The sequence below is a fragment of the Colletes latitarsis genome, unplaced genomic scaffold (assembly GCF_051014445.1).
Source record: "Colletes latitarsis isolate SP2378_abdomen unplaced genomic scaffold, iyColLati1 scaffold0007, whole genome shotgun sequence".
Lineage (NCBI taxonomy): Eukaryota > Metazoa > Arthropoda > Insecta > Hymenoptera > Colletidae > Colletes > Colletes latitarsis.
The window spans coordinates 19,713,517-19,857,695 of NW_027488367.1; positions in this window are offsets into that span (position 1 = coordinate 19,713,517).

Below are 144,179 nucleotides of genomic sequence, written 5' to 3' on the forward strand. Positions count from 1 at the left end.
CAGGCTCATACTTTCGCATATTTCTCATACTTCATGGCTGGATCCCGGGGTATTTCTGGATTGGATCACGTAGTAATGTGGTACCACACTGAAACAGTCAATTAAACCTGGTTTCGATCAATATTTTAGAGAATAATTCATGTTAGGTCTAGGTTAGGTCTGGGATTTGCTCTCATCAGGCTCATTCTATCGCATATTTCTCATACTTGATGGCTAGATCCTGGGCTTTTTCTGGATTGCATCACGTAGTAATGAAGTACAACACTGAAACAGTCAATTAAACCTGGTTTCTATCAATATTTCAAAGGACAAAGCATGTCAGGTCTAGGTTAGGCCTGGGATTTGCCCTCATCAGGGTCATACTTTCGCAGTTTTAACATACATGTTGACCTGATCGAGGGTTTTTTCTGCTTTGAATCACGTAGCAAAGTGGTACCACACTGAAGCAGTCCATTAAACTTGGTTTGGATGAATATTTTAGAGGATAACGCATGTTAGGTTTGGGTTAGGCCTGGGATTTTCACTCATCAGACACATACCTTCGCATTCTTCACATACTTGTTGAACGGATCCTGGGTTTTTTCTGGTTTGGATCACGTAGTAATGTGGGAGCACACAGGAACATTCAATTAAACCTGGTCTTGATAAATATTTTAGAGGGTAACGCATGTTAGGTTTGGGTTAGGTCTAGGATTTGCCCTCATCAGGCTCATACATTCGCATATTTCTCATACTTCATGGCTAGATCCTGGGCTTTTTCTGGATTGCATCACGTAGTAATGAAGTACAACACTGAAACATTCAATTAAACCTGGTTTCGATCAATATTTTAGAGGATAACGCAAGTTAGGTCTGGGATAGGTCTGGGATTCGCCCTCATCAGGCTCATACTTTCGCGTTTTTCACATACTTGTTGTACTGGTCCTGGGTTTTTTCTGGTTTGGATCACGTAGCAATGTGGTACCACACTGAAACAGTCGATTAAACCTGGTTTCGATCAATGTTTTAGAGGATAACGCAAGTTAGGTCTGGGATAGGTCTGGGATTTGCCCTCATCAGGCTCATACTTTCGCACACTTCACATACTTGTTGTACAGATCCTGGGTTTGTTCTGGTTTGGGTCACGTAGTAATGTGGTACCACACTGAAACAGTCGATTAAACCAGGTTTCGATCAATATTTTTGAGGATAACGCATGTTAGGTCTAGGTTAGGCCTGGGATTTTCACTCATTAGACTCATACTTTCGCATTCTTCACATACTTGTTGAACGGATCCTGGGCTTTTTCTGGTTTGGATCACGTAGTAATGTGGTACCACACTGAAACAGTCAATTAAACCTGGTTTCGATCAATATTTTAGAGAATAATTCATGTTAGGTCTAGGTTAGGTCTGGGATTTGCTCGCATCAGGCTCATTCTTTCGCATATTTCTCATACTTGATGGCTAGATCCTGGGCTTTTTCTGGTTTGGATCACGTAGCAATGTGGTACCACACTGAAACAGTCAATTAAACCTGGTTTCGATCTTTATTTTAGAGGATAACGCAAGTTAGGTCTGGGATAGGTCTGGGATTTGCCCTCATCAGGCTCATACTTTCGCGTTTTTCACATACTTGTTGAACTGATCCTGGGTTTTTTTCTGGTTTGGATCACGTAGTAGTGTGGTACCACACTGAAACAGTCCATTAAACCTGGTTTGGATCAATATTTTAGAGGATAACGTATGTTAGGTTTGGGTTAGCCTTGGGATTTGCGCTCATCAGGCTCATACTTTCGCATATTTCTCATACTTCATGGCTAGATCCTGGGCTGTTTCAGGATTGTATCACGTAGTAATGCGGTACCACGCTGAAACAGTCAATTAAACCTGGTTTCCATCAATATTTTAGAGAATAATTCATGTTAGGTCTAGGTTAGGTCTGGGATTTGCTCTCATCAGGCTCATTCTTTCGCATATTTCTCATACTTGATGGCTAGATCCTGGGCTTTTTCTGGATTGCATCACGTAGTAATGAAGTACAACACTGAAATAGTCAATTAAACCTGGTTTCTATCAATATTTCAAAGGACAAAGCATGTCAGGTCTAGGTTAGGCCTGGGATTTGCCCTCATCAGGGTCATACTTTCGCAGTTTTAACATGCATGTTGACCTGATCGATGGTTTTTCCTGCTTTGGATCACGTAGTAAAGTGGTACCACAACGAAAACAGTCAATTAAACCTGGTTTCGATCATTATTTTAGAGGATAACGCACGTTAGGTCTGGGATAGGTTTGGGATTAGCCCTCATCAGACTCATACTTTCGCACACTTCACATACTCGTTGACAAGATCCTGGGTTTTTTCTGGTTTGGTTCACGTATTAATGTGGTACCACACTGAAACAGTCGATTAAACCTGGTTTCGATTAATATTTTTGAGGATAACGCATGTTAGGTCTGGGATAGGTCTGGGATTTGCCCTCATCAGGCTCATTCTTTCGCAGTTATGACATGCATGTTGACCTGATCGAGGGTTTTTTCTGCTTTGGATCACGTAGTAAAGTGGTACCACACTAAAACTGTCAATTAAACCTGGTTTCCATCAATATTTTAGAGGATAACGAAAGTTATGTCTAGTTTAGGTCTGGGATTTGCCCTCATCAGACTCATACTTTCGCATACTTCACATACTTGTTGAACAGATCCTGGGTTTTTTTCTGGTTTGGATCACGTAGTAATGTGGTACCACACTGAAACAGTCGATTGAACCAGGTTTCGATCAATAATTTTGCGGATAACGCATGTTAGGTCTAGGTTAGGCCGGGGATTTTCACTCATCAGACTCATACTTTCGCATTCTTCACATACTTGTTGGACGGATCCTGGGTTTTTTCTGGTTTGGATCACGTAGTAATGTGGGACCACACTGAAACAATCAATTAAACCTGGTCATGATAAATATTTTAGAGGATAACGCATGTTAGGTCAGGGTTAGGTCTAGGATTTGCCCTCGTCAGGCTCATACTTTCGCATATTTCTCATACTTCATGGCTAGATCCTGGGCTATTTCTGGATTGGATCACGTAGTAATGTGGTACCACACTAAAACAGTCAATTAAACCTGGTTTCGATCAATATTTTAGAGGATAACGAGAGTTATGTCTAGTTTAGGTCTGGGATTTGCCCTCATCAGACTCATACTTTCGCTTACTTCACATACTTGTTGAACAGATCCTGGGTTTTTTTCTGGTTTGGATCACGTAGTAATGTGGTACCACACTGAAACAGTCGATTAAACCTCGTTTCGATCAATATTTTTGAGGATAACGCATGTTAGGTCTAGGTTAGGCCGAGGATTTTCACTCATCAGACTCATACTTTCGCATTCTTCACATACTTGTTGAACGGATCCTGGGTTTTTACTGGTTTGGATCACGTAGTAATGTGGTACCACACTGAAACAGTCAAATAAACCTGGTTTCGATCAATATTTTAGAGGATAACGCAAGTTAGGTCTGGGATAGGTCTGGGATTTGCCCTCGTCAGGCTCATACTTTCGCGTTTTTCACATACTTGTTGAACAGATCCTCGGTTTTTTCTGGTTTGGGTCACGTAGTAATGTGGTACCACACTGAAACAGTCGATTAAACCAGGTTTCGATCAATATTTTTGAGGATAACGCATGTTAGGTCTAGGTTAGGCCAAGGATTTTCACTCATCAGACTCATACTTTCGCATTCTTCACATACTTGTTGAACAGATCCTGGGTTTTTTCTGGTTTGGGTCACGTAGTAATGTGGTACCACACTGAAACAGTCGATTAAGCCAGGTTTCGATCAATATTTTTGAGGATAACGCATGTTAGGACTAGGTTAGGCCTGGGATCTTCACTCATCAGACACATACTTTCGCATTCTTCACATACTTGTTGAACGGATCCTGGGTTTTTTCTGGTTTGGATCACGTAGTAATGTGGGACCACACTGAAACAGTCAATTAAACCTGGTTTCGATCAATATTTTAGAGAATAATTCATGTTTGGTCTAGGTTTGGTCTGGGATTTGCTCTCATCAGGCTCATTCTTTCGCATATTTCTCATACTTGATGGCTAGATCCTGGGCTTTTTCTGGATTGCATCACGTAGTAATGTGGGACGACACTGAAACAATCAATTAAACCTGGTTTTGATAAATATTTTAGAGGACAACGCATGTTAGGTCTGGGTTAGGTCTACTTCATGGCTAGATCCTGGGCTTTTTCTGGTTTGGATCACGTAGTAATGTGGTACCACACTGAAACAGTCAATTAAACCTGGTTTCGATCAATATTTTAGAGAATAATTCATGTTAGGTCTAGGTTAGGTCTGGGATTTGCTCTCATCAGGCTCATTCTTTCGCATATTTCTCATACTTGATGGCTAGATCCTGGGCTTTTTCTGGATTGCATCACGTAGTAATGAAGTACAACACTGAAGCAGTCAATTAAACCTGGTTTCGATCAATATTTTAGAGGATAACGCAAGTTAGGTCTGGGATAGGTCTGGGATTTGCCCTCATCAGGCTCATACTTTCGCGTTTTTCACATACTTGTTGAACTGATCCTGGGTTTTGTTCTGGTTTGGATCACGTAGTAGTGTGGTACCACACTGAAACAGTCCATTAAACCTGGTTTGGATCAATATTTTAGAGGATAACGTATGTTAGGTTTGGGTTAGGCTTGGGATTTGCGCTCATCAGGGTCATACTTTCGCAGTTTTAACATGCATGTTGACCTGATCGAGGGTTTTTCCTGCTTTGGATCACGTAGTAAAGTGGTACCACAACGAAAACAGTCAATTAAACCTGGTTTCGATCATTATTTTAGAGGATAACGCACGTTAGGTCTGGGATAGGTTTGGGATTAGCCCTCATCAGACTCATGCTTTCGCACACTTCACATACTCGTTGACAAGATCCTGGGTTTTTTCTGGTTTGGATCACGTATTAATGTGGTACCACACTGAAACAGTCGATTAAACCTGGTTTCGATTAATATTTTTGAGGATAACGCATGTTAGGTCTGGGATAGGTCTGGGATTTGCCCTCATCAGGCTCATTCTTTCGCAGTTATGACATGCATGTTGACCTGATCGAGGGTTTTTTCTGCTTTGGATCACGTAGTAAAGTGGTACCACACTAAAACAGTCAATTAAACCTGGTTTCCATCAATATTTTAGAGGATAACGAAAGTTATGTCTAGTTTAGGTCTGGGATTTGCCCTCATCAGACTCATACTTTCGCATACTTCACATACTTGTTGAACAGATCCTGGGTTTTTTTCTGGTTTGGATCACGTAGTAATGTGGTACCACACTGAAACAGTCGATTAAACCTGGTTTCGATCAATATTTTTGAGGATAACGCATGTTAGGTCTAGGTTAGGCCAAGGATTTTCACTCATCAGACTCATACTTTCGCATTCTTCACATACTTGTTGAACGGATCCTGGGTTTTTACTGGTTTGGATCACGTAGTAATGTGGTACCACACTGAAACAGTCAAATAAACCTGGTTTCGATCAATATTTTAGAGGATAACGCAAGTTAGGTCTGGGATAGGTCTGGGATTTGCCCTCGTCAGGCTCATACTTTCGCGTTTTTCACATACTTGTTGAACAGATCCTCGGTTTTTTCTGGTTTGGGTCACGTAGTAATGTGGTACCACACTGAAACAGTCGATTAAACCAGGTTTCGATCAATATTTTTGAGGATAACGCATGTTAGGTCTAGGTTAGGCCAAGGATTTTCACTCATCAGACTCATACTTTCGCATTCTTCACATACTTGTTGAACAGATCCTGGGTTTTTTCTGGTTTGGGTCACGTAGTAATGTGGTACCACACTGAAACAGTCGATTAAGCCAGGTTTCGATCAATATTTTTGAGGATAACGCATGTTAGGACTAGGTTAGGCCTGGGATCTTCACTCATCAGACACATACTTTCGCATTCTTCACATACTTGTTGAACGGATCCTGGGTTTTTTCTGGTTTGGATCACGTAGTAATGTGGGACCACACTGAAACAGTCAATTAAACCTGGTTTCGATCAATATTTTAGAGAATAATTCATGTTTGGTCTAGGTTTGGTCTGGGATTTGCTCTCATCAGGCTCATTCTTTCGCATATTTCTCATACTTGATGGCTAGATCCTGGGCTTTTTCTGGATTGCATCACGTAGTAATGTGGGACGACACTGAAACAATCAATTAAACCTGGTTTTGATAAATATTTTAGAGGACAACGCATGTTAGGTCTGGGTTAGGTCTACTTCATGGCTAGATCCTGGGCTTTTTCTGGTTTGGATCACGTAGTAATGTGGTACCACACTGAAACAGTCAATTAAACCTGGTTTCGATCAATATTTTAGAGAATAATTCATGTTAGGTCTAGGTTAGGTCTGGGATTTGCTCTCATCAGGCTCATTCTTTCGCATATTTCTCATACTTGATGGCTAGATCCTGGGCTTTTTCTGGATTGCATCACGTAGTAATGAAGTACAACACTGAAGCAGTCAATTAAACCTGGTTTCGATCAATATTTTAGAGGATAACGCAAGTTAGGTCTGGGATAGGTCTGGGATTTGCCCTCATCAGGCTCATACTTTCGCGTTTTTCACATACTTGTTGAACTGATCCTGGGTTTTGTTCTGGTTTGGATCACGTAGTAGTGTGGTACCACACTGAAACAGTCCATTAAACCTGGTTTGGATCAATATTTTAGAGGATAACGTATGTTAGGTTTGGGTTAGGCTTGGGATTTGCGCTCATCAGGGTCATACTTTCGCAGTTTTAACATGCATGTTGACCTGATCGAGGGTTTTTCCTGCTTTGGATCACGTAGTAAAGTGGTACCACAACGAAAACAGTCAATTAAACCTGGTTTCGATCATTATTTTAGAGGATAACGCACGTTAGGTCTGGGATAGGTTTGGGATTAGCCCTCATCAGACTCATGCTTTCGCACACTTCACATACTCGTTGACAAGATCCTGGGTTTTTTCTGGTTTGGATCACGTATTAATGTGGTACCACACTGAAACAGTCGATTAAACCTGGTTTCGATTAATATTTTTGAGGATAACGCATGTTAGGTCTGGGATAGGTCTGGGATTTGCCCTCATCAGGCTCATTCTTTCGCAGTTATGACATGCATGTTGACCTGATCGAGGGTTTTTTCTGCTTTGGATCACGTAGTAAAGTGGTACCACACTAAAACAGTCAATTAAACCTGGTTTCCATCAATATTTTAGAGGATAACGAAAGTTATGTCTAGTTTAGGTCTGGGATTTGCCCTCATCAGACTCATACTTTCGCATACTTCACATACTTGTTGAACAGATCCTGGGTTTTTTTCTGGTTTGGATCACGTAGTAATGTGGTACCACACTGAAACAGTCGATTAAACCTGGTTTCGATCAATATTTTTGAGGATAACGCATGTTAGGTCTAGGTTAGGCCAAGGATTTTCACTCATCAGACTCATACTTTCGCATTCTTCACATACTTGTTGAACGGATCCTGGGTTTTTACTGGTTTGGATCACGTAGTAATGTGGTACCACACTGAAACAGTCAATTAAACCTGGTTTCGATCAATATTTTAGAGAATAATTCATGTTAGGTCTAGGTTAGGTCTGGGATTTGCTCTCATCAGGCTCATTCTTTCGCATATTTCTCATACTTGATGGCTAGATCCTGGGCTTTTTCTGGATTGCATCACGTAGTAATGAAGTACAACACTGAAACAGTCAATTAAACCTGGTTTCTATCAATATTTCAAAGGACAAAGCATGTCAGGTCTAGGTTAGGCCTGGGATTTGCCCTCATCAGGGTCATACTTTCGTAGTTTTAACATACATGTTGACCTGATCGAGGGTTTTTTCTGCTTTGAATCACGTAGCAAAGTGGTACCACAGTGAAGCAGTCCATTAAACTTGGTTTGGATGAATATTTTAGAGGATAACGCATGTTAGGTTTGGGTTAGATCTAGGATATGCCCTCATCAGGCTCATACTTTCGCATATTTCTCATACTTCATGGCTAGATCCTGGGCTGTTTCTGGATTGTCTCGCGTAGTAATGTGGTACCACGCTGAAACAGTAAATTAAACCTGGTTTCGATCAATATTTTAGAGGATAACGCAAGTTAGGTCTGGGATAGGTCTGGGATTCGCCCTCATCAGGCTCATACTTTCGCGTTTTTCACATACTTGTTGAACTGATCCTGGGTTTTTTCTGGTTTGGATCACGTAGCAATGTGGTACCACACTGAAACAGTCGATTAAACCTGGTTTCGATCAATGTTTTAGAGGATAACGCAAGTTAGTTCTGGGATAGGTCTGGAATTTGCCCTCATCAGGCTCATACTTTCGCGTTTTTCACATACTTCTTGTACAGATCCTGGGTTTGTTCTGGTTTGGGTCACGTAGTAATGTGGTACCACACTGAAACAGTCGATTAAACCAGGTTTCGATCAATATTTTTGAGGATAACGCATGTTAGGTCTAGGTTAGGCCTGGGATTTTCACTCATCAGACTCATACTTTCGCATTCTTCACATACTTGTTGAACGGATCCTGGGCTTTTTCTGGTTTGGATCACGTAGTAATGTGGTACCACACTGAAACAGTCAATTAAACCTGGTTTCGATCAATATTTTAGAGAATAATTCATGTTAGGTCTAGGTTAGGTCTGGGATTTGCTCTCATCAGGCTCATTCTTTCGCATATTTCTCATACTTGATGGCTAGATCCTGGGCTTTTTCTGGATTGCATCACGTAGTAATGAAGTACAACACTGAAACAGTCAATTAAACCTGGTTTCGATCAATATTTTAGAGGATAACGCAAGTTAGGTCTGGGATAGGTCTGGGATTTGCCCTCATCAGGCTCATACTTTCGCGTTTTTCACATACTTGTTGAACTGATCCTGGGTTTTTTTCTGGTTTGGATCACGTAGTAGTGTGGTACCACACTGAAACAGTCCATTAAACCTGGTTTGGATCAATATTTTAGAGGATAACGTATGTTAGGTTTGGGTTAGGCTTGGGATTTGCGCTCATCAGGGTCATACTTTCGCAGTTTTAACATGCATGTTGACCTGATCGAGGGTTTTTCCTGCTTTGGATCACGTAGTAAAGTGGTACCACAACGAAAACAGTCAATTAAACCTGGTTTCGATCATTATTTTAGAGGATAACGCACGTTAGGTCTGGGATAGGTTTGGGATTAGCCCTCATCAGACTCATACTTTCGCACACTTCACATACTCGTTGACAAGATCCTGGGTTTTTTCTGGTTTGGATCACGTATTAATGTGGTACCACACTGAAACAGTCGATTAAACCTGGTTTCGATTAATATTTTTGAGGATAACGCATGTTAGGTCTGGGATAGGTCTGGGATTTGCCCTCATCAGGCTCATTCTTTCGCAGTTATGACATGCATGTTGACCTGATCGAGGGTTTTTTCTGCTTTGGATCACGTAGTAAAGTGGTACCACACTAAAACAGTCAATTAAACCTGGTTTCCATCAATATTTTAGAGGATAACGAAAGTTATGTCTAGTTTAGGTCTGGGATTTGCCCTCATCAGACTCATACTTTCGCATACTTCACATACTTGTTGAACAGATCCTGGGTTTTTTTCTGGTTTGGATCACGTAGTAATGTGGTACCACACTGAAACAGTCGATTAAACCTGGTTTCGGTCAATATTTTTGAGGATAACGCATGTTAGGTCTAGGTTAGGCCAAGGATTTTCACTCATCAGACTCATACTTTCGCATTCTTCACATACTTGTTGAACGGATCCTGGGTTTTTACTGGTTTGGATCACGTAGTAATGTGGTATCACACTGAAACAGTCAATTAAACCTGGTTTCGATCAATAGTTTAGAGAATAATTCATGTTAGGTCTAGGTTAGGTCTGGGATTTGCTCTCATCAGGCTCATTCTTTCGCATATTTCTCATACTTGATGGCTAGATCCTGGGCTTTTTCTGGATTGCATCACGTAGTAATGTGGTACAACACTGAAACAGTCAATTAAATCTGGTTTCCATCAGTATTTTAGAGGACAACGCATGTTAGGTCTAGGTTAGGCCTGGGATATGCCCTCATCAGGCTCATACTTTCGCACACTTCACATACTCGTTGAACAGATCCTGGGTTATTTTCTGGTTTGGATCACATAGTAATGTGGTACCACACTGAAACAGTCGATTAAACCAGGTTTCGATCAATATTTTAGAGGATAACGCATGTTAGGTTTGGGTTAGGTCTAGGATTTGCCCTCATCAGGCTCATACTTTCGCATATTTCTCATACTTCATGGCTAGATCCTGGGCTCTTTCTGGATTGTATCACGTAGTAATGCGGTACCACGCTGAAACACTCAATTAAACCTGGTTTCGATCAATATTTTAGAGGATAACGCAAGTTAGGTCTGGGATAGGTCTGGGATTTGCCCTCATCAGGCTCATACTTTCGCGTTTTTCACATACTTGTTGAACAGATCCTGGGTTTTTCCTGGTTTGGGTCACGTAGTAATGTGGTACCACACTGAAACAGTCGATTGAACCAGGTTTCGATCAATAATTTTGCGGATAACGCATGTTAGGTCTAGGTTAGGCAGGGGATTTTCACTCATCAGACTCATACTTTCGCATTCTTCACATACTTGTTGGACGGATCCTGGGTTTTTTCTGGTTTGGATCACGTAGTAATGTGGGACCACACTGAAACAATCAATTAAACCTGGTCATGATAAATATTTTAGAGGATAACGCATGTTAGGTCAGGGTTAGGTCTAGGATTTGCCCTCGTCAGGCTCATACTTTCGCATATTTCTCATACTTCATGGCTAGATCCTGGGCTATTTCTGGATTGGATCACGTAGTAATGTGGTACCACACTGAAACAGTCGATTAAACCTGGTTTCGATCAATATTTTAGAGAATAATTCACGTTAGGTCTAGGTTAGGTCTGGGATTTGCTCTCATCAGGCTCATCATTTTGCATATTTCTCATACTTGATGGCTAGATCCTGGGCTTTTTCTGGATTGCATCACGTAGTAATGAAGTACAACACTGAAACAGTCAATTAAACCTGGTTTCGATCAATATTTTAGAGAATAATTCACGTTAGGTCTAGGTTAGGTCTGGGATTTGCTCTCATCAGGCTCATCATTTTGCATATTTCTCATACTTGATGGCTAGATCCTGGGCTTTTTCTGGATTGCATCACGTAGTAATGAAGTACAACACTGAAACAGTCAATTAAACCTGGTTTCGATCAATATTTTAGAGGTTAACGCAAGTTAGGTTTGGGTTAGGCCTGGGATTTGCGCTCATCAGGGTCATACTTTCGCAGTTTTAACATGCATGTTGACCTGATCGAGGGTTTTTCCTGCTTTGGATCACGTAGTAAAATGGTACCACAACGAAAACAGTCAATTAAACCTGGTTTCGATCATTATTTTAGAGGATAACGCAAGTTAGGTCTGGGATAGGTTTGTGATTAGCCCTCATCAGACTCATACTTTCGCACACTTCACATACTCGTTGACAAGATCCTGGGTTTTTTCTGGTTTGGATCACGTATTATTGTGGTACCACACTGAAACAGTCGATTAAACCTGGTTTCGATTAATATTTTTGAGGATAACGCATGTTAGGTCTGGGATAGGTCTGGGATTTGCCCTCATCAGGCTCATTCTTTCGCAGTTATAACATGCATGTTGACCTGACCGAGGGTTTTTTCTGCTTTGGATCACGTAGTAAAGTGGTACCACACTAAAACAGTCAATCAAACCTGGTTTCGATCAATATTTTAGAGGATAACGAACGTTATGTCTAGTTTAGGTCTGGGATTTGCCCTCATCAGACTCATACTTTCGCATACTTCACATACTTGTTGAACAGATCTTGGGTTTTTTTCTGGTTTGGATCACGTAGTAATGTGGTACCACACTGAAACAGTCGATTAAACCTGGTTTCGATCAATATTTTTGAGGATAACGCATGTTAGGTCTAGGTTAGGCCTGGGATTTTCACTCATCAGACACATACCTTCGCATTCTTCACATACTTGTTGAACGGATCCTGGGTTTTTTCTGGTTTGGATCACGTAGTAATGTGGGAACACACAGGAACATTCAATTAAACCTGGTCTTGATAAATATTTTAGAGGGTAACGCATGTTAGGTTTGGGTTAGGTCTAGGATTTGCCCTCATCAGGCTCATACATTCGCATATTTCTCATACTTCATGGCTAGATCCTGGGCTTTTTCTGGATTGCATCACGTAGTAATGAAGTACAACACTGAAACATTCAATTAAACCTGGTTTCCGTCAATATTTTAGAGCACAACGCATGTTAGGTCTGGGATAGGCCTGGGATTTGCCCTCATCAGGCTCATACTTCCGCATATTTCTCACACTTCATGGCTAGATCCTGGGCTTTTTCTGGTGTGTATCACGTAGCAATGTGTTACCACACTGAAACAATCAATTAAACCTGGTCTTGATAAATATTTTATAGGATAACGTAGATTTGGTCTGGGTTAGGTCTAGGATTTGCCCTCATCAGGCTCATACTTTCGCATATTTCTCATACTTCATGGCTGGATCCCGGGGTATTTCTGGATTGGATCACGTAGTAATGTGGTACCACACTGAAACAGTCAATTAAACCTGGTTTCGATCAATATTTTAGAGAATAATTCATGTTAGGTCTAGGTTAGGTCTGGGATTTGCTCTCATCAGGCTCATTCTATCGCATATTTCTCATACTTGATGGCTAGATCCTGGGCTTTTTCTGGATTGCATCACGTAGTAATGAAGTACAACACTGAAACAGTCAATTAAACCTGGTTTCTATCAATATTTCAAAGGACAAAGCATGTCAGGTCTAGGTTAGGCCTGGGATTTGCCCTCATCAGGGTCATACTTTCGCAGTTTTAACATACATGTTGACCTGATCGAGGGTTTTTTCTGCTTTGAATCACGTAGCAAAGTGGTACCACACTGAAGCAGTCCATTAAACTTGGTTTGGATGAATATTTTAGAGGATAACGCATGTTAGGTTTGGGTTAGGCCTGGGATTTTCACTCATCAGACACATACCTTCGCATTCTTCACATACTTGTTGAACGGATCCTGGGTTTTTTCTGGTTTGGATCACGTAGTAATGTGGGAGCACACAGGAACATTCAATTAAACCTGGTCTTGATAAATATTTTAGAGGGTAACGCATGTTAGGTTTGGGTTAGGTCTAGGATTTGCCCTCATCAGGCTCATACATTCGCATATTTCTCATACTTCATGGCTAGATCCTGGGCTTTTTCTGGATTGCATCACGTAGTAATGAAGTACAACACTGAAACATTCAATTAAACCTGGTTTCGATCAATATTTTAGAGGATAACGCAAGTTAGGTCTGGGATAGGTCTGGGATTCGCCCTCATCAGGCTCATACTTTCGCGTTTTTCACATACTTGTTGTACTGGTCCTGGGTTTTTTCTGGTTTGGATCACGTAGCAATGTGGTACCACACTGAAACAGTCGATTAAACCTGGTTTCGATCAATGTTTTAGAGGATAACGCAAGTTAGGTCTGGGATAGGTCTGGGATTTGCCCTCATCAGGCTCATACTTTCGCACACTTCACATACTTGTTGTACAGATCCTGGGTTTGTTCTGGTTTGGGTCACGTAGTAATGTGGTACCACACTGAAACAGTCGATTAAACCAGGTTTCGACCAATATTTTTGAGGATAACGCATGTTAGGTCTAGGTTAGGCCTGGGATTTTCACTCATTAGACTCATACTTTCGCATTCTTCACATACTTGTTGAACGGATCCTGGGCTTTTTCTGGTTTGGATCACGTAGTAATGTGGTACCACACTGAAACAGTCAATTAAACCTGGTTTCGATCAATATTTTAGAGAATAATTCATGTTAGGTCTAGGTTAGGTCTGGGATTTGCTCGCATCAGGCTCATTCTTTCGCATATTTCTCATACTTGATGGCTAGATCCTGGGCTTTTTCTGGTTTGGATCACGTAGCAATGTGGTACCACACTGAAACAGTCAATTAAACCTGGTTTCGATCTTTATTTTAGAGGATAACGCAAGTTAGGTCTGGGATAGGTCTGGGATTTGCCCTCATCAGGCTCATACTTTCGCGTTTTTCACATACTTGTTGAACTGATCCTGGGTTTTTTTCTGGTTTCGATCACGTAGTAGTGTGGTACCACACTGAAACAGTCCATTAAACCTGGTTTGGATCAATATTTTAGAGGATAACGTATGTTAGGTTTGGGTTAGCCTTGGGATTTGCGCTCATCAGGCTCATACTTTCGCATATTTCTCATACTTCATGGCTAGATCCTGGGCTGTTTCTGGATTGTATCACGTAGTAATGCGGTACCACGCTGAAACAGTCAATTAAACCTGGTTTCCATCAATATTTTAGAGAATAATTCATGTTAGGTCTAGGTTAGGTCTGGGATTTGCTCTCATCAGGCTCATTCTTTCGCATATTTCTCATACTTGATGGCTAGATCCTGGGCTTTTTCTGGATTGCATCACGTAGTAATGAAGTACAACACTGAAATAGTCAATTAAACCTGGTTTCTATCAATATTTCAAAGGACAAAGCATGTCAGGTCTAGGTTAGGCCTGGGATTTGCCCTCATCAGGGTCATACTTTCGCAGTTTTAACATGCATGTTGACCTGATCGATGGTTTTTCCTGCTTTGGATCACGTAGTAAAGTGGTACCACAACGAAAACAGTCAATTAAACCTGGTTTCGATCATTATTTTAGAGGATAACGCACGTTAGGTCTGGGATAGGTTTGGGATTAGCCCTCATCAGACTCATACTTTCGCACACTTCACATACTCGTTGACAAGATCCTGGGTTTTTTCTGGTTTGGTTCACGTATTAATGTGGTACCACACTGAAACAGTCGATTAAACCTGGTTTCGATTAATATTTTTGAGGATAACGTATGTTAGGTCTGGGATAGGTCTGGGATTTGCCCTCATCAGGCTCATTCTTTCGCAGTTATGACATGCATGTTGACCTGATCGAGGGTTTTTTCTGCTTTGGATCACGTAGTAAAGTGGTACCACACTAAAACAGTCAATTAAACCTGGTTTCCATCAATATTTTAGAGGATAACGAAAGTTATGTCTAGTTTAGGTCTGGGATTTGCCCTCATCAGACTCATACTTTCGCATACTTCACATACTTGTTGAACAGATCCTGGGTTTTTTTCTGGTTTGGATCACGTAGTAATGTGGTACCACACTGAAACAGTCGATTGAACCAGGTTTCGATCAATAATTTTGCGGATAACGCATGTTAGGTCTAGGTTAGGCCGGGGATTTTCACTCATCAGACTCATACTTTCGCATTCTTCACATACTTGTTGGACGGATCCTGGGTTTTTTCTGGTTTGGATCACGTAGTAATGTGGGACCACACTGAAACAATCAATTAAACCTGGTCATGATAAATATTTTAGAGGATAACGCATGTTAGGTCAGGGTTAGGTCTAGGATTTGCCCTCGTCAGGCTCATACTTTCGCATATTTCTCATACTTCATGGCTAGATCCTGGGCTATTTCTGGATTGGATCACGTAGTAATGTGGTACCACACTAAAACAGTCAATTAAACCTGGTTTCGATCAATATTTTAGAGGATAACGAGAGTTATGTCTAGTTTAGGTCTGGGATTTGCCCTCATCAGACTCATACTTTCGCTTACTTCACATACTTGTTGAACAGATCCTGGGTTTTTTTCTGGTTTGGATCACGTAGTAATGTGGTACCACACTGAAACAGTCGATTAAACCTCGTTTCGATCAATATTTTTGAGGATAACGCATGTTAGGTCTAGGTTAGGCCGAGGATTTTCACTCATCAGACTCATACTTTCGCATTCTTCACATACTTGTTGAACGGATCCTGGGTTTTTACTGGTTTGGATCACGTAGTAATGTGGTACCACACTGAAACAGTCAAATAAACCTGGTTTCGATCAATATTTTAGAGGATAACGCAAGTTAGGTCTGGGATAGGTCTGGGATTTGCCCTCGTCAGGCTCATACTTTCGCGTTTTTCACATACTTGTTGAACAGATCCTCGGTTTTTTCTGGTTTGGGTCACGTAGTAATGTGGTACCACACTGAAACAGTCGATTAAACCAGGTTTCGATCAATATTTTTGAGGATAACGCATGTTAGGTCTAGGTTAGGCCAAGGATTTTCACTCATCAGACTCATACTTTCGCATTCTTCACATACTTGTTGAACAGATCCTGGGTTTTTTCTGGTTTGGGTCACGTAGTAATGTGGTACCACACTGAAACAGTCGATTAAGCCAGGTTTCGATCAATATTTTTGAGGATAACGCATGTTAGGACTAGGTTAGGCCTGGGATCTTCACTCATCAGACACATACTTTCGCATTCTTCACATACTTGTTGAACGGATCCTGGGTTTTTTCTGGTTTGGATCACGTAGTAATGTGGGACCACACTGAAACAGTCAATTAAACCTGGTTTCGATCAATATTTTAGAGAATAATTCATGTTTGGTCTAGGTTTGGTCTGGGATTTGCTCTCATCAGGCTCATTCTTTCGCATATTTCTCATACTTGATGGCTAGATCCTGGGCTTTTTCTGGATTGCATCACGTAGTAATGTGGGACGACACTGAAACAATCAATTAAACCTGGTTTTGATAAATATTTTAGAGGACAACGCATGTTAGGTCTGGGTTAGGTCTACTTCATGGCTAGATCCTGGGCTTTTTCTGGTTTGGATCACGTAGTAATGTGGTACCACACTGAAACAGTCAATTAAACCTGGTTTCGATCAATATTTTAGAGAATAATTCATGTTAGGTCTAGGTTAGGTCTGGGATTTGCTCTCATCAGGCTCATTCTTTCGCATATTTCTCATACTTGATGGCTAGATCCTGGGCTTTTTCTGGATTGCATCACGTAGTAATGAAGTACAACACTGAAGCAGTCAATTAAACCTGGTTTCGATCAATATTTTAGAGGATAACGCAAGTTAGGTCTGGGATAGGTCTGGGATTTGCCCTCATCAGGCTCATACTTTCGCGTTTTTCACATACTTGTTGAACTGATCCTGGGTTTTGTTCTGGTTTGGATCACGTAGTAGTGTGGTACCACACTGAAACAGTCCATTAAACCTGGTTTGGATCAATATTTTAGAGGATAACGTATGTTAGGTTTGGGTTAGGCTTGGGATTTGCGCTCATCAGGGTCATACTTTCGCAGTTTTAACATGCATGTTGACCTGATCGAGGGTTTTTCCTGCTTTGGATCACGTAGTAAAGTGGTACCACAACGAAAACAGTCAATTAAACCTGGTTTCGATCATTATTTTAGAGGATAACGCACGTTAGGTCTGGGATAGGTTTGGGATTAGCCCTCATCAGACTCATGCTTTCGCACACTTCACATACTCGTTGACAAGATCCTGGGTTTTTTCTGGTTTGGATCACGTATTAATGTGGTACCACACTGAAACAGTCGATTAAACCTGGTTTCGATTAATATTTTTGAGGATAACGCATGTTAGGTCTGGGATAGGTCTGGGATTTGCCCTCATCAGGCTCATTCTTTCGCAGTTATGACATGCATGTTGACCTGATCGAGGGTTTTTTCTGCTTTGGATCACGTAGTAAAGTGGTACCACACTAAAACAGTCAATTAAACCTGGTTTCCATCAATATTTTAGAGGATAACGAAAGTTATGTCTAGTTTAGGTCTGGGATTTGCCCTCATCAGACTCATACTTTCGCATACTTCACATACTTGTTGAACAGATCCTGGGTTTTTTTCTGGTTTGGATCACGTAGTAATGTGGTACCACACTGAAACAGTCGATTAAACCTGGTTTCGATCAATATTTTTGAGGATAACGCATGTTAGGTCTAGGTTAGGCCAAGGATTTTCACTCATCAGACTCATACTTTCGCATTCTTCACATACTTGTTGAACGGATCCTGGGTTTTTACTGGTTTGGATCACGTAGTAATGTGGTACCACACTGAAACAGTCAATTAAACCTGGTTTCGATCAATAGTTTAGAGAATAATTCATGTTAGGTCTAGGTTAGGTCTGGGATTTGCTCTCATCAGGCTCATTCTTTCGCATATGTCTCATACTTGATGGCTAGATCCTGGGCTTTTTCTGGATTGCATCACGTAGTAATGTGGTACAACACTGAAACAGTCAATTAAATCTGGTTTCCATCAGTATTTTAGAGGACAACGCATGTTAGGTCTAGGTTAGGCCTGGGATATGCCCTCATCAGGCTCATACTTTCGCACACTTCACATACTCGTTGAACAGATCCTGGGTTATTTTCTGGTTTGGATCACATAGTAATGTGGTACCACACTGAAACAGTCGATTAAACCAGGTTTCGATCAATATTTTAGAGGATAACGCATGTTAGGTTTGGGTTAGGTCTAGGATTTGCCCTCATCAGGCTCATACTTTCGCATATTTCTCATACTTCATGGCTAGATCCTGGGCTGTTTCTGGATTGTATCACGTAGTAATGCGGTACCACGCTGAAACAGTCAATTAAACCTGGTTTCGATCAATATTTTAGAGGATAACGCAAGTTAGGTCTGGGATAGGTCTGGGATTTGCCCTCATCAGGCTCATACTTTCGCGTTTTTCACATACTTGTAGAACAGATCCTGGGTTTTTCCTGGTTTGGGTCACGTAGTAATGTGGTACCACACTGAAACAGTCGATTGAACCAGGTTTCGATCAATAATTTTGCGGATAACGCATGTTAGGTCTAGGTTAGGCCGGGGATTTTCACTCATCAGACTCATACTTTCGCATTCTTCACATACTTGTTGGACGGATCCTGGGTTTTTTCTGGTTTGGATCACGTAGTAATGTGGGACCACACTGAAACAATCAATTAAACCTGGTCATGATAAATATTTTAGAGGATAACGCATGTTAGGTCAGGGTTAGGTCTAGGATTTGCCCTCGTCAGGCTCATACTTTCGCATATTTCTCATACTTCATGGCTAGATCCTGGGCTATTTCTGGATTGGATCACGTAGTAATGTGGTACCACACTAAAACAGTCAATTAAACCTGGTTTCGATCAATATTTTAGAGGATAACGAGAGTTATGTCTAGTTTAGGTCTGGGATTTGCCCTCATCAGACTCATACTTTCGCATACTTCACATACTTGTTGAACAGATCCTGGGTTTTCTTCTGGTTTGGATCACGTAGTAATGTGGTGCCACACTGAAACAGTCGATTAAACCTCGTTTCGATCAATATTTTAGAGGATAACGCAAGTTAGGTCTGGGATAGGTCTGGGATTCGCCCTCATCAGGCTCATACTTTCGCGTTTTTCACATACTTGTTGAACTGATCCAGGGTTTTTTCTGGTTTGGATCACGTAGCAATGTGGTACCACACTGAAACAGTCGATTAAACCTGGTTTCGATCAGTATTTTAGAGGATAACGCAAGTTAGGTCTGGGATAGGTCTGGGATTTGCCCTCATCAGGCTCATACTTTCGCGTTTTTCACATACTTGTTGTACAGATCCTGGGTTTGTTCTAGTTTGGGTCACGTAGTAATGTGGTACCACACTGAAACAGTCGATTAAACCAGGTTTCGATCAATATTTTTGAGGATAACGCATGTTAGGTCTAGGTTAGGCCTGGGATTTTCACTCATCAGTCTCATACTTTCGCATTCTTCACATACTTGTTGAACGGATCCTGGCCTTTTTCTGGTTTGGATCACGTAGTAATGTGGTACCACACTGAAACAGTCAATTAAACCTGGTTTCGATCAATATTTTAGAGAATTATTCACGTTAGGTCTAGGTTAGGTCTGGGATTTGCTCTCATCAGGCTCATCATTTCGCATATTTCTCATACTTGATGGCTAGATCCTGGGCTTTTTCTGGATTGCATCACGTAGTAATGAAGTACAACACTGAAACAGTCAATTAAACCTGGTTTCGATCAATATTTTAGAGGTTAACGCAAGTTAGGTTTGGGTTAGGCCTGGGATTTGCGCTCATCAGGGTCATACTTTCGCAGTTTTAACATGCATGTTGACCTGATCGAGGGTTTTTCCTGCTTTGGATCACGTAGTAAAATGGTACCACAACGAAAACAGTCAATTAAACCTGGTTTCGATCATTATTTTAGAGGATAACGCAAGTTAGGTCTGGGATAGGTTTGTGATTAGCCCTCATCAGACTCATACTTTCGCACACTTCACATACTCGTTGACAAGATCCTGGGTTTTTTCTGGTTTGGATCACGTATTAATGTGGTACCACACTGAAACAGTCGATTAAACCTGGTTTCGATTAATATTTTCGAGGATAACGCATGTTAGGTCTGGGATAGGTCTGGGATTTGCCCTCATCAGGCTCATTCTTTCGCAGTTATAACATGCATGTTGACCTGATCGAGGGTTTTTTCTGCTTTGGATCACGTAGTAAAGTGGTACCACACTAAAACAGTCAATCAAACCTGGTTTCGATCAATATTTTAGAGGATAACGAACGTTATGTCTAGTTTAGGTCTGGGATTTGCCCTCATCAGACTCATACTTTCGCATACTTCACATACTTGTTGAACAGATCCTGGGTTTTTTTCTGGTTTGGATCACGTAGTAATGTGGTACCACACTGAAACAGTCGATTAAACCTGGTTTCGATCAATATTTTTGAGGATAACGCATGTTAGGTCTAGGTTAGGCCTGGGATTTTCACTCATCAGACACATACCTTCGCATTCTTCACATACCTGTTGAACAGATCCTGGGTTTTTTCCGGTTTGTGACACGTAGTAGTGTGGTACCACACTGATACAGTCGATTAGACCTGGTTTCGATCAATATTTTTGGGGATAACGCATGTTAGGACTAGGTTAGGCCGTGGATTTTCACTCATCAGACACATACTTTCGCATTCTTCACATACTTGTTGAACGGCTCCTGTGTTTTTTCTGGTTTGGTTCACGTAGTAATGTGGGAACACACAGGAACATTCAATTAAACCTGGTCTTGATAAATATTTTAGAGGGTAACGCATGTTAGGTTTGGGTTAGGTCTAGGATTTGCCCTCATCAGGCTCATACATTCGCATATTTCTCATACTTCATGGCTAGATCCTGGGCTTTTTCTGGATTGCATCACGTAGTAATGAAGTACAACACTGAAACATTCAATTAAACCTGGTTTCCGTCAATATTTTAGAGCACAACGCATGTTAGGTCTGGGATAGGCCTGGGATTTGCCCTCATCAGGCTCATACTTCCGCATATTTCTCACACTTCATGGCTAGATCCTGGGCTTTTTCTGGATTGCATCACGTAGTAATGAAGTACAACACTGAAACAGTCAATTAAACCTGGTCTTGATAAATATTTTAGAGGATAACGCATGTTAGGTCTGGGTTAGGTCTACTTCATGGCTAGATCCTGGGCTTTTTCTGGTTTGGATCACGTAGTAATGTGGTACCACACTGAAACAGTCAATTAAACCTGGTTTCGATCATTATTTTAGAGAATAATTCATGTTAGGTCTAGGTTAGGTCTGGGATTTGCTCTCATCAGGCTCATTCTTTCGCATATTTCTCATACTTGATGGCTAGATCCTGGGCTTTTTCTGGATTGCATCACGTAGTAATGAAGTACAACACTGAAGCAGTCAATTAAACCTGGTTTCGATCAATATTTTAGAGGATAACGCAAGTTAGGTCTGGGATAGGTCTGGGATTTGCCCTCATCACGCTCATACTTTCGCGTTTTTCACATACTTGTTGAACTGATCCTGGGTTTTTTTCTGGTTTGGATCACGTAGTAGTGTGGTACCACACTGAAACAGTCCATTAAACCTGGTTTGGATCAATATTTTAGAGGATAACGTATGTTAGGTTTGGGTTAGGCTTGGGATTTGCGCTCATCAGGGTCATACTTTCGCAGTTTTAACATGCATGTTGACCTGATCGAGGGTTTTTCCTGCTTTGGATCACGTAGTAAAGTGGTACCACAACGAAAACAGTCAATTAAACCTGGTTTCGATCATTATTTTAGAGGATAACTCACGTTAGGTCTGGGATAGGTTTGGGATTAGCCCTCATCAGACTCATACTTTCGCACACTTCACATACTCGTTGACAAGATCCTGGGTTTTTTCTGGTTTGGATCACGTATTAATGTGGTACCACACTGAAACAGTCGATTAAACCTGGTTTCGATTAATATTTTTGAGGATAACGCATGTTAGGTCTGGGATAGGTCTGGGATTTGCCCTCATCAGGGTCATACTTTCGCAGTTTTAACATGCATGTTGACCTGATCGAGGGTTTTTCCTGCTTTGGATCACGTAGTAAAATGGTACCACAACGAAAACAGTCAATTAAACCTGGTTTCGATCATTATTTTAGAGGATAACGCAAGTTAGGTCTGGGATAGGTTTGTGGTTAGCCCTCATCAGACTCATACTTTCGCACACTTCACATACTCGTTGACAAGATCCTGGGTTTTTTCTGGTTTGGATCACGTATTAATGTGGTACCACACTGAAACAGTCGATTAAACCTGGTTTCGATTAATATTTTTGAGGATAACGCATGTTAGGTCTGGGATAGGTCTGGGATTTGCCCTCATCAGGCTCATTCTTTCGCAGTTATAACATGCATGTTGACCTGATCGAGGGTTTTTTCTGCTTTGGATCACGTAGTAAAGTGGTACCACACTAAAACAGTCAATCAAACCTGGTTTCGATCAATATTTTAGAGGATAACGAACGTTATGTCTAGTTTAGGTCTGGGATTTGCCCTCATCAGACTCATACTTTCGCATACTTCACATACTTGTTGAACAGATCCTGGGTTTTCTTCTGGTTTGGATCACGTAGTAATGTGGTACCACACTGAAACAGTCGATTAAACCTGGTTTCGATCAATATTTTAGAGGATAACGCAAGTTAGGTCTGGGATAGGTCTGGGATTCGCCCTCATCAGGCTCATACTTTCGCGTTTTTCACATACTTGTTGAACTGATCCAGGGTTTTTTCTGGTTTGGATCACGTAGCAATGTGGTACCACACTGAAACAGTCGATTAAACCTGGTTTCGATCAGTATTTTAGAGGATAACGCAAGTTAGGTCTGGGATAGGTCTGGGATTTGCCCTCATCAGGCTCATACTTTCGCGTTTTTCACATACTTGTTGTACAGATCCTGGGTTTGTTCTAGTTTGGGTCACGTAGTAATGTGGTACCACACTGAAACAGTCGATTAAACCAGGTTTCGATCAATATTTTTGAGGATAACGCATGTTAGGTCTAGGTTAGGCCTGGGATTTTCACTCATCAGTCTCATACTTTCGCATTCTTCACATACTTGTTGAACGGATCCTGGCCTTTTTCTGGTTTGGATCACGTAGTAATGTGGTACCACACTGAAACAGTCAATTAAACCTGGTTTCGATCAATATTTTAGAGAATAATTCACGTTAGGTCAAGGTTAGGTCTGGGATTTGCTCTCATCAGGCTCATCATTTCGCATATTTCTCATACTTGATGGCTAGATCCTGGGCTTTTTCTGGATTGCATCACGTAGTAATGAAGTACAACACTGAAACAGTCAATTAAACCTGGTTTCGATCAATATTTTAGAGAATAATTCACGTTATGTCTAGTTTAGGTCTGGGATTTGCCCTCATCAGACTCATACTTTCGCATACTTCACATACTTGTTGAACAGATCCTGGGTTTTTTTCTGGTTTGGATCACGTAGTAATGTGGTACCACACTGAAACAGTCGATTAAACCTGGTTTCGATCAATATTTTTGAGGATAACGCATGTTAGGTCTAGGTTAGGCCTGGGATTTTCACTCATCAGACACATACCTTCGCATTCTTCACATACTTGTTGAACGGATCCTGGGTTTTTTCTGGTTTGGATCACGTAGTAATGTGGGAACACACAGGAACATTCAATTAAACCTGGTCTTGATAAATATTTTAGAGGGTAACGCATGTTAGGTTTGGGTTAGGTCTAGGATTTGCCCTCATCAGGCTCATACATTCGCATATTTCTCATACTTCATGGCTAGATCCTGGGCTTTTTCTGGATTGCATCACGTAGTAATGAAGTACAACACTGAAACAGTCGATTAAACCAGGTTTCGATCAATATTTTTGAGGATAACGCAAGTTAGGTCTGTGATTCCCTCAGGGGCTGCCAGCCTTTCAGCTGCAGTACGGGCTTAACGAACCCGGGGTACCCGAGTCATACACACACCGTAAGCCTCCTGTTGGTCGTCACAACGACCCATTCACAATTCCCTATTGGTTTTGTGAATGGTACGTGACGGCAGGAGGAACGGGGGTCTTGGCTTAACCGCCTGGGCCAGGAGTATGGCGACTCTATAAAATCGCCCTCCAATCCTAAGCTATGGTGCGCGGCGATGGGATGCATGGTTGGGGGAGAAGGCCCAATCCCAAGCGACCACCTCCGGGGAACCTGCCGAACCCCCGGAGTATTAGGCTTACCCGGGTAAGGCGGCTCTGCCCGGGTGGACCTTTATTTCCGACCATCTCGTGGGACTATTATGGACACAGAAAATAAAATGGGGATGGGGCGGGTTTTGTCGGTTGGGGAGGACGGAGACGGGGTTGGGGTTAGGGTGGCGGCGCTCGCGCCCCACTCAGCGCCAGGTCCGGCTTCGTGGAGGGTGGAGGAGGACGACGAGACGGCGTCGGTCTCGTCCTTCTCCTCCAGCACGAGCCACATAGGCTCTAAGAGGAAGAGGACGGGGCAGGCCGTCGTCGAGGTGGGCGGGGCGATGAGCCCGTCGGTGAGGCTGAGTTGCCTCAGGGACGAGGTGACCGAGGAGATATCGGAGAGGATCTCCTCGTCCCTGAGGCGGGTGGAGAAAGTCGCCGCTGCCTGCGCCTTTAAGGGGCAGAAAAGCGGTGGCGCGGAGGCCCTGAAGGCCGCGGCGGAGGAAATGAGGGAGGCGGCGCGGGAGCTCAGAGGGCGGAACGCCCGTCTGCAGCTCCTGTTGGAGGAGGAGCGACAGGGGAGAAGGAGGGCAGAGGCGCTGTGGAACAGCGCGGCCCTCCCTCCCATCCTCCCTCCTCCTCCACCGCCGCGTCCCTCGGCGGAGGTAAATAAGCGGAGTGCGGCGGCAGTGGTGCGGGGCACCGCGGGCCCCTCCACCCGCACTCCGCCCGTGAAGAAGTCCCCGTCCTCCTCAGAAGACGATCTTCTGAGGAGGATTGGGGACATGATTGATGGCAAGCTGGCCGCCTTCCGGGAGGAGCTCCTCGCCGGAAGAGCGGTCAGCAGGAAGGCGGTGCCTCCCCGACCTGTTCCGGTACAGTCGGGGAAGGCAAAGAAGGGCGGAGTGAAGGCTCCGCCCAGCGTTGCGGCACCACGGCCCCGGGTCGCGAACCCCAAGGGGGGTGGTGTACCCGTGGTCGCGGTGGTCGCGTCCTCCACAGCACCCTCCCAAGGGGGGGTGGCGTGGAGTGAGGTGGTGGGGCGGAAGGCGAAGCGGGCGGCGAGGAAGGCCTCGCAACCGCAGCCTCCGCCTCCGCCGGCGGCGGCCAAGGTAAAGGCCGCGAAGGTCGGGAAGGCACGACCAGGTCGTCCCCCAAAAACGGCAGCGGTGACGCTGACCGTTGCGCAGGGGGGCGACCTGACCCTCGCGGAGGCGATGCGGCTCGCCAGGGAGAATATCTCCCTGGAAGAGCTGGGCATCGTCTCCGTGAGGGCGAAGAGGGCCGTGACCGGGGGTCTCTTGCTGGAGATCCCCGGTGCAGAAGGCGGCGCGAAGGCGGATCGTCTCGCCCAGAGGCTCCGGGAGCAGCTGGGCGAGCGAGGTGTCCGGGTCGCCCGGCCCACGAAGCGCACGGAGATGCGCGTTTGTGGGCTGGACGACTCGGTCAGCGCACAGGATGTGTCCCGTGCCCTTGCGAGGGCGGGGGACTGTTCTGTGGAGGACCTGCGGATCGGAGAGATCCGCAGGTCGCCCTCCGGCCTCGGGTCGGTGTGGGCCCGGTGCCCCCTCTCCGCCGCCCGTAAGGTGGCGGAATCCGGGAGGGTGTTGGTGGGGTGGGTTTCGGCGCGAGTGGAAATCCTCGCGCCGCGCCCGCTCCAGTGTCACCGCTGCCTCGAATTGGGGCACGTGAGGCAGTGGTGCACCTCGCCGGTGGACCGCAGCGGTCAGTGTTACCGCTGCGGTGCCAAAGAGCACCGTGCGAGCCAGTGCTCGGCGGCCCCCCACTGCCCGCTGTGTGCGGACATGGGGAGGCCAGCCGATCACAGGGTGGGGAGCAAGAAGTGCTCCCCCCCCTCCCGGAAGGAGAGGAAGAGGCGGGCTACACCGGCTCCGGTGCCGAGGGCGGTGGCATCGTCCTCCATGGAGGTGGACGGTGCTACGGGGACGGACGGCCGGGAGGAGGCTGGCGCGGCCATTAATTAATGCCGCCCCGCCTCCTCCTCCAGGCCAACCTCAACCACTGCCGCGCGGCACAGGACTTGATGTCCCAAGTCCTCGCGGAGTGGGGGGTTGGCCTGGCGGTCGCCGCCGAGCCGTACCGCGTCCCTGATCACCCTCATTGGGTGGGCGACGCGGACGGCTTGGTGGCGACGGTATGGGGAGGGGGCGACGGGTCCCCACCGTTCTCCTTGTTGGAGCGCGGTCGGGGATTCGTCGCCGTGGACTGGGGGGGAGTCGCTGTGGTGGGGTGCTACATTTCGCCCCGTAGCGGTCACGCTGCGTTCGAGCTGTACTTGGCCGAGGTCGCGGCATGCGTGCAGCGCTGCGCGGCCCGGCCGGTGCTGGTCCTGGGGGATTTTAATGCCAAGTCGGTGGCTTGGGGATCCCCCAGGACCTCCGTTCGCGGCGGGATCCTGGGCGATTGGGCGGCGGGGCTCGACCTCCGGGTATTGAACCGGGGGTCGGAGCACACATGCGTGCGGCGATATGGGGGGTCCATCGTGGATGTTGGATTCGCGACCCCCAACGCCGTGCGCATGGTGTCGGGTTGGCACGTGGTCGCGGGGGCAGAGACACTCTCCGATCACCGGTACATCCGGATGGAGGTCTCTGCCGCCGCGAGTGCATCCCGACACGGCCGCCTGCGTGGCGCCCCACCACGCCGCTGGGCGCTTCGGCGCCTGGACAAGGACGCCCTGATGGCAGCTGCCCTCGCTGCAACTTGGCCGCAGGGAGCGGCCGAGTTGCCGAGCATAGAAGAGGAGGTCGCCCGGCTCGGAGCATTGGTCGCGGGTATTTGCGACGCGGCGATGCCTCGGGTCGGGCGGGCTTCTCCTCGCCGGGCGGTGTACTGGTGGTCGGACGCGATCGCGGAGTTGCGAGTCGCGACTGTCCGCGCCCGACGCCAGTGCACCCGCGCGCGCCGTCGTCAACGTACAGGCGACGGCGTGGCGCGAGCGAGGGCAGCTGATGACCTGTATGGAGCATACCGCGTGGCGCGGGTTGCTCTGCAGGTCGCCATCAAACGGGCCAAAACCCAGGCATGGAAGGAGCTCCTCCAGACCCTTGATGACGATCCATGGGGGCGCCCATATAAGGTGGTGCTGAATAAGCTCCGCCCGTGGGCGCCCCCCGTCACCGAGGGTCTTGACCCCCGGCTGCTGGAGGACGTGGTCAATACACTCTTCCCAATTGGGGAGAGGGGACCGCGTCCTCCGGCGGCGGCGGCTGTCCCAGTGGAGTGGACGGCCGAGCTGGGGGTCACGCAGGAGGAGCTGGCAGCGGCCATCAGACGGCTCGGGGTTCGTAACACGGCCCCGGGTCCGGATGGTGTGCCCGGCCGGGTTTGGGTCTTGACCCAGGGCGTCCTTGGGGCCGACCTCAGGCGGTTGTTCGACCGCTGCCTGAGGGACGGGCGATTCCCCCCCAGTTGGAAGGTGGCGAGGATGGTCCTCCTCCGGAAGGAGGGTCGGCCCGCGGAGTCTCCCTCCGCATACCGGCCCATTTGTCTCCTCGACGAGGTGGGCAAGCTCTTCGAGCGTGTGATTGCTGCCCGCCTCGTCGAGCACCTGTCGCGGGGTGATCCCGGTCTGGCCGACTGCCAGTTCGGTTTCCGGGGGGGCCGATCGACTATCGACGCGATAGGTCGTGTGAGGGCCCTCTCGGAGGCGGCCGTCTCCCGGGGAGGGGTGGCATTGGCAATATCCTTGGATATTGCCAATGCCTTTAACACCCTCCCCTGGGAAGAGATAAGGAGGGGACTCGAATATCATCGAGTCCCCCCTTGTCTCAGGGCGGTCGTCGGGGATTATCTCCGCGGCAGGTGGATCGAGTATCCGGGCCGGGATGGTGATATGCGGAGGGAGGTGTACTGCGGTGTTCCGCAGGGGTCGGTCCTCGGGCCACTCCTGTGGAACATCGCGTACGACTCGGTGTTGCGGGCCGGCCTCCCCGACGGCGTCAGCACGGTGTGTTATGCGGATGACACACTGGTGCTGGCCGTCGGGGCGCACTGGGGGAGGGCCATGCGTCGCGCGGAGGAGGGATCGCAACGCGTCGTCGACCGGATCAGGGGGATGGGGATGACGGTGGCGGTCCATAAGACCGAGGTGATTGCGTTTCATTCACCTCGGCAGGATCCGCCACCCCCTCTGATTCGGGTGGGTGGGGCTGACATCGAGGTGAAGCCCCAGATCAGGTATCTGGGGCTGATCCTCGATAGCCACTGGCGTTTCGAGAAGCATTTCCGCTGCCTGGTCCCCCGGTTGGAAAGGATGGTTGCGGCTCTGGGCCGGATCCTGCCCAACCTGGGGGGCCCGGCGGGCCGAGTTCGTCGCCTCTATGTGGCAATGGTCCAGTCGGTGGCCCTATACGGGGCCCCCGTCTGGGCGGACGACCTGGCTGCCTCCCGGCGCAGCATGACTATGCTGCGTCGGGTGCAGAGGCGCATGGCGCTCAGGGTCGTCCGCGGGTATCGGACCATGTCACATGAGGCGGCGACGGTTCTAGCGGGGATGCCGCCCATGGACCTGCTCGCGCGGTCGCACGCGGTGATGTACCGGCACCGCGTCGACCGTCGCGCGGGGGTGGGGGCGGTCCCGGGCGGGCAGGAACCTGCTTGGGGCGATTTGAAGCGCCAGGCCCGGCAGTCCGTGTTGCTCGCGTGGCAGGAGCGGCTGGCTCTGCCAACCGCGGGGCACCGGACTGTCGGGGCTGTTCGGCCACTCCTGAAGTAGTGGCTGGACAGAGGCCATGGCAGCCTCACCTACCGGCTGGCACAGGTATTTTCCGGGCATGGCAGCTTCGGAAGATACCTGTGCCGGATAGGGAAGGAGCCAACGGCGCGTTGCTGCCACTGCGACGCTGAGCAGGACACGGCGGATCATACCCTGGAGGTATGCCCCGCGTGGGAGGGGGAGCGCCGTGTCCTGGTCGGCGTCGTCGGGCGGGATGTCTCGCTGCCGGGCGTGGTGCGCGCCATGCTCGGCAGCGAGGAGAAGTGGAGGGCCGTGGCCTCCTTCTGCGAGAACGTAATGTTGCAGAAGGAGGCCGCGGGGAGGGAGCGCGAGCTTCAGCGGCGCGCTGAAGCTCGCGCTCGTGCGGTGGCCCGAGGTCGTCGCCCGGTCGCGAGGCGTCGCGGGCGGCCGCCTCGGCGTGGCGGATGACCTAGGCTGGGAGGGGGGTCCTGAGGGGACCCTCCTCCCGCCAGGCGGCGCCGGGTCGGACCGGTTGGGGGTAGGAGTGCCTCCCCCTACCGGTCCGACGCAAGGGGAGGCACCCTCGGCGGTCTGGTGCGGCCGTGAACGCCCGGCCGTCGAGGGGTGGAAACGGGGTCGCGGGCGGTTGCGAGTTGGGGCTCGCAGCCGCCACTAAACGCGGCCCCGGGACGGATAGCGGCGGGATGGAGTGGCCCCGTCCCGCCGCTATGAGGCAGTGTGTCTACTGGGGGGACCGATTGTCCCCCCGGGGGATGGGCGCGAAAGCGCGGGCACGGGGAGGATACCGGAAGAATGCTTCGAGCGATTCCCGGTATCCTCCCAAAGCGTGCCGAAGGGTCACCGTGGGGTTTTTAGTGGGTAGGTCCCGCGCCTGTCGTTGTACGGGCGCGGGGAATCCCACACACCCCTCCCACCTCTCCCCAAGGAGGTGGGAGGGAGTCTTTCGAAGATTTTCCCCACGACAAAAAAAAAAAAAAAAAAAAAAAAAAAAAAAAAAAGTTAGGTCTGTGATAGGTCTGGGATTTGCCCTCATCATGCTCATACTTTCGCGTTTTTCACATACCTGTTGAACAGATCCTGGGTTTTTTCCGGTTTGTGACTCGTAGTAGTGTGGTACCACACTGATACAGTCGATTAAACCTGGTTTCGATCAATATTTTTGGGGATAACGCATGTTAGGACTAGGTTAGGCCGTGGATTTTCACTCATCAGACTCTTACTTTCGCATTCTTCACATACTTGTTGAACGGCTCCTGTGTTTTTTCTGGTTTGGTTCACGTAGTAATGTGGGAACACACAGGAACATTCAATTAAACCTGGTCTTGATAAATATTTTAGAGGGTAACGCATGTTAGGTTTGGGTTAGGTCTAGGATTTGCCCTCATCAGGCTCATACATTCGCATATTTCTCATACTTCATGGCTAGATCCTGGGCTTTTTCTGGATTGCATCACGTAGTAATGAAATACAACACTGAAACATTCAATTAAACCTGGTTTCCGTCAATATTTTAGAGCACAACGCATGTTAGGTCTGGGATAGGCCTGGGATTTGCCCTCATCAGGCTCATACTTCCGCATATTTCTCACACTTCATGGCTAGATCCTGGGCTTTTTCTGGATTGCATCACGTAGTAATGAAGTACAACACTGAAACAGTCAATTAAACCTGGTCTTGATAAATATTTTAGAGGATAACGCATGTTAGGTCTGGGTTAGGTCTAGGATTTGCCCCCATCAGGCTCATACTTTCGCATATTTCTCATACTTCATGGCTGGATCCTGGGCTATTTCTGGATTGGATCACCTAGTAATGTGGTACCACACTGAAACAGTCAATTAAACCTGGTTTTGATCAATATTTTAGAGAATAATTCTTGTAAGGTCTAGGTTAGGTCTGGGATTTGCTCTCATCAGGCTCATTCTTTCCCATATTTCTCATACTTGATGGATAGATCCTGGGCTTTTTCTGGATTGCATCACGTAGTAATGAAGTACAACACTGAAACAGTCAATTAAACCTGGTTTCCATCAATGTTTTAGAGGACAACGCATGTTAGGTCTGGGATAGGTCTGGGATTCGCCCTTATCAGGCTCATACTTTCGCGTTTTTCACATACTTGTTGAACGGGTCTTGGGTTTTTTCTGGTGTGTATCACGTAGTAATGTGTTACCACACTGAAACAATCAATCAAACCTGGTCTTGATAAATATTTTATAGGATAACGTAGATTTGGTCTGGGTTAGGTCTAGGATTTGCCCTCATCAGGCTCATACTTTCGCATATTTCTCATACTTCATGGCTGGATCCCGGGGTATTTCTGGATTGGATCACGTAGTAATGTGGTACCACACTGAAACAGTCAATTAAACCTGGTTTCGATCAATATTTTAGAGAATAATTCATGTTAGGTCTAGGTTAGGTCTGGGATTTGCTCTCATCAGGCTCATTCTTTCGCATATTTCTCATACTTGATGGCTAGATCCTGGGCTTTTTCTGGATTGCATCACGTAGTAATGAAGTACAACACTGAAACAGTCAATTAAACCTGGTTTCTATCAATATTTCAAAGGACAAAGCATGTCAGGTCTAGGTTAGGCCTGGGATTTGCCCTCATCAGGGTCATACTTTCGCAGTTTTAACATACATGTTGACCTGATCGAGGGTTTTTTCTGCTTTGAATCTCGTAGCAAAGTGGTACCACACTGATGCAGTCCATTAAACTTGGTTTGGATGAATATTTTAGAGGATAACGCATGTTAGGTTTGGGTTAGATCTAGGATATGCCCTCATCAGGCTCATACTTTCGCATATTTCTCATACTTCATGGCTAGATCCTGGGCTGTTTCTGGATTGTCTCGCGTAGTAATGTGGTACCACGCTGAAACAGTAAATTAAACCTGGTTTCGATCAATATTTTAGAGGATAACGCAAGTTAGGTCTGGGATAGGTCTGGGATTCGCCCTCATCAGGCTCATACTTTCGCGTTTTTCACATACTTGTTGTACTGATCCTGGGTTTTTTCTGGTTTGGATCACGTAGCAATGTGGTACCACACTGAAACAGTCGATTAAACCTGGTTTCGATCAATGTTTTAGAGGATAACGCAAGTTAGGTCTGGGATAGGTCTGGGATTTGCCCTCATCAGGCTCATACTTTCGCACACTTCACATACTTGTTGTACAGATCCTGGGTTTGTTCTGGTTTGGGTCACGTAGTAATGTGGTACCACACTGAAACAGTCGATTAAACCAGGTTTCGATCAATATTTTTGAGGATAACGCATGTTAGGTCTAGGTTAGGCCTGGGATTTTCACTCATCAGACTCATACTTTCGCATTCTTCACATACTTGTTGAACGGATCCTGGGCTTTTTCTGGTTTGGATCACGTAGTAATGTGGTACCACACTGAAACAGTCAATTAAACCTGGTTTCGATCAATATTTTAGAGAATAATTCATGTTAGGTCTAGGTTAGGTCTGGGATTTGCTCGCATCAGGCTCATTCTTTCGCATATTTCTCATACTTGATGGCTAGATCCTGGGCTTTTTCTGGATTGCATCACGTAGTAATGAAGTACAACACTGAAACAGTCAATTAAACCTGGTTTCGATCAATATTTTAGAGGATAACGCAAGTTAGGTCTGGGATAGGTCTGGGATTTGCCCTCATCAGGCTCATACTTTCGCGTTTTTCACATACTTGTTGAACTGATCCTGGGTTTTTTTCTGGTTTGGATCACGTAGTAGTGTGGTACCACACTGAAACAGTCCATTAAACCTGGTTTGGATCAATATTTTAGAGGATAACGTATGTTAGGTTTGGGTTAGGCTTGGGATTTGCGCTCATCAGGCTCATACTTTCGCATATTTCTCATACTTCATGGCTAGATCCTGGGCTGTTTCTGGATTGTATCACGTAGTAATGCGGTACCACGCTGAAACAGTCAATTAAACCTGGTTTCCATCAATATTTTAGAGAATAATTCATGTTAGGTCTAGGTTAGGTCTGGGATTTGCTCTCATCAGGCTCATTCTTTCGCATATTTCTCATACTTGATGGCTAGATCCTGGGCTTTTTCTGGATTGCATCACGTAGTAATGAAGTACAACACTGAAATAGTCAATTAAACCTGGTTTCTATCAATATTTCAAAGGACAAAGCATGTCAGGTCTAGGTTAGGCCTGGGATTTGCCCTCATCAGGGTCATACTTTCGCAGTTTTAACATGCATGTTGACCTGATCGATGGTTTTTCCTGCTTTGGATCACGTAGTAATGTGTTACCACACTGAAACAATCAATTAAACCTGGTCTTGATAAATATTTTATAGGATAACGTAGATTTGGTCTGGGTTAGGTCTAGGATTTGCCCTCATCAGGCTCATACTTTCGCATATTTCTCATACTTCATGGCTGGATCCCGGGGTATTTCTGGATTGGATCACGTAGTAATGTGGTACCACACTGAAACAGTCAATTAAACCTGGTTTCGATCAATATTTTAGAGAATAATTCATGTTAGGTCTAGGTTAGGTCTGGGATTTGCTCTCATCAGGCTCATTCTTTCGCATATTTCTCATACTTGATGGCTAGATCCTGGGCTTTTTCTGGATTGCATCACGTAGTAATGAAGTACAACACTGAAACAGTCAATTAAACCTGGTTTCTATCAATATTTCAAAGGACAAAGCATGTCAGGTCTAGGTTAGGCCTGGGATTTGCCCTCATCAGGGTCATACTTTCGCAGTTTTAACATACATGTTGACCTGATCGAGGGTTTTTTCTGCTTTGAATCACGTAGCAAAGTGGTACCACACTGAAGCAGTCCATTAAACTTGGTTTGGATGAATATTTTAGAGGATAACGCATGTTAGGTTTGGGTTAGATCTAGGATATGCCCTCATCAGGCTCATACTTTCGCATATTTCTCATACTTCATGGCTAGATCCTGGGCTGTTTCTGGATTGTCTCGCGTAGTAATGTGGTACCACGCTGAAACAGTAAATTAAACCTGGTTTCGATCAATATTTTAGAGGATAACGCAAGTTAGGTCTGGGATAGGTCTGGGATTCGCCCTCATCAGGCTCATACTTTCGCGTTTTTCACATACTTGTTGTACTGATCCTGGGTTTTTTCTGGTTTGGATCACGTAGCAATGTGGTACCACACTGAAACAGTCGATTAAACCTGGTTTCGATCAATGTTTTAGAGGATAACGCAAGTTAGGTCTGGGATAGGTCTGGGATTTGCCCTCATCAGGCTCATACTTTCGCACACTTCACATACTTGTTGTACAGATCCTGGGTTTGTTCTGGTTTGGATCACGTAGCAATGTGGTACCACACTGAAACAGTCGATTAAACCAGGTTTCGATCAATATTTTTGAGGATAACGCATGTTAGGTCTAGGTTAGGCCTGGAATTTTCACACATCAGACTCATACTTTCGCATTCTTCACATACTTGTTGAACGGATCCTGGGCTTTTTCTGGTTTGGATCACGTAGTAATGTGGTACCACACTGAAACAGTCAATTAAACCTGGTTTCGATCAATATTTTAGAGAATAATTCATGTTAGGTCTAGGTTAGGTCTGGGATTTGCTCGCATCAGGCTCATTCTTTCGCATATTTCTCATACTTGATGGCTAGATTCTGGGCTTTTTCTGGATTGCATCACGTAGTAATGAAGTACAACACTGAAACAGTCAATTAAACCTGGTTTCGATCAATATTTTAGAGGATAACGCAAGTTAGGTCTGGGATAGGTCTGGGATTTGCCCTCATCAGGCTCATACTTTCGCGTTTTTCACATACTTGTTGAACTGATCCTGGGTTTTTTTCTGGTTTGGATCACGTAGTAGTGTGGTACCACACTGAAACAGTCCATTAAACCTGGTTTGGATCAATATTTTAGAGGATAACGTATGTTAGGTTTGGGTTAGGCTTGGGATTTGCGCTCATCAGGCTCATACTTTCGCATATTTCTCATACTTCATGGCTAGATCCTGGGCTGTTTCTGGATTGTATCACGTAGTAATGCGGTACCACGCTGAAACAGTCAATTAAACCTGGTTTCCATCAATATTTTAGAGAATAATTCATGTTAGGTCTAGGTTAGGTCTGGGATTTGCTCTCATCAGGCTCATTCTTTCGCATATTTCTCATACTTGATGGCTAGATCCTGGGCTTTTTCTGGATTGCATCACGTAGTAATGAAGTACAACACTGAAACAGTCAATTAAACCTGGTTTCTATCAATATTTCAAAGGACAAAGCATGTCAGGTCTAGGTTAGGCCTGGGATTTGCCCTCATCAGGGTCATACTTTCGCAGTTTTAACATGCATGTTGACCTGATCGATGGTTTTTCCTGCTTTGGATCACGTAGTAAAGTGGTACCACAACGAAAACAGTCAATTAAACCTGGTTTCGATCATTATTTTAGAGGATAACGCACGTTAGGTCTGGGATAGGTTTGGGATTAGCCCTCATCAGACTCATACTTTCGCACACTTCACATACTCGTTGACAAGATCCTGGGTTTTTTCTGGTTTGGTTCACGTATTAATGTGGTACCACACTGAAACAGTCGATTAAACCTGGTTTCGATTAATATTTTTGAGGATAACGCATGTTAGGTCTGGGATAGGTCTGGGATTTGCCCTCATCAGGCTCATTCTTGCGCAGTTATGACATGCATGTTGACCTGATTGAGGGTTTTTTCTGCTTTGGATCACGTAGTAAAGTGGTACCACACTAAAACAGTCAATTAAACCTGGTTTCCATCAATATTTTAGAGGATAACGAAAGTTATGTCTAGTTTAGGTCTGGGATTTGCCCTCATCAGACTCATACTTTCGCATACTTCACATACTTGTTGAACAGATCCTGGGTTTTTTTCTGGTTTGGATCACGTAGTAATGTGGTACCACACTGAAACATTCAATTAAACCTGGTCTTGATAAATATTTTAGAGGATAACGCATGGTAGGTTTGGGTTAGGTCTAGGATTTGCCCTCATCGGGCTCATACTTTCGCATATTTCTCATACTTCATGGCTAGATCCAGGGCTTTTTCTGGATTGCATCACGTAGTAATGAAGTACAACACTGAAACAGTCAATTTAACCTGGTTTCCATCAATATCTGAGAGGACAACGCAAGTTAGGTCTGGGATAGGTCTGGGATTTGCCCTCATCAGGCTCACACTTTCGCGTTTTTCACATACTGGTTGAACTGATCCTGGGTTTTTTCTTGTTTGGATCACGTAGTAGTGTGGTACCACACTGAAACAGTCCATTAAACCTGGTTTGGATCAATATTTTAGAGGATAACGTATGTTAGGTTTGGGTTAGGCCTGGGATTTGCGCTCATCAGGGTCATACTTTCGCAGTTTTAACATGCATGTTGACCTGAACGAGGGTTTTTCCTGCTTTGGATCACGTAGTAAAGTGGTACCACAACGAAAACAGTCAATTAAACCTGGTTTCGATCATTATTTTAGAGGATAACGCAAGTTAGGTCTGGGATAGGTTGGGGATTAGCCCTCATCAGACTCATACTTTCACACACTTCACATACTCGTTGACAAGATCCTGGGTTTTTTCTGGTTTGGATCACGTATTAATATGGTACCACACTGAAACAGTCGATTAAACCTGGTTTCGATCAATATTTTTGAGGATAACGCATGTTAGGTCTAGGTTAGGCCTGGGATATGCCCTCATCAGGGTCATACTTTCGCAGTTTTAACATACATGTTGACCTGATCGAGGGTTTTTTCTGCTTTGGATCACGTAGTAAAGTGGTACCACACTGAAGCAGTCCATTAAACCTGGTTTGGATCAATATTTTAGAGGATAACGCATGTTAGGTTTGGGTTAGGTCAAGGATTTGCCCTCATCAGGCTCATACTTTCGCATATTTCTCATACTTCATGGCTAGATCCTGGGCTGTTTCTGGATTGTATCACGTAGTAATGCGGTACCACGCTGAAACAGTCAATTAAACCTGGTTTCGATCAATATTTTAGAGGATAACGCAAGTTAGGTCTGGGATAGGTCTGGGATTCGTCCTCATCAGGCTCATACATTCGCGTTTTTCACATACTCGTTGAACTGATCCTAGGTTTTTTCTGGTTTGGATCACGTTGCAATGTGGTACCACACTGAAACAGTCGATTAAACCTGGTTTCGATCAATATTTTAGAGGATAACGCATGTTAGGTCTAGGTTAGGCCTGGGATTTTCACTCATCAGACTCATACTTTCGCATTCTTCACATACTTGTTGGACGGATCCTGGGTTTTTTCTGGTTTGGATCTCGTAGTAATGTGGGACCACACTGAAGCAGTCCATTAAACCTGGTTTGGATCAATATTTTAGAGGATAACGCATGTTAGGTCTAGGTTAGGCCTGGGATCTTCACTCATCAGACACATACTTTCGCATTCTTCACATACTTGTTGAACGGATCCGGGGTTTTTTCTGGTTTGGATCACGTAGTAATGTGGGACCACACTGAAACAGTCAATTAAACCTGGTTTCGATCAATATTTTAGAGAATAATTCATGTTAGGTCTAGGTTTGGTCTGGGATTTGCTCTCATCAGGCTCATTCTTTCGCATATTTCTCACACTTCATAGCTAGATCCTGGGCTATTCCTGGATTGGATCACGTAGTAATGTGGTACCACACTGAAACAGTCAATTAAACCTAGTTTCCATCAATATTTTAGAGGACAACGCATGTTAGGTCTAGGTTAGGCCAGGGATTTGCCCTCATCAGGATCATACTTTCGCAGTTTTAACATACATGTTGGCCTGATCGAGGGTTTTTTCTGCTTTGGACCACGTAGTAAAGTGGTACCACACTGAAGCAGTCCATTAAACCTGGTCATGATAAATATTTGAGAGGATAACGCATGTTAGGTCTGGGTTAGGTCTAGGATTTGCCCTCGTCAGGCTCATACTTTCGCATATTTCTCATACTTCATGACTAGATCCTTGGCTATTTCTGGATTGGATCACGTAGTAATGTGGGACCACACTGAAACAGTCAATTAAACCTGGTTTCGATCAATATTTTAGAGAATAATTCATGTTAGGTCTAGGTTAGGTCTGGGATTTGCTCTCATCAGGCTCATTCTTTCGCATATTTCTCATACTTGATGGCTAGATCCTGGGCTTCATCTGGATTGCATCACGTAGTAATGAAGTACAACACTGAAAAAGTCAATTAAACCTGGTTTCCATCAATATCTTAGAGGACAACGCATGTTAGGTCTAGGTTAGGCCTGGGATTTTCACTCATCAGACACATACCTTCGCATTCTTCACATACTTGTTGAACGGATCCTGGGCTTTTTCTGGTTTGGATCACGTAGTAATGTGGGAACACACTGGAACATTCAATTAAACCTGGTTTCCGTCAATATTTTAGAGCACAACGCATGTTAGGTCTGGGATAGGCCTGGGATTTGCCCTCATCAGGATCATACTTTCGCAGTTTTAACATACATGTTGGCCTGATCGAGGGTTTTTTCTGCTTTGGACCACGTAGTAAAGTGGTACCACACTGAAGCAGTCCATTAAACCTGGTCATGATAAATATTTGAGAGGATAACGCATGTTAGGTCTAGGTTAGGCCTGGGATCTTCACTCATCAGACACATACTTTCGCATTCTTCACATACTTGTTGAACGGATCCGGGGTTTTTTCTGGTTTGGATCACGTAGTAATGTGGGACCACACTGAAACAGTCAATTAAACCTGGTTTCGATCAATATTTTAAAGAATAATTCATGTTAGGTCTAGGCTTGGTCTGGGATTTGCTCTCATCAGGCTCATTCTTTCGCATATTTCTCACACTTCATGGCTAGATCCTGGGCTACTCCTGGATTGGATCACGTAGTAATGTGGTACCACACTGAAACAGTCAATTAAACCTGGTTTCCATCAATATTTTAGAGGACAACGCATGTTAGGTCTAGGTTAGGCCAGGGATTTGCCCTCATCAGGATCATACTTTCGCAGTTTTAACATACATGTTGGCCTGATCGAGGGTTTTTTCTGCTTTGGACCACGTAGTAAAGTGGTACCACACTGAAGCAGTCCATTAAACCTGGTCATGATAAATATTTGAGAGGATAACGCATGTTAGGTCTGGGTTAGGTCTAGGATTTGCCCTCGTCAGGCTCATACTTTCGCATATTTCTCATACTTCATGACTAGATCCTTGGCTATTTCTGGATTGGATCACGTAGTAATGTGGTACCACACTGAAACAGTCGATTAAACCAGGTTTCGATCAATATTTTTGAGGATAACTCATGTTAGGTCTAGGTTAGGCATGGGATTTGCTCTCATCAGGCTCATTCTTTCGCATATTTCTCATACTTGATGGCTAGATCCGGGGCTTTTTCTGGATTGCATCACGTAGTAATGAAGTACGACACTAAAACAGTCCATTAAACCTGGTATCGATCAATATTTTAGAGGATAACGCATGTTAGGTCTAGGTTAGGCCTGGGATTTGCTCTCATCAGGCTCATACTTTCGCATATTTCTCATACTTGATGGCTAGATCCGGGGCTTTTTCAGGATTGCATCACGTAGTAATGAAGTACGACACTAAAACAGTCAATTAAACCTGGTATCGATCAATATTTTAGAGGATAACGCATGTTAGGTCTAGGTTAGGCCTGGGATTTTCACTCATCAGACTCATACTTTCGCATTCTTCACATACTTGTTGAACGGATCCTGGGTTTTTTCCGGTTTGGTACACGTAGTAATGTGGTACCACACTGAAACATTCAATTAAACCTGGTCTTGATAAATATTTTAGAGGATAACGTATGTTAGGTCCGGGTTACGTCTAGGATTTGCCCTCATCAGGCTCATACTTTCGCATATTTCTCATACTTCATGGCTAGATCCTGGGCTATTTCTGGATTGTGTCACGTAGTAATGTGGTACCACGCTGAAACAGTCAATTAAACCTGGTTTCGATCAATATTTTAGAGGATAACGCAAGTTAGATCTGGGATAGGTCTGGGATTTGCCCTCATCAGGCTCATACTTTCGCACACTTCACATACTCGTTTAACAGATCCTGGGTTTTCTCTGGTTTGCATCACGTAGTATTGAGGTACCACACTGAAACTGTCAATTAAACCTGGTCTTGATAAATATATTTGAGGATAACGCATGTTAGGTCTGGGCTAGGTCTAGGATTTGCCCTCATCAGGCTCATACTTTCGCATATTTCTTATACTTCATGGATAGATCCTGGGCTATTTTCTGGTTTGGATCACATAGTAATGTGGTACCACACTGAAACAGTCGATTAAACCAGGTTTCGATCAATATTTTTGAGGATAACGCATGTTAGGTCTAGGTTAGGCCTGGGATTTGCTCTCATCAGGCTCATTCTTTCGCATCTTTCTCATACTTGATGGCTAGATCCGGGGCTTTTTCTGGATTGCATCACGTAGTAATGAAGTACGACACTGAAACAGTCAATTAAACCTGGTATCGATCAATATTTTAGAGGATAACGCATGTTAGGTCTAGGTTAGGCCTGGGATTTTCACTCATCAGACTCATACTTTCGCATTCTTCACATACTTGTTGAACGGATCCTGGGTTTTTTCCGGTTTGGTACACGTAGTAATGTGGTACCACACTGAAACATTCAATTAAACCTGGTCTCGATAAATATTTTAGAGGATAACGTATGTTAGGTCCGGGTTACGTCTAGGATTTGCCCTCATCAGGCTCATACTTTCGCATATTTCTCATACTTCATGGCTAGATCCTGGGCTATTTTTGGATTGTGTCACGTAGTAATGTGGTACCACGCTGAAACAGTCAATTAAACCTGGTTTCGATCAATATTTTAGAGGATAACGCAAGTTAGGTCTGGGATAGGTCTAGGATTTGCCCTCATCAGACTCAAACTTTCGCACACTTCACATACTCGTTGAACAGATCCTGGGTTATTTTCTGGTTTGGATCACATAGTAATGTGGTACCACACTGAAACAGTCGATCAAACCAGGTTTCGATCAATATTTTTGAGGATAACGCATGTTAGGTATAGGTTAGGCCTGGGATTTGCCCTCATCAGGGTCATACTTTCGCATTTTTCACATACTTGTTGAACGGATCCTGGGATTTTTCTGGTTTGGATCACGTAGAAAAGTGGTACCACACTTTAACAGTCAATTAAACCTGGTTTCGATCAATATTTTAGAGGATAACGCAAGTTAGGTCCGGGATAGGTCTGAGATTTGCCCTCATCAGACTCATACTTTCGCACACTTCACATACTCGTTGAACAGATCCTGGGTTTTTTTCTGGTTTGGATCACGTAGTAATGTGGTACCACGCTGAAACAGTCGATTAAACCTGGTTTCGATCAATATTATTGAGGATAACGCATGTTAGGTCTAGGTTAGTCCTGGGATTTTCACTCATCAGACTCATACTATCGCACGCTTCACATACTCCTTGAACAGATCCTGGGTTATTTTCTGGTTTGGATCACGTAGTAATGTGGTACCACACCGAAACAGTCAATTAAACCTGGTTTTGATCAATATTTTAGAGAACAATTCATGTTAGGTCTAGGTTAGGTCTGGGATCTGCCCACATCAGGCTCATACTTTCGCGTTTTTCACATACTTGTTGAACAGATCCTGGGTTTTTTCTGGTTTGTATCACGTAGTAGTGTGGTACCACACTGAAACAGTCCATTAAACCTGGTTTGGATCAATATTTTAGAGGATAACGCATGTTAGGCCTAGGTTAGGTCAGGGATTTTCACTCATCAGACTCATACTTTCGCATTCTTCACATACTTGTTGAACGGATCCTGGGTTTTTTCTGGTTTGGATAACGTAGTAATGTGGGACCACACTGAAACAATCAATTAAACCTGGTCTTGATAAATATTTTAGAGGATAACGCAAGTTAGATCTGGGATAGGTCTGGGATTTGCCCTCATCAGGCTCATACTTTCGCACACTTCACATACTCGTTTAACAGATCCTGGGTTTTCTCTGGTTTGCCTCACGTAGTATTGAGGTACCACACTGAAACTGTCAATTAAACCTGGTTTCGATCAATATTTTAGAGAATAATTCATGTTAGGTCTAGGTTAGGCCTGGGATTTGCCCTCATCAGGGGCATACCTTCGCAGTTCTAACATACATGTTGACCTGATCGAGGGTTTTTTCTGCTTTGGATCACGTAGTAAAGTGGTACCACACTGAAACAGTCCACTAAACCTGGTTTGGATCAATATTTTAGAGGATAGTGCATGTTAGGTCTAGGTTAGCCCTGAGATTTTCACTCATCAGACTCATACTTTCGCATTCTTCAGATACATGTTGAACGGATCCTGGGTTTTTTCTGGTATGGTTCACGTAGTAATGTGGTACCACACTGAAACAATCAATTAAACCAGGTCTTGATAAATATTTTAGGTGATAACGCATGTTAGGTCTGGGTAAGGTCTAGGTTTGCCCTCATCAGGCTCATACTTTCGCATATTTCTCATACTTCATGGCTAGATCCTGGGCTATTTCTGGATTGGATCACGTAGTAATGTGGTAACACACTGAAACAGTCAATTAAACCTGGTTTCGATCAATATTTTAGAGGACAATGCAAGTTAGGTCTGGGATAGGTCTGGGATTTGCCCACAACAGGGTCATACTTTCGCATTTTTCACATACTTGTTGAACAGATCCTGGGTTTTTTCTGGATTGGATCGCGCAGTAATGTGGTACCACACTGAAACAGCCCACTAAACCTGGTTTCGATCAATATTTTAGAGGATAACGAAAGTTATGTCTAGGTTTGGCCTGGGATTTGCCCTCATCAGACTCATGCTTTCGCATTTTTCACATACTTGTTGAACAGATCCTGGGTTTTTTCTGGTATGGATCACGTAGTAATGTGGGACCACACTGAAACAGTCAATTAAACCTGGTTTCGATCAATATTTTAGAGAATAATTCATGTTAGGTCTAGGTTTGGTCTGGGATTTGCTCTCATCAGGCTCATTCTTTCGCATATTTCTCACACTTCATGGCTAGATCCTGGGCTATTCCTGGATTGGATCACGTAGTAATGTGGTACCACACTGAAACAGTCAATTAAACCTGGTTTCCATCAATATTTTAGAGGACAACGCATGTTAGGTCTAGGTTAGGCCAGGGATTTGCCCTCATCAGGATCATACTTTCGCAGTTTTAACATACATGTTGGCCTGATCGAGGGTTTTTTCTGCTTTGGACCACGTAGTAAAGTGGTACCACACTGAAGCAGTCCATTAAACCTGGTCATGATAAATATTTGAGAGGATAACGCATGTTAGGTCTGGGTTAGGTCTAGGATTTGCCCTCGTCAGGCTCATACTTTCGCATATTTCTCATACTTCATGACTAGATCCTTGGCTATTTCTGGATTGGATCACGTAGTAATGTGGGACCACACTGAAACAGTCAATTAAACCTGGTTTCGATCAATATTTTAGAGAATAACTCATGTTAAGTCTAGGTTAGGTCTGGGATTTGCTCTCATCAGGCTCATTCTTTCGCATATTTCTCATACTTGATGGCTAGATCCTGGGCTTCATCTGGATTGCATCACGTAGTAATGAAGTACAACACTGAAAAAGTCAATTAAACCTGGTTTCCATCAATATCTTACAGGACAACGCAAGTTAGGTCTGGGATAGGTCTGGGATTTGCCCTCATCAGGCTCATTCTTTCGCATATTTCTCATACTTGATGGCTAGATCCGGGGCTTTTTCTGGATTGCATCACGTAGTAATGAAGTACGACACTAAAACAGTCCAGTAAACCTGGTATCGATCAATATTTTAGAGGATAACGCATGTTAGGTCTAGGTTAGGCCTGGGATTTGCTCTCATCAGGCTCATACTTTCGCATATTTCTCATACTTGATGGCTAGATCCTGGGCTTCATCTGGATTGCATCACGTAGTAATGAAGTACAACACTGAAAAAGTCAATTAAACCTGGTTTCCATCAATATCTTAGAGGACAACGCAAGTTAGGTCTGGGATAGGTCTGGGATTTGACCTCATCAGGCTCATACTTTCGCACACTTCACATACTCGTTGAACAGATCCTGGGTTATTCTCTGGTTTGGATCACATAGTAATGTGGTACCACACTGAAACAGTCGATTAAACCAGGTTTCGATCAATATTTTTGAGGATAACGCATGTTAGGTCTAGGTTAGGCCTGGGATTTTCACTCATCAGACACATACCTTCGCATTCTTCACATACTTGTTGAACGGATCCTGGGTTTTTTCTGGTTTGGATCACGTAGTAATGTGGGAACACACTGGAACATTCAATTAAACCTGGTCTTGATAAATATTTTAGAGGATAACGCATGTTAGGTTTGGGTTAGGTCTAGGATTTGCCCTCATCAGGCTCATACTTTCGCATTCTTCTCATACTTGTTGACCGGATCCTGGGTTTTTTCTGGTTTGGATCACGTAGTAATGTGGGACCACACAGGAGCAATCAATTAAACCTGGTCTTGATAAATATTTTAGAGGATAACGCATGTTAGGTCTGGGTTAGGTCTAGGATTTGCCCTCGTCAGGCTCATACTTTCGCATATTTCTCATACTTCATGGCTAGATCCTGGGCTATTTCTGGATTGTATCACGTAGTAATGTGGTACCACACAGAAACAGTCAATTAAACCTGGTTTCGATCAATATTTTAGAGGATAACGCAAGTTAGATCTGGGATAGGTCTGGGATTTGCCCTCATCAGGCTCATACTTTCGCACACTTCACATACTCGTTTAACAGATCCTGGGTTTTCTCTGGTTTGCATCACGTAGTATTGAGGTACCACACTGAAACTGTCAATTAAACCTGGTTTCGATCAATATTTTAGAGAATAATTCATGTTAGGTCTAGGTTAGGCCTGGGATTTGCCCTCATCAGGGGCATACCTTCGCAGTTCTAACATACATTTTGACCTGATCGAGGGTTTTTTCTGCTTTGGATCACGTAGTAAAGTGGTACCACACTGAAACAGTCCACTAAACCTGGTTTGGATCAATATTTTAGAGGATAGTGCATGTTAGGTCTAGGTTAGCCCTGAGATTTTCACTCATCAGACTCATACTTTCGCATTCTTCAGATACATGTTGAACGGATCCTGGGTTTTTTCTGGTATGGTTCACGTAGTAATGTGGTACCACACTGAAACAATCAATTAAACCAGGTCTTGATAAATATTTTAGGTGATAACGCATGTTAGGTCTGGGTTAGGTCTAGGTTTGCCCTCATCAGGCTCATACTTTCGCATATTTCTCATACTTCATGGCTAGATCCTGGGCTATTTCTGGATTGGATCACGTAGTAATGTGGTAACACACTGAAACAGTCAATTAAACCTGGTTTCGATCAATATTTTAGAGGACAATGCAAGTTAGGTCTGGGATAGGTCTGGGATTTGCCCACAACAGGGTCATACATTCGCATTTTTCACATACTTGTTGAACAGATCCTGGGTTTTTTCTGGATTGGATCGCGCAGTAATGTGGTACCACACTGAAACAGCCCACTAAACCTGGTTTCGATCAATATTTTAGAGGATAACGAAAGTTATGTCTAGGTTTGGCCTGGGATTTGCCCTCATCAGACTCATGCTTTCGCATTTTTCACATACTTGTTGAACAGATCCTGGGTTTTTTCTGGTATGGATCACGTAGTAATGTGGTACCACACTGAAACATTCAGTTAAACCTGGTCTTGATAAATATATTTGAGGATGACGCATGTTAGGTCTGGGATAGGTATGGGATTTGCCCTCATCAGGCTCATACTTTCGCACACTTCACATACTCGTTGAACAGATCCTGGGTTATTTTCTGGTTTGGATCACATAGTAATGTGGTACCACACTGAAACAGTCGATTAAACCAGGTTTTGATCAATATTTTTGAGGATAACTCATGTTAGGTCTAGGTTAGGCCTGGGATTTGCTCTCATCAGGCTCATTCTTTCGCATATTTCTCATACTTGATGGCTAGATCCGGGGCTTTTTCTGGATTGCATCACGTAGTAATGAAGTACGACACTAAAACAGTCCAGTAAACCTGGTATCGATCAATATTTTTGAGGATAACGCATGTTAGGTCTAGGTTAGGCCTGGGATTTGCTCTCATCAGGCTCATTCTTTCGCATATTTCTCATACTTGATGGCTAGATCCGGGGCTTTTTCTGGATTGCATCACGTAGTAATGAAGTACGACACTGAAACAGTCAATTAAACCTGGTATCGATCAATATTTTAGAGGATAACGCATGTTAGGTCTAGGTTAGGCCTGGGATTTTCACTCATCAGACTCATACTTTCGCATTCTTCACATACTTGTTGAACGGATCCTGGGTTTTTTCCGGTTTGGTACACGTAGTAATGTGGTACCACACTGAAACATTCAATTAAACCTGGTCTTGATAAATATTTTAGAGGATAACGTATGTTAGGTCCGGGTTACGTCTAGGATTTGCCCTCATCAGGCTCATACTTTCGCATATTTCTCATACTTCATGGCTAGATCCTGGGCTATTTTTGGATTGTGTCACGTAGTAATGTGGTACCACGCTGAAACAGTCAATTAAACCTGGTTTCGATCAATATTTTAGAGGATAACGCAAGTTAGGTCTGGGATAGGTCTAGGATTTGCCCTCATCAGACTCAAACTTTCGCACACTTCACATACTCGTTGAACAGATCCTGGGTTATTTTCTGGTTTGGATCACATAGTAATGTGGTACCACACTGAAACAGTCGATCAAACCAGGTTTCGATCAATATTTTTGAGGATAACGCATGTTAGGTATAGGTTAGGCCTGGGATTTGCCCTCATCAGGGTCATACTTTCGCATTTTTCACATACTTGTTGAACGGATCCTGGGATTTTTCTGGTTTGGATCACGTAGAAAAGTGGTACCACACTTTAACAGTCAATTAAACCTGGTTTCGATCAATATTTTAGAGGATAACGCAAGTTAGGTCTGGGATAGGTCTAGGATTTTCACTCATCAGACTCATACTATCGCACGCTTCACATACTCCTTGAACAGATCCTGGGTTATTTTCTGGTTTGGATCACGTAGTAATGTGGTACCACACCGAAACAGTCAATTAAACCTGGTTTTGATCAATATTTTAGAGAACAATTCATGTTAGGTCTAGGTTAGGTCTGGGATCTGCCCACATCAGGCTCATACTTTCGCGTTTTTCACATACTTGTTGAACAGATCCTGGGTTTTTTCTGGTTTGTATCACGTAGTAGTGTGGTACCACACTGAAACAGTCCATTAAACCTGGTTTGGATCAATATTTTAGAGGATAACGCATGTTAGGCCTAGGTTAGGTCAGGGATTTTCACTCATCAGACTCATACTTTCGCATTCTTCACATACTTGTTGAACGGATCCTGGGTTTTTTCTGGTTTGGATAACGTAGTAATGTGGACCACACTGAAACAATCAATTAAACCTGGTCTTGATAAATATTTTAGAGGATAACGCATGTTAGGTCTGGGATAGGTCTGGGATTTGCCCTCATCAGACTCATACTTTCGCACACTTCACATACTTGTTGAACAGATCCTGGGTTATTTTCTGGTTTGGATCACATAGTAATGTGGTACCACACTGAAACAGTCGATTAAACCAGGTTTCGATCAATATTTTTGAGGATAACGCATGTTAGGTCTAGGTTAGGCCTGGGATATTCACTCATCATACTCATACTTTCGCATTCTTCTCATACTTGTTGACCGGATCCTGGGTTTTTTCTGGTTTGGATCACGTAGTAATGTGGGACCACACAGGAGCAATCAATTAAACCTGGTCTTGATAAATATTTTAGAGGATAACGCATGTTAGGTCTGGGTTAGGTCTAGGATTTGCCCTCGTCAGGCTCATACTTTCGCATATTTCTCATACTTCATGGCTAGATCCTGGGCTATTTCTGGATTGTATCACGTAGTAATGTGGTACCACACAGAAACAGTCAATTAAACCTGGTTTCGATCAATATTTTAGAGGACAATGCAAGTTAGGTCTGGGATAGGTCTGGGATTTGCCCTCATCAGACTCATGCTTTCGCATTTTTCACATACTTGTTGAACAGATCCTGGGTTTTTTCTGGTATGGATCACGTAGTAATGTGGTACCACACTGAAACATTCAGTTAAACCTGGTCTTGATAAATATATTTGAGGATAACGCATGTTAGGTCTGGGCTAGGTCTAGGATTTGCCCTCATCAGGCTCATACTTTCGCATATTTCTTATACTTCATGGATAGATCCTGGGCTATTTTCTGGTTTGGATCACAGAGTAATGTGGTACCACACTGAAACACTCGATTAAACCAGGTTTCGATCAATATTTTTGAGGATAACGCATGTTAGGTCTAGGTTAGGCCTGGGATTTGCTCTCATCAGGCTCATTCTTTCGCATATTTCTCATACTTGATGGCTAGATCCGGGGCTTTTTCTGGATTGCATCACGTAGTAATGAAGTACGACACTGAAACAGTCAATTAAACCTGGTTTCGATCAATATTTTAGAGGATAACGCAAGTTAGGTCTGGGATAGGTCTAGGATTTGCCCTCATCAGGCTCATACTTTCGCATATTTCTTATACTTCATGGATAGATCCTGGGCTATTTTCTGGTTTGGATCACATAGTAATGTGGTACCACACTGAAACAGTCGATTAAACCTGGTATCGATCAATATTTTAGAGGATAACGCATGTTAGGTCTAGGTTAGGCCTGGGATTTTCACTCATCAGACTCATACTTTCGCATTCTTCACATACTTGTTGAACGGATCCTGGGTTTTTTCCGGTTTGGTACACGTAGTAATGTGGTACCACACTGAAACATTCAATTAAACCTGGTTTTGATCAATATTTTAGAGAACAATTCATGTTAGGTCTAGGTTAGGTCTGGGATCTGCCCACATCAGGCTCATACTTTCGCGTTTTTCACATACTTGTTGAACAGATCCTGGGTTTTTTCTGGTTTGTATCACGTAGTAGTGTGGTACCACACTGAAACAGTCCATTAAACCTGGTTTGGATCAATATTTTAGAGGATAACGCATGTTAGGCCTAGGTTAGGTCAGGGATTTTCACTCATCAGACTCATACTTTCGCATTCTTCACATACTTGTTGAACGGATCCTGGGTTTTTTCTGGTTTGGATAACGTAGTAATGTGGGACCACACTGAAACAATCAATTAAACCTGGTCTTGATAAATATTTTAGAGGATAACGCATGTTAGGTCTGGGATAGGTCTGGGATTTGCCCTCATCAGACTCATACTTTCGCACACTTCACATACTTGTTGAACAGATCCTGGGTTATTTTCTGGTTTGGATCACATAGTAATGTGGTACCACACTGAAACAGTCGATTAAACCAGGTTTCGATCAATATTTTTGAGGATAACGCATGTTAGGTCTAGGTTAGGCCTGGGATTTTCACTCATCAGACTCATACTTTCGCATTCTTCACATACTTGTTGAACGGATCCTGGGTTTTTTCCGGTTTGGTACACGTAGTAATGTGGTACCACACTGAAACATTCAATTAAACCTGGTTTTGATCAATATTTTAGAGAACAATTCATGTTAGGTCTAGGTTAGGTCTGGGATCTGCCCACATCAGGCTCATACTTTCGCGTTTTTCACATACTTGTTGAACAGATCCTGGGTTTTTTCTGGTTTGTATCACGTAGTAGTGTGGTACCACACTGAAACAGTCCATTAAACCTGGTTTGGATCAATATTTTAGAGGATAACGCATGTTAGGCCTAGGTTAGGTCAGGGATTTTCACTCATCAGACTCATACTTTCGCATTCTTCACATACTTGTTGAACGGATCCTGGGTTTTTTCTGGTTTGGATAACGTAGTAATGTGGGACCACACTGAAACAATCAATTAAACCTGGTCTTGATAAATATTTTAGAGGATAACGCATGTTAGGTCTGGGATAGGTCTGGGATTTGCCCTCATCAGACTCATACTTTCGCACACTTCACATACTTGTTGAACAGATCCTGGGTTATTTTCTGGTTTGGATCACATAGTAATGTGGTACCACACTGAAACAGTCGATTAAACCAGGTTTCGATCAATATTTTTGAGGATAACGCATGTTAGGTCTAGGTTAGTCCTGGGATTATCACTCATCATACTCATACTTTCGCATTCTTCTCATACTTGTTGAACGGATCCTGGGTTTTTTCTGGTTTGGATCACGTAGTAATGTGGGACCACACAGGAGCAATCAATTAAACCTGGTCTTGACAAATATTTTAGAGGATAACGCATGTTAGGTCTGGGTTAGGTCTAGGATTTGCCCTCGTCTGGTTCATACTTCAGATATTTCTCATACTTCATGGCTAGATCCTGGGCTATTTCTGGATTGTATCACGTAGTAATGTGGTACCACACAGAAACAGTCAATTAAACCTGGTTTCGATCAATATTTTAGTGGATAACGCAAGTTAGGTCTGGGATAGGTCTGGGATTTGCCCTCATCAGGCTCATACTTTCGCGTTTTTCACATACTTGTTGAACAGATCCTGGGTTTTTTCTGGTTTGGGTCACGTACTAGTGTGGTACCACACTGAAACAATCGATTAAACGTGGTTTCGATCAATATTTTTGAGGATAACGCATGTTAGGTCTAGGTTAGGCCGGGCATTTTCACTCATCAGACTCATACTTTCGCATTCTTCACATACTTGTTGAACGGATCCTGGGTTTTTGCTGGTTTGGATCACGTAGTAATGTGGTACCAGAGTGAAACATTCAATTAAACCTGGTCTTGATAAATATTTTAGAGGATAACGCATGTTAGGTCTGGGTTAGGTCTAGGATTTGCCCTCATCAGGCTCATTCTTTCGCATATTTCTCATACTAGATGGCTAGATCCTGGGCATTTTCTGGATTGCATCACGTAGTAATGAAGTACAACACTGAAACACTCAATTAAACCTGGTTTCGATCAATATTATTGAGGATAACGCATGCTAGGTCCAGGTTAGGCCTGGAATTTTCACCCATCAGACTCATACTTTCGCATTCTTCACATACTTGTTGAACGGATCTTGGGTATTTTCTGGTGTGGATCACGTAGTAATGTGGTACCACACTGAAACAATCAATTAAACCTGATCTCGATAAATATTTTAGAGGATAACGCATGTTAGGTCTGGGTTAGGTCTAGGATTTGCCCTCATCAGGTGCATACTTTCGCATATTTCTCATACTTCATGGCTGGATCCTGGGCTATTTCTGGATTGGAGCACGTAGTAATGTGGTACCACACTGAAACAGTCCATTAAACCTGGTTTGGATCAATATTTTTGAGGATAACGCATGTTAGGTCTAGGTTAGGCCGGGGATTTTCACTCATCAGACTCATACTTTCGCATTCTTCACATACTTGTTGAACGGATCCCGGGTTTTTACTGGTTTGGATCACGTAGTAATGTGGCACCACACATAAACATTCAATTAAGCCTGGTCTTGATAAATATTTTAGAGAATAATTCATGTTAGGTCTAGGTAAGGTCAGGGATTTGCTCTCATCAGGCTCATTCTTTCGCATATTTCTCATACTTGATGGCTAGATCCTGGGCTTTTTTTGGATTGCATCACGTAGTAATGAAGTTCAACACTGAAACTGTCGATTAAACCTGGTTTCCATCAATATTTTAGAGGACAACGCATGTCAGGTATAGGTTAGGTCTGGGATTTGCTCTCATCAGGGTCATACTGTCGCAGTTTTAACTTACTTGTTGAAGGGATCCTGGGTTTTTTCTGGTTTGTTTCACGTAGTAATGTGGTACCACACTGAAACATTCAATTAAACCTGGCCTTGATAAATATTTTAGAGGATAACGCATGTTAGGTCTGGGTTAGGTCTAGGATTTGCTCTCATCAGGCTCATTCTTTCGCATATTTCTCATACTTGATGGCTAGATCCTGTGCTTTTTCTGGATTGCATCACGTAGTAATGAAGTACAACACTGAAACAGTCAATTAAACCTGGTTTCCATCAATATCTTAGAGGACAGCGCAAGTTAGGTCTGGGGTAGGTCTGGGATTTGCCCACATCAGGCTCATACTTTCGCGTTTTTCACATACTTGTTGAACAGATCCTGGGTTTTTTCTGGTTTGTATCACGTAGTAGTGTGGTACCACACTGAAACAGTCCATTAAACCTGGTTTGGATCAATATTTTAGAGGATAACGCATGTTAGGCCTAGGTTAGGTCTGGGATTTTCACTCATCAGACTCATACTTTCGCATTCTTCACATACTTGTTGAACGGATCCTGGGTTTTTTCTGGTTTGGATAACGTAGTAATGTGGGACCACACTGAAACAATCAATTAAACCTGGTCTTGATAAATATTTTAGAGGATAACGCATGTTAGGTCTGGGATAGGTCTGGGATTTGCCCTCATCAGACTCATACTTTCGCACACTTCACATACTTGTTGAACAGATCCTGGGTTATTTTCTGTTTTGGATCACATAGTAATGTGGTACCACACTGAAACAGTCGATTAAACCAGGTTTCGATCAATATTTTTGTGGATAACGCATGTTAGGTCTAGGTTAGGCCTGGGATTTTCACTCATCATACTCATACTTTCGCATTCTTCTCATACTTGCTGAACGGATCCTGGGTTTTTTCTGGTTTGGATCACGTAGTAATGTGGGACCACACAGGAGCAATCAATTAAACCTGGTCTTGATAAATATTTTAGAGGATAACGCATGTTAGGTCTGGGTTAGGTCTAGGATTTGCCCTCGTCAGGTTCATACTTCAGATATTTCTCATACTTCATGGCTAGATCCTGGGCTATTTCTGGATTGTATCACGTAGTAATGTGGTACCACACAGAAACAGTCAATTAAACCTGGTTTCGATCAATATTTTAGTGGATAACGCAAGTTAGGTCTGGGATAGGTCTGGGATTTGCTCTCATCAGGCTCATACTTTCGCGTTTTTCACATACTTGTTGAACAGATCCTGGGTTTTTTCTGGTTGGTTCACGTAGTAATGTGGTACCACACTGAAACAATCAATTAAACCAGGTCTTGATAAATATTTTAGGTGATAACACATGTTAGGTCTGGGTTAGGTCTAGGTTTGCCCTCATCAGGCTCATACTTTCGCATATTTCTCATACTTCATGGCTAGATCCTGGGCTATTTCTGGATTGGATCACGTAGTAATGTGGTACCACACTGAAACAGTCAATTAAACCTGGTTTCGATCAATATTTTAGAGGACAATGCAAGGTAGGTCTGGGATAGGTCTGGGATTTGCCCACATCAGGGTCATACTTTCGCATTTTTCACATACTTGTTGAACAGATCCTGGGTTTTTTCTGGATTGGATCGCGCAGTAATGTGGTACCACACTGAAACAGTCGATTAAACCAGGTTTCGATCAATATTTTTGAGGATAACGCATGTTAGGTCTAGGTTAGGCCTGGGATTTGCTCTCATCAGGCTCATTCTTTCGCATATTTCTCATACTTGATGGCTAGATCCGGGGCTTTTTCTGGATTGCATCACGTAGTAATGAAGTACGACACTGAAACAGTCAATTAAACCTGGTATCGATCAATATTTTAGAGGATAACGCATGTTAGGTCTAGGTTAGGCCTGGGATTTTCACTCATCAGACTCATACTTTCGCATTCTTCACATACTTGTTGAACGGATCCTGGGTTTTTTCCGGTTTGGTACACGTAGTAATGTGGTACCACACTGAAACATTCAATTAAACCTGGTCTTGATAAATATTTTAGAGGATAACGTATGTTAGGTCCGGGTTACGTCTAGGATTTGCCCTCATCAGGCTCATACTTTCGCATATTTCTCATACTTCATGGCTAGATCCTGGGCTATTTCTGGATTGTGTCACGTAGTAATGTGGTACCACGCTGAAACAGTCAATTAGACCTGGTTTCGATCAATATTTTAGAGGATAACGCAAGTTAGGTCTGGGATAGGTCTGGGATTTGCCCTCATCAGACTCAAACTTTCGCACACTTCACATACTCGTTGAACAGATCCTGGGTTATTTTCTGGTTTGGATCACATAGTAATGTGGTACCACACTGAAACAATCAATTAAACCTGGTCTTGATAAATATTTTAGAGGATAACGCATGTTAGGTCTGGGATACGTCTGGGATTTGCCCTCATCAGACTCATACTTTCGCATTCTTCACATACTTGTTGAACGGATCCTGGGTTTTTGCTGGTTTGGATCACGTAGTAATGTGGTATCACACTGAAACATTCAATTAAACCTGGTCTTGATAAATATTTTAGAGGATAACGCATGTTAGGTCTGGGTTAGGTCTAGGATTTGCCCTCATCAGGCTCATACTTTCGCATATTTCTCATACTTCATGGCTAGATCCTGGGGTATTTCTGGATTGTGTCACGTAGTAATGTGGTACCACGCTGAAACAGTCAATTAGACCTGGTTTCGATCAACATTTTAGAGGCTAACGCAAGTTAGGTCTGGGATAGGTCTGGGATTTGCCCTCATCAGACTCAAACTTTCGCACACTTCACATACTCGTTGAACAGATCCTGGGTTATTTTCTGGTTTGGATCACATAGTAATGTGGTACCACACTGAAACAATCAATTAAACCTGGTCTTGATAAATATTTTAGAGGATAACGCATGTTAGGTCTGGGATACGTCTGGGATTTGCCCTCATCAGACTCATACTTTCGCATTCTTCACATACTTGTTGAACGGATCCTGGGTTTTTGCTGGTTTGGATCACGTAGTAATGTGGTACCACACTGAAACATTCAATTAAACCTGGTCTTGATAAATATTTTAGAGGATAACGCATGTTAGGTCTGGGTTAGGTCTAGGATTTGCCCTCATCAGGCTCATACTTTCGCATATTTCTCATACTTCATGGCTGGATCCTGGGCTATTTCTGGATTGGATCACGTAGTAATGTGGTACCACACTGAAACAACCAATTAAACCTGATCTCGATAAATATTTTAGAGGATAACGCATGTTAGGTCTAGGTTAGGTCTAGGATTTGCGCTCATCAGGCGCATACTTTCGCATATTTCTCATACTTCATGGCTGGATCCTGGGCTATTTCTGGATTGGAGCACGTAGTAATGTGGTACCACACTGAAACAGTCCATTAAACCTGGTTTGGATCAATATTTTTGAGGATAACGCATGTTAGGTCTAGGTTAGGCCGGGGATTTTCACTCATCAGACTCATACTTTCGCATTCTTCACATACTTGTTGAACGGATCCTGGGTTTTTACTGGTTTGGATCACGTAGTAATGTGGTACCACACTGAAACATTCAATTAAACCTGGTCTTGATAAATATTTTTGAGAATAATTCATGTTAGGTCTAGGTTAGGTCTGGGATTTGCTCTCATCAGGGTCATACTTTCGCAGTTTTAACATACATGTTGACCTGATCGAGGGTTTTTTCTGCTTTGGATCGCATAGTAATGTGGTACCACACTGAAACAGTCGATTAAACCAGGTTTCGATCAATATTTTAGAGGATAACGCATGTTAGGTCTGGGTTAGGTCTAGGATTTGCCCTCATCAGGCTCATACTTTCGCGTTTTTCACATACTTGTTGAACAGATCCCGGGTTTTTTCTGGATTGGGTCACGTAGTAGTGTGGTACCACACTGAACCAGTCCACTAAACCTGGTTTGGATCGACATTTTAGAGGATAACGCATGTTAGGTCTAGGTTAGGTCTGGGATTTTCGCTCATCAGACTCATACTTTCGCATTCTTCACATACTTGTTGAACGGATCCTGGGTTTTTACTGGTTTGGATCACGTAGTAATGTGGTACCACACTGAAACATTCAATTAAACCTGGTCTTGATAAATATTTTAGAGAATAATTCATGTTAGGTCTAGGTAAGGTCAGGGATTTGCTCTCATCAGGCTCATTCTTTCGCATATTTCTCATACTTGATGGCTAGATCCTGGGCTTTTTTTGGATTGCATCACGTAGTAATGATGTACAACACTGAAGCAGTCAATTAAACCTGGTTTCCATCAATATTTTAGAGAATAATTCATGATAGGTCTAGGTTAGGTCAGGGATTTGCTCTCATCAGGCTCACTCTTTCGCATATTTCTCATACTTGATGGCTAGATCCTGCGCTTTTTTTGGATTGCATCACGTAGTAATGAAGTTCAACACTGAAACTGTCAATTAAACCTGGTTTCCATCAATATTTTAGAGGACAACGCATGTCAGGTCTAGGTTAGGTCTGGGATTTGCTCTCATCAGGGTCATACTGTCACAGTTTTAACTTACTTGTTGAACGGATCCTGGGTTTTTTCTGGTTTGGTTCACGTAGTAATGTGGTACCACACTGAAACATTCAATTAAACCTGGCCTTGATAAATATTTTAGAGGATAACGCATGTTAGGTTTGGGTTAGGTCTAGGATTTGACCTCATCAGACTCATACTTTCGCGTTTATCACATACTTGTTGAACAGATCCTGGGTTTTTTCTGGTTTGGATCACGTAGTATTGTGGTACCACACTGAAACAGTCCACTAAACCTGGTTGCGATCAATATTTTACAGGATAACGCATGTTAGGTCTGAGTTAGTTCTAGGATTTGCCCTCATCAGGCTCATACTTACGCATATTTCTCATACTTCATGGCTGGATCCTGGGCTATTTCTGGATTGGATCACGCAGTAATGTGGTACCACACTGAAACAGTCAATTAAACCTGGTTTTGATCAATATTTTAGAGAATAATTCATGTTTGGTCTAGGTTAGGTCTGGGATTTGCTCTCATCAGGCTCATTCTTTCGCATATTTCTCATACTTGATGGCTAGATCCTGGGCTTTTTCTGGTTTGTATCACGTAGTAGTGTGGTACCACACTGAAACAGTCCATTAAACCTGGTTTGGATCAATATTTTAGAGGATAACGCATGTTAGGCCTAGGTTAGGTCTGGGATTTTCACTCATCAGACTCATACTTTCGCATTCTTCACATACTTGTTGAACGGATCCTGGGTTTTCTCTGGTTTGGATCACGAAGTACTGTGGGACCACACTGAAACAATCAATTAAACCTGGTCTTGATAAATATTTTAGAGGATAACGCATGTTAGGCCTAGGATAGGTCTGGGATTTTCACTCATCAGACTCATACTTTCGCATTCTTCACATACTTGTTGAACGGATCCTAAGTTTTTTCTGGTTTGGATAACGTAGTAATGTGGGACCACACTGAAACAATCAATTAAACCTGGTCTTGATAAATATTTTAGAGGATAACGCATGTTAGGTCTAGGTTAGGCCTGGGATTTTCAATCATCATACTCATACTTTCGCATTCTTCTCATACTTGTTGAACGGATCCTGGGTTTTTTCTGGTTTGGATCACGTAGTAATGTGGGACCACACAGGAGCAATCAATTAAACCTGGTCTTGATAATATATTTTAGAGGATAACACATGTTAGGTCTGGGTTAGGTCTAGGATTTGCCCTCATCAGGCGCATACTTTCGCATATTTCTCATACTTCATGGCTGGATCCTGGGCTATTTCTGGATTGGAGCACGTAGTAATGTGGTACCACACTGAAACAGTCCATTAAACCTGGTCTTGATAAATATTTTAGAGAATAATTCATGTTAGGTCTAGGTTAGGTCTGGGATTTGCTCTCATCAGGCTCATTCTTTCGCATATTTCTCATACTTGACGGCTAGATCCTGGGCTTTTTCTGGATTGCATCACGTAGTAATGAAGTACAACACTGAACCAGTCAATTAAACCTGGTTTCGATCAATATTTTAGAGAATAATTCATGTTAGGTCTAGGTTAGATCTGGGATTTGCTCTCATCAGGCTCATTCTTTCGCATATTTCTCATACTTGATGGATAGATCCTGGGCTTTTTCTGGATTGCATCACGTAGTAATGAAGTACAACACTGAAACACTCACTTAAACCTGGTTTCCATCAATATTATTGAGGATAACGCATGTTAGGTCTAGGTTAGGCCTGGGATTTTCACTCATCAGACTCATACTTTCGCATTCTTCACATACTTGCTGAACGGATCTTGGGTTTTTTCTGGTGTGGATCACGTAGTAATGTGGTACCACACTGAAACAATCAATTAAACCTGATCTTGATAAATATTTTAGAGGATAACGCATGTTAGGTCTGGGTTAGGTCTGGGATTTGCTCTCATCAGGCTCATTCTTTCGCATATTTCTCATACTTGACGGGTAGATCCTGGGCTTTTTCTGGATTGCATCACGTAGTAATGAAGTACAACACTGAAACAGTCCAGTAAACCTGGTTTGGATCAATATTTTTGAGGATAACGCATGTTAGGTCTAGGTTAGGTCTGGGATTTTCACTCATCAGACTCATACTTTCGCATTCTTCACATACTTGTTGAACGGATCCTGGGTTTTCTCTGGTTTGGATCACGAAGTACTGTGGGACCACACTGAAACAATCAATTAAACCTGGTTTTGATGAATATTTTAGAGAATAATTCATGTTAGGTCTGGGTTAGGTCTGGGATTTGCTCTCATCAGGCTCATTCTTTCGCATATTTCTCATACTTGACGGCTAGATCCTGGGCTTTTTCTGGATTGCATCACGTAGTAATGAAGTACAACACTGATACAGTCAATTAAACCTGGTTGCGATCAATATTTTAAAGGATAACGCATGTTAGGTCTGGGTTAGGTCTGGGATTTGCTCTCATCAGGCTCATTCTTTCGCATATTTCTCATACTTGACGGCTAGATCCTGGGCTTTTTCTGGATTGCATCACGTAGTAATGAAGTACAACACTGAAACAGTCCAGTAAACCTGGTCTTGATAAATATTTTAGAGAATAATTCATGTTAGGTCTAGGTAAGGTCAGGGATTTGCTCTCATCAGGCTCATACTTTCGCATTCTTCACATACTTGTTGAACGGATCCTGGGTTTTTACTGGTTTGGATCACGTAGTAATGTGGTACCACACTGAAACATTCAATTAAACCTGGTCTTGATAAATATTTTAGAGAATAATTCATGTTAGGTCTAGGTTAGGCCTGGGATTTGCTCTCATCAGACTCATACTTTCGCACACTTCACATACTCGTTTGACAGATCCTGGGTTATGTTCTTGTTTGGATCGCATAGTAATGTGGTACCAGACTGAAACAGTCGATTAAACCAGGTTTCGATCAATATTTTTGAGGATTACGCATGTTAGGTCTGGGTTAGGTCTAGGATTTGCCGTCATCAGGCTCATTCTTTCGCATATTTCTCAAACTTGATTGCTAGATCCTGGGCTTTTTCTGGATTGCATCACGTAGTAATGTGGGACCACACTGAAACAGTCAATTAAACCTGGTTTCGATCAATATATTAGAGAATAATTCAAGTTAGGTCTTGGTTAGGTCTGGGATTTGCTCTCATCAGGCACATTCTTTCGCATATTTCTCATACTTGATGGCTAGATCCTGGGCTTTTTCTGGAGTGCATCACGTAGTAATGAAGTACAACACTGAAACAGTCAATTAAACCTGGTTTCCATCAATATCTTAGACGACAACGCAAGTTAGGTCTGGGATAGGTCTGGGATTTGCCCTCATCAGGCTCATACTTTCGCGTTTTTCACATACTTGTTGAACAGATCCCGGGTTTTTTCTGGATTGGGTCACGTAGTAGTGTGGTACCACACTGAAACAGTCGATTAAACCTGGTTTCGATCAATATTTTTGAGGATAACGCATATTAGGTCTAGGTGAGGCCGGGGATTTTCACTCATCAGACTCATACTTTCGCATTCCTCACATACTTGTTGAACGGATCCTGGGTTTTTACTGGTTTGGATCACGTAGTAGTGTGGTACCACACTGAAACATTCAATTAAACCTGGTCTTGATTAATATTTTAGAGGATAACGCATGTTAGGTCAGGGTTAGGTCTAGGATTTGCCCTCATCAGGCTCATACTTTCGCATATTTCTCATACTTCATGGCTGGATCCTGGTTTTTTTCTGGTTTGGATCACGTAGTAGTGTGGTACCACACTGAAACATTACATTAAACCTGGTTTGGATCAATATTTTAGAGGATGACGCATGTTAGGTCTAGGTTAGGTCGGGGATTTTCACTCATCAGACTGATACTTTCGCATTCTTCACATACTTGTTGAACGGATCCTGGGTTTTTTCTGGTTTGGATCACGTAGTAATGTGGTACCACACTGAAACAGTCGATTAAACCTGGTTTCGATCAGTATTTTACAGGATAACGCATGTAAGGTCTGGGTTAGTTCTAGGATTTGCCCTCATCAGGCTCATACTTACGCATATTTCTCATACTTCATGGCTGGATCCTGGGCTATTTCTGGATTGGATCACGTAGTAATGTGGTACCACACTGAAACAGTCAATTAAACCTGGTTTTGATCAATATTTTAGAGAGTAATTCATGTTAGGTCTAGGTTAGGTCTGGGATTTGCTCTCATCAGGCTCTTTCTTTCGCATATTTCTCATACTTGATGGCTAGATCCTGGGCTTTTTCTGGATTGCATCACGTAGTAATGTGGTACCACACTGAAACATTCAATTAAACCTGGTCTTGATAAATATTTTAGAGGATAACGCATGTTAGGTCTGGGTTAGGTCTAGGATTTGCCCTCATCAGGCTCATACTTTCGCATATTTCTCATACTTCATGGCTAGATCCTTTGCTTTTTCTGGATTGTATCACGTAGTAATGAAGTACAACACTGAAACAGTCAATTAAACCTGGTTTCCATCAATATCTTAGAGGACAACGCAAGTTAGGTCTGGGATAGGTCTTGGACTTGCCCTCACCAGGCTCATACTTTCGCGTTTTTCACATACTTGTTGAACAGATCCTGGGTTTTTTCTGGTTTGGATCACGTAGTAGTGTGGTACCACACTGAAACAGTCCACTAAACCTGGTTTGGATCAATATTTTAGAGGATAACGCATGTTAGGTCTAGGTTAGGTCTGGGATTTTCACTCATCAGACTCATACTTTCGCATTCTTCACATACTTGTTGAACGGATCCTGGGTTTTTTCTGGTTTGGATCACGTAGTAATGCGGGTCCACACTGAAACAATCAATTAAACCTGGTCTTGATAAATATTTTAAAGGATAACGCATGTTAGGTCTAGGTTAGGCCTGGGATTTTCATTTATCAGACTCATACTTTCGCATTCTTCACATACTTGTTGAACTGATCCTGGGTTTTTTCTGGTTTGGATCACGTAGGAATGTGGTACCACACTGAAACAGTCGATTAAACCTGGTTTCGATCAATATTTTAGATGATAACGCAAGTTATGTCTGGGATAGGTCTGGGATTTGCCCTCATCAGACTGATACTTTCGCATTCTTCACATACTTGTTGAACGGATCCTGGGTTTTTTCTGGTTTGGATCACGTAGTAATGTGGTACCACACTGAAACAGTCGATTAAACCTGGTTTCGATCAGTATTTTCGAGGATAACGCAAGATAAGTCTGGGATAGGTCTGGGATTTGACCTCATCAGACTCATACTTTCGCGTTTTTCACATACTTGTTGAACAGATCCTGGGTTTTTTCTGGTTTGGATCACGTAGTAGTGTGGTACAACACTGAAACAGTCCATTAAACCTGCTTGCGATCAATATTTTAGAGGATAACGCATGTTAGGTCTGGGTTAGGTCTAGGATTTGCCCTCATCAGGCTCATTCTTTCGCATATTTCTCAAACTTGATGGCTAGATCCTGGGCTTTTTCTGGATTGCATCACGTAGTAATGTGGTACCACACTGAAACATTCAATTAAACCTGGTCTTGATAAATATTTTAGCGGATAACGCATGTTAGGTCTGGGTTAGGTCTAGGATTTGCCCTCATCAGGCTCATACTTTCGCATATTTCTCATACTTCATGGCTAGATCCTGGGCTGTTTCTGGATTGAATCACGTAGTAATGTGGTACCACGCTGAAACAGTCAATTAAACCTGGTTTCGATCAATATTTTAGGGGATAACGCTAGTTAGGTCTGGGATAGGTCTAGGATTTGCCCTCATCAGGCTCTTACTTTCGCATATTTCTCATACTTCATGGCTAGATCCTGGGCAATTTCTGGATTGGATCACGTAGTAAAGTGGTACCACACTGAAACATTCAATGAAACCTGGTCTGGATAAATATTTTAGAGGATAACGCATCTTAGGTCTAGGTGAGGCCGGGGATTTTCACTCATCAGACTCATACTTTCGCATTCCTCACATACTTGTTGAACGGATCCTGGGTTTTTACTGGTTTGGATCACGTAGTAGTGTGGTACCACACTGAAACATTCAATTAAACCTGGTCTTGATTAATATTTTAGAGGATAACGCATGTTAGGTCTGGGTTAGGTCTAGGATTTGCCCTCATCAGGCTCATACTTTCGCATATTTCTCATACTTCATGGCTGGATCCTGGGTTTTTTCTGGTTTGGATCACGTAGTAGTGTGGTACCACACTGAAACATTACATTAAACCTGGTTTGGATCAATATTTTAGAGGATGACGCATGTTAGGTCTAGGTTAGGTCGGGGATTTTCACTCATCAGACTGATACTTTCGCATTCTTCACATACTTGTTGAACGGATCCTGGGTTTTTTCTGGTTTGGATCACGTAGTAATGTGGTACCACACTGAAACAGTCGATTAAACCTGGTTTCGATCAGTATTTTACAGGATAACGCATGTTAGGTCTGGGTTAGTTCTAGGATTTGCCCTCATCAGGCTCATACTTACGCATATTTCTCATACTTCATGGCTGGATCCTGGGCTATTTCTGGATTGGATCACGTAGTAATGTGGTACCACACTGAAACAGTCAATTAAACCTGGTTTTGATCAATATTTTAGAGAGTAATTCATGTTAGGTCTAGGTTAGGTCTGGGATTTGCTCTCATCAGGCTCTTTCTTTCGCATATTTCTCATACTTGATGGCTAGATCCTGGGCTTTTTCTGGATTGCATCACGTAGTAATGTGGTACCACACTGAAACATTCAATTAAACCTGGTCTTGATAAATATTTTAGAGGATAACGCATGTTAGGTCTGGGTTAGGTCTAGGATTTGCCCTCATCAGGCTCATACTTTCGCATATTTCTCATACTTCATGGCTAGATCCTTTGCTTTTTCTGGATTGTATCACGTAGTAATGAAGTACAACACTGAAACAGTCAATTAAACCTGGTTTCCATCAATATCTTAGAGGACAACGCAAGTTAGGTCTGGGATAGGTCTTGGACTTGCCCTCACCAGGCTCATACTTTCGCGTTTTTCACATACTTGTTGAACAGATCCTGTGTTTTTTCTGGTTTGGATCACGTAGTAGTGTGGTACCACACTGAAACAGTCCATTAAACCTGGTTTGGATCAATATTTTAGAGGATAACGCATGTTAGGTCTAGGTTAGGTCTGGGATTTTCACTCATCAGACTCATACTTTCGCATTCTTCACATACTTGTTGAACGGATCCTGGGTTTTTTCTGGTTTGGATCACGTAGTAATGCGGGTCCACACTGAAACAATCAATTAAACCTGGTCTTGATAAATATTTTAGAGGATAACGCATGTTAGGTCTAGGTTAGGCCTGGGATTTTCATTTATCAGACTCATACTTTCGCATTCTTCACATACTTGTTGAACTGATCCTGGGTTTTTTCTGGTTTGGATCACGTAGGAATGTGGTACCACACTGAAACAGTCGATTAAACCTGGTTTCGATCAATATTTTAGATGATAACGCAAGTTATGTCTGGGATAGGTCTGGGATTTGCCCTCATCAGACTGATACTTTCGCATTCTTCACATACTTGTTGAGCGGATCCTGGGTTTTTTCTGGTTTGGATCACGTAGTAATGTGGTACCACACTGAAACAGTCGATTAAACCTGGTTTCGATCAGTATCTTCGAGGATAACGCAAGATAAGTCTGGGATAGGTCTGGGATTTGACCTCATCAGACTCATACTTTCGCGTTTTTCACATACTTGTTGAACAGATCCTGGGTTTTTTCTGGTTTGGATCACGTAGTAGTGTGGTACAACACTGAAACAGTCCATTAAACCTGCTTGCGATCAATATTTTAGAGGATAACGCATGTTAGGTCTGGGTTAGGTCTAGGATTTGCCCTCATCAGGCTCATTCTTTCGCATATTTCTCAAACTTGATGGCTAGATCCTGGGCTTTTTCTGGATTGCATCACGTAGTAATGTGGTACCACACTGAAACATTCAATTAAACCTGGTCTTGATAAATATTTTAGCGGATATCGCATGTTAGGTCTGGGTTAGGTCTAGGATTTGCCCTCATCAGGCTCATACTTTCGCATATTTCTCATACTTCATGGCTAGATCCTGGGCTGTTTCTGGATTGAATCACGTAGTAATGTGGTACCACGCTGAAACAGTCAATTAAACCTGGTTTCGATCAATATTTTAGGGGATAACGCTAGTTAGGTCTGGGATAGGTCTAGGATTTGCCCTCATCAGGCTCTTACTTTCGCATATTTCTCATACTTCATGGCTAGATCCTGGGCAATTTCTGGATTGGATCACGTAGTAAAGTGGTACCACACTGAAACATTCAATGAAACCTGGTCTGGATAAATATTTTAGAGGATAACGCATCTTAGGTCAGGGTTAGGTGTAAGATTTGCCCTCATCAGGCTCACAGTTTCGCGTTTTTCACATTCTTGATGAACAGATCCTGGGTTTTGTCTGGTTTGGATCACGAAGTGGTGTGGTACCACAGTGAAACAATCAATTAAACCAGGTCTTGATAAATATTTTAGGTGATAACGCACGTTAGGTCTGGGTTAGGTCTAGGTTTGCCCTCATCAGGCTCATACTTTCGCATATTTCTCATACTCCATGGATAGATCCTGGGCTATTTTCTGGTTTGGATCACATAGTAATGTGGTACCACACTGGAACAGTCGATTAAACCAGGTTTCGATTAATATTTTTGAGGATAACGCATGTTAGGTCTAGGTTAGGCCTGGGATTTGCTCTCATCAGGCTCATTCTTTCGCATATTTCTCATACTTGATGGCTAGATCCGGGGCTTTTTCTGGATTGCATCACGTAGTAATGAAGTACGACACTGAAACGGACAATTAAACCTAGTTTCGATCAATATTTTAGAGGATAACGCAAGTTAGGTCTGGGATAGGTCTGGGATTTGCCCTCATCAGGCTCATACTTTTTTTTTTTTTTTTTTTTTTGTCGTGGGGAAAATCTTCGAAAGACTCCCTCCCACCTCCTTGGGGAGAGGTGGGAGGGGTGTGTGGGATTCCCCGCGCCCGTACAACGACAGGCGCGGGACCTACCCACTAAAAACCCCACGGTGACCCTTCGGCACGCTTTGGGAGGATACCGGGAATCGCTCGAAGCATTCTTCCGGTATCCTCCCCGTGCCCGCGCGTTCGCGCCCATCCCCCGGGGGGACAATCGGTCCCCCCAGTAGACACTCTGCCTCATAGCGGCGGGACGGGGCCACTCCATCCCGCCGCTATCCGTCCCGGGGCCGCGTTTAGTGGCGGCTGCGAGCCCCAACTCGCAACCGCCCGCGACCCCGTTTCCACCCCTCGGCGGCCGGGCGTTCATGGCCGCACCAGACCGCCGAGGGTGCCTCCCCTTGCGTCGGACCGGTGGGGGGAGGCACTCCTACCCCTAACCGGTCCGACCCGGCGCTGCCTGGCGGGAGGAGGGTCCCCTCAGGACCCCCCTCCCAGCCTAGGTCATCCGCCACGCCGAGGCGGCCGCCCGCGACGCCTCGCGACCGGGCGACGACCTCCGGCCAGCGCACGAGCGCGAGCTTCAGTGCGCCGCTGAAGCTCGCGCTCCCTCCCCGCGGCCTCCTTCTGCAACATTACGTTCTCGCAGAAGGAGGCCACGGCCCTCCACTTCTCCTCGCTGTCGAGCATGGCGCGCACCACGCCCGGCAGCGAGACATCCCGCCCGACGACGCCGACCAGGACACGGCGCTCCCCCTCCCACGCGGGGCATACCTCCAGGGTATGATCTGCCGTGTCCTGCTCAGCGTCGCAGTGGCAGCAACGCGCCGTCGGCTCCTTCCCTATCCGGCACAGGTATCTTCCGAAGCTGCCATGCCCGGAAAATACCTGTGCCAGCCGGTAGGTGAGGCTGCCATGGCCTCTGTCCAGCCACTCCTTCAGGAGTGGCCGAACAGCCCCGACAGTCCGGTGCCCCGCGGTTGGCAGAGCCAGCCGCTCCTGCCACGCGAGCAACACGGACTGCCGGGCCTGGCGCTTCAAATCGCCCCAAGCAGGTTCCTGCCCGCCCGGGACCGCCCCCACCCCCGCGCGACGGTCGACGCGGTGCCGGTACATCACCGCGTGCGACCGCGCGAGCAGGTCCATGGGCGGCATCCCCGCTAGAACCGTCGCCGCCTCATGTGACATGGTCCGATACCCGCGGACGACCCTGAGCGCCACGCGCCTCTGCACCCGACGCAGCATAGTCATGCTGCGCCGGGAGGCAGCCAGGTCGTCCGCCCAGACGGGGGCCCCGTATAGGGCCACCGACTGGACCATTGCCACATAGAGGCGACGAACTCGGCCCGCCGGGCCCCCCAGGTTGGGCAGGATCCGGCCCAGAGCCGCAACCATCCTTTCCAACCGGGGGACCAGGCAGCGGAAATGCTTCTCGAAACGCCAGTGGCTATCGAGGATCAGCCCCAGATACCTGATCTGGGGCTTCACCTCGATGTCAGCCCCACCCACCCGAATCAGAGGGGGTGGCGGATCCTGCCGAGGTGAATGAAACGCAATCACCTCGGTCTTATGGACCGCCACCGTCATCCCCATCCCCCTGATCCGGTCGACGACGCGTTGCGACCCCTCCTCCGCGCGACGCATGGCCCTCCCCCAGTGCGCCCCGACGGCCAGCACCAGTGTGTCATCCGCATAACACACCGTGCTGACGCCGTCGGGGAGGCCGGCCCGCAACACCGAGTCGTACGCGATGTTCCACAGGAGTGGCCCGAGGACCGACCCCTGCGGAACACCGCAGTACACCTCCCTCCGCATATCACCATCCCGGCCCGGATACTCGATCCACCTGCCGCGGAGATAATCCCCGACGACCGCCCTGAGACAAGGGGGGACTCGATGATATTCGAGCCCCCTCCTTATCCCTTCCCAGGGGAGGGTGTTAAAGGCATTGGCAATATCCAAGGATATTGCCAATGCCACCCCTCCCCGGGAGACGGCCGCCTCCGAGAGGGCCCTCACACGACCTATCGCGTCGATAGTCGATCGGCCCCCCCGGAAACCGAACTGGCAGTCGGCCAGACCGGGATCACCCCGCGACAGGTGCTCGACGAGGCGGGCAGCAATCACACGCTCGAAGAGCTTGCCCACCTCGTCGAGGAGACAAATGGGCCGGTATGCGGAGGGAGACTCCGCGGGCCGACCCTCCTTCCGGAGGAGGACCATCCTCGCCACCTTCCAACTCGGGGGGAATCGCCCGTCCCTCAGGCAGCGGTCGAACAACCGCCTGAGGTCAGCCCCAAGGACGCCCTGGGTCAAGACCCAAACCCGGCCGGGCACACCATCCGGACCCGGGGCCTTGTTACGAACCCCGAGCCGTCTGATGGCCGCTGCCAGCTCCTCCTGCGTGACCCCCAGCTCGGCCGTCCACTCCACTGGGACAGCCGCCGCCGCCGGAGGACGCGGTCCCCTCTCCCCAATTGGGAAGAGTGTATTGACCACGTCCTCCAGCAGCCGGGGGTCAAGACCCTCGGTGACGGGGGGCGCCCACGGGCGGAGCTTATTCAGCACCACCTTATATGGGCGCCCCCATGGATCGTCATCAAGGGTCTGGAGGAGCTCCTTCCATGCCTGAGTCTTGGCCCGTTTGATGGCGACCTGCAGAGCAACCCGCGCCACGCGGTATGCTCCATACAGGTCATCAGCTGCCCTCGCTCGCGCCACGCCGTCGCCTGTACGTTGACGACGGAGCGCGCGGGCGCACTGGCGTCGGGCGCGGACAGTCGCGCCTCGCAACTCCGCGATCGCGTCCGACCACCAGTACACCGCCCGGCGAGGAGAAGCCCGCCCGACCCGAGGCATCGCCGCGTCGCAAATACCCGCGACCAATGCCCGGAGCCGGGCGACCTCCTCCTCTATGCTCGGCATCTCGGCCGCTCCCTGCGGCCAAGTTGCAGCGAGGGCAGCTGCCATCAGGGCGTCCTTGTCCAGGCGCCGAAGCGCCCAGCGGCGTGGTGGGGTGCCACGCAGGCGGCCGTGTCGGGATGCACTCGCGGCGGCAGAGACCTCCATCCGGATGTACCGGTGATCGGAGAGTGTCTCTGCCCCCGCGACCACGTGCCAACCCGACACCATGCGCACGGCGTTGGGGGTCGCGAATCCAACATCCACGATGGACCCCCCATATCGCCGCACGCATGTGTGCTCCGACCCCCGGTTCAATACCCGGAGGTCGAGCCCCGTCGCCCAATCGCCCAGGATCCCGCCGCGAACGGAGGTCCTGGGGGATCCCCAAGCCACCGACTTGGCATTAAAATCCCCCAGGACCAGCACCGGCCGGGCCGCGTAGCGCTGCACGCATGCCGCGACCTCGGCCGAGTACAGCTCGAACGCAGCGTGACCGCTACGGGGCGAAATGTAGCACCCCACCACAGCGACTCCCCCCCAGTCCACGGCGACGAATCCCCGACCGCGCTCCAACAAGGAGAACGGTGGGGACCCGTCGCCCCCTCTCCATACCGTCGCCACCAAGCCGTCCGCGTCGCCCACCCAATGAGGATGATCAGGGACGCGGTACGGCTCGGCGGCGACCGCCAGGCCAACCCCCCACTCCGCGAGGACTTGGGACATCAAGTCCTGTGTCGCGCGGCAGTGGTTGAGGTTGGCCTGGAGGAGGAGGCGGGGCGGCATTAATTAATGGCCGCGCCAGCCTCCTCCCGGCCGTCCGTCCCCGTAGCACCGTCCACCTCCATGGAGGACGATGCCACCGCCCTCGGCACCGGAGCCGGTGCAGCCCGCCTCTTCCTCTCCTTCCGGGAGGGGGGGGAGCACTTCTTGCTCCCCACCCTGTGATCGGCTGGCCTCCCCATGTCCGCACACAGCGGGCAGTGGGGGGCCGCCGAGCACTGGCTCGCACGGTGCTCTTTGGCACCGCAGCGGTAACACTGACCGCTGCGGTCCATCGGCGAGGTGCGCCACTGCCTCACGTGCCCCAATTCGAGGCAGCGGTGACACTGGAGCGGGCGCGGCGCGAGGATTTCCACTCGCGCCGAAACCCACCCCACCAACACCCTCCCGGATTCCGCCACCTTACGGGCAGCGGAGAGGGGGCACCGGGCCCACACCGACCCGAGGCCGGAGGGCGACCTGCGGATCTCTCCGGTTCGCAGGTCCTCCACAGGACAGTCCCCCGCCCTCGCAAGGGCACGGGACACATCCTGTGCGCTGACCGAGTCGTCCAGCCCACAAACGCGCATCTCCGTGCGCTTCGTGGGCCGGGCGACCCGGACACCTCGCTCGCCCAGCTGCTCCCGGAGCCTCTGGGCGAGACGATCCGCCTTCGCGCCGCCTTCTGCACCGGGGATCTCCAGCAAGAGACCCCCGGTCACGGCCCTCTTCGCCCTCACGGAGGCGATGCCCAGCTCTTCCAGGGAGATATTCTCCCTGGCGAGCCGCATCGCCTCCGCGAGGGTCAGGTCGCCCCCCTGCGCAACGGTCAGCGTCACCGCTGCCGTTTTTGGGGGACGACCTGGTCGTGCCTTTCCGACCTTCGCGGCCTTTACCTTGGCCGCCGGCGGCGGAGGCGGAGGCTGCGGTTGCGAGGCCTTCCTCGCCGCCCGCTTCGCCTTCCGCCCCACAACCTCACTCCACGCCACCCCCCCTTGGGAGGGTGCTGTGGAGGACGCGACCACCGCGACCACGGGTACACCACCCCCCTTGGGGATCGCGACCCGGGGCCCTGGTGCCGCAACACTGGGCGGAGCCTTCACTCCGCCCTTCTTTGCCTTCCCCGACTGTACCGGAACAGGTCGGGGAGGCACCGCCTTCCTGCTGACCGCTCTTCCGGCGAGGAGCTCCTCCCGGAAGGCGGCCAGCTTGCCATCAATCATGTCCCCAATCCTCCTCAGAAGATCGTCTTCTGAGGAGGACGGGGACTTCTTCACGGGCGGAGTACGGGTGGAGGGGCCCGCGGTGCCCCGCACCACTGCCACCGCACTCCGCTTATTTACCTCCGCCGAGGGACGCGGCGGTGGAGGAGGAGGGAGGATGGGAGGGAGGGCCGCGCTGTTCCACAGCGCCTCTGCCCTCCTCCTCCCCTGTCGCTCCTCCTCCAACAGGAGCTGCAGACGGGCGTTCCGCCCTCTGAGCTCCATCAGACTCATACTTTCGCATTCTTCACATACTTGTTGAACGGATCCTGGGTTTTTCCTGGTTTGGATCACGAAGTAATGTGGGACCACACTGAAACAGTCAATTAAACCTGGTTTCGATCAATATTTTAGAGAATAATTCATGTTAGGTCTAGGTTAGGTCTGGGATTTACTCTCATCAGGCTCATTCTTTCGCATATTTCTCATACTTGATGGCTAGATCCTGGGCTTTTTCTGGATTGCATCACGTAGTAATGAAGTACAGCACTGAAACAGTCAATTAAACCTGGTTTCCATCAATATCTTAGAGGACAACACAAGTTAGGTCTGGGATATGTCTGGGATTTGCCCTCATCAGGCTCATACTTTCGCGTTTCTCACATACTTGTTGAACAGATCCTGGGTTTTTTCTGGTTTGGATCATGTAGTAGTGTGGTACCACACTGAAACAGTCCATTAAACCTGGTTTGGATCAATATTTTAGAGGATAACGCATGTTAGGTCTAGGTTACGTCTGGGATTTTCACTCATCAGGGTCATACTTTCGCAGTTTTAACATGCATGTTGACATGATCGAGGGTTTTCTTTGCTTTGGATCACGTAGTAATGAGGTACCGCACTGAAACAGTCGATTAAACCTGGTTTCGATCAATATTTTAGAGGATAACGCAAGTTAGGACTGGGATAGGTCTGGGATTTGACCTCATCAGACTCATACTTTCGCACACTTCACATACTCCTTGAACAGATCCTGGGTTATTTTCTGGTTTGCATCACGTAGTAATGTGGTACCACACTGAAACAGTCGATTAAACCAGGTTTCGATCAATATTTTAGAGGATAGCGCATGTTAGGTCTAGGTTAGGACTGGGATTTTCACTCATCAGACTCATACTGTCGCATTCTTCACATACTTGTTGAACGGATCCTGGGTTTTTTCTGGTTTGGATCACGTAGTAATGTGGTACCACACTGAAACGGTCGATTAAACCTGGTTTCGTTCAATATTTTAGAGGATAACGCAAGTTAGGTCTGGGATAGGTCTGGGATTTGACCTCATCAGACTCATACTTTCGCACACTTCACATACTCCTTGAACAGATCCTGGGTTATTTTCTGGTTTGGATCACATAGTAATGTGGTACCACACTGAAACAGTCGATTAAACCAGGTTTCGATCAATATTTTAGAGGATAACGCAAGTTAGGTCTGGGATAGGTCTGGGATTTGACCTCATCAGACTCATACTTTCGCATTCTTCACATACTTGTTGAACGGATCCTGGGTTTTTTCTGGTTTGGATCACGTAGTAATGTGGTACCACACTGAAACAGTCGATTTCACCTGGTTTCGATCAATATTTTAGAGGATAACGCATGTTAGGTCTATGTTAGCCCTGGGATTCTCACTCATCAGACTCATACTTTCGCATTCTTCACATACTTGTTGAACTGATCCTGGGTGTTTTCTGGTTTGGATCACGTAGTGTTGAGGTACCGCACTGAAACAGTCGATTAAACCTGGTTTCGATCAATATTTTAGAGGATAACGCAAGTTAGGTCTGGGATAGGTCTGGGATTTGACCTCATCAGACTCATACTTTCGCACACTTCACATACTCCTTGAACAGATCCTGGGTTATTTTCTGGTTTGCATCACGTAGTAATGTGGTACCACACTGAAACAGTCGATTAAACCTGGTTTCGATCAATATTTTAGAGGATAACGCATGTTAAGTCTGGGATTGGTCTGGGATTTGACCTCATCAGACTCATACTTTCGCATTCTTCACATACTTGTTGAACGGATCCTGGGTTTTTTCTGGTTTGGATCACGTAGTAATGTGGGACCACACTGAAACGGTCAATTTAACCTGGTTTCGATCAATATTTTAGAGGATAACGCAAGTTAGGTCTGGGATAGTTCTGGGATTTGACATCATCAGACTCATACTTTCGCACACTTCACATACTCGTTGAACAGATCCTGGGTTATTTTCTGGTTTGGATCACATAGTAGTGTGGTACCACACTGAAACAGTCGATTAAACCTGGTTTCGATCAATATTTTAGAGGATAACGCATGTTAGGTCTAGGTTAGCCCTGGGATTTTCACTCATCAGACTCATACTTTCGCACTCTTCACATACTTGTTGAACTGATCCTGGGTTTTTTCTGGTTTGGATCACGTAGTAATGTGGTACCACACTGAAACAGTCGATTAAACCTGGTTTCGATCAATATTTTAGAGGATAACGCATGTTAGGTCTATGTTAGCCCTGGGATTCTCACTCATCAGACTCATACTTTCGCATTCTTCACATACTTGTTGAACTGATCCTGGGTGTTTTCTGGTTTGGATCACGTAGTGATGAGGTACCGCACTGAAACAGTCGATTAAACCTGGTTTCGATCAATATTTTAGAGGATAACGCAAGTTAGGTCTGGGATAGGTCTGGGATTTGACCTCATCAGACTCATACTTTCGCACACTTCACATACTCCTTGAACAGATCCTGGGTTATTTTCTGGTTTGCATCACGTAGTAATGTGGTACCACACTGAAACAGTCGATTAAACCTGGTTTCGATCAATATTTTAGAGGATAACGCATGTTAAGTCTGGGATTGGTCTGGGATTTGACCTCATCAGACTCATACTTTCGCACACTTCACATACTCCTTGAACAGATCCTGGGTTATTTTCTGGTTTGCATCACGTAGTAATGTGGTACCACACTGAAACAGTCGATTAAACCAGGTTTCTATCAATATTTTAGAGGATAGCGCATGTTAGGTCTAGGTTAGGACTGGGATTTGACCTAATCAGACTCATACTTTCGCACACTTCACATACTCCTTGAACAGATCCTGGGTTATTTTCTGGTTTGCATCACGTAGTAATGTGGTACCACACTGAAACAGTCGATTAAACCAGGTTTCTATCAATATTTTAGAGGATAGCGCATGTTAGGTCTAGGTTAGGACTGGGATTTTCACTCATCAGACTCATACTTTCGCATTCTTCACATACTTGTTCAACGGATCCTGGGTTTTTTCTGGTTTGGATCACGTAGTAATGTGGTACCACACTGAAACGGTCGATTAAACCTGGTTTCGTTCAATATTTTAGAGGATAACGCAAGTTAGGTCTGGGATAGTTCTGGGATTTGACCTCATCAGACTCATACTTTCGCATTCTTCACATACTTGTTGAACGGATCCTGGGTTTTTTCTGGTTTGGATCACGTAGTAATGTGGGACCACACAGAAACAGTCAATTAAACCTGGTTTCGATCAATATTTTAGAGAATAATTCATGTTAGGTCTAGTTTAGTTCCGGGATTTACTCTCATCAGGCTCATTCTTTCGCATATTACTCATACTTGATGGCTAGATCCTGGGTTTTTTCGGGTTTGGATCACGTAGCAATGTGGTACCACACTGAAACAGTCGATTAAACCTGGTTTCGATCAATATTTTAGAGTATAACGCATGTTAGGTCTATGTTAGCCCTGGGATTCTCACTCATCAGACTCATACTTTCGCATTCTTCACATACTTGTTGAACTGATCCTGGGTTTTTTCTGGTTTGGATCACGTAGTAATGTGGTACCGCACTGAAACAGTCGATTAAACCTGGTTTCGATCAATATTTTAGAGGATAACGCAAGTTAGGTCTGGGATAGGTCTGGGATTTGACCTCATCAGACTCATACTTTCGCACACTTCACATACTCCTTGAACAGATCCTGGGTTATTTTCTGGTTTGGATCACATAGTAATGTGGTACCACACTGAAACAGTCGATTAAACCAGGTTTCGATCAATATTTTAGAGGATAACGCATGTTAGGTCTAGGTTAGGCCTGGGATTTTCACTCATCAGACTCATACTTTCGCATTCTTCACATACTTGTTGAACAGATCCTGGGTTTTTTCTGGTTTGGATCACGAAGCAGTGTGGTACCACACTGAAACAGTCCATTAAACCTGGTTTCGCTCAATATTTTAGAGGATAACGCAACTAAGGTCTAGGTTAGGTCTGGGATTTGCTCTCATCAGGCTCATTCTTTCGCATATTTCTCATACTTGATGGCTAGATCCTGGGTTTTTTCTAGTTTGGATCACGCAGTAATGTGGTACCACACTGAAACATTCAATTAAACCTGGTCTTGATAAATATTTTAGAGGATAACGCAAGTTAGGTCTGGGATAGGTCTAGGATTTGCCCTCATCAGACTCATACTTTCGCATTCTTCACATACTTGTTGAACGGATCCTGGGTTATTTCAGGTTTGGATCATGTAGTAATGTGGGACCACACTGAAACAGTCAATTAAACCTGGTTTCGATCAACATTTTAGAGAATAATTCATGTTAGGTCTAGGTTAGGTCTGGGATTTGCTCTCATCAGGCTCATTCTTTCGCATATTTCTCATACATGTTGAACAGATCCTGGGTTTTTTCTGGTTTGGATCACGTAGTAATGTGGGACCACACTGAAACAATCAATTAAACCTGGTCTTGATAAATATTTTAGAGGATAACGCATGTTAGGCCTGGGTTAGGTCTAGGATTTGCCCACATCAGGCTCATACTTTCGCATATTTCTCATACTTCAAGGCTAGACCCTGGGCTGTTTCTAGATTGTATCACGTAGTAATGTGGTACCACGCTGAAACAGACGATTAAACCAGGTTTCGATCAATATTTTTGAGGATAACGCATGTTAGGTCTAGGTTAGGCCTGGGATTTTCTCTCATCAGACTCATACTTTCGCATTCTTCACATACTTGTTGAACAGATCCTGGGTTTTTTCTGGTTTGGATCACGAAGCAGTGTGGTACCACACTGAAACAGTCCATTAAACCTGGTTTCGCTCAATATTTTAGAGGATAACGCAACTAAGGTCTAGGTTAGGTCTGGGATTTGCTCTCATCAGGCTCATTCTTTCGCATATTTCTCATACTTGATGGCTAGATCCTGGGTTTTTTCTGGTTTGGATCACGTAGTAATGTGGTACCACACTGAAACAGTCGATTAAACCAGGTTTCGATCAATATTTTAGAGGATAACGCATGTTACGTCTAGGTTAGGTCTGGGATTTTCACTCATCAGACTCATAATTTCGCATTCTTCACATACTTGTTGAACGGATCCTGGGTTTTTCCTGGTTTGGATCACGTAGTAATGTGGTACCACACTGAAACAGTCGATTAAACCTGGTTTCGATCAATATTTTTGAGGATAACGCAAGTTAGGTCTGGGATAGGTCTGGGATTTGACCTCATCAGACTCATACTTTCGCATTCTTCACATACTTGTTGAACGGATCCTGGGTTTTTTCTAGTTTGGATCACGCAGTAATGTGATACCACACTGAAACATTCAATTAAACCTGGTCTTGATAAATATTTTAGAAGATAACGCAAGTTAGGTCTGGGATAGGTCTAGGATTTGCCCTCATCAGACTCATACTTTCGCATTCTTCACATACTTGTTGAACGGATCCTGGGTTATTTCAGGTTTGGATCATGTAGTAATGTGGGACCACACTGAAACAGTCAATTAAACCTGGTTTCGATCAATATTTTAGAGAATAATTCATGTTAGGTCTAGGTTAGGTCTGGGATTTGCTCTCATCAGGCTCATTCTTTCGCATATTTCTCATACATGTTGAACAGATCCTGGGTTTTTTCTGGTTTGGATCACGTAGTAATGTGGGACCACACTGAAACAATCAATTAAACCTGGTCTTGATAAATATTTTAGAGGATAACGCATGTTAGGCCTGGGTTAGGTCTAGGATTTGCCCTCATCAGACTCATACTTTCGCATTCTTCACATACTTGTTGAACGGATCCTGGGTTTTTTCTGGTTTGGATCACGTAGCAATGTGGGACCACACTGAAACAGTCAATTAAACCTGGTTTCGATCAATATTGTAGAGAATAATTCATGTTACGTCTAGGTTAGGTCTGGGATTTGCCCTCATCAGGCTCACAGTTTCGCGTTTTTCACATACTTGTTGAACGGATCCTGGGTTTTTTCTGGTTTGGATCACTTAGTAATGTGGGACCACACTGAAACATTCAATGAAACCTGGTCTGGATAAATATTTTAGAAGCTAACGCATCTTAGGTCTGGGTTAGGCCTGGGATTTGCCCTCATCAGGCTCATACTTTCGCATGTTTCTCATACTTCATGGCTAGATCATGGGCTGTTTCTGGATTGTATCACGTAGTAATGTGGTACCACACTGAAACAGTCCATTAAACCTGGTTTCGCTCAATATTTTAGAGGATAACGCATGTTAGGTCTGGGTTAGGTCTAGGATTTGCCCTCATCAGGCTCATACTTTCGCATATTTCTCATACTTCATGGCTAGATCCTGGGCTATTTCTGTATTGGATTACGTAGTAATGAAGTACAACACTGAAACAGTCAATTAAACCTGGTTTCGATCAGTATTTTAGAGGATAACGCAAGTTAGGTCTGGGATAATAATATGGAGTATAAAATTAAAACGGGGATGGGACGGGGTAAGTCAGAGGGGGAGTAGGAAAGCGGTGTTGGGACTGGAGTGACGGCGCTCGCGCCGCCTCCAGCGCCTGGCACGGCTTCGTGGATGGTGGTGGAAGACGACGAGACTGCGTCAGTCTCGTCCTTCTCCTCCACCAGGAGCCTTATAGGCTCCAAGAGAAAGATGACGGGGCAGGCCGTCATTGAAGTGGGCAGGGCGATTAGCCCGGTTGTCCGGATGAGCTGCCTCAGGGACGAGGTGACCGAGTAGATATCGGAGAGGATATCCTCGTCCCTGAGACGAGTGGAGAAAGTGGCCGCTGCCTGCTCTTTTAAGGGGCAGAAGTGCGGCGGGGCAGAGACTCTGAGGGAGGCTGCCCAAATGATGAGGGACGCGGCGCGGGAGCTAAGCGGGCGGAACGCCCGTCTGCAGCTCCTGTTGGAGGAGGAGCGACGTGGGAGGATGAGGGCAGAGGCGCGCTGGAACAGCGCGGCCCTCCCTCCTGTCCTCCCTCCTCCTACGCCGCGCCCTCCTGCGGCCGTTAGAAAGCGGAGTGCGGCGGAGGTGGTGCGGGCCTCCACGGGCCCTTCCACACGCACTCCGCCCGCGCAGAGATCCCCGTCCTCCTCAGAGGACGATCTCCTGAGGAAGATAGGGGACATGATTGAGAAGAAGCTGGCCGCCTTCCGGGAGGAGCTCCTCCCCGGAAGAGCGGTCGGTGGGAGGGTGGTGCCACCCCGACCAGTGCCAGCACGGCCGGGGAAGGCGAAGGTGGGGGGAGCGATGGCTCCGTCCACCGTGGCGACTGCGGGGCCTCGGATCGTGACCCCCAAGGGGGGAAGCGTACCCGTGGTCCCGGTTCCCGCATCCTCCGCGGCACCGCCTCAAGGGGGGGTGTCGTGGAGCGAGGTGGTGGGGCGAAGGGCGAGGAGGGCGTCGAGGAAGGCCTCGCAGGCGCTGCCTCCGCCCCCGCCACCCGCGGCCAAAGGAAAGGCCGCGAAGCCGCGACTAGGCCGCCCCCCTAAAACAGCAACGGTAGCGCTGACCGCTGCGCAGGGGGGCGACCTGACCCTCGCGGAGGCGATGCTGCTTGCCAGGGACTATGTGTCCCTGAAGTGCTTGGCATCGCTTCCGTCAGGGCGAAGCGGGCCGTGACTGGGGGTCTCCTGCTGGGGATCCCCGGTCCAGACGGCGGCGTGAAGGCCGATCGACTCGCCCAGAGGCTCCGGGAGCAGCTGGGCGAGCGGGGTGTCCGGGTCGCCCGGCCCACGAAGCGCACGGAGATGCGCGTGTGTGGGCTGGCCGGCTCGGCCACCGCGGAGGACGTGGCGCGTGCCCTAGCAAGGGTGGGGGATTGCCCTGAGGGGGATTTGCGGGTCGGGGAGATCCGCAGATCTCCTTCCGGCCTGGGGTCCGTGTGGGCCCGCTGCCCCCTCTCCGTCGCCCATAAATTGGCGGAATCCGGGAGGGTTTTGGTGGGGTGGGTTTCGGCGCGAGTGGAAATCCTCGCGCCGCGCCCGCTCCAGTGTCACCGCTGCCTCGAATTGGGGCGTGTGAGGCAGTGGTGCACCTCGTCGGTGGACCGCAGCGGTCAATGTTACCGTTGCGGGGCAAAGGACCACCGCGCGAGCCAGTGCTCGGCGGCCCTCCACTGCCCGCTATGTGCGGACAGGGGGATGCCAGCCGACCACAGAGTGGGGAGCAGGAAGTGCTCTCCCCCCTCCCGGAAGGAGAGGAAGAGGCGGGCCGTTCTGACTCCGGCGCCGCGGGCGGTGGCATCGTCCACCATGGAGGTGGACGGTGCCACGGGGACGGACAGCCGGGAGGAGGCTGGGGCGGTCGGTAATTAATGGCGCCCCGCCTGGCCTTGGCCTGGCTGTCGCCGCCGAGCCGTACCGCGTCCCTGATCACCCTCATTGGGTGGGCGACGCGGACGGCTTGGTGGCGACGGTATGGGGAGGTGGCGACGGGTCCCCGCCGTTCTCCATGCTGGAACGCGGTCGAGGATTCGTCGCCGTGGTCTGGGGGGGAGTCGCCGTGGTAGGGTGCTACATATCGCCTCGCAGCGGTCACGTCGCTTTCGGGCAGTACCTAGCCGAGGTCGCGGCATGCGTGCAGCGCTGCGCGGCCCGGCCGGTGCTGGTCCTGGGAGACTTCAACGCCAAGTCGGTGGCGTGGGGGTCCCCCAGAACTTCCGTTCGCGGCGGGATCCTGGGCGACTGGGCGGCCGGACTCGACCTTCGGTTACTAAACCGGGGGTCGGAGCACACGTGTGTGCGGCGATATGGGGGGTCTATCGTGGATGTTGGATTCGCGACCCCCAACGCCGTGAGTCGGCCGTCTCCCGGGGAGGGGTGGCGTTGGCGGTATCGCTGGATATTGCCAACGCGTTTAACACCCTTCCCTGGGGGGAGATACGGAGGGGGCTCGAATATCATCGGGTACCCCCGTATCTCAGGGCAGTCGTCGGGCATTATCTCCGCGGCAGGTGGATCGAGTATCCGGGCCGGAATGGTGATATGCGAAGGGAGGTCTACTGCGGGGTTCCGCAGGGGTCGGTCCTTGGGCCACTCCTGTGGAACATCGCGTACGACGCGGTGTTGCGGGCCGACCTCCCCGACGGCGTCAGTGCCGTGTGTTACGCAGATGACACACTGGTGCTGGCCGTCGGGGCTCAGTGGGGGAGGGCCAAGCGCCTCGCCGAGGAGGGGGCTCAACGCGTCGTCGACCGGATCAGGGGGATGGGGATGACGGTGGCGGTCCATAAGACCGAGGTGATAGCGTTCCACTCACCTCGGCAGGATCCGCCACCCCCTCTGATCCGGGTGGGTGGGGCTGATATCGAGGTGAAGCCCCGGATGAGGTTATCTGGGGTTGATCCTCGATAGCCACTGGCGCTTCGAGGAGCATTTCCGCTGCCTAGTTCCCCGGTTGGACAGGATGGTCTCGGCTTTAGGCCGGATCCTCCCCAACCTGGGGGGCCCGGCGGGACGAGTTCGCCGCCTCTATGTGGCAATGGTTCAGTCGGTGGCCCTATACGGGGCCCCCGTCTGGGCGGACGACCTGGCGGCCTCCCGGCGCAGCATGACGATGCTGCGTCGGGTGCAGAGGCAGATGGCGCTGAGGGTCGTCCGCGGCTACCGGACCGTGTCGCATGAGGCGGCGACGGCCCTTGCGGGGATGCCGCCCATGGATCTCCTCGCGCGGTCGCACGCGATGATGTATCGTCATCGTGTCGACCGTCGCGTGGGAGTGGGGGCGGTCCCGGGAGAGCAGGAACCTGCTTGGGGCGATTTGAAGAGCCAGGCCCGGCAGTTCGTGGTGCTCGCGTGGCAGGAGCGGTTGGCCCTGCCAACTGCGGGGCACCGGACAGTCGGGGCTTACTTACCGGATGGCACAGGTATTTTCCGTGCATGGAAGCTTCGGAAGGTACCTGTGCCGGATAGGGAAGGAGCCGACGGCGCGTTGCTGCCATTGTGACGCCGAGCAGGACACGGCTGATCATACCCTCCAGGTATGCCCAGCGTGGGAGGGGGAGCGCCGTGTCCTGGTCGGCGTCATAGGGCGGGATGTCTCGCTGCCGGGTGTGGTGCGCGCCATGCTCGACAGCGAGAGGAAGTGGAGGGCCGTGGCCCTCCTTCTGCGAGACCGTAATGGTGCAGAAGGAGGCCGCGGGAAGGGAGCGCGAGCTTCAGCGGCGCGCTGAGGCTCGCGCTCGTATGGTGGCGCGAGGGCGTCGCCCGGGCGCCAGGCGTCGCGGGCGGCGGCCTTTGCGCGGCGGATGACCCTGGCTGGGAGGGGGGCCCTGAGGGGAGCCTCCTCCCGCCAGGCGGCGATGGGTCGGACCGGGTAGGTTCGGCCCACGGGGAGGCACCCTCGGTGGCCTGGAGCGGCCATGAGCTCCCGGCCGCCGAGGGGTAGAAACGGGGTCGCAGGCGGTTGAGAGTTGGGGCTCGCAGCCCGCCACTAAATGCGGCCCCGGGACGGATCGCGGTGGGATGGAGTGGCCCCGTCCTGCCGCTATGAGACAGAGTGTCTACCGGGTGGACCGTTTGTCCCCCCCCCCCCCGGGGATGGGCGCAAAGCGCGGGCACGGGGAGGATACCGGAAGAATGCTTCGAGCGATTCCCGGTATCCTCCCAAATCGTGCGGAAGGGTCACCGTGGGGTTTTTAGTGGGTAGGTACCGTGCCCGTCATTCTACGGGCGCTGGGAATCCCACACAACCTTCCCGCCTCTCCCCAAAGAGGTGGGAGGGAGTCTTTCGAAGATTTTCCCCACGACAAAAAAAAAAAAAAAAAAAAAAAAAGTTAGGTCTGGGATAGGTCTGGGATTGGCCCTCATCAGGCTCATACATTCGCGTTTTTCACATACTTGTTGAACTGATCCTGGGTTTCTTCTGGTTTGGATCACGTAGTACTGTGGTACCACACTGAAACAGTCGATTAAACCTGGTTTCGAACAATATTTTAGAGGACAACGCAAGTTAGGTCTGGGATAGGTCTGGGATTTGCCCTCATCAGACTCATACTTTCGCATTCTTCACATACTTGTTGAACGGATCCTAGGTTTTTTCTGGTTTGGATCACGTAGTAATGTGGGACCACACTGAAACAATCAATTACACCTGGTTTCGATCAATATTTAAGAGAATAATTCATGTTAGGTCTAGTTTAGGTCTGGGATTTGCTCTCATCAGGCTCATTCTTTCGCATATTTCTCAAACTTGATGGCTAGATCCTGGGCTTTTTCTGGATTGCATCACGTAGTAATGAAGTACAACACTGAAACAGTCAATTAAACCTGGTTTCCATCAATATCTTAGAGGACAACGCAAGTTAGGTCTGGGATAGGTCAGGGATTTGCCCTCATCAGGCTCATACTTTCGCGTTTTTCACATCCTTGTTGAACAGATCCTGGGTTTTTTCTGGTTTGGATCATGTAGTAGTGTGGTTCCACACTGAAACAGTCCATTAAACCTGGTTTGCATCAATATTTTAGAGGATAACGCATGTTAGGTCTAGGTTAGGTCTGGCATTTTCACTCATCAGTCCCATACTTTCGCATTCTTCACATACTCGTTGAACAGATCCTGGGTTATTTTCTGGTTTGGATCACATAGTAATGTGGTACCACACTGAAACAGTCGATTAAACCAGGTTTCGATCAATATTTTTGAGGATAACGCATGTTAGGTCTAGGTTAGGCCTGGGATTTTCACTCATCAAACTCATACTTTCGCATTCTTCACATACTTGTTGAACAGATCCTGGGTTTTTTCTGGTTTGGATCACGTAGTAGTGTGGTACCACACAGAAACAGTCCATTAAACCTGGTTGCGATCAATATTTTAGAGGATAACGCATGTTAGGTCTGGGTTAGGTCTAGGATTTGCCCTCATCAGGCTCATTCTTTCGCATATTTCTTATACTTGATGGCTAGATCCTAGGCTTTTTCTGGATTGCATCACGTAGTAATGTGGTACCACACTGAAACATTCAATTAAACCTGGTCTTGATAAATATTTTAGAGGATAACGCATGTTAGGTCTGGGATAGGTGTGGGATTTGCCATCATCAGGCTCATACTTTCGCAGTTTTAACATGCATGCTGACCTGATCGAGGGTTTTTTCTGCTTTGGATCATGTAGTAAAGTGGTACCACACTAAAACTGTCAATTAAACCTAGTTTCGATCAATATTTTAGAGGATATCGCAAGTTAGGTCTGGGATAGGTCTGTGATTTGCCCTCATCAGACTCATACTTTCGCACACTTCACATACTCGTTGATCAGATCCTGGGTTTTTTTCTGGTTTAGTTCACGTAGTAATGTGGTACCAGACTGAAACATTCAATTAAACCTGGTCTTGATAAATATTTTAGAGGATGACGCATGTTAGGTCTGGGTTAGGTCTAGGATTTGCCCTCATCAGGCTCATACTTTCGCATATTTCTCATACTTCATGGCTAGATCCTGGGCTATTTCTGGATTGTATCACGTAGTAATATGGTACCACGCTGAAACATTCAATTAAACCTGGTCTTGATAAATATTTTAGAGGATGACGCATGTTAGGTCTGGGTTAGGTCTAGGATTTGCCCTCATCAGGCTCATACTTTCGCATATTTCTTATACTTGATGGCTAGATCCTGGGCTTTTTCTGGATTGCATCACGCAGTAATGTGGTACCACACTGAAACATTCAATTAAACCTGGTCTTGATAAATATTTTAGAGGATAACGCATGTTAGGTCTGGGATAGGTGTGGGATTTGCCATCATCAGGCTCTTACTTTCACAGTTTTAACATGCATGCTGACCTGATCGAGGGTTTTTTCTGCTTTGGATCACGTAGTAAAGTGGTACCACACTAAAACTGTCAATTAAACCTGGTTTCGATCAATATCTTACAGGATATCGCAAGTGAGGTCTGGGATAGGTCTGTGATTTGCCCTCATCAGACTCATACTTTCGCACACTTCACATACTCGTTGATCAGATCCTGGGTTTTTTTCTGGTTTGGATCACGTAGTAGTGTGGTACCACACAGAAACAGTCCATTAAACCTGGTTGCGATCAATATTTTAGAGGATAACGCATGTTAGGTCTGGGTTAGGTCTAGGATTTGCCCTCATCAGGCTCATTCTTTCGCATATTTCTTATACTTGATGGCTAGATCCTAGGCTTTTTGTGGATTGCATCACGTAGTAATGTGGTACCACACTGAAACATTCATTTAAACCTGGTCTTGATAAATATTTTAGAGGATAACGCATGTTAGGTCTGGGTTAGGTCTAGGATTTGCCCTCATCAGGCTCATACTTTCGCATATTTCTCATACTTCATGGCTAGATCCTGGGCTATTTCTGGATTGTATCACGTAGTAATGTGGTACCACGCTGAAACATTCAATTAAACCTGGTCTTGATAAATATTTTAGAGGATAACGCAAGTTAGGTCTGGGATAGGTCTGGGATTTGCCCTCATCAGACTCATACTTACGCACACTTCACATACTCGTTGAACAGATCTTGGGTTATTTTCTGCTTTGGATCACATAGTGATGTGGTACCAAACTGAAACAGTCGATTAAACCAGGTTTCGATCAATACTTTTGAGGATAACGCATGTTTGGTCTAGGTTAGGCCTGGGATTATCACTCATCAGACTCATACTTTCGCATTCTTCACATACTTGTTGAACGGATCCTGCGTTTTTTCTGGTTTGGATCACGTAGCAAAGTGGGACCACACTGAAACAGTCAATTAAACCTGGTTTCGACCAATATCTTAGAGAATAATTCATGTTAGGTCTAGGTTAGGTCTGGGATTTGCTCTCATCAGGCTCATTCTGTCGCATATTTCTCATACTTGATGGCTAGGTCCTGGGCTTTTTCTGGATTGGATCACATAGTAATGTGGTACCACACTGAAACAGTCGATTAAACCTGGTTTCGCTCAATATTTTAGATGATAACGCAAGTTAGGTCTAGGCCAGGCCTGGGATGTTCACTCATCAGACTCATACTTTCGCATTCTTCACATACTTGTTGAACGGATCCTGGGTTTTTTCTGGTTTGGATCACGTAGTAATGTGGTACCACACTGAAACATTCAATTAAACCTGGTCTTGATAAATATTTTAGAGGATAACGCATGTTAGGTCTGGGATAGGTGTGGGATTTGCCATCATCAGGCTCTTACTTTCACAGTTTTAACATGCATGCTGACCTGATCGAGGGTTTTTTCTGCTTTGGATCACGTAGTAAAGTGGTACCACACTAAAACTGTCAATTAAACCTGGTTTCGATCAATATCTTACAGGATATCGCAAGTGAGGTCTGGGATAGGTCTGTGATTTGCCCTCATCAGACTCATACTTTCGCACACTTCACATACTCGTTGATCAGATCCTGGGTTTTTTTCTGGTTTGGATCACGTAGTAGTGTGGTACCACACAGAAACAGTCCATTAAACCTGGTTGCGATCAATATTTTAGAGGATAACGCATGTTAGGTCTGGGTTAGGTCTAGGATTTGCCCTCATCAGGCTCATTCTTTCGCATATTTCTTATACTTGATGGCTAGATCCTAGGCTTTTTGTGGATTGCATCACGTAGTAATGTGGTACCACACTGAAACATTCATTTAAACCTGGTCTTGATAAATATTTTAGAGGATAACGCATGTTAGGTCTGGGTTAGGTCTAGGATTTGCCCTCATCAGGCTCATACTTTCGCATATTTCTCATACTTCATGGCTAGATCCTGGGCTATTTCTGGATTGTATCACGTAGTAATGTGGTACCACGCTGAAACATTCAATTAAACCTGGTCTTGATAAATATTTTAGAGGATAACGCAAGTTAGGTCTGGGATAGGTCTGGGATTTGCCCTCATCAGACTCATACTTACGCACACTTCACATACTCGTTGAACAGATCTTGGGTTATTTTCTGCTTTGGATCACATAGTGATGTGGTACCAAACTGAAACAGTCGATTAAACCAGGTTTCGATCAATACTTTTGAGGATAACGCATGTTTGGTCTAGGTTAGGCCTGGGATTATCACTCATCAGACTCATACTTTCGCATTCTTCACATACTTGTTGAACGGATCCTGCGTTTTTTCTGGTTTGGATCACGTAGTAAAGTGGGACCACACTGAAACAGTCAATTAAACCTGGTTTCGACCAATATTTTAGAGAATAATTCATGTTAGGTCTAGGTTAGGTCTGGGATTTGCTCTCATCAGGCTCATTCTGTCGCATATTTCTCATACTTGATGGCTAGGTCCTGGGCTTTTTCTGGATTGGATCACATAGTAATGTGGTACCACACTGAAACAGTCGATTAAACCTGGTTTCGCTCAATATTTTAGATGATAACGCAAGTTAGGTCTAGGCCAGGCCTGGGATGTTCACTCATCAGACTCATACTTTCGCATTCTTCACATACTTGTTGAACGGATCCTGGGTTTTTTCTGGTTTGGATCACGTAGTAATGTGGTACCACACTGAAACATTCAATTAAACCTGGTCTTGATAAATATTTTAGAGGATAACGCATGTTAGGTCTGGGTTAGGTCTAGGATTTGCCATCATCAGGCTCATACTTTCGCATATTTCTCATACTTCATGGCTAGATCCTGGGCTATTTCTGGATTGGATCACGTAGTAATATGGTACCACGCTGAAACATTCAATTAAACCTGGTCTTGATAAATATTTTAGAGGATAACGCAAGTTAGGTCTGGGATAGGTCTGGGATTTGCCCTTATCAGACTCATACTTACGCACACTTCACATACTCGTTGAACAGATCCTGGGTTATTTTCTGGTTTGGATCACATAGTAATGTGGTACCAAACTGAAACAGTCGATTAAACCAGGTTTCGAACAATATTTTTGAGGATAACGCATGTTAGGTCTAGGTTAGGCCTGGGATTTTCACTCATCAAACTCATACTTTCGCATTCTTCACATACTTGTTGAACGCATCCTGGGTTTTTTCTGGTTTGCATCACGTAGTAATGTGGGACCACACTGAAACAGTCAATTAAACCTGGTTTCGATCAATATTTTGGAGGATAACGCAAGTTAGGTCTGGGATAGGTCTGGGATTTGCCCTCATCAGGCTCATACTTTCGCGTTTTTCACATACTTGTTGAACAGATCTTGGGTTTTTTCTGGTTTGGATCACGTAGTAGTGTGGTACCACACAGAAACAGTCCATTAAACCTGGTTGCGTTCAATATTTTAGAGGATAACGCATGTTAGGTCTGGGTTAGGTCTAGGATTTGCCCTCATCAGGCTCATTCTTTCGCATATTTCTTATACTTGATGGCTAGATCCTAGGCTTTTTCTGGATTGCATCACGTAGTAATGCGGTACCACACTGAAACATTCAATTAAACCTGGTCTTGATAAATATTTTAGAGGATAACGCATGTTAGGTCTGGGATAGGTGTGGGATTTGCCATCATCAGGCTCATACTTTCGCAGTTTTAACATGCATGCTGACCTGATCGAGGGTTTTTTCTGCTTTGGATCACGTAGTAAAGTGGTACCACACTAAAACTGTCAATTAAACCTGGTGTCGATCAATATTTTACAGGATATCGCAAGTGAGGTCTGGGATAGGTCTGTGATTTGCCCTCATCAGACTCATACTTTCGCACACTTCACATACTCGTTGATCAGATCCTGGGTTTTTTTCTGGTTTGGATCACGTAGTAGTGTGGTACCACACAGAAACAGTCCATTAAACCTGGTTGCGATCAATATTTTAGAGGATAACGCATGTTAGGTCTGGGTTAGGTCTAGGATTTGCCCTCATCAGGCTCATTCTTTCGCATATTTCTTATACTTGATGGCTAGATCCTAGGCTTTTTCTGGATTGCATCACGTAGTAATGTGGTACCACACTGAAACATTCATTTAAACCTGGTCTTGATAAATATTTTAGAGGATAACGCATGTTAGGTCTGGGTTAGGTCTAGGATTTGCCCTCATCAGGCTCATACTTTCGCATATTTCTCATACTTCATGGCTAGATCCTGGGCTATTTCTGGATTGTATCACGTAGTAATGTGGTACCACGCTGAAACATTCAATTAAACCTGGTCTTGATAAATATTTTAGAGGATAACGCAAGTTAGGTATGGGATAGGTCTGGGATTTGCCCTCATCAGACTCATACTTACGCACACTTCACATACTCGTTGAACAGATCCTGGGTTACTTTCTGCTTTGGATCACATAGTAATGTGGTACCAAACTGAAACAGTCGATTAAACCAGGTTTCGATCAATACTTTTGAGGATAACGCATGTTTGGTCTAGGTTAGGCCTGGGACTATCACTCATCAGACTCATACTTTCGCATTCTTCACATACTTGTTGAACGGATCCTGCGTTTTTTCTGGTTTGGATCACGTAGTAAAGTGGGACCACACTGAAACAGTCAATTAAAGCTGGTTTCGACCAATATTTTAGAGAATAATTCATGTTAGGTCTAGGTTAGGTCTGGGATTTGCTCTCATCAGGCTCATTCTGTCGCGTATTTCTCATACTTGATGGCTAGATCCTGGGCATTTTCTGGATTGGATCACATAGTAATGTGGTACCAGACTGAAACAGTCGATTAAACCTGGTTTCGCTCAATATTTTAGATGATAACGCATGTTAGGTCTAGGCCAGGCCTGGGATTTTCACTCATCAGACTCATACTTTCGCATTCTTCACATACTTGTTGAACGGATCCTGGGTTTTTTCTGGTTTGGATCACGTAGTAATGTGGTACCACACTGAAACATTCAATTAAACCTGGTCTTGATAAATATTTTAGAGGATAACGCATGTTAGGTCTGGGTTAGGTCTAGGATTTGCCCTCATCAGGCTCATACTTTCGCATATTTCTCATACCTCATGGCTAGATCCTGGGCTATTTCTGGATTGGATCACGTAGTAAAGTGGTACCACACTGAATCATTCAATGAAACCTGGTCTGGAGAAATATTTTAGAGGATAACTCATCTTTGGTCTGGGTTAGGTCTAAGATTTGCCCTCATCAGGCTCACAGTTTCGCGTTTTTCACATACTTGTTGAACGGATCCTGGGTTTTTTCTGGTTTGGATCACGTAGTAATGTGGGACCACACTGAAACAGTCAATTAAACCTGGTTTCCATCAATATTTTAGAGGACAACGCAAGTTAGGTCTGGGATAGGTCTGGGATTTGCCCTCATCAGGCTCATACTTTCGCGTTTTTCACATACTTGTTGAACAGATGCTGGGTTTTTTCTGGTTGGGATCCCGTAGTAGTGTGGTACCACACTGAAACAGTCCATTAAACCTGGTTTCGCTCAATATTTTAGAGGATAACGCATGTTAGGTCTAGGTCAGGCCTGGGATTTTCACTCATCGGACTCATACTTTCGCATTCTTCACATACTTGTTGAACGGATCCTGGGTTTTTTCTGGTTTGGATCACGTAGTAATGTGGGACCACACTGAAACAGTCAATTAAACCTGGTTTCGACCAATATTTTGGAGAATAATTCATGTTAGGTCTAGGTTAGGTCTGGGATTTGCTCTCATCAGGCGCATACTTTCGCACACTTCACATACTTGTTGAACGGATCCTGGGTTTTTTCTGGTTTGGATCACGTAGTAGTGTGGTACCACACTGAAACAGTCCATTAACCCTGGTTTCGCTCAATATTTTAGACGATAACGCATGTTAGGTCTAGGTCAGGCCTGGGATTTTCACTCATCAGACTCATACTTTCGCATTCTTCACATACTTGCTGAACGGATCCTGGGTTTTTTCTGGTTTGGATCGCGTAGTAATGTGGGTCCACACTGAAACAATCAATTAAACGAGGTCTTGATAAATATTTTAGAGGATAACGCATGTTAGGTCTGGGATAGGTCTGGGATTTGCCCTCATCAGGCTCATACTTTCGCACACTTCACATACTCGTTGAACAGATCCTGCGTTATTTTCTGGTTTGGATCACATAGTAATGTGGTACCACACTGAAACATTCAATTAAACCTTGTCTTGATAAATATTTTACAGGATGACGCATGTTAGGTCTGGGTTACGTCTAGGATTTGCCCTCATCAGGCTCATACTTTCGCATATTTCTCATACATCAAGGCTAGATCCTGGGCTATTTCTGAATTGGATCACGTAGTAATGTGGTACCACGCTGAAACAGTCAATTAAACCTGGTTTCGATCAATATTTTAGAGGATAACGCAAGTTAGGTCTGGGATAGGTCTAGGATTTGCCCTCATCAGGCTCTTACTATCGCATATTTCTCATACGTCATGGCTAGATCCAGGGCTATTTCTGGATTGGATCACGTAGTAAAGTGGTACCACACTGAAACATTCAATGAAACCTGGTCTGGATAAATATTTTAGAAGATAACGCATCTTAGGTCTGGGTTAGGTCTAAGATTTGCCCTCATCAGGCTCACAGTTTCGCGTTTTTCACATATTTGTTGAACAGATCCTGGGTTTTTTCTGGTTTGGATCACGTAGTAATGTGGTACCACACTAAAACAGTCAATTAAACCTGGTTTCGATCAATATTTTAGAGGATAACGCAAGTTAGGTCTGGGTTAGGTCTAGGATTTGCCCTCATCAGGCTCATTCTTTCGCATATTTCTTATACTTGATGGCTAGATCCTAGGCTTTTTCTGGATTGCATCACGTAGTAATGCGGTACCACACTGAAACATTCATTTAAACCTGGTCTTGATAAATATTTTAGAGGATAACGCATGTTAGGTCTGGGATAGGTGTGGGATTTGCCATCATCAGGCTCATACTTTCGCAGTTTTAACATGCATGCTGACCTGATCGAGGGTTTTTTCTGCTTTGGATCACGTAGTAAAGTGGTACCACACTAAAACTGTCAATTAAACCTGGTGTCGATCAATATTTTACAGGATATCGCAAGTGAGGTCTGGGATAGGTCTGTGATTTGCCCTCATCAGACTCATACTTTCGCACACTTCACATACTCGTTGATCAGATCCTGGGTTTTTTTCTGGTTTGGATCACGTAGTAGTGTGGTACCACACAGAAACAGTCCATTAAACCTGGTTGCGATCAATATTTTAGAGGATAACGCATGTTAGGTCTGGGTTAGGTCTAGGATTTGCCCTCATCAGGCTCATTCTTTCGCATATTTCTTATACTTGATGGCTAGATCCTAGGCTTTTTCTGGATTGCATCACGTAGTAATGTGGTACCACACTGAAACATTCATTTAAACCTGGTCTTGATAAATATTTTAGAGGATAACGCATGTTAGGTCTGGGTTAGGTCTAGGATTTGCCCTCATCTGGCTCATACTTTCGCATATTTCTCATACTTCATGGCTAGATCCTGGGCTATTTCTGGATTGTATCACGTAGTAATGTGGTACCACGCTGAAACATTCAATTAAACCTGGTCTTGATAAATATTTTAGAGGATAACGCAAGTTAGGTATGGGATAGGTCTGGGATTTGCCCTCATCAGACTCATACTTACGCACACTTCACATACTCGTTGAACAGATCCTGGGTTATTTTCTGCTTTGGATCACATAGTAATGTGGTACCAAACTGAAACAGTCGATTAAACCAGGTTTCGATCAATACTTTTGAGGATAACGCATGTTTGGTCTAGGTTAGGCCTGGGACTATCACTCATCAGACTCATACTTTCGCATTCTTCACATACTTGTTGAACGGATCCTGCGTTTTTTCTGGTTTGGATCACGTAGTAAAGTGGGACCACACTGAAACAGTCAATTAAACCTGGTTTCGACCAATATTTTAGAGAATAATTCATGTTAGGTCTAGGTTAGGTCTGGGATTTGCTCTCATCAGGCTCATTCTGTCGCGTATTTCTCATACTTGATGGCTAGATCCTGGGCATTTTCTGGATTGGATCACATAGTAATGTGGTACCAGACTGAAACAGTCGATTAAACCTGGTTTCGCTCAATATTTTAGATGATAACGCATGTTAGGTCTAGGCCAGGCCTGGGATTTTCACTCATCAGACTCATACTTTCGCATTCTTCACATACTTGTTGAACGGATCCTGGGTTTTTTCTGGTTTGGATCACGTAGTAATGTGGTACCACACTGAAACATTCAATTAAACCTGGTCTTGATAAATATTTTAGAGGATAACGCATGTTAGGTCTGGGTTAGGTCTAGGATTTGCCCTCATCAGGCTCATACTTTCGCATATTTCTCATACCTCATGGCTAGATCCTGGGCTATTTCTGGATTGGATCACGTAGTAAAGTGGTACCACACTGAATCATTCAATGAAACCTGGTCTGGAGAAATATTTTAGAGGATAACTCATCTTTGGTCTGGGTTAGGTCTAAGATTTGCCCTCATCAGGCTCACAGTTTCGCGTTTTTCACATACTTGTTGAACAGATCCTGGGTTTTTTCTGGTTTGGATCACGTAGTAATGTGGTACCACACTAAAACAGTCAATTAAACCTGGTTTCGATCAATATTTTGGAGGATAACGCAAGTTAGGTCTGGGATAGGTCTGGGATTTGCCCTCATCAGGCTCATACATTCGCATTCTTCACATACTTGTTGAACTGATCGTGGGTTTTTTCTGGTTTGAATCACGTAGTAATGTGGTACCACACTGAAACGGTCAATTAAACCTGGTTTCGATCAATATTTTAGAGGATAACGCAAGTTAGGTCTGGGATAGGTCTGGGATTTGCCCTCATCAGACTCATACTTTCGCACACTTCACATACTCGTTGAACAGATCCTGGGTTATTTTCTGGTTTGGATTACACAGTAATGTGGTACCACACTGAAACAGTCGATTTAACCAGGTTTCGATCAATATTTTTGAGGATAACGCATGTTAGGTCTAGGTTAGGCCTGGGATTTTCACTCATCAGACTCATACTTTCGCATTCTTCACATACTTGTTGAACGGATCCTGGGTTTTTTCTGGTTTGGATCACGTAGTAATGTGGGTCCACACTGAAACAATCAATTAAACCTGGTCTTGATAAATATTTTAGAGGATGACGCATGTTAGGTCTGGGATAGGTCTGGGATTTGCCCTCATCAGACTCATTCTTTCGCATATTTCTCATACTTGATGGCTATATCCTGGGCTTTTTCTGGACTGCATCACGTAGTAATGAAGTACAACACTGAAATAGTCAATTAAACCTGGTTTCCATCAATATCTTAGAGGACAACGCAAGTTAGGTCTGGCATAGGACTGGGATTCGCCCTCATCAGGCTCATACTTTCGCGTTTTTCACATATTTGTTGAACAGATCCTGGGTTTTTTCTGGTTTGTATCACGTAGTAATGAAGTACAACACTGAAACAGTCAATTAAGCCTGGTTTCCATCAATATTTTAGAGGACAACGCAAGTTAGGTCTGGCATAGGTCTGGGATTCGCCCTCATCAGGCTCATACTTTCGCGTTTTTCACATATTTGTTGAACAGATCCTGGGTTTTTTCTGGTTTGTATCACGTAGTAATGAAGTACAACACTGAAACAGTCAATTAAACCTGGTTTCCATCAATATCTTAGAGGACAACGCAAGTTAGGTCTGGCATAGTTCTGGGATTCGCCCTCATCAGGCTCATACTTTCGCGTTTTTCACATACTTGTTGAACGGATCCTGGGTTTTTTCTGGTTTGGATCACGTAGTAATGTGGCACCACACTGAAACATTCAATTAAACCTGGTCTTCATAAATATTTTAGGGGATAACGCATGTTAGGTCTGGGTTACGTCTAGGATTTGCCCTCATCAGGCTCATATTTTCGCATATTTCTCATACTTCATGGCTAGATCCTGGGCTGTTTCTGCATTGTATCACGTAGTAATGTGGTACCACGCTGAAACAGTCAATTAAACCTGGTTTCGATCAATATTTTAGAGGATAACGCAAGTAAGGTCTGGTATAGGTCTAGGATTTGCCCTCATCAGGCTCTTACTATCGCATATTTCTCATACTTCATGGCTAGATCCTGGGCTATTTCTGGTTTGGATCACGTAGTAAAGTGGTACCATACTGAAACATTCAATGAAACCTGGTCTGGATAAATATTTTAGAGGATAACGCATCTTAGGTCTGGGTTAGGTCTAAGATTTGCCCCCATCAGGCTCACAGTTTCGCGTTTTTCACATACTTGCTGAACAGATCCTGGGTTTTTTCTGGTTTGGATCACGTAACAATGTGGTACCACACTGAAACAGTCAATGAAACCTGGTTTCCATCTATATTTTAGAGGATAACGCATATAAGGTCTAGGTTAGGTCTGGGATTTGCTCTCATCAGGCTCATTCTTTCGCACACTTCACATACTCGTTGAACAGATCCTGGGTTTTTTCTGGTTTGGATCACGTAGTAATGTGGCACCACACTGAAACGGTCAATTAAACCTGGTTTCGATCAATATTTTAGAGGATAACGCAAGTTAGGTCTGGGATAGGTCTGGGATTTGCCCTCATCAGGCTCATACATTCGCATTCTTCACATACTTGTTGAACTGATCCTGGGTTTTTTCTGGTTTGAATCACGTAGTAATGTGGTACCACACTGAAACGGTCAATTAAACCTGGTTTCGATCAATATTTTAGAGGATAACGCAAGTTAGGTCTGGGATAGGTCTGGGATTTGACCTCATCAGACTCATACTTGCGCACACTTCACATACTCGTTGAACAGATCCTGGGTTATTTTCTGGTTTGGATCACATAGTAATGTGGTACCACACTGAAACATTCGATTAAACCTGGTTTCCATCAATATTTTAGAGGATAACGCATGTCAGGTCTAGGTTAGCCCTGGGAATTTCACTCATCAGACTCATACTTTCGCATTCTTCACATACTTGTTGAACTGATCCTGGGTTTTTTCTGGTTTGGATCACGTAGCAATGTGGTACCACATTGAAACAGTCGATTAAACCTGGTTTCGATCAATATCTTAGAGTATAACGCATGTTAGGTCTATGTTAGCCCTGGGATTCTCACTCATCAGACTCATACTTTCGCATTCTTCACATACTTGTTGAACTGATCCTGGGTTTTTTCTGGTTTGGATCACGTAGTAATGTGGTACCGCACTGAAACAGTCGATTAAACCTGGTTTCGATCAATATTTTAGAGGATAACGCAAGTCAGGTCTGGGATAGGTCTGGGATTTGACCTCATCAGACTCATACTTTCGCACACTTCACATACTCCTTGAACAGATCCTGGGTTATTTTCTGGTTTGGATCACATAGTAATGTGGTACCACACTGAAACAGTCGATTAAACCGGGTTTCGATCAATATTTTAGAGGATAACGCATGTTAGGTCTAGGTTAGGCCTGGGATTTTCACTCATCAGACTCATACTATCGCATTCTTCACATACTTGTTGAACGGATCCTGGGTTTTTTCTGGTTTGGATCACGTAGTAATGTGGGACCACACTGAAACATTCAATGAAACCTGGTCTGGATAAATATTTTAGAGGATAACGCATATTGGGTCTGGGTTAGGCCTGGGATTTGCCCTCATCAGGCTCACACTTTCGCATGTTTCTCATACTTCATGGCTAGATCCTGGGCTGTTTCTGGATTGTATCACGTAGTAATGTGGTACCACGCTGAAACAGTCAATTAAACCTGGTTTCGATCAATATTTTAGAGGATAACGCATGTTAGGTCTAGGTTAGGTCTGGGATTTGCTCTCATCAGGCTCATTCTTTCGCATATTTCTCATACTTGATGGCTAGATCCTGGGCTTTTCCTGGATTGCATCACGTAGTAATGTAGTACCACACTGAAACAGTCAATGAAACCTGGTTTCCATCAATGTTTTAGAGGACGACGCAAGTTAGGTCTAGGTAAGGCCTGAGATTTTCACTGATCAGACTCATACCTTCGCATTCTTCACATACTTGTTGAACGGATCCTGGGTTTTTTCTAGTTTGGATCACGCAGTAATGTGGTACCACACTGAAACATTCAATTAAACCTGGTCTTGATAAATATTTTAGAGGATAACGCAAGTTAGGTCTGGGATAGGTCTAGGATTTGCCCTCATCAGACTCATACTTTCGCATTCTTCACATACTTGTTGAACGGATCCTGGGTTATTTCTGGTTTGGATCATGTTGTAATGTGGGACCACACTGAAACAGTCAATTAAACCTGGTTTCGCTCAATATTTTAGAGGATAACGCATGTAAGGTCTAGGTTAGGTCTGGGATTTTCACTCATCAGACTCATACTTTCGCATTCTTCACATACTTGTTGAACAGATCCTGGGTTTGTTCTGGTTTGGATCACGAAGCAGTGTGGTACCACACTGAAACAGTCCATTAAACCTGGTTTCGCTCAATATTTTAGAGGATAACGCATGTAAGGTCTAGGTTAGGTCTGGGATTTGCTCTCATCAGGCTCATTCTTTCGCATATTTCTCATACTTGATGGCTAGATCCTGGGTTTTTTCTGGTTTGGATCACGTAGTAATGTGGTACCACACTGAAACAGTCGATTAAACCTGGTTTCGATCAATATTTTAGAGGATAACGCATGTTATGTCTGGGATTGGTCTGGGATTTGACCTCATCAGACTCATACTTTCGCACACTTCACATACTCGTTGAACAGATCCTGGGTTATTTTCTGGTTTGGATCACATAGTAATGTGGTACCACACTGAAACAGTCGATTAAACCAGGTTTCGATCAATATTTTAGAGGATAACGCATGTTAGGTCTAGGTTAGGTCTGGGATTTGCTCTCATCAGGCTCATTCTTTCGCATATTTCTCATACTTGATGGCTAGATCCTGGGTTTTTTCTGGTTTGGATCACGTAGTAATGTGGTGCCACACTGAAACAGTCGATTAAACCTGGTTTCGATCAATATTTTAGAGGATAACGCATGTTATGTCTGGGATTGGTCTGGGATTTGACCTCATCAGACTCATACTTTCGCACACTTCACATACTCGTTGAACAGATCCTGGGTTATTTTCTGGTTTGGATCACATAGTAATGTGGTACCACACTGAAACAGTCGATTAAACCAGGTTTCGATCAATATTTTAGAGGATAACGCATGTTAGGTCTAGGTTAGGTCTGGGATTTGCTCTCATCAGGCTCATACTTTCGCATATTTCTCATACTTCAAGGCTAGACCCTGGGCTGTTTCTGGATTGTACCACGTAGTAATGTGCTACCACGCTGAAACAGTCCATTAAACCTGGTTTCGATCAATATTTTAGAGGATAACGCATGTTAGGTCTAGGTTAGGTCTGGGATTTTCACTCATCAGACTCATAATTTCGCATTCTTCACATACTTGTTGAACGGATCCTGGGTTTTTCCTGGTTTGGATCACGTAGTAATGTGGGACCACACCGAAACATTCAATGCAACCTGGTCTGGATAAATATTTTAGAGGATAACACATCTTAGGTCTGGGTTAGGTCTAAGATTTGCCCTCATCAGGCTCACAGTTTAGCGTTTTTCACATACTTGTTGAACAGATCCTGGGTTTTTTCTGGTTTGGATCACGTAGTAATGTGGTACCACACTGAAACAGTCGATTAAACCAGGTTTCGATCAATATTTTAGAGGATAACGCATGTTAGGTCTAGGTTAGGTCTGGGATTTGCTCTCATCAGGCTCATACTTTCGCATATTTCTCATACTTCAAGGCTAGACCCTGGGCTGTTTCTGGATTGTACCACGTAGTAATGTGCTACCACGCTGAAACAGACCATTAAACCTGGTTTCGCTCAATATTTTAGAGGATAACGCATGTAAGGTCTAGGTTAGGTCTGGGATTTTCACTCATCAGACTCGTAATTTCGCATTCTTCACATACTTGTTAAACTGATCCTGGGTTTTTTCTGGTTTGGATCACGTAGCAATGTGGTACCACACTGAAACAGTCGATTAATCCTGGTTTCGATCAATATTTTAGAGTATAACGCATGTTAGGTCTATGTTAGCCCTGGGATTCTCACTCATCAGACTCATACTTTCGCATTCTTCACATACTTGTTGAACTGATCCTGGGTTTTTTCTGGTTTGGATCACGTAGTAATGTGGTACCACACTGAAACAGTCGATTAAACCTGGTTTCGATCAATATTTTAGAGGATAACGCATGTTATGTCTGGGATTGGTCTGGGATTTGACCTCATCAGACTCATACTTTCGCACACTTCACATACTCGTTGAACAGATCCTGGGTTATTTTCTGGTTTGGATCACATAGTAATGTGGTACCACACTGAAACAGTCGATTAAACCAGGTTTCGATCAATATTTTAGAGGATAACGCATGTTAGGTCTAGGTTAGGTCTGGGATTTTCACTCATCAGACTCATAATTTCGCATTCTTCACATACTTGTTGAACGGATCCTGGGTTTTTCCTGGTTTGGATCACGTAGTAATGTGGGACCACACCGAAACATTCAATGCAACCTGGTCTGGATAAATATTTTAGAGGATAACGCATCTTAGGTCTGGGTTAGGTCTAAGATTTGCCCTCATCAGGCTCACAGTTTAGCGTTTTTCACATACTTGTTGAACAGATCCTGGGTTTTTTCTGGTTTGCATCACGAAGTAGTGTGGTACCTCACTGAAACATTCAATGAAACCTGGTCTGGATAAATATTTTAGAGGATAACGCATCTTAGGTCTGGGTTAGGCCTGGGATTTGCCCTCATCAGGCTCATACTTTCGCATGTTTATCATACTTCATGGCTAGACCCTGGGCTGTTTCTGGATTGTATCACGTAGTAATGTGGTACCACGCTGAAACTGTCAATTAAACCTGGTTTTGATCAATATTTTAGAGGATAACGCATGTTAGGTCTAGGAAAGGCCTGAGATTTTCACTGATCAGACTCATACTTTCGCAATCTTCACATACTTGTTGAACGGATCCTGGGTTTTTTCTAGTTTGGATCACGCAGTAATGTGGTACCACACTGAAACAGACGATTAAACCAGGTTTCGATCAATATTTTTGAGGATAACGCATGTTAGGTCTAGGTTAGGCCTGGGATTTTCACTCATCAGACTCATACTTTCGCATTCTTCACATACTTGTTGAACAGATCCTGGGTTTTTTCTGGTTTGGATCACGAAGCAGTGTGGTACCACACTGAAACAGTCCATTAAACCTGGTTTCGCTCAATATTTTAGAGGATAACGCATGTAAGGTCTAGGTTAGGTCTGGGATTTGCTCTCATCAGGCTCATTCTTTCGCATATTTCTCATACTTGATGGCTAGATCCTGGGTTTTTTCTGGTTTGGATCACGTAGTAATGTGGTACCACACTGAAACAGTCGATTCAACCTGGTTTCGATCAATATTTTAGAGGATAACGCATGTTAAGTCTGGGATTGGTCTGGGATTTGACCTCATCAGGCTCATACTTTCGCGTTTTTCACATATTTGTTGAACAGATCCTGGGTTTTTTCTGGTTTGTATCACGTAGTAATGAAGTACAACACTGAAACAGTCAATTAAACCTGGTTTCCATCAATATCTTAGAGGACAACGCAAGTTAGGTCTGGCATAGTTCTGGGATTCGCCCTCATCAGGCTCATACTTTCGCGTTTTTCACATACTTGTTGAACGGATCCTGGGTTTTTTCTGGTTTGGATCACGTAGTAATGTGGCACCACACTGAAACATTCAATTAAACCTGGTCTTCATAAATATTTTAGGGGATAACGCATGTTAGGTCTGGGTTACGTCTAGGATTTGCCCTCATCAGGCTCTTACTATCGCATATTTCTCATACTTCATGGCTAGATCCTGGGCTATTTCTGGTTTGGATCACGTAGTAAAGTGGTACCATACTGAAACATTCAATGAAACCTGGTCTGGATAAATATTTTAGAGGATAACGCATCTTAGGTCTGGGTTAGGTCTAAGATTTGCCCTCATCAGGCTCACAGTTTCGCGTTTTTCACATACTTGTTGAACAGATCCTGGGTTTTTTCTGGTTTGGATCACGTAACAATGTGGTACCACACTGAAACAGTCAATGAAACCTGGTTTCCATCTATATTTTAGAGGATAACGCATATAAGGTCTAGGTTAGGTCTGGGATTTGCTCTCATCAGGCTCATTCTTTCGCACACTTCACATACTCGTTGAACAGATCCTGGGTTTTTTCTGGTTTGGATCACGTAGTAATGTGGCACCACACTGAAACGGTCAATTAAACCTGGTTTCGATCAAAATTTTAGAGGATAACGCAAGTTAGGTCTGGGATAGGTCTGGGATTTGCCCTCATCAGGCTCATACATTCGCATTCTTCACATACTTGTTGAACTGATCCTGGGTTTTTTCTGGTTTGAATCACGTAGTAATGTGGTACCACACTGAAACGGTCAATTAAACCTGGTTTCGATCAATATTTTAGAGGATAACGCAAGTTAGGTCTGGGATAGGTCTGGGATTTGACCTCATCAGACTCATACTTGCGCACACTTCACATACTCGTTGAACAGATCCTGGGTTATTTTCTGGTTTGGATCACATAGTAATGTGGTACCACACTGAAACAGTCGATTAAACCTGGTTTCCATCAATATTTTAGAGGATAACGCATGTCAGGTCTAGGTTAGCCCTGGGAATTTCACTCATCAGACTCATACTTTCGCATTCTTCACATACTTGTTGAACTGATCCTGGGTTTTTTCTGGTTTGGATCACGTAGCAATGTGGTACCACACTGAAACAGTCGATTAAACCTGGTTTCGATCAATATCTTAGAGTATAACGCATGTTAGGTCTATGTTAGCCCTGGGATTCTCACTCATCAGACTCATACTTTCGCATTCTTCACATACTTGTTGAACTGATCCTGGGTTTTTTCTGGTTTGGATCACGTAGTAATGTGGTACCGCACTGAAACAGTCGATTAAACCTGGTTTCGATCAATATTTTAGAGGATAACGCAAGTCAGGTCTGGGATAGGTCTGGGATTTGACCTCATCAGACTCATACTTTCGCACACTTCACATACTCCTTGAACAGATCCTGGGTTATTTTCTGGTTTGGATCACATAGTAATGTGGTACCACACTGAAACAGTCGATTAAACCGGGTTTCGATCAATATTTTAGAGGATAACGCATGTTAGGTCTAGGTTAGGCCTGGGATTTTCACTCATCAGACTCATACTATCGCATTCTTCACATACTTGTTGAACGGATCCTGGGTTTTTTCTGGTTTGGATCACGTAGTAATGTGGGACCACACTGAAACATTCAATGAAACCTGGTCTGGATAAATATTTTAGATGATAACGCATATTGGGTCTGGGTTAGGCCTGGGATTTGCCCTCATCAGGCTCACACTTTCGCATGTTTCTCATACTTCATGGCTAGATCCTGGGCTGTTTCTGGATTGTATCACGTAGTAATGTGGTACCACGCTGAAACAATCAATTAAACCTGGTTTCGATCAATATTTTAGAGGATAACGCATGTTAGGTCTAGGTTAGGTCTGGGATTTGCTCTCATCAGGCTCATTCTTTCGCATATTTCTCATACTTGATGGCTAGATCCTGGGCTTTTCCTGGATTGCATCACGTAGTAATGTAGTACCACACTGAAACAGTCAATGAAACCTGGTTTCCATCAATGTTTTAGAGGACGACGCAAGTTAGGTCTAGGTAAGGCCTGAGATTTTCACTGATCAGACTCATACCTTCGCATTCTTCACATACTTGTTGAACGGATCCTGGGTTTTTTCTAGTTTGGATCACGCAGTAATGTGGTACCACACTGAAACATTCAATTAAACCTGGTCTTGATAAATATTTTAGAGGATAACGCAAGTTAGGTCTGGGATAGGTCTAGGATTTGCCCTCATCAGACTCATACTTTCGCATTCTTCACATACTTGTTGAACGGATCCTGGGTTATTTCTGGTTTGGATCATGTTGTAATGTGGGACCACACTGAAACAGTCAATTAAACCTGGTTTCGCTCAATATTTTAGAGGATAACGCATGTAAGGTCTAGGTTAGGTCTGGGATTTTCACTCATCAGACTCATACTTTCGCATTCTTCACATACTTGTTGAACAGATCCTGGGTTTGTTCTGGTTTGGATCACGAAGCAGTGTGGTACCACACTGAAACAGTCCATTAAACCTGGTTTCGCTCAATATTTTAGAGGATAACGCATGTAAGGTCTAGGTTAGGTCTGGGATTTGCTCTCATCAGGCTCATTCTTTCGCATATTTCTCATAATTGATGGCTAGATCCTGGGTTTTTTCTGGTTTGGATCACGTAGTAATGTGGTACCACACTGAAACAGTCGATTAAACCTGGTTTCGATCAATATTTTAGAGGATAACGCATGTTATGTCTGGGATAGGTCTGGGATTTGACCTCATCAGACTCATACTTTCGCACACTTCACATACTCGTTGAACAGATCCTGGGTTATTTTCTGGTTTGGAACACATAGTAATGTGGTACCACACTGAAACAGTCGATTAAACCAGGTTTCGATCAATATTTTAGAGGATAACGCATGTTAGGTCTAGGTTAGGTCTGGGATTTGCTCTCATCAGGCTCATTCTTTCGCATATTTCTCATACTTGATGGCTAGATCCTGGGTTTTTTCTCGTTTGGATCACGTAGTAATGTGGTGCCACACTGAAACAGTCGATTAAACCTGGTTTCGATCAATATTTTAGAGGATAACGCATGTTATGTCTGGGATTGGTCTGGGATTTGACCTCATCAGACTCATACTTTCGCACACTTCACATACTCGTTGAACAGATCCTGGGTTATTTTCTGGTTTGGATCACATAGTAATGTGGTACCACACTGAAACAGTCGATTAAACCAGGTTTCGATCAATATTTTAGAGGATAACGCATGTTAGGTCTAGGTTAGGTCTGGGATTTGCTCTCATCAGGCTCATACTTTCGCATATTTCTCATACTTCAAGGCTAGACCCTGGGCTGTTTCTGGATTGTACCACGTAGTAATGTGCTACCACGCTGAAACAGTCCATTAAACCTGGTTTCGATCAATATTTTAGAGGATAACGCATGTTAGGTCTAGGTTAGGTCTGGGATTTTCACTCATCAGACTCATAATTTCGCATTCTTCACATACTTGTTGAACGGATCCTGGGTTTTTCCTGGTTTGGATCACGTAGTAATGTGGGACCACACCGAAACATTCAATGCAACCTGGTCTGGATAAATATTTTAGAGGATAACACATCTTAGGTCTGGGTTAGGTCTAAGATTTGCCCTCATCAGGCTCACAGTTTAGCGTTTTTCACATACTTGTTGAACAGATCCTGTGTTTTTTCTGGTTTGGATCACGTAGTAATGTGGTACCACACTGAAACAGTCGATTAAACCAGGTTTCGATCAATATTTTAGAGGATAACGCATGTTAGGTCTAGGTTAGGTCTGGGATTTGCTCTCATCAGGCTCATACTTTCGCATATTTCTCATACTTCAAGGCTAGACCCTGGGCTGTTTCTGGATTGTACCACGTAGTAATGTGCTACCACGCTGAAACAGACCATTAAACCTGGTTTCGCTCAATATTTTAGAGGATAACGCATGTAAGGTCTATGTTAGGTCTGGGATTTTCACTCATCAGACTCATAATTTCGCATTCTTCACATACTTGTTAAACTGATCCTGGGTTTTTTCTGGTTTGGATCACGTAGCAATGTGGTACCACACTGAAACAGTCGATTAAACCTGGTTTCGATCAATATTTTAGAGTATAACGCATGTTAGGTCTATGTTAGCCCTGGGATTCTCACTCATCAGACTCATACTTTCGCATTCTTCACATACTTGTTGAACTGATCCTGGGTTTTTTCTGGTTTGGATCACGTAGTAATGTGGTACCACACTGAAACAGTCGATTAAACCTGGTTTCGATCAATATTTTAGAGGATAACGCATGTTATGTCTGGGATTGGTCTGGGATTTGACCTCATCAAACTCATACTTTCGCACACTTCACATACTCGTTGAACAGATCCTGGGTTATTTTCTGGTTTGGATCACATAGTAATGTGGTACCACACTGAAACAGTCGATTAAACCAGGTTTCGATCAATATTTTAGAGGATAACGCATGTTAGGTCTAGGTTAGGTCTGGGATTTTCACTCATCAGACTCATAATTTCGCATTCTTCACATACTTGTTGAACGGATCCTGGGTTTTTCCTGGTTTGGATCACGTAGTAATGTGGGACCACACCGAAACATTCAATGCAACCTGGTCTGGATAAATATTTTAGAGGATAACGCATCTTAGGTCTGGGTTAGGTCTAAGATTTGCCCTCATAAGGCTCACAGTTTAGCGTTTTTCACATACTTGTTGAACAGATCCTGGGTTTTTTCTGGTTTGCATCACGAAGTAGTGTGGTACCTCACTGAAACATTCAATGAAACCTGGTCTGGATAAATATTTTAGAGGATAACGCATCTTAGGTCTGGGTTAGGCCTGGGATTTGCCCTCATCAGGCTCATACTTTCGCATGTTTATCATACTTCATGGCTAGACCCTGGGCTGTTTCTGGATTGTATCACGTAGTAATGTGGTACCACGCTGAAACTGTCAATTAAACCTGGTTTTGATCAATATTTTAGAGGATAACGCATGTTAGGTCTAGGAAAGGCCTGAGATTTTCACTGATCAGACTCATACTTTCGCATTCTTCACATACTTGTTGAACGGATCCTGGGTTTTTTCTAGTTTGGATCACGCAGTAATGTGGTACCACACTGAAACAGACGATTAAACCAGGTTTCGATCAATATTTTTGAGGATAACGCATGTTAGGTCTAGGTTAGGCCTGGGATTTTCACTCATCAGACTCATACTTTCGCATTCTTCACATACTTGTTGAACAGATCCTGGGTTTTTTCTGGTTTGGATCACGAAGCAGTGTGGTACCACACTGAAACAGTCCATTAAACCTGGTTTCGCTCAATATTTTAGAGGATAACGCATGTAAGGTCTAGGTTAGGTCTGGGATTTGCTCTCATCAGGCTCATTCTTTCGCATATTTCTCATACTTGATGGCTAGATCCTGGGTTTTTTCTGGTTTGGATCACGTAGTAATGTGGTACCACACTGAAACAGTCGATTCAACCTGGTTTCGATCAATATTTTACAGGATAACGCATGTTAAGTCTGGGATTGGTCTGGGATTTGACCTCATCAGACTCATACTTTCGCACACTTCACATACTCGTTGAACAGATCCTGGGTTATTTTCTGGTTTGGATCACATAGTAATGTGGCACCACACTGAAACAGACGATTAAACCAGGTTTCGATCAATATTTTTGAGGATAACGCATGTTAGGTCTAGGTTAGGCCTGGGATTTTCACTCATCAGACTCATACTTTCGCATTCTTCACATACTTGTTGAACGGATCCTGGGTTTTTTCTGGTTTGGATCACGTAGTAATGTGGGACCACACTGAAACAGCGAATTAAACCTGGTTTCGATCAATATTTTAGAGAATAATTCATGTTAGGTCTAGGTCAGGTCTGGGATTTGTTCTCATCAGGCTCACTCTTTCGCATATTTCTCATACTTGATTGCTAGATCCTGGGCGTTTTTTGGATTGCATCACGTAGTAATGAAGTACAACACTGAAACAGTAATTAAACCTGCTTTCCATCAATATTTTAGAGGATAACGCATGTTAGGTCTAGGTTAGGTCTGGGATTTGCTCCCATCAGGCTCATTCTTTCGCATATTTCTCATACTTGATGGCTAGATCCTGGGTTTTTTCTGGTTTGGATCACGTAGTAATGTGGTACCACACTGAAACAGTCGATTAAACCTGGTTTCGCTCAATATATTAGAGGATAACGCATGTAAGGTCTAGGTTAGGTCTGGGATTTGCTCCCATCAGGCTCATTCTTTCGCATATTTCTCATACTTGATGGCTAGATCCTGGGTTTTTTCTGGTTTGGATCACGTAGTAATGTGGTACCACACTGAAACAGTCGATTAAACCTGGTTTCGATCAATATTTTAGAGGATAACGCAAGTTAAGTCTGGGAATGGTCTGGGATTTGACCTCATCAGACTCATTCTTTCGCACACTTCACATACTCGTTGAACAGATCCTGGGTTATTTTCTGGTTTGGATCACATAGTAATGTGGTACCACACGGAAACAGTCGATTAAACCAGGTTTCGATCAATATTTTTGAGGATAACGCATGTTAGGTCTGGGTTAGGCCTGGGATTTGACCTCATCAGACTCATACTTTCGCATTCTTCACATACTTGTTGAACGGATCCTGGGTTATTTCTGGTTTGGATCATGTAGTAATGTGGGACCACACTGAAACAGTCAATTAAACCTGGTTTCGATCAATATTTTAGAGAATAATTCATGTTAGGTCTAGGTTAGGTCTGGGATTTGCTCACATCAGGCTCATTCTTTCGCATATTTCTCATACATGTTGAACAGATCCTGGGTTTTTCTGGTTTGGATCACGTAGTAATGTGGGACCACACTGAAACAATCAATTAAACCTGGTCTTGATAAATATTTTAGAGGATAACGCATGTTAGGTCTGGGTTAGGTCTAGGATTTGCCCTCATCAGGCTCATACTTTCGCATATTTCTCATACTTCAAGGCTAGACCCTGGGCTGTTTCTGGATTGTATCACGTAGTAATGTGGTACCACGCTGAAACAGTCAATTAAACCTGGTTTCGATCAATATTTTAGAGGATAACGCAAGTTAGGTCTGGGATAGGTCTAGGATTTGGCCTCATCAGGCTCCTACTTTCGCATATTTCTCATACTTGATGGCTAGAACCTGGGCTTTTTCTGGATTGGATCACGTAGTAAAGTGGTACCACACTGACACATTCAATGAAACCTGGTCTGGATAAATATTTTAGAGGATAATACATCTTAGGTCTGGGTTAGGTCTAAGATTTGCCCTCATCAGGCTCACAGTTTAGCGTTTTTCACATACTTGTTGAACAGATCCTGGGTTTTTTCTGGTTTGGATCACGAAGCAGTGTGGTATCACACTGAAACAGTCCATTAAACCTGGTTTCGCTCAATATTTTAGAGGATAACGCATGTAAGGTCTAGGTTAGGTCTGGGATTTGCTCTCATCAGGCTCATTCTTTCGCATATTTCTCATACTTGATGGCTAGATCCTGGGTTTTTTCTGGTTTGGATCACGTAGTAATGTGGTACCACACTGAAACAGTCGATTCAACCTGGTTTCGATCAATATTTTAGAGGATAACGCATGTTAAGTCTGGGATTGGTCTGGGATTTGACCTCATCAGACTCATACTTTCGCACACTTCACATACTCGTTGAACAGATCCTGTGTTATTTTCTGGTTTGGATCACATAGTAATGTGGTACCACACTGAAACAGACGATTAAACCAGGTTTCGATCAATATTTTTGAGGATAACGCATGTTAGGTCTAGGTTAGGCCTGGGATTTTCACTCATCAGACTCATACTTTCGCATTCTTCACATAGTTGTTGAACGGATCCTGGGTTTTTTCTGGTTTGGATCACGTAGTAATGTGGTACCACAGTGGAACAGTCGATTAAACCTGGTGTCGATCAATATTTTAGAGGATAACGCAAGTTAAGTCTGGGAATGGTCTGGGATTTGACCTCATCAGACTCATTCTTTCGCACACTTCACATACTCGTTGAACAGATCCTGGGTTATTTTCTGGTTTGGATCACATAGTAATGTGGTACCACACTGAAACAGTCAATTAAACCTGGTTTCGATCAATATTTTAGAGAATAATTCATGTTAGGTCTATGTTAGGTTTGGGATTTGCTGTCATCAGGCTCATTCTTTCGCATATTTCTCTTACTTGATGGCTAGATCCTGGGCTTTTTCTGGTTTGGATCACGTAGTAATGTGGTACCACACTGCAACAGTCGATTAAACCTGGTTTCGATCAATATTTTAGAGGATAACGCAAGCTAGGTCTGGGATAGGTCTGGGATTAGACCTCATCAGACTCATACTTTCGCACACTTCACATACTCCTTGAACAGATCCTGGGTTATTTTCTGGTTTGGATCACATAGTAATGTGGTACCACACTGAAACAGTCGATTAAACCAGGTTTCGATCAATATTTTAGAGGATAACGCATGTTAGGTCTAGGGTAGGCCTGGGATTTTCACCCATCAGACTCATACTTTCGCATTCTTCACATACTTGTTGAACGGATCCTGGGTTTTTTCTGGTTTGGATCACGTAGTAATGTGGTACCACACTGAAACATTCAAGTAAACCTGTTTTCGATCAATATTTTAGAGAATAATTCATGTTAGGTCTAGGTTAGGTCTGGGATTTGCTCTCATCAGGCTCATACTTTCGCATATTTCTCATACTTCAAGGCTAGACCCTGGGCTGTTTCTGGATTGTACCACGTAGTAATGTGCTACCACGCTGAAACAGACCATTAAACCTGGTTTCGCTCAATATTTTAGAGGATAACGCATGTAAGGTCTATGTTAGGTCTGGGATTTTCACTCATCAGACTCATAATTTCGCATTCTTCACATACTTGTTAAACTGATCCTGGGTTTTTTCTGGTTTGGATCACGTAGCAATGTGGTACCACACTGAAACAGTCGATTAAACCTGGTTTCGATCAATATTTTAGAGTATAACGCATGTTAGGTCTATGTTAGCCCTGGGATTCTCACTCATCAGACTCATACTTTCGCATTCTTCACATACTTGTTGAACTGATCCTGGGTTTTTTCTGGTTTGGATCACGTAGTAATGTGGTACCACACTGAAACAGTCGATTAAACCTGGTTTCGATCAATATTTTAGAGGATAACGCATGTTATGTCTGGGATTGGTCTGGGATTTGACCTCATCAAACTCATACTTTCGCACACTTCACATACTCGTTGAACAGATCCTGGGTTATTTTCTGGTTTGGATCACATAGTAATGTGGTACCACACTGAAACAGTCGATTAAACCAGGTTTCGATCAATATTTTAGAGGATAACGCATGTTAGGTCTAGGTTAGGTCTGGGATTTTCACTCATCAGACTCATAATTTCGCATTCTTCACATACTTGTTGAACGGATCCTGGGTTTTTCCTGGTTTGGATCACGTAGTAATGTGGGACCACACCGAAACATTCAATGCAACCTGGTCTGGATAAATATTTTAGAGGATAACGCATCTTAGGTCTGGGTTAGGTCTAAGATTTGCCCTCATAAGGCTCACAGTTTAGCGTTTTTCACATACTTGTTGAACAGATCCTGGGTTTTTTCTGGTTTGCATCACGAAGTAGTGCGGTACCTCACTGAAACATTCAATGAAACCTGGTCTGGATAAATATTTTAGAGGATAACGCATCTTAGGTCTGGGTTAGGCCTGGGATTTGCCCTCATCAGGCTCATACTTTCGCATGTTTATCATACTTCATGGCTAGACCCTGGGCTGTTTCTGGATTGTATCACGTAGTAATGTGGTACCACGCTGAAACTGTCAATTAAACCTGGTTTTGATCAATATTTTAGAGGATAACGCATGTTAGGTCTAGGAAAGGCCTGAGATTTTCACTGATCAGACTCATACTTTCGCATTCTTCACATACTTGTTGAACGGATCCTGGGTTTTTTCTAGTTTGGATCACGCAGTAATGTGGTACCACACTGAAACAGACGATTAAACCAGGTTTCGATCAATATTTTTGAGGATAACGCATGTTAGGTCTAGGTTAGGCCTGGGATTTTCACTCATCAGACTCATACTTTCGCATTCTTCACATACTTGTTGAACAGATCCTGGGTTTTTTCTGGTTTGGATCACGAAGCAGTGTGGTACCACACTGAAACAGTCCATTAAACCTGGTTTCGCTCAATATTTTAGAGGATAACGCATGTAAGGTCTAGGTTAGGTCTGGGATTTGCTCTCATCAGGCTCATTCTTTCGCATATTTCTCATACTTGATGGCTAGATCCTGGGTTTTTTCTGGTTTGGATCACGTAGTAATGTGGTACCACACTGAAACAGTCGATTCAACCTGGTTTCGATCAATATTTTACAGGATAACGCATGTTAAGTCTGGGATTGGTCTGGGATTTGACCTCATCAGACTCATACTTTCGCACACTTCACATACTCGTTGAACAGATCCTGGGTTATTTTCTGGTTTGGATCACATAGTAATGTGGCACCACACTGAAACAGACGATTAAACCAGGTTTCGATCAATATTTTTGAGGATAACGCATGTTAGGTCTAGGTTAGGCCTGGGATTTTCACTCATCAGACTCATACTTTCGCATTCTTCACATACTTGTTGAACGGATCCTGGGTTTTTTCTGGTTTGGATCACGTAGTAATGTGGGACCACACTGAAACAGCGAATTAAACCTGGTTTCGATCAATATTTTAGAGAATAATTCATGTTAGGTCTAGGTCAGGTCTGGGATTTGTTCTCATCAGGCTCACTCTTTCGCATATTTCTCATACTTGATTGCTAGATCCTGGGCGTTTTTTGGATTGCATCACGTAGTAATGAAGTACAACACTGAAACAGTAATTAAACCTGCTTTCCATCAATATTTTAGAGGATAACGCATGTTAGGTCTAGGTTAGGTCTGGGATTTGCTCCCATCAGGCTCATTCTTTCGCATATTTCTCATACTTGATGGCTAGATCCTGGGTTTTTTCTGGTTTGGATCACGTAGTAATGTGGTACCACACTGAAACAGTCGATTAAACCTGGTTTCGCTCAATATATTAGAGGATAACGCATGTAAGGTCTAGGTTAGGTCTGGGATTTGCTCCCATCAGGCTCATTCTTTCGCATATTTCTCATACTTGATGGCTAGATCCTGGGTTTTTTCTGGTTTGGATCACGTAGTAATGTGGTACCACACTGAAACAGTCGATTAAACCTGGTTTCGATCAATATTTTAGAGGATAACGCAAGTTAAGTCTGGGAATGGTCTGGGATTTGACCTCATCAGACTCATTCTTTCGCACACTTCACATACTCGTTGAACAGATCCTGGGTTATTTTCTGGTTTGGATCACATAGTAATGTGGTACCACACGGAAACAGTCGATTAAACCAGGTTTCGATCAATATTTTTGAGGATAACGCATGTTAGGTCTGGGTTAGGCCTGGGATTTGACCTCATCAGACTCATACTTTCGCATTCTTCACATACTTGTTGAACGGATCCTGGGTTATTTCTGGTTTGGATCATGTAGTAATGTGGGACCACACTGAAACAGTCAATTAAACCTGGTTTCGATCAATATTTTAGAGAATAATTCATGTTAGGTCTAGGTTAGGTCTGGGATTTGCTCACATCAGGCTCATTCTTTCGCATATTTCTCATACATGTTGAACAGATCCTGGGTTTTTCTGGTTTGGATCACGTAGTAATGTGGGACCACACTGAAACAATCAATTAAACCTGGTCTTGATAAATATTTTAGAGGATAACGCATGTTAGGTCTGGGTTAGGTCTAGGATTTGCCCTCATCAGGCTCATACTTTCGCATATTTCTCATACTTCAAGGCTAGACCCTGGGCTGTTTCTGGATTGTATCACGTAGTAATGTGGTACCACGCTGAAACAGTCAATTAAACCTGGTTTCGATCAATATTTTAGAGGATAACGCAAGTTAGGTCTGGGATAGGTCTAGGATTTGGCCTCATCAGGCTCCTACTTTCGCATATTTCTCATACTTGATGGCTAGAACCTGGGCTTTTTCTGGATTGGATCACGTAGTAAAGTGGTACCACACTGAAACATTCAATGAAACCTGGTCTGGATAAATATTTTAGAGGATAATACATCTTAGGTCTGGGTTAGGTCTAAGATTTGCCCTCATCAGGCTCACAGTTTAGCGTTTTTCACATACTTGTTGAACAGATCCTGGGTTTTTTCTGGTTTGGATCACGAAGCAGTGTGGTATCACACTGAAACAGTCCATTAAACCTGGTTTCGCTCAATATTTTAGAGGATAACGCATGTAAGGTCTAGGTTAGGTCTGGGATTTGCTCTCATCAGGCTCATTCTTTCGCATATTTCTCATACTTGATGGCTAGATCCTGGGTTTTTTCTGGTTTGGATCACGTAGTAATGTGGTACCACACTGAAACAGTCGATTCAACCTGGTTTCGATCAATATTTTAGAGGATAACGCATGTTAAGTCTGGGATTGGTCTGGGATTTGACCTCATCAGACTCATACTTTCGCACACTTCACATACTCGTTGAACAGATCCTGTGTTATTTTCTGGTTTGGATCACATAGTAATGTGGTACCACACTGAAACAGACGATTAAACCAGGTTTCGATCAATATTTTTGAGGATAACGCATGTTAGGTCTAGGTTAGGCCTGGGATTTTCACTCATCTGACTCATACTTTCGCATTCTTCACATAGTTGTTGAACGGATCCTGGGTTTTTTCTGGTTTGGATCACGTAGTAATGTGGTACCACAGTGGAACAGTCGATTAAACCTGGTGTCGATCAATATTTTAGAGGATAACGCAAGTTAAGTCTGGGAATGGTCTGGGATTTGACCTCATCAGACTCATTCTTTCGCACACTTCACATACTCGTTGAACAGATCCTGGGTTATTTTCTGGTTTGGATCACATAGTAATGTGGTACCACACTGAAACAGTCAATTAAACCTGGTTTCGATCAATATTTTAGAGAATAATTCATGTTAGGTCTATGTTAGGTTTGGGATTTGCTGTCATCAGGCTCATTCTTTCGCATATTTCTCTTACTTGATGGCTAGATCCTGGGCTTTTTCTGGTTTGGATCACGTAGTAATGTGGTACCACACTGCAACAGTCGATTAAACCTGGTTTCGATCAATATTTTAGAGGATAACGCAAGCTAGGTCTGGGATAGGTCTGGGATTAGACCTCATCAGACTCATACTTTCGCACACTTCACATACTCCTTGAACAGATCCTGGGTTATTTTCTGGTTTGGATCACATAGTAATGTGGTACCACACTGAAACAGTCGATTAAACCAGGTTTCGATCAATATTTTAGAGGATAACGCATGTTAGGTCTAGGGTAGGCCTGGGATTTTCACCCATCAGACTCATACTTTCGCATTCTTCACATACTTGTTGAACGGATCCTGGGTTTTTTCTGGTTTGGATCACGTAGTAATGTGGTACCACACTGAAACATTCAAGTAAACCTGTTTTCGATCAATATTTTAGAGAATAATTCATGTTAGGTCTAGGATAGGTCTGGGATTTGCTCTCATCAGGCTCATTCTTTCGCATATTTCTCATACATGTTGAACAGATCCTGGGTTTTTTCGGGTTTGGTTCACGTAGTAATGTGGTACCACACTGAAACATTCAATTAAACCTTTTCTTGATAAATATTTTAGAGGATAACGCATGTTAGGTTTGGGTTAGGTCTAGGATTTGCCCTCATCAGGCTCATACTTTCGCATATATCTCATACTTCATGGCTAGATCCTGGGCTGTTTCTGGATTGTATCAGGTAGTAAAGTGGTACCACACAGAAACATTCAATGAAACCTGGTCTGGATAAATATTTTAGAGGATAACGCATCTTAGGTCTGGGTTAGGTCTAAGATTTGCCCTCATCAGTCTCACAGTTTAGCGTTTTTCACATACTTCTTGAACAGATCCTGGGCTTTCTCTGGTTTGGATCACGAAGTAGTGTGGTACCACACTGAAACAGTCCATTAAACCTGGTTTCGCTCAATATTTTAGAGGATAACGCATGTTAGGTCTAGGTTAGGTCTGGGATTTGCTCCCATCAGGCTCATTCTTTCGCATGTTTCTCATACTTGATGGCTAGATCCTGGGCTTTTTCTGGATTGCATCACGTAGTAATGAAGTACAACACTGAAACAGTCAATTAAACCTGGTTTCCATCAATATTCTAGAGGACAACGCATGTTAGGTCTAGGTTAGGCCCGGGATTTGCACTCATCAGGGTCATACTGTCGCAGTTTTAACATACTTGTTGAACGGATCCCGGGTTTTTTCAGGCTTGGTTCACGTAGTAATGTGGTACCACACTGAAACATTCAATTAATACTGGTCTTGATAAATATTTTAGAGGATAACGCATGTTAGGTTTGGGTTAGGTCTAGGATTTGCCCTCATCAGGCTCATACTTTCGCATATTTCTCATACTTGATGGCTAGATCCTGGGCTGTTTCTGGATTGTATCACGTAGTAATGTGGCACCACGCTGAAACAGTCGATTAAACCTGGTTTCGATCAATATTTTAGAGGATAACGCAATTTAAGTCTGGGATAGGTCTGGGATTTGACCTCATCAGACTCATACTTTCGCGTTTTTCACATACTTGTTGAACAGATCCTGGGTTTTTTCTGGTTTGGATCACGTAGTAATGTGGGGCCACACTGAAACAGTTAAGCAAACCTGGTTTCGATCAATATTTTAGAGAATAATTCATGTTAGGTCTAGGTTAGGTCTGGGATTTGCCCTCGTCAGGCTCATTCTTTCGCATATTTCTCATACTTGATGGCTAGATCCTGGGCTTTTTCTGGATTGCATCACGTAGTAATGAAGTACAACACTGAAACAGTCAATTAAACCTGGTTTCGATCAATATTTTAGAGAATAATACATGCTAGGTCTAGGTTAGGTCTGGGATTTGCCCTCATCAGGCTCATACTTTCGCATATTTCTCATACTGCATGGCTAGATCCTGGGCTGTTTCTGGATTGGATCACGTAGTAATGTGGTACCACGCTGAAACAGTCGATTAAACCTGGTTTCGATCAATATTTTAGAGTATAACGCATGTTAGGTCTATGTTAGCCCTGGGATTCTCACTCATCAGACTCATACTTTCGCATTCTTCACATACTTGTTGAACTGATCCTGGGTTTTTTCTGGTTTGGATCACGTAGTAATGTGGTACCACACTGAAACAGTCGATTAAACCTGGTTTCGATCAATATTTTAGAGGATAACGCATGTTATGTCTGGGATTGGTCTGGGATTTGACCTCATCAAACTCATACTTTCGCACACTTCACATACTCGTTGAACAGATCCTGGGTTATTTTCTGGTTTGGATCACATAGTAATGTGGTACCACACTGAAACAGTCGATTAAACCAGGTTTCGATCAATATTTTAGAGGATAACGCATGTTAGGTCTAGGTTAGGTCTGGGATTTTCACTCATCAGACTCATAATTTCGCATTCTTCACATACTTGTTGAACGGATCCTGGGTTTTTCCTGGTTTGGATCACGTAGTAATGTGGGACCACACCGAAACATTCAATGCAACCTGGTCTGGATAAATATTTTAGAGGATAACGCATCTTAGGTCTGGGTTAGGTCTAAGATTTGCCCTCATAAGGCTCACAGTTTAGCGTTTTTCACATACTTGTTGAACAGATCCTGGGTTTTTTCTGGTTTGCATCACGAAGTAGTGTGGTACCTCACTGAAACATTCAATGAAACCTGGTCTGGATAAATATTTTAGAGGATAACGCATCTTAGGTCTGGGTTAGGCCTGGGATTTGCCCTCATCAGGCTCATACTTTCGCATGTTTATCATACTTCATGGCTAGACCCTGGGCTGTTTCTGGATTGTATCACGTAGTAATGTGGTACCACGCTGAAACTGTCAATTAAACCTGGTTTTGATCAATATTTTAGAGGATAACGCATGTTAGGTCTAGGAAAGGCCTGAGATTTTCACTGATCAGACTCATACTTTCGCATTCTTCACATACTTGTTGAACGGATCCTGGGTTTTTTCTAGTTTGGATCACGCAGTAATGTGGTACCACACTGAAACAGGCGATTAAACCAGGTTTCGATCAATATTTTTGAGGATAACGCATGTTAGGTCTAGGTTAGGCCTGGGATTTTCACTCATCAGACTCATACTTTCGCATTCTTCACATACTTGTTGAACAGATCCTGGGTTTTTTCTGGTTTGGATCACGAAGCAGTGTGGTACCACACTGAAACAGTCCATTAAACCTGGTTTCGCTCAATATTTTAGAGGATAACGCATGTAAGGTCTAGGTTAGGTCTGGGATTTGCTCTCATCAGGCTCATTCTTTCGCATATTTCTCATACTTGATGGCTAGATCCTGGGTTTTTTCTGGTTTGGATCACGTAGTAATGTGGTACCACACTGAAACAGTCGATTCAACCTGGTTTCGATCAATATTTTACAGGATAACGCATGTTAAGTCTGGGATTGGTCTGGGATTTGACCTCATCAGACTCATACTTTCGCACACTTCACATACTCGTTGAACAGATCCTGGGTTATTTTCTGGTTTGGATCACATAGTAATGTGGCACCACACTGAAACAGACGATTAAACCAGGTTTCGATCAATATTTTTGAGGATAACGCATGTTAGGTCTAGGTTAGGCCTGGGATTTTCACTCATCAGACTCATACTTTCGCATTCTTCACATACTTGTTGAACGGATCCTGGGTTTTTTCTGGTTTGGATCACGTAGTAATGTGGGACCACACTGAAACAGCGAATTAAACCTGGTTTCGATCAATATTTTAGAGAATAATTCATGTTAGGTCTAGGTCAGGTCTGGGATTTGTTCTCATCAGGCTCACTCTTTCGCATATTTCTCATACTTGATTGCTAGATCCTGGGCGTTTTTTGGATTGCATCACGTAGTAATGAAGTACAACACTGAAACAGTAATTAAACCTGCTTTCCATCAATATTTTAGAGGATAACGCATGTTAGGTCTAGGTTAGGTCTGGGATTTGCTCCCATCAGGCTCATTCTTTCGCATATTTCTCATACTTGATGGCTAGATCCTGGGTTTTTTCTGGTTTGGATCACGTAGTAATGTGGTACCACACTGAAACAGTCGATTAAACCTGGTTTCGCTCAATATATTAGAGGATAACGCATGTAAGGTCTAGGTTAGGTCTGGGATTTGCTCCCATCAGGCTCATTCTTTCGCATATTTCTCATACTTCATGGCTAGATCCTGGGTTTTTTCTGGTTTGGATCACGTAGTAATGTGGTACCACACTGAAACAGTCGATTAAACCTGGTTTCGATCAATATTTTAGAGGATAACGCAAGTTAAGTCTGGGAATGGTCTGGGATTTGACCTCATCAGACTCATTCTTTCGCACACTTCACATACTCGTTGAACAGATCCTGGGTTATTTTCTGGTTTGGATCACATAGTAATGTGGTACCACACGGAAACAGTCGATTAAACCAGGTTTCGATCAATATTTTTGAGGATAACGCATGTTAGGTCTGGGTTAGGCCTGGGATTTGACCTCATCAGACTCATACTTTCGCATTCTTCACATACTTGTTGAACGGATCCTGGGTTATTTCTGGTTTGGATCATGTAGTAATGTGGGACCACACTGAAACAGTCAATTAAACCTGGTTTCGATCAATATTTTAGAGAATAATTCATGTTAGGTCTAGGTTAGGTCTGGGATTTGCTCACATCAGGCTCATTCTTTCGCATATTTCTCATACATGTTGAACAGATCCTGGGTTTTTCTGGTTTGGATCACGTAGTAATGTGGGACCACACTGAAACAATCAATTAAACCTGGTCTTGATAAATATTTTAGAGGATAACGCATGTTAGGTCTGGGTTAGGTCTAGGATTTGCCCTCATCAGGCTCATACTTTCGCATATTTCTCATACTTCAAGGCTAGACCCTGGGCTGTTTCTGGATTGTATCACGTAGTAATGTGGTACCACGCTGAAACAGTCAATTAAACCTGGTTTCGATCAATATTTTAGAGGATAACGCAAGTTAGGTCTGGGATAGGTCTAGGATTTGGCCTCATCAGGCTCCTACTTTCGCATATTTCTCATACTTGATGGCTAGAACCTGGGCTTTTTCCGGATTGGATCACGTAGTAAAGTGGTACCACACTGAAACATTCAATGAAACCTGGTCTGGATAAATATTTTAGAGGATAATACATCTTAGGTCTGGGTTAGGTCTAAGATTTGCCCTCATCAGGCTCACAGTTTAGCGTTTTTCACATACTTGTTGAACAGATCCTGGGTTTTTTCTGGTTTGGATCACGAAGCAGTGTGGTATCACACTGAAACAGTCCATTAAACCTGGTTTCGCTCAATATTTTAGAGGATAACGCATGTAAGGTCTAGGTTAGGTCTGGGATTTGCTCTCATCAGGCTCATTCTTTCGCATATTTCTCATACTTGATGGCTAGATCCTGGGTTTTTTCTGGTTTGGATCACGTAGTAATGTGGTACCACACTGAAACAGTCGATTCAACCTGGTTTCGATCAATATTTTAGAGGATAACGCATGTTAAGTCTGGGATTGGTCTGGGATTTGACCTCATCAGACTCATACTTTCGCACACTTCACATACTCGTTGAACAGATCCTGTGTTATTTTCTGGTTTGGATCACATAGTAATGTGGTACCACACTGAAACAGACGATTAAACCAGGTTTCGATCAATATTTTTGAGGATAACGCATGTTAGGTCTAGGTTAGGCCTGGGATTTTCACTCATCAGACTCATACTTTCGCATTCTTCACATAGTTGTTGAACGGATCCTGGGTTTTTTCTGGTTTGGATCACGTAGTAATGTGGTACCACAGTGGAACAGTCGATTAAACCTGGTGTCGATCAATATTTTAGAGGATAACGCAAGTTAAGTCTGGGAATGGTCTGGGATTTGACCTCATCAGACTCATTCTTTCGCACACTTCACATACTCGTTGAACAGATCCTGGGTTATTTTCTGGTTTGGATCACATAGTAATGTGGTACCACACTGAAACAGTCAATTAAACCTGGTTTCGATCAATATTTTAGAGAATAATTCATGTTAGGTCTATGTTAGGTTTGGGATTTGCTGTCATCAGGCTCATTCTTTCGCATATTTCTCTTACTTGATGGCTAGATCCTGGGCTTTTTCTGGTTTGGATCACGTAGTAATGTGGTACCACACTGCAACAGTCGATTAAACCTGGTTTCGATCAATATTTTAGAGGATAACGCAAGCTAGGTCTGGGATAGGTCTGGGATTAGACCTCATCAGACTCATACTTTCGCACACTTCACATACTCCTTGAACAGATCCTGGGTTATTTTCTGGTTTGGATCACATAGTAATGTGGTACCACACTGAAACAGTCGATTAAACCAGGTTTCGATCAATATTTTAGAGGATAACGCATGTTAGGTCTAGGGTAGGCCTGGGATTTTCACCCATCAGACTCATACTTTCGCATTCTTCACATACTTGTTGAACGGATCCTGGGTTTTTTCTGGTTTGGATCACGTAGTAATGTGGTACCACACTGAAACATTCAAGTAAACCTGTTTTCGATCAATATTTTAGAGAATAATTCATGTTAGGTCTAGGATAGGTCTGGGATTTGCTCTCATCAGGCTCATTCTTTCGCATATTTCTCATACATGTTGAACAGATCCTGGGTTTTTTCGGGTTTGGTTCACGTAGTAATGTGGTACCACACTGAAACATTCAATTAAACCTTTTCTTGATAAATATTTTAGAGGATAACGCATGTTAGGTTTGGGTTAGGTCTAGGATTTGCCCTCATCAGGCTCATACTTTCGCATATATCTCATACTTCATGGCTAGATCCTGGGCTGTTTCTGGATTGTATCAGGTAGTAAAGTGGTACCACACAGAAACATTCAATGAAACCTGGTCTGGATAAATATTTTAGAGGATAACGCATCTTAGGTCTGGGTTAGGTCTAAGATTTGCCCTCATCAGTCTCACAGTTTAGCGTTTTTCACATACTTCTTGAACAGATCCTGGGCTTTCTCTGGTTTGGATCACGAAGTAGTGTGGTACCACACTGAAACAGTCCATTAAACCTGGTTTCGCTCAATATTTTAGAGGATAACGCATGTTAGGTCTAGGTTAGGTCTGGGATTTGCTCCCATCAGGCTCATTCTTTCGCATGTTTCTCATACTTGATGGCTAGATCCTGGGCTTTTTCTGGATTGCATCACGTAGTAATGAAGTACAACACTGAAACAGTCAATTAAACCTGGTTTCCATCAATATTCTAGAGGACAACGCATGTTAGGTCTAGGTTAGGCCCGGGATTTGCACTCATCAGGGTCATACTGTCGCAGTTTTAACATACTTGTTGAACGGATCCCGGGTTTTTTCAGGCTTGGTTCACGTAGTAATGTGGTACCACACTGAAACATTCAATTAATACTGGTCTTGATAAATATTTTAGAGGATAACGCATGTTAGGTTTGGGTTAGGTCTAGGATTTGCCCTCATCAGGCTCATACTTTCGCATATTTCTCATACTTGATGGCTAGATCCTGGGCTGTTTCTGGATTGTATCACGTAGTAATGTGGCACCACGCTGAAACAGTCGATTAAACCTGGTTTCGATCAATATTTTAGAGGATAACGCAATTTAAGTCTGGGATAGGTCTGGGATTTGACCTCATCAGACTCATACTTTCGCGTTTTTCACATACTTGTTGAACAGATCCTGGGTTTTTTCTGGTTTGGATCACGTAGTAATGTGGGGCCACACTGAAACAGTTAAGCAAACCTGGTTTCGATCAATATTTTAGAGAATAATTCATGTTAGGTCTAGGTTAGGTCTGGGATTTGCCCTCGTCAGGCTCATTCTTTCGCATATTTCTCATACTTGATGGCTAGATCCTGGGCTTTTTCTGGATTGCATCACGTAGTAATGAAGTACAACACTGAAACAGTCAATTAAACCTGGTTTCGATCAATATTTTAGAGAATAATACATGCTAGGTCTAGGTTAGGTCTGGGATTTGCCCTCATCAGGCTCATACTTTCGCATATTTCTCATACTGCATGGCTAGATCCTGGGCTGTTTCTGGATTGGATCACGTAGTAATGTGGTACCACGCTGAAACAGTCAATTAAACCTGGTTTCGATCAATATTTTAGAGGATAACGCAAGTTAGGTCTGGGATAGGTCTAGGATTTGCCCTCATCAGGCTCTTACTTTCGCATATTTCTCATACTTCATGGCTAGATCCTGGGCTATTTCTGGATTGGATCACGTAGCAAAGTGGTACCACACTGAAACATTCAATGAAACCTGGTCTGGATAAATATTTTAGAGGATAACGCATCTTATGTCTTGGTTAGGTCTAAGATTTGCCCTCATCAGGCTCACAGTTTAGCGTTTTTCACATACTTGTTGAACAGATCCTGGGCTTTTTCTGGATTGCATCACGTAGTAGCGAAGTACAACACTGAAACAGTCAATTAAACCTGGTTTCGATCAATATTTTAGAGAATAATACATGCTAGGTCTAGGTGAGGTCTGGGATTTGCCCTCATCAGGCTCATACTTTCGCATATTTCTCATACTGCATGGCTAGATCCTGGGCTGTTTCTGGATTGGATCACGTAGTAATGAAGTACAACACTGAAACAGTCAATTAAACCTGGTCTTGATAAATATTTTAGAGGATAACGCTTGTTAGGTTTGGGTTAGGTCTAGGATTTGCCCTCATCAGGCTCATACTTTCGCATATTTCACATACTTCGTGGCTATATCCTGGGCTGTTTCTGGATTGTATCACGTAGTAATGTGGTACCACGCTGAAACAGTCGATTAAACCTGGTTTCGATCAATATTTTAGAGGATAACGCAAGTTACGTCTGGGATAGGTCTAGGATTTGCCCTCATCAGGCTCTTACTTTCGCATATTTCTCATACTTCATGGCTAGATCCTGGGCTGTTTCTGGATTGGATCACGTAGAAATGTGGTACCACGCTGAAACAGTCGATTAAACCTGGTTTCGATCAATATTTTAGAGGATAACACAAGTTAAGTCTGGGATAGGTCTGGGATTTGACCTCATCAGGCACTTACTTTCGCATATTTCTCATACTTCATGGCTAGATCCTGGGCTATTTCTGGATTGGATCACGTAGCAAAGTGGTACCACACTGAAACATTCAATGAAACCTGGTCTGGATAAATATTTTAGAGGATAACGCATCTTATGTCTGGGTTAGGTCTAAGATTTGCCCTCATCAGGCTCACAGTTTAGCGTTTTTCACATACTTGTTGAACAGATCCTGGGCTTTTTCTGGTTTGGATCACGAAGTAGTGTGGTACCTCACTGAAACAGTCCATTAAACCTGGTTTCGCTCAATAGTTTAGAGGTTAACGCATGTTAGGTCTAGGTTAGGTCTGGGATTTGCTCTCGTCAGGCTCATTCTTTCGCATATTTCTCATACTTGATGGCTAGATCCTGGGCTTTTTCTGGATTGCATCACGTAGTAATGTAGTACCACACTGAAACAGTCAATGAAACCTGGTTTCCATCAATATTTTAGAGGACAACGCAAGTTAGGTCTAGGTAAGGCCTGAGATTTTCACTGATCAGACTCATACTTTCGCGTTTTTCACATACTTGTTGAACGGATCCTGGTTTTTTTCTGGTTTGGATCACGTAGTAATGTGGGACCACACTGAAACAGTCAATTAAACCTGGTTTCGATCAATATTTTAGAGAATAATTCATGTTAGGTCTAGGTTAGGTCTGGGATTTGCTCTCATCAGGCTCATTCTTTCGCATGTTTCTCATACTTGATGGCTAGATCCTGGGCTTTTTCTGGATCGCATCACGTAGTATTGAAGTACAACACTGAGACAGTCAATGAAACCTGGTTTCCATCAATATCTTAGAGGACAACGCAAGTTAGGTCTGGGATATGTCTGGGATTTGCCCTCATCAGGCTCATACTTTCGCGTTTTTCACATACTTGTTGAACAGATCCTGGGTTTTTTCTGGTTTGGATCACGTAGTAGTGTGGTACCACCCTGAAACAGTCCATTAAACCTGGTTTGGATCAATATTTTAGAGGATAACGCATGTTAGGTCTAGGTTAGGCCTGGGATTTTCACTCATCAGACTCATACTTTCGCATTCTTCACATACTTGTTGAACGGATCCTGGGTTATTTCTGGTTTGGATCACGTAGTAATGTGGGACCACACTGAAACAGTCAATTAAACCTGGTTTCGATCAATATTTTAGAGAATAATTCATGTTAGGTCTATGTCAGGTCTGGGATTTGCTCTCATCAGGCTCATTCTTTCGCATATTTCTCATACATGTTGAACAGATCCTGGGTGTTTTCTGGTTTGGATCACGTAGTAATGTGGGACCACCCTGAAACAATCAATTAAACCTGGTCTTGATAAATATTTTAGAGGATAACGCATGTTAGGTCTGGGTTAGGTCTAGGATTTGCCCTCATCAGGCTCATACTTTCGCATATTTCTCATACTTCAAGGCTAGATCCTGGGCTGTTTCTGGATTGTATTACGTAGTAATGTGGTACCACGCTGAAACAGTCAATTAAACCTGGTTTCGATCAATATTTTAGAGGATAACGCAAGTTAGGTCTGGGATAGGTCTAGGATTTGACCTCATCAGACTCATACTTTCGCACACTTCACAACCTCCTTGAACAGATCCTGGGTTATTTTCTGGTTTGGATCACGTAGTAATGTGGTACCACACTGAAACAGTCGATTAAACCAGGTTTCGATCAATATTTTAGAGGATAACGCATGTTAGGACTAGGTTAGGTCTGTGATTTGCTCACATCAGGCTTATTCTTTCGCATATTTCTCATACATGTTGAACAGATCCTGGGTTTTTCTGGTTTGGATCACGTAGTAATGTGGGACCACACTGAAACAATCAATTAAACCTGGTCTTGATAAATATTTTAGAGGATAACGCATGTTAGGTCTGGGTTAGGTCTAGGATTTGCCCTCATCAGGCTCATACTTTCGCATATTTCTCATACTTCAAGGCTAGACCCTGGGCTGTTTCTGGATTGTATCACGTAGTAATGTGGTTCCACGCTGAGACAGTCAATTAAACCTGGTTCCGATCAATATTTTAGAGGATAACGCAAGTTAGGTCTGGGATAGGTCTAGGATTTGGCCTTATCAGGCTCCTACTTTCGCATATTTCTCATACTTGATGGCTAGATCCTGGGCTTTTTCTGGATTGGATCACGTAGTAAAGTGGTACCACACTGAAACATTCAATGAAACCTGGTCTGGATAATTATTTTAGAGGATAACGCATCTTAGGTCTGGGTTAGGTCTAAGATTTGCCCTCATCAGGCTCACAGTTTAGCGTTTTTCACATACTTGTTGAACAGATCCTGGGTTTTTTCTGGTTTGGATCACGAAGCAGTGTGGTATCACACTGAAACAGTCCATTAAACCTGGTTTCGCTCAATATTTTAGAGGATAACGCATGTAAGGTCTAGGTTAGGTCTGGGATTTGCTCTCATCAGGCTCATTCTTTCGCATATTTCTCATACTTGATGGCTAGATCCCGGGTTTTTTCTGGTTTGGATCACGTAGTAATGTGGTACCACACTGAAACAGTCGATTAAACCTGGTTTCGATCAATATTTTAGAGGATAACGCATGTTAAGTCTGGGATTGGTCTGGGATTTGACCTCATCAGACTCATACTTTCGCACACTTCACATACTCGTTGAACAGATCCTGGGTTATTTTCTGGTTTGGATCACATAGTAATGTGGCACCACACTGAAACAGACGATTAAACCAGGTTTCGATCAATATTTTTGAGGATAACGCATGTTAGGTCTAGGTTAGGCCTGGGATTTTCACTCATCAGACTCATACTTTCGCATTCTTCACATACTTGTTGAACAGATCCTGGGTTTTTTCTGGTTTGGATCACGAAGCAGTGTGGTATCACACTGAAACAGTCCATTAAACCTGGTTTCGCTCAATATTTTAGAGGATAACGCATGTAAGGTCTAGGTTAGGTCTGGGATTTGCTCTCATCAGGCTCATTCTTACGCATATTTCTCATACTTGATGGCTAGATCCTGGGCTTTTCCTGGATTGCATCACGTAGTAATGTAGTACCACACTGAAACAGTCAATGAAACCTGGTTTCCATCAATGTTTTACAGGACGACGCAAGTTAGGTCTAGGTAAGGCCTGAGATTTTCACTGAACAGACTCATACTTTCGCATTCTTCACATACTTGTTGAACGGATCCTGGGTTTTTTCTAGTTTGGATCACGCAGTAATGTGGTACCACACTGAAACATTCAATTAAACCTGGTCTTGATAAATATTTTAGAGGATAACGCAAGTTAGGTCTGGGATAGGTCTAGGATTTGCCCTCATCAGACTCATACTTTCGCATTCTTCACATACTTGTTGAACGGATCCTGGGTTATTTCTGGTTTGGATCCTGTAGTAATGTGGGACCACACTGAAACAGTCAATTAAACCTGGTTTCGATCAATATTTTAGAGAATAATTCATGTTAGGTCTAGGTTAGGTCTGGGATTTGCTCTCATCAGGCTCATTCTTTCGCATATTTCTCATACATGTTGAACAGATCCTGGGTTTTTTCTGGTTTGGATCACGTAGTAATGTGGGACCACACTGAAACAATCAATTAAACCTGGTCTTGATAAATATTTTAGAGGATAACGCATGTTAGGTCTTGGTTAGGTCTAGGATTTGCCCTCATCAGGCTCATACTTTCGCATATTTCTCATACTTCAAGGCTAGACCCTGGGCTGTTTCTGGATTGTATCACGTAGTAATGTGGTACCACGCTGAAACAGTCCATTAAACCTGGTTTCGCTCAATATTTTAGAGGATAACGCATGTAAGGTCTAGGTTGGGTCTGGGATTTTCACACATCAGACTCATACTTTCGCATTCTTCACATACTTGTTGAACAGATCCTGGGTTTTTTCTGGTTTGGATCACGAAGCAGTGTGGTACCACACTGAAACAGTCCATTAAACCTGGTTTCGCTCAATATTTTAGAGGATAACGCATGTAAGGTCTAGGTTAGGTCTGGGATTTGCTCTCATCAGGCTCATTCTTTCGCATATTTCTCATACTTGATGGCTAGATCCTGGGTTTTTTCTGGCTTGGATCACGTAGTAATGTGGTACCACACTGAAACAGTCGATTAAACCTGGTTTCGATCAATATTTTAGAGGATAACGCATGTTAAGTCTGGGATTGGTCTGGGATTTGACCTCATCAGACTCATACTTTCGCACACTTCACATACTCGTTGAACAGATCCTGGTTTATTTTCTGGTTTGGATCACATAGTAATGTGGTACCACACTGAAACCGTCGATTAAACCAGGTTTCGATCAATATTTTAGAGGATAACGCATGTTAGGTCTAGGTTAGGTCTGGGATTTTCACTCATCAGACTCATAATTTCGCATTCTTCACATACTTGTTGAACGGATCCTGGGTTTTTCCTGGTTTGGATCACGTAGTAATGTGGTACCACACTGAAACAGTCGATTAAACCTGGTTTCGATCAATATTTTTGAGGATAACGCAAGTTAGGTCTGGGATAGGTCTGGGATTTGACCTCATCAGACTCATACTTTCGCACACTTCACAACCTCCTTGAACAGATCCTGGGTTATTTTCTGGTTTGGATCACATAGTAATGTGGTACCACACTGAAACAGTCGATTAAACCAGGTTTCGATCAATATTTTAGAGGATAACGCATGTTAGGTCTAGGTTAGGTCTGTGATTTGCTCACATCAGGCTCATTCTTTCGCATATTTCTCATACATGTTGAACAGATCCTGGGTTTTTCTGGTTTGGATCACGTAGTAATGTGGGACCACACTGAAACAATCAATTAAACCTGGTCTTGATAAATATTTTAGAGGATAACGCATGTTAGGTCTGGGTTAGGTCTAGGATTTGCCCTCATCAGGCTCATACTTTCGCATATTTCTCATACTTCAAGGCTAGACCCTGGGCTGTTTCTGGATTGTATCACGTAGTAATGTGGTACCACGCTGAGACAGTCAATTAAACCTGGTTCTGATGAATATTTTAGAGGATAACGCAAGTTAGGTCTGGGATAGGTCTAGGATTTGGCCTTATCAGGCTCCTACTTTCGCATATTTCTCATACTTGATGGCTAGATCCTGGGCTTTTTCTGGATTGGATCACGTAGTAAAGTGGTACCACACTGAAACATTCAATGAAACCTGGTCTGGATAATTATTTTAGAGGATAACGCATCTTAGGTCTGGGTTAGGTCTAAGATTTGCCCTCATCAGGCTCACAGTTTAGCGTTTTTCACATACTTGTTGAACAGATCCTGGGTTTTTTCTGGTTTGGATCACGAAGCAGTGTGGTATCACACTGAAACAGTCCATTAAACCTGGTTTCGCTCAATATTTTAGAGGATAACGCATGTAAGGTCTAGGTTAGGTCTGGGATTTGCTCTCATCAGGCTCATTCTTTCGCATATTTCTCATACTTGATGGCTAGATCCCGGGTTTTTTCTGGTTTGGATCACGTAGTAATGTGGTACCACACTGAAACAGTCGATTAAACCTGGTTTCGATCAATATTTTAGAGGATAACGCATGTTAAGTCTGGGATTGGTCTGGGATTTGACCTCATCAGACTCATACTTTCGCACACTTCACATACTCGTTGAACAGATCCTGGGTTATTTTCTGGTTTGGATCACATAGTAATGTGGCACCACACTGACACAGACGATTAAACCAGGTTTCGATCAATATTTTTGAGGATAACGCATGTTAGGTCTAGGTTAGGCCTGGGATTTTCACTCATCAGACTCATACTTTCGCATTCTTCACATACTTGTTGAACGGATCCTGGGTTTTTTCTGGTTTGGATCACGTAGTAATGTGGGACCACACCGAAACATTCAATGCAACCTGGTCTGGATAAATATTTTAGAGGATAACGCATCTTAGGTCTGGGTTAGGTCTAAGATTTGCCCTCATCAGGCTCACAGTTTAGCGTTTTTCACATACTTGTTGAACAGATCCTGGGTTTTTTCTGGTTTGCATCACGAAGTAGTGTGGTACCACACTGAAACAGTCCATTAAACCTGGTTTCGCTCAATATTTTAGAGGATAACGCATGTTAGGTCTAGGTTAGGTCTGGGATTTGCTCTCATCAGGCTCATTCTTTCGCATATTTCTCATACTTGATGGCTAGATCCTGGGCTTTTTCTGGATTGCATCACGTAGTAATGTAGTACCACACTGAAACAGTCGATTAAACCAGGTTTCGATCAATATTTTAGAGGATAACGCATGTTAGGTCTAGGTTAGGTCTGGGATTTTCACTCATCAGACTCATACTTTCGCATTCTTCACACACTTGTTGAACGGATCCTGGGTTATTTCTGGTTTGGATCATGTAGTAATGTGGGACCACACTGAAACAGTCAATTAAACCTGGTTTCGATCAATATTTTAGAGAATAATTCATGTTAGGTCTAGGTTAGGCCTGGGATTTGCTCTCATCAGGCTCATTCTTTCGCATATTTCTCATACATGTTGAACAGATCCTGGGTTTTTTCTGGTTTGGATCACGTAGTAATGTGGGACCACACTGAAACAATCAATTAAACCTGGTCTTGATAAATATTTTAGAGGATAACGCATGTTAGGTCTGGGTTAGGTCTAGGATTTGCCCTCATCAGGCTCATACTTTCGCATATTTCTCATACTTCAAGGCTAGACCCTGGGCTGTTTCTGGATTGTATCACGTAGTAATGTGGTACCACGCTGAGACAGTCAATTAAACCTGGTTCCGATCAATATTTTAGAGGATAACGCAAGTTAGGTCTGGGATAGGTCTAGGATTTGGCCTTATCAGGCTCCTACTTTCGCATATTTCTCATACTTGATGGCTAGATCCTGGGCTTTTTCTGGATTGGATCACGTAGTAAAGTGGTACCACACTGAAACATTCAATGAAACCTGGTCTGGATAATTATTTTAGAGGATAACGCATCTTAGGTCTGGGTTAGGTCTAAGATTTGCCCTCATCAGGCTCACAGTTTAGCGTTTTTCACATACTTGTTGAACAGATCCTGGGTTTTTTCTGGTTTGGATCACGAAGCAGTGTGGTATCACACTGAAACAGTCCATTAAACCTGGTTTCGCTCAATATTTTAGAGGATAACGCATGTAAGGTCTAGGTTAGGTCTGGGATTTGCTCTCATCAGGCTCATCCTTTCGCATATTTCTCATACTTGATGGCTAGATCCCGGGTTTTTTCTGGTTTGGATCACGTAGTAATGTGGTACCACACTGAAACAGTCGATTAAACCTGGTTTCGATCAATATTTTAGAGGATAACGCATGTTAAGTCTGGGATTGGTCTGGGATTTGACCTCATCAGACTCATACTTTCGCACACTTCACATACTCGTTGAACAGATCCTGGGTTATTTTCTGGTTTGGATCACATAGTAATGTGGCACCACACTGAAACAGACGATTAAACCAGGTTTCGATCAATATTTTTGAGGATAACGCATGTTAGGTCTAGGTTAGGCCTGGGATTTTCACTCATCAGACTCATACTTTCGCATTCTTCACATACTTGTTGAACGGATCCTGGGTTTTTTCTGGTTTGGATCACGTAGTAATGTGGGACCACACCGAAACATTCAATGCAACCTGGTCTGGATAAATATTTTAGAGGATAACGCATCTTAGGTCTGGGTTAGGTCTAAGATTTGCCCTCATCAGGCTCACAGTTTAGCGTTTTTCACATACTTGTTGAACAGATCCTGGGTTTTTTCTGGTTTGCATCACGAAGTAGTGTGGTACCACACTGAAACAGTCCATTAAACCTGGTTTCGCTCAATATTTTAGAGGATAACGCATGTTAGGTCTAGGTTAGGTCTGGGATTTGCTCTCATCAGGCTCATTCTTTCGCATATTTCTCATACTTGATGGCTAGATCCTGGGCTTTTTCTGGATTGCATCACGTAGTAATGTAGTACCACACTGAAACAGTCGATTAAACCAGGTTTCGATCAATATTTTAGAGGATAACGCATGTTAGGTCTAGGTTAGGTCTGGGATTTTCACTCATCAGACTCATACTTTCGCATTCTTCACACACTTGTTGAACGGATCCTGGGTTATTTCTGGTTTGGATCATGTAGTAATGTGGGACCACACTGAAACAATCAATTAAACCTGGTCTTGATAAATATTTTAGAGGATAACGCATGTTAGGTCTGGGTTAGGTCTAGGATTTGCCCTCATCAGGCTCATACTTTCGCATATTTCTCATACTTCAAGGCTAGACCCTGGGCTGTTTCTGGATTGTATCACGTAGTAATGTGGTACCACGCTGAAACAGTCAATTAAACCTGGTTTCGATCAATATTTTAGAGGATAACGCAAGTTAGGTCTGGGATAGGTCTAGGATTTGCCCTCATCAGGCTCCTACTTTCGCATATTTCTCATACTTGATGGCTAGATCCTGGGCTTTTTCTGGATTGGATCACGTAGTAAAGTGGTACCACACTGAAACATTCAATGAAACCTGGTCTGGATAAATATTTTAGAGGATAACGCATCTTAGGTCTGGGTTGGGTCTAAGATTTGCCCTCATCAGGCTCACAGTTTAGCGTTTTTCACATACTTGTTGAACAGATCCTGGGTTTTTTCTGGTTTGGATCACGAAGCAGTGTGGTATCACACTGAAACAGTCCATTAAACCTGGTTTCGCTCAATATTTTAGAGGATAACGCATGTAAGGTCTAGGTTAGGTCTGGGATTTGCTCTCATCAGGCTCATTCTTTCGCATATTTCTCATTCTTGATGGCTAGATCCTGGGTTTTTTCTGGTTTGGATCACGTAGTAATGTGGTACCACACTGAAACAGTCGATTAAACCAGGTTTCGATCAATATTTTAGAGGATAACGCATGTTAAGTCTGGGATTGGTCTGGGATTTGACCTCATCAGACTCATACTTTCGCACACTTCACATACTCGTTGAACAGATCCTGGGTTATTTTCTGGTTTGGATCACATAGTGATGTGGCACCACACTGAAACAGACGATTAAACCAGGTTTCGATCAATATTTTTGAGGATAACGCATGTTAGGTCTAGGTTAGGCCTGGGATATTCACTCATCAGACTCATACTTTCGCATTCTTCACATACTTGTTGAACGGATCCCGGGTTTTTTCAGGCTTGGTTCACGTAGTAATGTGGTACCACACTGAAACATTCAATTAATACTGGTCTTGATAAATATTTTAGAGGATAGCGCATGTTAGGTTTGGGTTAGGTCTAGGATTTGCCCTCATCAGGCTCATACTTTCGCATATTTCTCATACTTGATGGCTAGATCCTGGGTTTTTTCTGGTTTGGATCACGTAGTAATGTGGGGCCACACTGAAACAGTCAAGCAAACCTGGTTTCGATCAATATTTTAGAGAATAATTCATGTTAGGTCTAGGTTAGGTCTGGGATTTGCCCTCGTCAGGCTCATTCTTTCGCATATTTCTCATACTTCATGGCTGGATCCTGGGCTATTTCTGGATTGGATCACGCAGTAATGTGGTGCCACACTGAAACAGTCAATTAAACCTGGTTTTGATCAATATTTTAGAGAATAATTCATGTTTGGTCTAGGTTAGGTCTGGGATTTGCTCTCATCAGGCTCATTCTTTCGCATATTTCTCATACTTGATGGCTAGATCCTGGGCTTTTTCTGGTTTGTATCACGTAGTAGTGTGGTACCACGCTGAAACAGTCCATTAAACCTGGTCTTGATAAATATTTTAGAGGATAACGCATGTTTGGTTTGGGTTAGGTCTAGGACTGCCCTCATCAGGCTCATACTTTCGCATATTTCACATACTTCGTGGCTAGATCCTGGGCTGTTTCTGGATTGTATCACGTAGTAATGTGGAGAGATAACACAAGTTAAGTCTGGGATAGGTCTGGGATTTGACCTCATCAGACTCATACTTTCGCGTGTTTCACATACTTGTTGAACAGATCCTGGGTTTTTTCTGGTTTGGATCACGTAGTAATGTGGGACCACACTGAAACAATCAATTAAACCTGGTCTTGATAAATATTTTAGAGGTTAACGCATCTTAGGTCTGGGTTAGGTCTAAGATTTGCCCTCATCAGGCTCACAGTTTAGCGTTTTTCACATACTTGTTGAACAGATCCTGGGTTTTTTCTGGTTTGCATCACGAAGTAGTGCGGTACCACACTGAAACAGTCCATTAAACCTGGTTTCGCTCAATATTTTAGAGGATAACGCATGTTTGGTCTAGGTTAGGTCTGGGATTTGCTCTCATCAGGCTCATTCTTTCACATATTTCTCATACTTGATGGCTAGATCCTGGGCTTTTTCTGGATTGCATCACGTAGTAATGTAGTACCACACTGAAACAGTCGATTAAACCAGGTTTCGATCAATATTTTAGAGGATAACGCATGTTAGGTCTAGGTTAGGTCTGGGATTTTCACTCATCAGACTCATACTTTCGCATTCTTCACACACTTGTTGAACGGATCCTGGGTTATTTCTGGTTTGGATCATGTAGTAATGTGGGACCACACTGAAACAGTCAATTAAACCTGGTTTCGATCAATATTTTAGAGAATAATTCATGTTAGGTCTAGGTTAGGCCTGGGATTTGCTCTCATCAGGCTCATTCTTTCGCATATTTCTCATACATGTTGAACAGATCCTGGGTTTTTTCTGGTTTGGATCACGTAGTAATGTGGGACCACACTGAAACAATCAATTAAACCTGGTCTTGATAAATATTTTAGAGGATAACGCATGTTAGGTCTGGGTTAGGTCTAGGATTTGCCCTCATCAGGCTCATACTTTCGCATATTTCTCATACTTCAAGGCTAGACCCTGGGCTGTTTCTGGATTGTATCACGTAGTAATGTGGTACCACGCTGAGACAGTCAATTAAACCTGGTTCCGATCAATATTTTAGAGGATAACGCAAGTTAGGTCTGGGATAGGTCTAGGATTTGGCCTTATCAGGCTCCTACTTTCGCATATTTCTCATACTTGATGGCTAGATCCTGGGCTTTTTCTGGATTGGATCACGTAGTAAAGTGGTACCACACTGAAACATTCAATGAAACCTGGTCTGGATAAATATTTTAGAGGATAACGCATCTTAGGTCTGGGTTGGGTCTAAGATTTGCCCTCATCAGGCTCACAGTTTAGCGTTTTTCACATACTTGTTGAACAGATCCTGGGTTTTTTCTGGTTTGGATCACGAAGCAGTGTGGTATCACACTGAAACTGTCCATTAAACCTGGTTTCGCTCAATATTTTAGAGGATAACGCATGTAAGGTCTAGGTTAGGTCTGGGATTTGCTCTCATCAGGCTCATTCTTTCGCATATTTCTCATTCTTGGTGGCTAGATCCTGGGTTTTTTCTGGTTTGGATCACGTAGTAATGTGGTACCACACTGAAACAGTCGATTAAACCAGGATTCGATCAATATTTTAGAGGATAACGCATGTTAAGTCTGGGATTGGTCTGGGATTTGACCTCATCAGACTCATACTTTCGCACACTTCACATACTCGTTGAACAGATCCTGGGTTATTTTCTGGTTTGGATCACATAGTAATGTGGCACCACACTGAAACAGACGATTAAACCAGGTTTCGATCAATATTTTTGAGGATAACGCATGTTAGGTCTAGGTTAGGCCTGGGATTTTCACTCATCAGACTCATACTTTCGCATTCTTCACGTACTTGTTGAACGGATCCCGGGTGTTTTCAGGCTTGGTTCACGTAGTAATGTGGTACCACACTGAAACATTCAATTAATACTGGTCTTGATAAATATTTTAGAGGATAACGCATGTTAGGTTTGGGTTAGGTCTAGGATTTGCCCTCATCAGGCTCATACTTTCGCATATTTCTCATACTTGATGGCTAGATCCTGGGTTTTTTCTGGTATGGATCACGTAGTAATGTGGGGCCACACTGAAACAGTCAAGCAAACCTGGTTTCGATCAATATTTTAGAGAATAATTCATGTTAGGTCTAGGTTAGGTCTGGGATTTGCCCTCGTCAGGCTCATTCTTTCGCATATTTCTCATACTTCATGGCTGGATCCTGGGCTATTTCTGGATTGGATCACGCAGTAATGTGGTGCCACACTGAAACAGTCAATTAAACCTGGTTTTGATCAATATTTTAGAGAATAATTCATGTTTGGTCTAGGTTAGGTCTGGGATTTGCTCTCATCAGGCTCATTCTTTCGCATATTTCTCATACTTGATGGCTAGATCCTGGGCTTTTTCTGGTTTGTATCACGTAGTAGTGTGGTACCACACTGAAACAGTCCATTAAACCTGGTCTTGATAAATATTTTAGAGGATAACGCATGTTAGGTTTGGGTTAGGTCTAGGACTGCCCTCATCAGGCTCATACTTTCGCATATTTCACATACTTCGTGGCTAGATCCTGGGCTGTTTCTGGATTGTATCACGTAGTAATGTGGAGAGATAACACAAGTTAAGTCTGGGATAGGTCTGGGATTTGACCTCATCAGACTCATACTTTCGCATTCTTCACATACTTGTTGAACGGATCCTGGGTTATTTCTGGTTTGGATCACGTAGTAATGTGGGACCACACTGAAACAGTCAATTAAACCTGGTTTCGATCAATATTTTAGAGAATAATTCATGTTAGGTCTATGTTAGGTTTGGGATTTGCTGTCATCAGGCTCATTCTTTCGCATATTTCTCATACTTGATGGCTAGATCCTGGGCTTTTTCTGGATTGCATCACGTAGTAATGTAGTACCACACTGAAACAGTCAATGAAACCTGGTTTCCATCAATATCTTAGAGGACAGCGCAAGTTAGGTCTGGGATATGTCTGGGATTTGCCCTCATCAGGCTCATACTTTCGCGTTTTTCACATACTTGTTGAACAGATCCTGGGTTTTTTCTGGTTTGGATCACGTAGTAGTGTGGTACCACGCCGAAACAGTCCATTAAACCTGGTTTGGATCAATATTTTAGAGGATAACGCATGTTAGGTCTAGGTTGGGCCTGGGATTTTCACTCATCAGACTCATACTTTCGCATTCTTCACATACTTGTTGAACGGATCCTGGGTTATTTCTGGTTTGGTTCACGTAGTAATGTGGGTCCACACTGAAACAGTCAATTAAACCTGGTTTCGATCAATATTTTAGAGAATAATTCATGTTAGGTGTATGTTAGGTCTGGGATTTGCTCTCATCAGGCTCATTCTTTCGCATATTTCTTATACTTGATGGCTAGATCGTGGGCTGTTTCTGGATTGTATCACGTAGTAATGTGGCACCACGCTGAAACAGTCGATTAAATCTGGTTTCGATCAATATTTTAGAGGATAACGCAAGCTAAGTCTGGGATAGGTCTGGGATTTGACCTCATCAGACTCATACTTTCGCGTTTTTCACATACTTGGTGAACAGATCCTGGGTTTCTTCTGGTTTGGATCACGTAGTAATGTGGGACCACACTGAAACAGTCAAGTAAACCTGGTTTCGATCAATATTTTAGAGAATAATTCATGTTAGGTCTAGGTTAGGTCTGGGATTTGCTCTCATCAGGCTCATTCTTTCGCATATTTCTCATACATGTTGAACAGATCCTGGGTTATTTCTGGTTTGGATCACGTAGTAATGTGGGACCACACTGAAACAATCAATTAAACCTGATCTTGATAAATACTTTAGAGGATAACGCATGTTAGGTCTGGGTTAGGTCTAGGATTTGCCCACATCAGGCTCATACTTTCGCATATTTCTCATACTTCATGGCTAGATCCTGGGCTATTTCTGGATTGGATCACGTAGCAAAGTGGTACCACACTGAAACATTCAATGAAACCTGGTCTGGATAAATATTTTAGAGGAAAACGCATCTTATGTCTGGGTTAGGTCTAAGATTTGCCCTCATCAGGCTCACAGTTTAGCGTTTTTCACATACTTGTTGAACAGATCCTGGGCTTTTTCTGGTTTGGATCACGAAGTAGTGTGGTACCTCACTGAAACAGTCCATTAAACCTGGTTTCGCTCAATATTTTAGAGGATAACGCATGTTAGGTCTAGGTTAGGTCTGGGATTTGCTCTCATCAGGCTCATTCTTTCGCATATTTCTCATACTTGATGGCTAGATCCTGGGCTTTTTCTGGATTACATCACGTAGTAATGTAGCACCACACTGAAACAGTCAATGAAACCTGGTTTCCATCAATATTTTAGAGGACAACGCAAGTTAGGTCTAGGTAAGGCCTGAGATTTTCACTGATCAGACTCATACTTTCGCATTCTTCACATGCTTGTTGAACGGATCCTGGGTTTTTTCTGGTTTGTTTCTCGTAGTAATGTGGTACCACACTGAAACATTCAATTAAACCTGGTCTTGATAAATATTTTAGAGGATAACGCAAGTTAAGTCTGGGATAGGTCTGGGATTTGACCTCATCAGACTCATACTTTCGCGTTTTTCACATACTTGGTGAACAGATCCTGGGTTTTTTCAGGTTTGGATCACATAGTAATGTGGCACCACACTGAAACAGTCGATTAAACCAGGTTTCGATCAATATTTTTGAGGATAGCGCATGTTAGGTCTAGGTTAGGTCTGGGATTTGCTCTCATCAGGCTCATTCTTTCGCATATTTCTCATACTTGATGGCTAGATCCTGGGCTTTTTCTGGATCGCATCACGTAGTATTGAAGTACAACACTGAGACAGTCAATGAAACCTGGTTTCCATCAATATCTTAGAGGACAACGCAAGTTAGGCCTGGGATATGTCTGGGATTTGCCCTCATCAGGCTCATACTTTCGCATTCTTCACATACTTGTTGAACGGATCCTGGGTTATTTCTGGTTTGGATCACGTAGTAATGTGGGACCACACTGAAACAGTCAATTAAACCTGGTTTCGATCAATATTTTAGAGAATAATTCATGTTAGGTCTATGTTAGGTCTGGGATTTGCTCTCATCAGGCTCATTCTTTCGCATATTTCTCATACATGTTGAACAGATCCTGGGTTTTTTCTGGTTTGGATCACGTAGTAATGTGGGACCACACTGAAACAATCAATTAAACCTGGTCTTGATAAATATTTTAGAGGATAACGCATGTTAGGTCTGGGTTAGGTCTAGGATTTGCCCTCATCAGGCTCATACTTTCGCATATTTCTCATACTTCAAGGCTAGATCCTGGGCTGTTTCTGGATTGTATTACGTAGTAATGTGGTACCACGCTGAAACAGTCAATTTAACCTGGTTTCGATCAATATTTTAGAGGATAACGCATGTTAGGTCTGGGTTAGGTCTAGGATTTGCCCTCATCAGGCTCATACTTTCGCATATTTCTCATACTTCAAGGCTAGATCCTGGGCTGTTTCTGGTTTGGATCACGTAGTAATGTGGGACCACACTGAAACAATCAATTAAACCTGGTCTTGATAAATATTTTAGAGGATAACGCATGTTAGGTCTGGGTTAGGTCTAGGATTTGCCCTCATCAGGCTCATTCTTTCGCATATTTCTCATACATGTTGAACAGATCCTGGGTTTTTTCTGGTTTGGATCACGTAGTAATGTGGGACCACACTGAAACAATCAATTAAACCTGGTCTTGATAAATATTTTAGAGGTTAACGCATCTTAGGTCTGGGTTAGGTCTAAGATTTGCCCTCATCAGGCTCACAGTTTAGCGTTTTTCACATACTTGTTGAACAGATCCTGGGATTTTTCTGGTTTGGATCACGAAGTAGTGTGGTACCACACTGAAACAGTCCATTAAACCTGGTTTCGCTCAATATTTTAGAGGATAACGCATGTAAGGTCTAGATTAGGTCTGGTATTTGCTCTCACCAGGCTCATTCTTTCGCATATTTCTCATACTTGATGGCTAGATCCTGGGCTTTTTCTGGTTTGGATCACGTACTAATGTGGTACCACACTGAAACAGTCGATTAAACCTGGTTTCGATCAGTATTTTAGAGGATAACGCAAGTTAAGTCTGGGATTGGTCTGGGATTTGACCTCATCAGACTCATACTTTCGCACACTTCACATACTCCTTGAACAGATCCTGGGTTATTTTCTGGTTTGGATCACATAGTAATGTGGTAACACACTGAAACAGTCGATTAAACCGGGTTTCGATCAATATTTTAGAGGATAACGCATGTTAGGTCTAGGTTAGGCCTGGGATTTTCACTCATCAGACTCATACTATCGCATTCTTCACATACTTGTTGAACGGATCCTGGGTTTTTTCTGGTTTGGATCACGTAGTAATGTGGGACCACACTGAAACATTCAATGAAACCTGGTCTGGATAAATATTTTAGAGGATAACGCAAGTTAGGTCTGGGATAGGTCTGGGATTTGACCTCATCAGACTCATACTTTCGCACACTTCACATGCTCCTTGAACAGATCCTGGGTTATTTTCTGGTTTGGATCACATAGTTATATGGTACCACACTGAAACAGTCGATTAAACCGGGTTTCGATCAATATTTTAGAGGATAACGCATGTCGGGTCTAGGTTAGGCCTGGGATTTTCACTCATCAGGCTCATACTTTCGCATGTTTCTCATACTTCATGGCTAGATCCTGGGCTGTTTCTGGATTGTATCACGTAGTAATGTGGTACCACGCTGAAACAGTCAATTAAACCTTGTTTCGATCAATATTTTGGAGGATAACGCATGTTAGGTCTAGGTTAGGTCTGGGATTTGCTCTCATCAGGCTCATTCTTTCGCATATTTCTCATACTTGATGGCTAGATCCTGGGCTTTTCCTGGATTGCATCACGTAGTAATGTAGTACCACACTGAAACAGTCAATTAAACCTTGTTTCCATCAATATCTTAGAGGACAACGCAAGTTAGGTCTGGGATATGTCTGGGATTTGCCCTCATCAGGCTCATACTTTCGCATTCTTCACATACTTGTTGAACGGATCCTGGGTTATTTCTGGTTTGGATCACGTAGTAATGTGGGACCACACTGAAACAGTCAATTAAACCTGGTTTCGATCAATATTTTAGAGAATAATTCATGTTAGGTCTATGTTAGGTCTGGGATTTGCTCTCATCAGGCTCATTCTTTCGCATATTTCTCATACATGTTGAACAGATCCTGGGTTTTTTCTGGTTTGGATCACGTAGTAATGTGGGACCACACTGAAACAATCAATTAAACCTGGTCTTGATAAATATTTTAGAGGATAACGCATGTTAGGTCTGGGTTAGGTCTAGGATTTGCCCTCATCAGGCTCATACTTTCGCATATTTCTCATACTTCAAGGCTAGATCCTGGGCTGTTTCTGGATTGTATTACGTAGTAATGTGGTACCACGCTGAAACAGTCAATTTAACCTGGTTTCGATCAATATTTTAGAGGATAACGCATGTTAGGTCTGGGTTAGGTCTAGGATTTGCCCTCATCAGGCTCATACTTTCGCATATTTCTCATACTTCAAGGCTAGATCCTGGGCTGTTTCTGGTTTGGATCACGTAGTAATGTGGGACCACACTGAAACAATCAATTAAACCTGGTCTTGATAAATATTTTAGAGGATAACGCATGTTAGGTCTGGGTTAGGTCTAGGATTTGCCCTCATCAGGCTCATTCTTTCGCATATTTCTCATACATGTTGAACAGATCCTGGGTTTTTTCTGGTTTGGATCACGTAGTAATGTGGGACCACACTGAAACAATCAATTAAACCTGGTCTTGATAAATATTTTAGAGGTTAACGCATCTTAGGTCTGGGTTAGGTCTAAGATTTGCCCTCATCAGGCTCACAGTTTAGCGTTTTTCACATACTTGTTGAACAGATCCTGGGATTTTTCTGGTTTGGATCACGAAGTAGTGTGGTACCACACTGAAACAGTCCATTAAACCTGGTTTCGCTCAATATTTTAGAGGATAACGCATGTAAGGTCTAGGTTAGGTCTGGTATTTGCTCTCACCAGGCTCATTCTTTCGCATATTTCTCATACTTGATGGCTAGATCCTGGGCTTTTTCTGGTTTGGATCACGTACTAATGTGGTACCACACTGAAACAGTCGATTAAACCTGGTTTCGATCAATATTTTAGAGGATAACGCAAGTTAAGTCTGGGATTGGTCTGGGATTTGACCTCATCAGACTCATACTTTCGCACACTTCACATACTCCTTGAACAGATCCTGGGTTATTTTCTGGTTTGGATCACATAGTAATGTGGTAACACACTGAAACAGTCGATTAAACCGGGTTTCGATCAATATTTTAGAGGATAACGCATGTTAGGTCTAGGTTAGGCCTGGGATTTTCACTCATCAGACTCATACTATCGCATTCTTCACATACTTGTTGAACGGATCCTGGGTTTTTTCTGGTTTGGATCACGTAGTAATGTGGGACCACACTGAAACATTCAATGAAACCTGGTCTGGATAAATATTTTAGAGGATAACGCAAGTTAGGTCTGGGATAGGTCTGGGATTTGACCTCATCAGACTCATACTTTCGCACACTTCACATGCTCCTTGAACAGATCCTGGGTTATTTTCTGGTTTGGATCACATAGTTATATGGTACCACACTGAAACAGTCGATTAAACCGGGTTTCGATCAATATTTTAGAGGATAACGCATGTCGGGTCTAGGTTAGGCCTGGGATTTTCACTCATCAGGCTCATACTTTCGCATGTTTCTCATACTTCATGGCTAGATCCTGGGCTGTTTCTGGATTGTATCACGTAGTAATGTGGTACCACGCTGAAACAGTCAATTAAACCTTGTTTCGATCAATATTTTGGAGGATAACGCATGTTAGGTCTAGGTTAGGTCTGGGATTTGCTCTCATCAGGCTCATTCTTTCGCATATTTCTCATACTTGATGGCTAGATCCTGGGCTTTTCCTGGATTGCATCACGTAGTAATGTAGTACCACACTGAAACAGTCAATGAAACCTGGTTTCCATCAATGTTTTAGAGGACGACGCAAGTTAGGTCTAGGTAAGGCCTGAGATTTTCACTGAACAGACTCATACTTTCGCATTCTTCACATACTTGTTGAACGGATCCTGGGTTTTTTCTAGTTTGGATCACGCAGTAATGTGGTACCACACTGAAACATTCAATTAAACCTGGTCTTGATAAATATTTTAGAGGATAACGCAAGTTAGGTCTGGGATAGGTCTAGGATTTGCCCTCATCAGACTCATACTTTCGCATTCTTCACATACTTGTTGAACGGATCCTGGGTTATTTCTGGTTTGGATCATGTAGTAATGTGGGACCACACTGAAACAGTCAATTAAACCTGGTTTCGATCAATATTTTAGAGAATAATTCATGTTAGGTCTAGGTTAGGTCTGGGATTTGCTCTCATCAGGCTCATTCTTTCGCATATTTCTCATACATGTTGAACAGATCCTGGGTTTTTTCTGGTTTGGATCACGTAGTAATGTGGGACCACACTGAAACAATCAATTAAACCTGGTCTTGATAAATATTTTAGAGGATAACGCATGTTAGGTCTGGGTTAGGTCTAGGATTTGCCCTCATCAGGCTCATACTTTCGCATATTTCTCAAACTTGATGGCTTGGTACTGGGCTTTTTCTGGATTGCATCACGTAGTAATGTGGTACCACACTGAAACATTCAATTAAACCTGGTCTTGATAAATATTTTAGAGGATAACGCATGTTAGGTATGGGTTAGGTCTAGGATCTGCCCTCATCAGGCTCATACTTTCGCATATTTCTCATACTTCATGGCTAGATCCTGGGCTATTTCTGGATTGCATCACGTAGTAATGCGGTACCACACTGAAACATTCAATTAAACCTGGTCTTGATAAATATTTTAGAGGATAACGCATGTTAGGTCTGGGTTAGGTCCAGGATTTGCCCTCATCAGGCTCATACTTTCGCATATTGCTCAGACTTCATGGCTAGATCCTGGGCTGTTTCTGGATTGTATCACGTAGTAATGTGGCACCACGCTGAAACAGTCAATTAAACCTGATTTCGATCAATATTTTAGAGGATAACGCAAGTTAGGTCTGGGATAGGTCTAGGATTTGCCCTCATCAGGCTCTTACTTTCGCATATTTCTCATACTTCATGGCTAGATCCTGGGCTATTTCTGGATTGGATCACGTAGTAAAGTGGTACCACACTGAAACATTCAATGAAACCTGGTCTGGATAAATATTTTAGAGGATAACGCATGTTAGGTTAAGGTTAGGTCTAAGATTTGCCCTCATCAGGCTCACATTTTCGAATTTTTCACATACTTTTTGAACAGATCCTGGGTTTTTTCTGGTTTGGTTTACGTAGTACTGTGGTACCATACTGAAACTGTCCATTAAACCAGGTTTCGCTCAATATTTTAGAGGATAACGCATGTTAGGTCTAGGTTAGGTCTGGGATTTGCTGTCATCAGGCTCATTCTTTCGCATATTTCTCATACTTGATGGCTAGATCCTGGGCTTTTTCTAGATTGCATCACGTAGTAATGTAGTACCACACTGAAACAGTCAATGAAACCAGGTTTCCATCAATATTTTAGAAGACAACGCAAGTTAGGTCTAGGTAAGGCCTGAGATTTTCACTGCTCAGACTCATACTTTCGCATTCTTCGCATACCTGTTGTACGGATCCTCGGTTTTTTCTGGTTTGGATCACGTAGTAATGTGGTACCACACTGAAACATTCAATTAAACCTGGTCTTGATAAATATTTTAGAGGATAACGCATGTTAGGTTTGGGTTAGGTCTAGGATTTGCACTCATCAGGCTCATCCTTTCGCATATTTCTCATACTTCATGGCTAGATCCTGGGTATTTTCTGGCTTGGATCACGTAGTAATGTGGTACCACACTGAAACAGTCGATTAAACCTGGTTTCGATCAATATTTTTGAGGATAACGCAAGTTAGGTCTGGGATAGGTCTGGGATTTGACCTCAACAGACTCATACTTTCGCATTCTTCACATACTTGTTGAACGGATCCTGGGTTTTTCCTGGTTTGGATCACGTAGTAATGTGGTACCACACTGAAACAGTCGATTAAACCTGGTTTCGATCAATATTTTTGAGGATAACGCAAGTTAGGTCTGGGATAGGTCTGGGATTTGACCTCATCAGACTCATTCTTTCGCATATTTCTCATACATGTTGAACAGATCCTGGGTTATTTTCTGGTTTGGATCACATAGTAATGTGGTACCACACTGAAACAGTCTATTAAACCAGGTTTCGATCAATATTTTAGAGGATAACGCATGTTAGGTCTAGGTTAGGTCTGGGATTTGCTCACATCAGGCTCATTCTTTCGCATATTACTCATACATGTTGAACAGATCCTGGGTTTTTCTGGTTTGGATCACGTAGTAATGTGGGACCACACTGAAACAATCAATTAAACCTGGTCTTGATAAATATTTTAGAGGATAACGCATGTTAGGTCTGGGTTAGGTCTAGGATATGCCCTCATCAGGCTCATACTTTCGCATATTTCTCATACTTCAAGGCTAGACCCTGGGCTGTTTCTGGATTGTATCACGTAGTAATGTGGTACCACGCTGAAACAGTCAATTAAACCTGGTTTCGATCAATATTTTAGAGGATAACGCAAGTTAGGTCTGGGATAGGTCTAGGATTTGGCCTTATCAGACTCCTACTTTCGCATATTTCTCATACTTGATGGCTAGATCCTGGGCTTTTTCTGGATTGGATCACGTAGTAAAGTGGTACCACACTGAAACATTCAATGAAACCTGGTCTGGATAATTATTTTAGAGGATAACGCATCTTAGGTCTGGGTTAGGTCTAAGATTTGCCCTCATCAGGCTCACAGTTTAGCGTTTTTCACATACTTGTTGAACAGATCCTGGGTTTTTTCTGGTTTGGATCACGAAGCAGTGTGGTATCACACTGAAACAGTCCATTAAACCTGGTTTCGCTCAATATTTTAGTGGATAACGCATGTAAGGTCTAGGTTAGGTCTGGGATTTGCTCTCATCAGGCTCATTCTTTCGCATATTTCTCATACTTGATGGCTAGATCCTGGGTTTTTTCTGGTTTGGATCACGTAGTAATGTGGTACCACACTGAAACAGTCGATTAAACCTGGTTTCGATCAATATTTTAGAGGATAACGCATGTT